Raw genomic sequence first — 144179 nt, forward strand, 5'->3', positions numbered from 1 at the left:
GTTCATTTCTGATTAAGGCCAATTCTGTTCTTTTAGGATCGTTTGGTGGCTGCAGAGTTGGAGTGGAATTTCAATTGGAAGCATTTGGGGATTAAATTTTCATCGCGGCAGTTTGTAGGAATCGAGGTCACATAAAATGGAAGCTCTTGGACTTCTAGTTTTCATAGGTCCTGGTCAGATGGTGGATTTCCTCCCGTAGAGGGCAATATTTGTTTTCTGAGGTTTTCAATTGTTTGTATATAGGTCTTTGGTTGTTGGGTTTTCTCCGTGTAAAATTGGAAGTGTCTTGGCGTTCGAAGTCTCATTCGTCATCTTCAGGCTTCAACCGTGCTTCTGGGAGCAATGTGATCAGCTGTTTCTTCCTTTAACTGCTAGTGGGGTTTGAACTGATTGGGTGGGAGCTTGGCTGTGCTCTGATTGGATGGGGTTTTCTGTGCTCTGATTGGCTGGGGTGTGTCCTGTGTTGGTGGGGGCTTGGTTGTGCTCAGTCTAATCTGTGCTGCAGATTTGAGCTGGTGAGCTGCACTGCTGTTGTTTGGCTTTGTGGTTGTGCTACATCTTCATAGTGGGTGTCAGTCTGCTGCATGTATGGATTGGAGGGGTTTGAAATGGCTAATGTTGCAGCTGCGGTCTGGCTTCTGGTCCTTGGTCGTGCTTCTGATCAGTGTGGGTTTGGGTCTGCTTTCTGGGTGGATGTGTGGTGGTGACATCCTGTGGACCTTAGTGTGGGTCTGGTGTCATTCCTCGTGTTAGGGACACGTTTGTCAATAAAGGTTTCCAAATGGCTGGTAGGCGGGAGGTATCATCTCGTTTGTTCATGCTGTGTGTGGGCGTTTTCTATCAATGGCTTCTCTGATTATTCTGTTGTTAAACTTTTTCTCAATCTGAGTTTAAAGTGTTGGTGAGAATTCTGTTTTTGAAGTTCTGAGTGCACATCTTCTTTTAGTTGTCAGTATGGTGGAGAATACAGATTCATTCTAACTCTGTCTTTTCTTATCATGGTGTTTTACAGATACATGCTGTGTGATGTATATCTTGCTATTCTTCCTGTAACTATTTGTCTCTTTAAATGGTTATATTATGTTTGCAAAGAGAAAGAGAGCTTTGGTTAGCTCAAAATTATGTCTTCCTGAACAAACTGTGTCATCTTCAGAGAAGTGCTTCTGATTCTGAACAGAACACTTTCAAATGAAGTCTACAATTGATGCTCTAAAGACCATCTCACCACAAATGAAACAAGTTTGAAAAAAGACTTTGGTCAGAAGCCATGAGATGAACAGCATGAACAAGCATACCTGTGAGCCTTTAATTTGCCATTGACAAGAGTTCTAAGATGTTTGTGAACATGTCACCACCATGAGCAGACCAAACACCTGAAGCTGACCAGACCAAGCTGACTGCAATGCAAGTATAACTCAATATACATGCGGCAGACTGACCCACTGTGGATGTACAAGGAACAGAGCCAAACAGCTTGCTCACCAGCTCAAATTGCAACTCAGACTAATCTGAGTGACCAAACAGGACACACCCCAGATAGCACAAAACCCAACAATCAGAGCACAGCCAAATACCCAATCAGTTCAACCCCACTGTTAAAAGGAAGAATAGCTGCAATCACATTGCTCCCAGAACACAAGCTGAAGCCTGAAGATCAATGAAGTCACTCAAGACACTTCAATTTTACAGAAAACCCGAATCCAAAGACCTATATATATAATATCTTTGATTGGACTATACAAGCCATAGCTCTGCCTTGCTTTTCTTTTTTTAATTTCAATTTTAGGAGGAAATCAGCATTTCAGTTGAGCTTCTGCTGTGCAAGGCCATTAAATTGTGATCAAGAAAGCCTGATTAAAACCATGGTCTTTTCCTGTTGCCACACTGATTCTCCTTGGGACATAATCATGGAGGACACTTTTTCAAAATCTATCAAAAATGGGTTATCTTGCAACAATTATTGGCATAAATTTCCAGTGTAAAGAAAAGAAGAAGAAGAAGAAGCACATCAAAGTTCCACTCCTATTCAGAAATGGAGCTATGGTGAATCATTCAGATATTCATTGTTTCAGTTGCTCCCATTTAAAACATCTTAACATTCTGTAGTTTGATGTTTTCATGGTCTCAAGGTGGTCACAAAAGAATGTAGCTGGAGTATTGTTAAGTAATGGCACTTTTGCATGCTTTGTCATGTAAAAAATAGCCTGCATGAGACAATTATATGAACAGGATCATCTATCCTGTTCATAGTATTGTACTGTTCCTGGACTTAAAGTATTTAGTTACTTGTCAAATAAAAGACAGTCACTCATAACACAGAACCATGTAGCATGAACCAATGAGTTCATATAGAAATAATCACTTCAGTTCAAATAATCCAGGACAATTTGTTTCAGAGTCTTCCAGAACTGGACACAAGCCATTTAACATATCTGAAAATCATTCCATCAGATGATCAGAACTCCAAAGCAACATTCAAATCCCAAATCATAAAATCAGATTTTAAAATCTAGATAAATGGTTGAACCACAAGGTATACTATAAACATCAAAACCACATTCTTCTAGACCAGGTGTTACCATTTCACAAGAAACATTTCAAAAACAAACTGAGAGATCAACAAGTTTAACTCTGAGCTGCATGTGCCACTGGTCACATAAAACAGAAATTGTCAAATTGCTGAAACTTTGCTAGAATAGCGAACAGGAGAAATACACTGCCATAGTCACAGATCTACAACAGCTTCACTCCAATTGAGGTATCATGGCCACTCAGGAAGAGCAGCTCATCATGGTCAAGACATCAATGATGGCCAAGCACAGATCCTGATAACTCACATGACAAGTTAAAAATCTTAAATAGTGGAATAGAATCATTAAAGACAAAAAATGCCAGAGAAGGGACAAAATGAAATGTGAATGACAAAAATTGAAACATTTTAAAAATTATTTTAAATAATTAAATTAAATTGAATTGTTGATTTTCATTGTCATTATCTGAAATGTCATTCTGAAGCCTCAGCTTCAGCATCTTAAAAAGAAAAAGAAACTAAAATTTATGATCTCAACTGATGTCATAGAAACATGTCAACTTGAATGCACCCAAAAGCAACTCCACATAGATTGGACCAGGAAGAGTTACATCTTTTTGAATGAGTCTTGTGCTTCAATGTGCATTTATTCTTAGTTGGTTTGTGTTTGAAATGGCAGGATGCATGGTTCTGGTCTCCTTGATTGTAACTCAATTTTGTCTTTAGGGTTTCTTAGGATGGTGGATATTTGGTGTGCAGAATGCTGTCTTGATGTTATGTTTGTGGAGGATCTTGCTCATTCTGTTGGTGCCTTTATATAAAGGCTGAGTTTCAATGCTGGGTTAGGTATCTTTTATGTATGTATATATCAATGTATGGAGTGTTATTTGGGTTCTCCAGAAGAGGTTTAGACTGTCAGATCACATTTTGGAAAGTTGATTGCTCTTCAGGGTTCAACCACGTGGTTGTAGACATGAACAGAAAGCAGTGTTAATTCAAGTGTGCTCCAGAGATGCCTAGGATGTCTTTCTGAAACCTCAGACATCTAAGGCAGTATATATAACTTCTGTGGTTATCAGAGAAGAACTGCAGGACACTGTTGGGCTACAGTGATGGAACCCACCCTCACCAACATTTATGAGTTTAACACGATAATGAGCAGATTCCGCACGAGGAAACACAGATGTCCCACACATCACCCACAGACAAAAACACCATCTACCACACCAGATGCAGTTGGCTGGCCTGTCAACTGCTCATCAGACTTGAAATCCAACATCCTCTGCAGCATGGCAAACACCCACATCAAACCAAGAGGAATGAAGTTTCTTAACACTGTCTCCAGCTAAATCTGAAGAGCCCTCGGACATCTGACACCAAACCTGAGCACAAAGACCCTGCAGTTTGGCAATAGCTCCACTACCATCAGATCAAAACCTCACTATCAGTTAAAAGGAAGAAACAAATCACATTGCTGAGCCTAAGCTTGAAGCCTGAAGAAGATACAGTCAGACCTCAGATTTCTAGCTCCATGGCTCAAGACCTACAAATATATAGGTCTTTGGCCAAACAATTTTTCAGCGCATGGCGTAGAAAACCATTCCAGTTCAAGACATCATAAAACAAAACTGAGGGACAATATATATATAACAATATATATATATATAATTTCAATTTTCAGGAGGGAAATAGCAAAAGACATTTCAGTTAAAGAGCAAAATTCATAGCAATGTGCAAAGGCCAGGATTAAATTGTGATCAAGGAAAAAGGCTTTACATAATTAAAACCGAGAGTACGGTACTTTTTTCCTGTTGCCTATCACTGCATTCTCCTTGGGGGACATAATCATGGAGGAGCAGGCTTTTCATACAAGACTAAATCTGATCATAAAACAATTAGTTCTGGGCATAAATTTCATAATCTGTTTTTTAGAAAAGAAGAAAAAGAAAACTTCCTACATTTCAATAGTACAGTTATGAAAATCAGAAATGGAAACAAGTTACATTTTAGAATATTCATTGTCTTCAGAGCTCTTATTTAAAACATCTTAACATTACTGTAGTTTAAGTTATAGTTTATCACCATGGCTCACTCAAGCTTTTGGTGGTCTTTTGTACAAAAAAGAATGTGAAGCAAATGGATGGTATTGCTTCAGGTAATGGCAGTTCACTTTTTGCATGCTTTGTCATGTAAAAAATAGCCTGCATGAGACAATTATATGAACAGGATCAGGTGGGGCTGTAGTTTTTCACTCTGTTGGAGTAGTATTGTAGCTGTTGCCTGGATTTCTTTGGCTTAGGAAAGTATTTGGGAGTTACTTGGTTCCTTTGGGAAAGACAGGTCAGATCCTCTCAATTTAACATCATATGGACGAACCAATGAGTTCATATAGGAAATGGGGGGGGGGGAATAACACTTCCATTTTGGCTTCTTTAAATGGCATCCTTAGGACAATTTGTTTCCATTTGATGTCTTCCATGCTAACTGGACATCCTAAGGGTCACATTTCCAACATATCTGAAGAGTGCATGGTTCCAGATGTGTCAGGACTGAAACTCTTAGAACTCCAAGCGTAACATTCCAAATCCCAAATCATAAAAATCAGTTATTTTTAAAAGTCTAGAAAAAATAAATGGTTGTTTTCCAACCACCCAAGGCTATAAAGGCTATAAAGGCAGCCTCCCCAAAACCACACTCTCTTCTAGCACCAATGGTGTTACCTAGTCTGGTCACGAAACATTTGCAAGCAAACAACCAAACTGAGAGATCAACAAGTTTAACTCTGAGCTGCATATGTTCTCATCTGGTCTACTATAAGGGAACGGCAAATTGTCAAGGATTGCTTTTAGAAGACTGGGTTGCTAGGAAGAATAGCGAAGCAGGAGAACATTAGCCACTTCAAGCCCCTCCATACATGCAGCAGACTGACACCCACTAGAAGATGTGCGACCACGAGCGAACAGAAGAAACAGCAGGCAGCTGCCAGCTCAAATCTGCAGCACAGATTAGACTGAGCACAACCAAGCCCCCACCAACACAGGACACCCCCAGATGGGCACAGAAAAACCCCCATCAAATCAGGCACAGCCAAGCTCCCCCAATCAGTTCAAACCCCACTGCAGTTAAAAGGAAGAATAGCTGCGATCACACATTGCTCCAGAAGCGAAGCTGAAGCCTGAAGATGACGAATGAGACTTCGTCAAACGCCGCCAAGACACTTCCAATCTTACACGGGAGAAAACCGAACAACCAAAGACCTATATACAAACACCCGTGAAAACCTCAGAAAACAAATATTGCACTCTCTGAGGAAATCACCATCTGACCAGGACCTGAAAAACTAGAGTCAAAGCTTCCATTTTGTGACCTGCATTCCTCTAAACTGCGATGAAATTTAATCCCCAAATGCTTCAATTGAAATTCCCTCCAACTCTGCAGCCAGCGCATCCTAAAAGAACAGAATTGGCCTTAATCGAAATGAACTTCACACAAAAGATTCCTCCTAGATCAAATCAACAAGATCTCCTCACTTCACCTCAAACTCAGCAACAAGTGACACTTTGGACAAATCAAACAACTTGCCGTCTGGAGGGAAACACAGACCACCTCCTACACACCAACAAACTCCGAAGACTACAAGAACAGAAAACAAACCCCTCCACCTCACAGCAACACATGAAACAAACAGTGCATAACATCTCAGATAGGATCCTCACCAAAGCTGAAACCGATGTCCTTTCCAAAGTTCAACTTTGCAGTCACTCCCAAAATACATCCCACTGAGACCATTATATGCAGTTGAAACCAGCCTGACCAAAATCAGCGATGGCTAACAAAATCAGACTCGAAATCCAACATCTCTGCAGCAGCAAGCCACCCAAAAGCAACTGCAAGAGGAACAGACAGCACTGAACCTGAAAAAGATACCAACATAATAATCCTACCAGCAGACAAAGAACCGCCCGGTGGTTATGACACATCTGACTACCAAACCAGGTGCCAACCCTCCAAGACCCTGCATACAAGCCCTAAAACAGACCTACCTGAAAACCACTAGATCCAAAATAAAGCCTCCCCATCAGCGAAGAAATCCAACAAAGAATCATTCCCAGAGAGAAATCATCCAGATGCCTAAGCTCTCGGCCTCCCAAGATACACAAAAGAACCTCAGACCCATAGTCAGCTCCATGGCTCACCTCTACAAAACCTAGCCAAATTTCTGAAACAACTACAGCCTATGCAGAATCCATGCCTCACGTAAAACTCATTCAGTTCATAGAGATCATAAAGAAACAAAACTTAGCCCAGCGACCTACGTGACTTTGATCATATCCCTCTTCACCCAAGTGCCAATCAAAAGCCTTGACAGCTATCCAAAACAAATATAACCCCCAAGCACATACTAGATCTGACCAACCACTGCTATCAACACATACTTCATCTATAACGGACAAAATACAAACAAATAGAAGGCGCCCATGGGATCACCTCTCACCTGTCATTGCCAACCTCTACATGGAACAAGCACTGAAAAATCTGATCCTGAGAAACTCTGGCTCAGATCGTGAGCGACACCTTCATAATCTGGCCACCGGAAGAAAAACTTGCCTCACACACCTCAATAGCCTACACCCCAAAATACAGTTCACCATGGAAACAGAAGTTAACAACCCTCCTTTACATTTCTTGTTTACAGGACTGTGCGCACAAGGGGCCCGGTTTCCGACTGAGACAATCATATATGAGTGGGAGGTCTTCAATTCCATTCCAACAGCTTGCTTTGAAAAAATTCTTTCACTTCAGCACATTCTTAATTTAATCCAAAGTGCCAAAGGAGAGTTGTTGTTTTCAGAAAAGATGCTAATTGTTAAAAAAAAAAAAGAAGGAGACATTGAAGTCTCAACAGCTCAACTTCCATATATGAACTAGAAAACAAAAAATCAGAAGTATACATAAATATTGTCATAAGTAAAAAAATATCATGAATATATATATATATATATATATATATATATATATATATATATATATATATATATATATATATATACAATAAGAACCACAGAAATTGGAAGTGTCTTGGCGACGTTTCGACGAAGTCTCATTCGTCATCTTCAGGCTTCAGCTTCTCAATGGCTATCAGAACTATCGCCAAAACTGAACACTTTAACAACAGAATAATCAGAGAAGCCATTGAGATAGAAAAACGCCCACACAGCATGAACAAACGAGATGACACCTCCCGCCTACCAGCCATTTGGAACCCCGCCCTTATTGACAAACGAGTCCCTAACACGAGGAATGACACCAGACCCACACTCACGAGGTCCACACAGGATGTCACCACCGCACATCCACCCAGAAAGCAGACCCAAACCCACACTGATCATGAAGCACGACCAAGGACCAGAAGCCAGACCGCAGCTGCAACATTAGCCATTTCAAACCCCTCCAATCCATTCATGCAGCAGACTGACACCCACTATGAAGATGTAGCACGACCACAAAGCCAAACAACAGCTATGCAGCTCACCAGCTCAAATCCCCTGCAACACAGACTAAACTGAGCACAACCAAGCCCCCACCAACACAGGACACACCCCAGCCAATCAGAGCACAAAACCCCCATCCAATCAGAGCACAGCCAAGCTCCCACCCAATCAGTTCAAACCCCACTAGCAGTTAAAAGGAAGAAACAGCTGCGATCACACATTGCTCCCAGAAGCACGAAGCTGAAGCCTGAAGATGACGAATGAGACTTAAACGTCGCCAAGACACTTCCAATTTTACACGGAGAAAACCGAACAACCAAAGACCTATATATATATATATATATATATATATATATATATATATATATATATATATATATATATATATATGTGTGTGTGTGTGTGTGTGTGTGTGTGTGTGTGTGTGTGTAAAGAATATGCATTAGCTATATTAATTTGATATAATAAAGGGAACAATAGGACAGGAACGGTAGGCACTTTTGTGCTCTTATGCACGCCCCTTATAGTCCTCTTAGGAATGGGGTGAGGTCAATAGTAGACAGTTTTTGGTTGAAGATTTTGGGATTTTGAGTAGAGACTATGGAGTCAGGTAATAAGTTCCGAACATTAACAACTCTGTTGCAGAAGTCATATTTTCTGCAATCAAGTTGCATGCAATGCATTTACTTTTCTATGAAGTTCAGCCTGCAACAGTTGTTATTTCTAACAATAATAAATAAAAATAGGCAGTTGCTTTATGCAGCCAAAGTGGATAATCTTGGGCTACCTATACAAATAGACCTTGTACATGACATTTTCCCGAGAGTTCCTGATAAGAAATTTATAATATTCACCCTACTAATATATGCTAGCTTTTCTAAAGGCTATCTTATAATATTGCATGGGTGATTTTGATCTATTGTAGGGGGAAAATGTTGTCATAAGAAAAAAAAATAACAATGTCTTGAATTCTTGAACAGATGAGATGGGGCAATACAATACAATCTAAAATATCTGAGCCTGTCATTAATATTTATTTACATTATTCCCTACGCAACTCTTACATTGGCATGTTATCTGGCATTAGATGACAGGAGATGTAATTCAACATCTTTGTAAATATCAGTTTGGGAGACACTGTGCTTCCTCATTATTATCTCCACACCTAATGGTTGATTATTTGCTTTTATCTCTCTTACACAGATTTCAACAAAAGCTTGCTCACATATAGGGCAAAAATAAAGTGTGCTGTGCTACTGCTTTCCCTCTGAGACAGTTGACCTTGGATTGGGGTGAAATCCAGCAGGTTCTGACAGGTTCTGGAGAACCGGTAGTGAAAATTTTGAGTAGTCGGAGAACTGGCAAATACCACCTCTGGCTGGCCCCAGAATGGGGTGGGAATGGAGATTTTGCAATATCCTTCCCTCAGGAGTGGGAAGGGAATGTGGATTTTGTAGTATCCTTCCCTGGAGTGAGGTGGGAATGGAGATTTTGCAGTATCCTTCCCCTGCCATGTCCACCAAGCCATGCCCACCAAGCCATGCCCACCAAGCCACACCACGCCCACCAAGCCATGCCCACAGAACCAGTAGTAAAAAAATTTGGATTTCACCACTGCCTGAGATGTTTAAAAAAAAGAAAGGGAGCAGCTGGTGAGATGCTAGGAATACACACAGGCACCTGTGAATTCGGTACCTCTGTACTTCTAGAAGAGTGGTGACTGTTGTCATTCGTTAATGAGGAGGAACTCCAGAAACAAACCCATAAATAATAAAAACATGGGGCACTGAATTTGTGTAAGGCTTTACAAATTTAGTCACCCTAAGAGTTAATAGTGAGAAGATGAGTCTTGCTGATAAAGTCAGGAGAAGAAGACTGAAGCTTAGAATAAGCTGCGCAAGTATAAGAGAAGCCAACCAATGTGGAGAAGGAACTCCATGTTCAAACCAAGAAGAAAGGCATTTCTAAATAAAGCTAGAAAATTGCCTGGACTGGCTCAACATTTAGACAAAATGTCAGATTTTAAGAATCTTTCTAGTTTCTTGGAGAGAAGACTGATCTTTCATGAGCAGATCTGGAGACAGTGACATGGACTCACCAAAAGGCAAGTCTGGCCACCAGCAGTGTATTTCTGAAAGAGAGCTTCTTCATCTTACATTGGAATTGAAAGGTGGAATTTCAGAAGCATGAGACCAGGAATATTTGAAATTGTCAAAGCAGAAATGAAGCACATTGTTAGGTCCAAAACAGGGGTGAAATCCAGCAGGTTCTGACAGGTTCTGGAGAAACAATGGTGGAAATTTTGAGTAGTTTGGAGAACCAGCAAATACCACCTCTGGCTGCTCCCAGAGTGGGGTGGGAATGGGAATTTTGCAGCATCCTTCCCCTGGAGTGGGATGGGAATGGAGATTTTGCAGTATCCTTCCCCTGCCACGCTGACCAAACCACGCCGACCAAGCCACACCCACAGAACCGGTAGTAAAAAAAATTGGATTTCACCACTAGTCCAAAACCAAGAATGACACATAGCAATTCTTCCAAGCTGAGTTCTTTATTGTTTCACAGTTGTAGGTAAAATCTTGCTAGACTGAGCACTCTACTATCTGTATCTACAATACACTCTGGGAACTATTAGGGAGAGGCGGTTTTCACCCTCTTTCTCTCACACACACTATCTGGACTAAATTATCTCTCACTCCTCTGGAACACACTCCTGGGAACGCACCTCCTCTACTTTCCGTCTCACACACACTACTATAGACCAGATATTTTAGGAATAAGTGAATTTAATAGATTGAAAGGCAGCATTTTAAATCAGATTATTGTGAGATATATTATCTAAAGTATGAAGCCATATGTGGAAATGGAATAATAATATCTTTCTCTCTCTCTCTCTCTCTCTCTCTCCCTCTCCTTTTCAACCACAATTATATCCGGTGTGTTAGGATCCAAGCAAATTGCACATATTTCTCATAGAAACAAAGATTAGCTTCAAAACAAAAAAACAACCCAATGGAACTATAAATGGAAAAAGAAATATCAGAGGTTTCAAAGGGACAGGAGATCAGCTAAGTAGCACAAGATAGTTAAGGTGGTGTCTAGAAGAATACAAAAATATTATTTACAGTTGTTTACTGAAACAGTTGATTGTGTAGATCTTGCCAGAGTGCGAAATTCATTAAGGCTCGTGAGTATACCAGAACACATTATTACACTTCTGAAGAAGCTTACAGTGAACAAGAAGCTACTGTAAGAAATGAAGCTTACATTTATTATTATTATTATTATATTCTCATCAGAAGATATGTAAAGAGGGAAAAATGAACATATTTATTATTCTTAATATTACTGCTGTAAAATCAGAGAATTATTATCCATGTAACGAATACTGTTGTAAATTTTGATGGTTATTGCACAGAGATATTTGTACCCAGATGACACACTGTTGAATGGAAGATGGAATGTTTATATTAAAAAAAAATTAAAAAAAGAAATGAAGCTGGAGAAGCAGAGTGGTTCAGAATAGGAATGTGATTGAATGTCATGGTATCTTATTTACTTTTTTATAGTAGATGCACTAAAAGGGTGACAGGGCTGGAAAAGATGATAGCTGAAGTCAAATAGGAGGCCTGACTACTCATGATCTGAGATAAGCAAAGGATAACTTGGTTTTGTTAGCTGAAAGAAAAGTGAAAAAAGCTCCTTATAAAAGTAAGCATTTGCAACCAAGTCTGAATATGCTCAGTCTCCTTACGCAGGGATAGAAAGTACAGAAATTAAGTAGGCTGAGGCAGAAGATTGAAATGAAGGCCTTGTTGGAAGAAATGGAGTGAACAGTTCTGAGGACAAGAAAGTGGAGATGGTAAGAAGGAAGGGTTGTCCTGTAAGTGGGCCCTCCAGACTTCACTGGCCTGATAATCTGAAAATAGATGGCGTGGTTGTTAATCCCAGATCATCACCTGACTCAAAGCATGGTGGTTTGATTCATTAAGCCTAATGAATCCAAATGGAATCCAGTAGGTGCTTGGAGATCCCTCTAGCAATCTGAAAAACAATTCTCCCAAGTGCCTTGTGCTGTGCTGGAATATAAAAGTGGAGAACTAGACGAGTTCACCAACCCTGATCTCCTGGGCGTTCATTCTGAAGGATGAGACAAAAGTCTTTTCTGTTCAATTGATTGGATTTACTGTTTTAAGAAGCATAATTTACAATCAGGGATATTTTGGAAGAAAAAAAAATCATTTCCAGATAGTTAATCTTTCCTTTTTAAGTTCTGGGCATTTGTCCAACTTTGCCCTAGCAACTGTTTCTAACTAGCCAATAAGAGCTCATCTACCTCCCAAGCAAAGTCCATTAGAAATGACAGGATAAGCTGCCCTTTTTTCATGCCAAGATTTTTCCTTCCCTTCCCTCCTTTTCCCTTCCCTTCCCTCCTCTTCCTTCCCTTCCCTTCCTTCCTCTTCCCTTCCCTTCCTTTCCTTTTCTTCTCAAGTGGAGATCATGATGTTTGAAAATTTGTTCCCCCTTTCTGGAACTCCTTGTCAATGATCTTTGCAAATTACCCTACTCTCTTCCCTTGCCCAGAACCCTTGCAAGTCCCTTCCCTTAGCATTTATTTCAAAATAAACCCAGAGGGATTCACCTCCTCCCCTCATATATTTGTTATCAACATACTCCTAGCTACTGGTAGCTCCGGCTGAACTGTTTTTTAGTGGAGTGGTGGTGGTGATAGTTGCTTTTTAAGATGGACACTAGACTGGCATTTGTTGCTGACCTTCCCCACTCGGTTCAGCTTCTCAGTCATTTCAACCAAGATCACTTTTTCGGGTTTTATTCCCCTGGTCAAACCTATCAGTGGTTGGTCTATGGTTGGTCCAGCAATAGCTGACTTAGACCTCCATTATTCGCCACCTTCCCCCTGGCCCAACCTCAACTCAACCGCAGTTGATCTCAGATGCTTTTTAAGTGCTCCACATCAACCATATTCCCTGAAAGTTTGGTTGCTTTTTCGTCCTTGGATCCCTGCGACACAAAATGTCCTCTTTCCCATGTATGGAAAGAAAGCCCATGGACATTGTTTTGCTGTCATGGCAAAAATACTTAAGAACGATCTCCTTTGTGAAGCCCTCCTCCTGTTGGGTGTTGGGAAATTATATACATTAAAAAAACAACCTGACTCTGTTTAAGAAGGTTTTTAATGTTTGAGTGCAACCATCCTGATGATTCTGTCTTGTGATTTTAATTTTTGACCATCCGATTTGACGGTGGCCATTTCACTGCAAATTATTTGATTATAATCCACTCGGATTCAACTGATTGTGCCAGGCTAAAACCAAATATATAAATAACATAAATAAAACATACAAAGCTCTTGACCTCCTGGACTTCTTCTTGATCATCATTACCAGTCCTCAAACTGCCTTTTCCAACTCTCCAAGCCACTCCAGGTTATGATATCAACACATAGAATAGAATAGAATAGAATAGAATTTTATTGGCCAAGTGTGATTGGACACACAAGGAATTTGTCTTGGTGCATATGCTCTCAGTGGACATAAAAGAAAAGATACGTTCATCAAGGTACAACATTTACAACACAATTGATGGTCAATATATCAATATAAATCATAAGGATTGCCAGCAACAAGTTATAGTCATACAGTCATAAGTGGAAAGAGATTGGTGATGGGAACTATGAGACGATTAATTGTAGTGCAGATTCAGTAAATAGTCTGACAGTGTTGATGGAATTATTTGTTTAGCAGAGTGATGGCCTTCGGGGAAAAACTGTTCTTGTGTCTACTTGTTCTGGTGTGCAGTGCTCTATAGCGTCGTTTTGAGGGTAGGAGTTGAAACAGTTTATGTCCAGGATATGAGTGATCTGCAAATATTTTCACGGCCCTCTTCTTGATTCGTGCAGTATACAGGTCCTCAATGGAAGGCAGGTTGGTAGCAATTATTTTTTCTGCAGTTCTAATTATCCTCTGAAGTCTGTGTTTTTCTTGTTGGGTTGCAGAACCAAACCAGACAGTTATAGAGGTGCAAATGACAGACTCAATAATTCCTCTGTAGAACTGAATCAGCAGCTCCTTGGGCAGTTTGAGCTTACTGAGTTGGCGCAGAAAGAACATTCTTTGTTGTCCTTTTTTAATGATGTTTTTGATGTTAGCTGTCCATTTGAGATCTTGCGATATGATAGAACCTAGAAATTTTAAGGTTTCTACTGTTAATACTGTGTTGTCAAGTATTGTGAGAGGTGGAAATATGGAAGGGTTTCTCCTAAAGTCTACCACCTGTTCTGTTTCCCTCCCCCCAATACTCCAAGCAAAGAGTCAGTCAGAGGCCTTCTTTTCTCCTTTTATTTACATAGATACATGTCCTGGCCACGTCTACCCACGGGCCTGCCAAGTTTCTGGAGATAACGAGGAAATTATAGATAAGGCCAGAATTACTCACGAATATATTCTTCCCTCCATTGAGACAGTTAGCCCGCGCCAATTCATTGCTTTGTCCAAGACAAAAAACCAGGAAGTCCCGCCTCCTATTTATAGTCTCTGCAGATGTCACTGCATGACAATTATGACTTGGCTTTCCCCCAACACTCCTTCTGCTGCGCACGCCGATCACGCCTCCGCAGCCTTGCATCACTCCAAAACTGTTCTTGGGGCGTTGCCAAATCAGAAGAAGGCTCCAGGGAATCAGGTCTTGCCGGCCCCTCCTCCTCCCTTTGAGTGGGTGCCAGGGAGGGAAAGGGCTCAAGAGAAACAGGGCTTGCCAGGTCTTCTCCCTCACTTTCTGAATCATCCGAGTCCAGGAGTCCGGGTCCAGGAACCTGGGTCACAACACCACCATTTCTACGGTTTTGAGTGTATTCAGTTCCAGATTGTTTTGGTTGCACCACAAGACTAGTCGTTCGACCTCTCGTCTATATGCGGATTCGTCATTGTCTCGAATGAGACCAATCACTGTTGTGTCATCTGCGAACTTCAGTAGCTTAACAGATGGATCGTTGGAGATGCAGTCATTGGTATACAGAGAGAAGAGAAGTGGGGAGAGCACACAGCCTTGGGGGGCCCCTGTGCTAATTGTACAGGTATTTGATGTGATCTTGCTTAGCTTCACCTGCTGCTTCCTGTTTGTTAGGAAGCTTGTGATCCACTTACAAGTCTGTTCCGGTACCTGTAGCTGGTTTAGCTTAGTTAGAAGAATGTCTGGAATGATGGTATTGAATGCTGAACTAAAGTCTACAAAAAGGACCCTTGCATAGGTCTTTGGAGACTCAAGATGTTGTAGGATGTAGTGCAGAGCATCAATACTTGACCACCACTTAGCCCATAGCTCTCTGGAACGTAGTCTATATTAAGCCTTCTTTTAAAGCCTTTTTCTTCAGTTTTCATCCATGAGTTGTCAGTTGTACAACCCTATGTTGCTATTGTATTTTCAGCTACCTTCCAATTAGCAGTTTTTAGGGAGGCATCTTGAGCTGAGACACAAAACTATTCCCCCAGGCTCTAAAACATAAAGGACAGCACAAAGGAAAGAGGAGGAAAGAGCTGTAATAACTGCTTCTGAATGGAATATGCAGTTAGTAGACTGGGTACTGTCATGTAGTAAAACAACCGGGTTATTATTGTTTACTTGATGAAGAGATTATTTTCCGTTTCTGCATCTTTATCCTAGTGAGCCACTCCTTTTGTAAGAAAATCACAGAGAAAGAGAGTGTGTCCCATAGAAATTTCATTCTCCCCACTCATATAGAAGAGAAGTAAAGAGAAGCCGAAATACATTCTCTGGCGCTCTGGGTCCAACTAGGCAAGTTGGATGCTAGGCATCCTTCCCAGGCCAGACTCGACAATACATCTCCTATGGCATTACACTTCTGTGCAGCTTGAAGTTGAGCCTATCTATAATAATTATAATTATGACAGGGACCTTGTCATTCCTTCCCTGTCATACCCTGCTTTCACTCTTTGTCATTTGACATGAAAACCAAACTTTGAGTTCTAAATGACTTACAAATCTGAAAGCACTCCTCCCCTCCCGTGCCTTTACTTTCTAGAGAACAAGGAAGAGTTCCTTCTGAGATGCTTTTTCCACTGCCTTTCCTTCTGTGGGCTAAGATACCTTTTATCTGATCATTATCTAGGCTGCAGTTCCTCCTCCTTCTCCCTCAAGGTTATTCTCATGACTCATTATACCTTTCAGCTCCCTAGCCTACTGCCTTGCTTTGCTCTTCTGCATGCTTCCCATCCATTTTTCCCTTCTCCACACTATTCTTCAGCAAGTGGCAGCATCCAGTTATTCCTGATCTCAGGGGTGTCAAACTCAAGGCCCGGGGGCCAGATCCAGCCCACAGGATGCTTATATCTAGCCTGCGGGGCTGCTCTGGAAACAGCAAAGGACTGGCCTGCAGTGCCTCTGCCATCAAAAATGGAGCAGCCCTCCCAAGCTCTGTTTTCGCTGACAGTGGGTTGCAGGAGGCCGTCACAGCTGAAAATGGAGCTTAAGAGCCCATTTTCGCTGGCAGAGCGCTCGGGCTGCCACAGGCGCCCCCGACATGCGTGATGTCAAGCTGGCCACACCCCCTGCCCCCCCCCGAAGTCAAACGCAACCCTGATGTGGTCCTCAATGAAATCAAGTTTGACACCCCTGACTTATTTGATTTTTAAGTCAAGCAGATTTGGGAATGATTAACTTTTGGTTGATAAATTTGCTCAAGATAGGGATTATACGGGAAACAAGGAGACGGTAAAGACAAGCTGCTTCCATGTTGATGCTAAGAAAAATTCATAGAGAGTCTATGAAGTCTCCAGGAGGTGAGCCAGACTCAAAGGAGACGCCTTCTCTGCTTCCCAATATCCTTTCCCTTCTTTTCTGTGCCGCTTCTGCTTTCTCGCATTCTAACTTTCCCTCACTGTCCACCCAGTTATGCTTCCCCTGGGTTCTTACTTGACTCAACTCCCATAGTAGGTGTATTTTGAATCTTCCTCTGTAACTTATTTGCTCTTCGATTATCCATCTACATGATGAAATCTTTCTTTGTTTTACTGTATGTGTATACAGTATGTGTATATCTCTGAAAATACGGTAAAGTTTCCATAAGAAGTAACAGATGGTGACTTTAATACTTTAACAGGGAATTAACATCTGTAAGTTTCCTGTATTTCAATCTCATACTCCTGTTATTAGGCTGACCTCAATATCTTAGTAATCACTGAGTTGGTATTATAAAGCATTTCTGATTGAGGTTTCCTGCAGAGTATTAATAAAATCTCCTAACTAGATAAGTAAATCCAAATTGCCCTGCCAAATGATAAAGATACCATCTAAATAGCATTTGGGTAACTTAATTCTTCCGCCTTCAAGATTCATTTTTGTTCCCAATGACCCATGTAACAAATTGGCCAGTTCCATCCAGAACAATTTTTGCAGCATGCAGCTGCTCCTGATGCTTCTACTAAAATAGATTATACGATATAATAATATCAACATCTTTTAAATGCTACTTTTAACACAGAGCAAATCAGTTCAGTGGGGGATACTGACTGCCAATCGCAGTCATAATATCTAAAGTTTCTGTCTCAGGAATATCACTATTAAAGAGATTTATCTGGACCTAACTTGAATCCATTAAAACAGGCATGTCAAACTCGCGGTCTACAGCCATGCACCATATGCTGGCCACGCCTACCCTATTTTAGCAAAGGGGGAAAAAGTCACGATGCGTCATGTGACGGCAACATGACGATGCAAGTTTGATACCCCTGCATTAAAATTTTAAAGATTTTGTTTAAAAAAACATTTCACATAAGACAATATTTTTAAAATGACAGGTTTAAGAAAGAATTAGCATATTCTGTTAGTTTGGGGATAGATCCGTAACCAGAAACAAAAAGTGCTATCAGGATCAGGAAGGCCTAATTATTTGAGAGACCATTTTTCTCCATAATGTTCACCCATCCTAGCTATTCTTTTGACTTAGTATGGGTTCCATTTATAACCAATGCTATCTAGCAGGAGCCAGGAAGTTGCTATATTTGTACATTAGAACCCCTCCTCTAGAAATCCAGGTGATCTCACCTTGCCCATGCAGCTTTTCCCTCAGGCTTTAGGTTAAGAGAATCTAGGAAAACTCAACCACAGCCAACTCGCCATGAGCAACTTGCAGGGGGACAATTCAATGCTGTATTAATCATTTTATTCAGTTACTTTTATTACTGGTGACCATGTTATTGTAGAAATTATTGTAACTCTTGCATTTCTGGATTGACTTCCTTTATTTTATTATTATTGGCCATGGTTCTATTGAAATTTATTCAACTTTTGTATTTTTGAATCGTCCTGCCGTGAGTTGGCCATGACGGGTTTGGCAATAATAATAATAATAACAACAACAACAACAACAACAGAGTTGGAAGGGACCTTGGAGGCCTTCTAGTCCAACCCCCTGCAATGGCAGGTTGGCTGTGGTAAGTTGCCCCATTCCAGTGTTAAGATGGATGGCGAGGGTCTTTTATGTTGGGGGAAAGGGCAAATATGGAAGGATGACTTTGTTCCCTTGCACAGTTGCTGTTCGATGGACGTTTCGTTTTTTTACTGGTATTTTTTGTTTTATCTTTGCAAAACCATCCACAGTAATTGGGCCTGGATGGCCAGAAATTAAAATACATAAATAAATAGATATTTTTGTGAAATTTAGGCAATAATGGCAGATATAGTGTTTTGCACTCTGATCCAGATAAATAAAGTCCAATATTCAGACTTCATTTAAAAGAGTGTACACATCCCTTATCACAAAATTTCTTTAAGGATAAAAACTGGGGTGATAGTGTTCTTCCGCCGTCCCTCTCCCCCAGTGTACAAAATAACTTAGGGCCTTCTCTGCTCCCATTTATTAGCTTCACAACAGTCCTGTGATTGTCTAGGCTAAATTATCTGTGCTATTATTACAATTGTGCATGTTGCAGTCCGCCGGCAACCTATGGAGCTGGCAACAGAGTCGGACAGCGATGAGGCTAAAGTGAGGCCAGGGCCATCGGGGAGTGAGGTGCGGACTCCAGAGCCTCCAGAGACTGATAGTAGTGAGGCAGAGGAACAGGAGGAGCCTGTTCCTAATGCATGCATGAGAAGAGCTGCCAGAAGGCAAGAGCAGCTCAAGCAAAGAGGATGACTCGGGAGTAAGACCAAGAGATGATTGGCCCCTCCCATAAAGCTTAAAACTTAAAAGGGCCGGATAGCTCAGGCTGGTAAAGCTTGTTATTAAGAACACAAAGCCTGCAATTACTGCAGGTTCGAGCCCGGCCCAAGGTTGACTCAGCCTTCCATCCTTTATAAGGTAGGTAAAATGAGGACCCAGATTGTTGGGGGGGCAATAAGTTGACTTTGTAAAAATATACAAATAGAATGAGACTATTGCCTTATATACTGTAAGCCGCCCTGAGTCTTCGGAGAAGGGCGGGGTATAAATGTAAACAAAAAACAAACAAAAAACAGACCAGTAACGGTGTTTGGACTTTGCTGGAAAACGTTGGTAGCTTCGTCTTCTGCTTTGTCTACATCTTGCCTTTACTTTTGTGACTTCTGAACGTTTGCCAAGAAAGGCCTTTGGCAGTTTGCCTAATTGGACCAAAGTTTGCGATAGGACTGAAGCATTTGTTTTAATTTGAGTTGAACAACGCTGGGAATGAAGTAATTCTCAGCTGTTTGAATAAAGTTCGTTTGTTTTTTTCATGGACTGAGTTTTCTACTACCTATTTGGGCCTGGGTCACAACAGTGCAGGTAGAAATCCAGCAGGCCCACAATCAGTTCTTGCAGATAAAGCTGCTAAATTTCTGTCTGGATGCCTCACTGAATAGGCAAAGTCATTTACCAGGATCATAGCAAACCAAGTGTGAGGAAGATTGTTTCAGATTTGGTTAAGATATGAGAATTGATCAATTGTGCGCACTGGTGCTTATCTCTCCATTGCAAATATATTCATGAGATGTGTTTCTGTCAAGTCCTAAGATGTATGTCTTTCTGGGCAGCTTCTGAAGGGTAATATATTGTGCATATTTTTTTTATATTCCATTTCATTCAGCCATTCATGTTCAGAATTCTCATCCATCTTCCCAACCATAGCATGAGCTTTTGAAATGCTACATTACAATTCCTTTTCTTTAAAAACGTGTTAAAGCTCTAAAGGCATTTTTCTATGGAAGCAGTTCCCACGCCTTCATTAGAAGCAAGTAGAAGTGGCCCGTTCGAGCAGAGAGCAGGGATTGGCATCGAAATAAAAATTCTTTTGAACACCAGACATCTGTTTTTGAACATACCTATGCTACACCTTTGCACAATCTGTCTCCATATACCCTTGCATTTCCACAAGCCATTTCACAAAGAAGAAACAACTAATGACAATTTACTGAGATGGCGTGCAAATACATGAACAGAATCGTGCAGATTTCTGCCTCAGCAAGTGGAATAAGCTGGGAATGTGTTCCAGCCTTTCCTCTGATTTAAATAATTTGGTACAAATTAGTCAAATTACATATCTTAATTACCTCACCCATGCAAGAATGGCAGTGTCACATCTCTCAATGGTTTTGTAAATGGGGACTACATATATAAACAGACTTTTTAGTGTTAGCCATTTACATTCACTGTAACATGAATTATATTGGTATGCATCAAGCAAAAATCCATTAGGTGTAGCTGTAAGTGGTGATTATGAAATATGAATGGGCTGGGGAACTGCTGAATTTCTGTGAGCATGGTAGTTATGGTAAGTGGAATTTGAGGAACCATTATGTAAATGCATTAAGCAAAATTTCCTAAGGAACATCTCAAGTGATTGGAGAACAGTTCCTCTCCATACTCTTGCCTAATGCAAACTGTGGGTGCAAATCCATTGAAGCATGAGGTTCAGCGAAAACTTTCTGCTTTCGTTGCACAGAATAGTATGATCCTGATTTTCCAGTTGGTTGGATTTTTGAAGCAGGGATGGAAACAAAATAATAATGAAAAGAATCACAAAATATAAATGCCCTGCAAATAGAAGTAGAACGACCATGGCAAAAGAAAACAATAGTGCCAACAGTTATAATTACTCTGGGTACAATTCCAGAACATCTGGAGCACCGCTTGAATACCTTTCGCCAGTGACAAATTCACCATCAGTCAATTGCAAAAGGTTTCTGTGTTTGGAATTGCTTACATCCTGCAGTGACATCTTTAACACTATCAGAACATCTCCCCATCTCAGGTGCTTGTGGTCAACTTGATGGCTGGATAAAAATGCCAAACACGGTTTAAACATCTGGCTGACTGCACGACCAGCCATAATAATAATGTTTGCCCTGTAAGTAATGTCATTGTCGTTGTTATAATATTATGCAAAATTCATTGCTGGTACAAACTGAAAACTAACAGAAAAGTGGCCTTGAAGGATTCTTTGCAAACATATTCAAATTGGAATCATCGCTGGATTTGCAGTTGATAAATAGTTTCATTATATCTCTATTCTTTAATATAATTTGTTAGAACAAATCTTAGAGGCAGGCTTGGATGGCGCTTCCACATGCTGTATGGAATCCATAATTACAAATCTGCCAGAGTATGAGGACATTAATATGGATATGTACCCAGTTGGTATTCCCTTCTGTCATGTCATTATTTTTCTATTTCAAAGACAGAGGTTGGAAACAAGCATCAAAGCTGACTTTTGAATGCTTTATGTAGCAGTAGATTTCCAATGCTGTTCTTAAATTCTCACTGGATTTCTCAAAAACATCAACATTCGTTAATGAGACCAGTAATAACGGAGAACATTTCCTAAAATAGGTGTCTATGCTATTATTAATCCCCTTTAATTTTAAGTACAGGTCACCCTTCAGAAGAGAATCAGGGCGGTGTATCGCAAAAGAAACAAACCACCATAGTGCATACAATCTCATACATAGCAACAACAAAGCAGACCAAGTTGTACATTTATATACTACTAAAACCCACGTTTAAACCAGGGGTGAAATCCAGCAAGTTTTGATAGGTTCTGGAGAACCGGTAGCAGAAATTTTGAGCAGTTTGGAGAACCACTAGTGGAAATTTTGAGTAGTTCAGAGAACTGGCAAATGCCACCTCTGGCTGGCAGATTTTGCTATATCCTTTCCCCAGGAATGGGGAAAGAATGAGGATTTTGCAGTATCCTTCCTCTGCCATGCCCACCAAGCTATACCATGCCCACCAAGCCATGCCCACAGAACCAGTAGTAAAAAAATTTGGATTTCACCACTGGTTTAAACCCTCATTGTTTGTAATCTTTAGTTGGGCGAAATAGTGCATCATAAGGCACCAGGTACTGAATCAACATACTTCAAATGAGCTAACTTATGGAATACATCCAAAATCCATGACTCCCACAGGAATTGAAATTTGGCAAAGGTGTCATCACTTCAATGCTGCCACCTTGCCATGACCACGTGACCAAAGGTGTGGTAGCGCAATGGTTACAATGCAGTATTGTAGGCTAATTCTGCCAATTGCCAGCAGTTCGATCCTGACAGGCTCAAGGTTGACTCAGCCTTCCATCTTTCCGAGGTCGGTAAAACGAGGACCCAGATTGTTGGGGAGCAATATCCTGTCTCTGTAAACTGCTTAAGAGGGTGTTATAAAGCACTATGAAGCAGTATATAAGTGCTATGCTATTGCTATTACTATTTCCAATGTTTCCTGCCAGCTTTTTACTGTTAATAGGAAAGACAACAGGAATTCGGAAATCAATCCCACTCCCACTGTTTTTTTGCCCACTTGGGATCATTCTGTTCCTCATGTTTAGGTAAAGAAATGTCTCTGAAACAATGACCTAATGGAGCATGTTATTTTGTCTAGTTGAAAATAAAAATAAGAATTCAGCAAAATAAATGAAAGCAATGCATTGTGAATTTATGCTATTATAGTAGAAAACTGAAATAGTAATGGATTCAAGGCAATTTCTGGTTTGAACTACTGCAGAGGACACAGTAGTGGGTGTCAAATCCCTTCACTACTGATTTGCTTGTGGATGCATGAGCGTTTGCACACGCATGTGACGGTTCTGTGCATGCGCAGACATCCGGGCAGGTGAACGGGGCTCCCGCCACCGCCGCTACTTGTTTGCCCAATCCAGGGCGAACCGGTAGCGACCCACCACTGCACTCTATGATCTGTAATAGTTTACAGAGGTTTCTGTAATAGAAACATGAGGTTTCGTAACAAAATGATTTAATTCACATGATAAAAAGAACTGAAGAGGAATGTGTTATCGCAAGTGAAGCATTAAGGCAGTTGTATTGTCAGAAAAAAGTCCTTAGATTTTCTTCTGCCCTGCCCTACAGGTCTTCTGAAGTAATTTTTACAATGTGTTTCTGTTGGAGATATGAAAAATCTTCTGAACCATAATCTGTTTGTTATGGTTTCAGACAGCGTCAACATGCAATAGATCTGAATATCAGGTACTGTGGTGGTAGGTAAATGTTGGCTGTTATGTACACTTCATATTCAGCATCTCGTAGTATCTACAATGGCATAGGTGTTATTGTACATACGATCCATAAATTCTGTTAGTTTATTACTAATATTCACTAATATTTACTACTAATATTCACTGCTTAACTGTTAACTGCTGAGGTAAACCTAGCCTTTCCCAAAGAGGCCTCCAGATATATGACAGATACAGGTTCCAGATTTCAAGCCAAGATTGCCTACAAAGTATTATAACTTTATTTTGGACAAATAATAAATTATCTTCCTATTACTATTTTTCACTATACGGATGTTTTGAACTGTGTTCACTACCCAGAGTCACCCAAGTAAAATAAATTAAATAAATAATCACCGATGACGGTTGTAGCCTTGACAAATTTGGAAGACATGAATTTAAGGAACTCTTGACTAGACTCGTTCAGCAGCCAAATATAAGATAATGCTGATTGAATAGTGGACAGGAAACAGCCTCGTGAAAAATGAGGGGGTATTAGGAATTACTGTATCTTTCATAAACAAGAACAATCAGAAATCGTTGCTGAAAAAGTAAATAAAGGGGGCATAATACATTGGGCAATTCCCACTGAAATGTCGTGGTTGATAAATGAAAATGGCCAAAGCAATTCGACTGAAGTGGGGAGAATTGGCACTCTCTTAGCTTGTCTTGGTCCAAATAAGAAAAACTTTCCCTATCCCCTTGACATAAATGTGAAATAAAATTCCAGAGCTGGTGTAGTTCTTCTCCCTTGGTAGTGTTATGTTTCAGAAACTCAGGTGTCTGCCTTCATCTCTATTTAGGCAACATGTAGTTAGTGATAAATCTAGAGGACATTGATGGAGTATTCTATCAGATGCTCTGAAATATGAGTCTCTCTCCTTCCATTTCTACTAAAATTTATCAGCCATCAGAGGCCAGCCAGCAGCAGTCTTCAAGTTGCAACCTAAAATTAATGGGGCATCAGAGACTCAGTTTTGGTTTATTACTGAAATGTTAAGGAGAGCATCCACCAACTAAAACAAGCACCTTTTTTTATTATTTGAACATTTAAAACCTGCTTGTTCCCCTTAAGTTGTTAAGTGTCAATATTTGACAATGCTATCGTTTCATTGCTATTCTCTTGAATTTGACTCACATTGTTTAGTCTCTACTGCTGTTCTGAAAGTTTTCTTGGCATAACCATCATTTCCTCTTCTCTTGTAATTGTTTTGAAATATTTAAGCAAGCTTCTAAAGATTTGTAAGAAAGAAAAACTGCAATATTTATTGTCATAGGTATCTGTTGTAGAGGTTGTATTGAATGGCACTGATGCAGCAGCACAGTAACTCAATATCTGCCCTTACATATTTATGTCTGACATCTCAATAGCTTAATTTTTGCGTCACAATGCATGTTAGAACTTGCCCTCTCCACTGCCCCCTCGTGGGTGCCCATGTTCACCCCACTAGAGAAGGAAAAGGGTTTTAAAAGCAAAGTTTTTCAAAAGTTGCTTATTGTTGGGAGATTCAATAAGTTCAACTCCACTACTAAGAAGCAATTTGGGAATTCTGCCATGTAATCTACTGAAAAACCTATGGGAAAAACTATTATGTGGACTGTATTCATTCTGGGTCAATCAGACATGTAAAGACAAAATAGTGAAAATGCACGAAACAAAGGACAAAAAAAAAGAAAGAAAGAAAGAAAATTCATGAAACAAAGGACTTTCCAAACCGGTCCAGTCACCTTGTGACCCAAAATAAACCCAGCCTATAACTCAATATACAGAAGCCCAGCAGATATCCCTGGGCCAGCCCACAGGAATTTGCCAAATTCCAGCATCTTATATTGATCACACGGTTTTTACAATTCACTGAATCTCTTTTCTTTATGTAAAAGGGGAGTTAAGGCTCTAGGGGAGGGATGGGAGCTTATGGATAGTTAGCGTATTCTAGCTTATGATTGTTAGATGTTATACCCTGTATTTTGCTCTGGGAAGTCGGGGGGGGGAGGGGATTGGGTGGAGGGGGTGGGGGTAGGGGGAGGGAGGGAGAGGGGAGGCATTTGTGGAAATTTTCTGTAAAACTTTTTAATAAAATAAAAAATATAATATAATAATAATATAACAACAGAGTTGGAAGGGACCTTGGAGGCCTTCTAGTCCAACCCCCTGCCCAGGCAGGAAACCCTACACCATCTCAGTCAGATGGTTATCCAACATTTTCTTAAAAATTTCCAGTGTTGGAGCATTCACAACTTCTGCAGGCAAGTCGTTCCACTTATTAATTGTTCTAACTGTCAGGAAATTTCTCCTTAGTTCTAAGTTGCTTCTTTCCTTGTTCAGTTTCCACCGATTGCTTCTTGTTCTACCCTCAGGTGCTTTGGAGAACAGCCTGACTCCCTCTTCTTTGTGGCAACCCCTGAGATATTGGTGAAAAACAATTCAGTGAATCTCGTAACAGCCACTTCTGCAGAAAGAAATGACAATGTAGCTTGAAAAAAAATCATTTTATTTTCTTTAAAAATACAGTACACAGCAGTGTGTTTCTTTCCCACCCTGTTACTGCTGGTTCACAAAGATAACATGATAAATTTAACCCCGATACTAGGCTGTTATAAATCCTGAGAGTGACTCAGTTACATGCTGATTTACATAAGACAATATGCTGAAAAAGAATAATCTTTCTTTTAACATAAAAGAGTCTCTTCCTGAACTTATGAATCAGATATAAAATTTGCAGAATTACTGTGCTGCAATGACCGACCAAGGATTTCCCTGAAATCCTCATGGTGAATAATTTTAAGTAAAGTGGATTCTAAATTGCTATACTATACCAAGAAGTGAAAACATACTAAGTGTAATGAGCACATGGGATATGGTGTGATTTACCAAACATATTGGATACTTTGTGCTTCTCAAACTTGGAAACTTTAAGATGTGTGGACTTCTACTCCCAGAATGCTGGCTGGGGAATTCTGGAGATTGCAGTTCACATACTGTAGAGTTGCCAAGTTTGAGAAATACTGCTTTAGTAGGTGGTGATGGTTGTAAAACCTGCTCCGCTTTCATCGTTAAAGGACTTGGTTTTTCCATTTGTATAAGTACTTTGAAAATGTGTTTTTTCATTTAAATTATGCAGTTTTACAGAATCTTTGGGAAACATCCATATGTCAGCTGCACATGCTTATAATGGTACTTGGTTTTCACACCTAGAAGGGTAGCATTTTTAATATCCCTAGAAGACAAGAATTTAAGCCACCTCAGTTGCGTTGTTTGCATTTCCTGATGGCAGTATATGGCAAAGGTGTATTTTGAGCCAAGTGACACGATCAGCAAAGTCATGGTTCCAGCAGAGCCAGGCTTCCTTCATTTCAGATTGCAAGCAGGAGATCACTTAAATGAGTAAGAAATAAAGGAATTGTAGCTATGTTGGTTGACAAGGTGGAAAAATTCAGTCTTAATGCAGTTATTATTACCTAGTTTATAGAAAAAAATATTTTAAGTCAAGGGCCCTATACCGATCATATATATTGTAACAATATACATTGGAGCTCCCATGTAACACCGATCCTGCACAGACTGCACTGGCTACCTGTTGTCTTCCAGGTGCGCTTCAAGGTATTGGTTACCACCTTCAAAGCGCTCCATGGCTTAGGACCGGGTTACTTACGGGACCGTCTACTGCCGTCTTCTATCTCCCAGCGACCGGTGCGTTCCCACAGAGAGGGACTCCTTAGGGTGCCATCAGCCAAACAATGTCGACTGGCGGCCCCCAGGGGGAGGGCCTTCTCTGTGGGGGCTCCTACCCTGTGGAACGAGCTTCCCCCTGGACTTCGACAATTGCTTGACTTTAGGACCTTTCACCGCAAACTTAAAACCTATTTATTTCGTATGGCTGGACTGGCTTAATTTTAAAATTTTAAATTTAATTGGGTTTTAAATTTCTGTAATTTTATGGGTGTAATTTATATTTTAAATTTTTTCGACAAATTGAATAAGTTTTTTAAGGGCTGTTTTAATATTGTATCTGTCTGTGTTTGTATTTTATTTGGTTGTTCACCGCCCTGAGTCCTTCGGGAGAAGGGCGGTATACAAATTAAAATATTATTATTATTATTATTTATTAACTGCTTTTTGTGACTTTTGTTTCTTATATTCAGAGACATTTTAACTTACACAAAAATAGCAAATAATATTTGTACCTATCTACATTCTGTGGTATCAGTTATCAGGAAAAGGTTGCGCTATATGATTCTGCTAACACTGTAGACTTTTTTTTTTCATGGTATCATTAAGTTGGCTGTGTTCTATTGAACAAAATGAAATGGGAATAATTGTAGACTATCAGAGATCTGCTACATTCATCTTTTTAAAAACTGACGGTTGTACTACACAGAATTCATCTTTTTGTCTAGGATAAAGCACTCTCTCTAAGGGCAAAACATGGGTAGCTTCGTATCAAACACACTGCAACCCTTTGTGACTTTTTATTAACTACATTTGTAACTTTCATGGTACAGTTAGCGTTTCAATGATAATCAAAAAGCAGGATTGTCTCTCCCTGTTGGGTTTGATTCTGTGCATGTTCAAAATAATTAATAGAAAGAAAACGGCCTGATCCAACTAAAGCTCAGCACGTTAAGCCCTGTTGTTTTAAGTGAAAGAAAAGCAGGTGAGTGTCTAACGTTTTAGTGAAATGTGTTATTTGAAAATATTTCATTTATGCTGGAACTCATCCAAAAGTCTCTGAAAGTTTCTGAAAATGTAAATTACATGGGTGATGCTGCGCATTCCCTCCCACACATCTTAGATTGCCATGGTGAGTTAGGTATTAATATTTGATGTTTTTTTAATAAGACTGGCGACACACTGTAAAAGTGTGTTGAATTTTATAATCACTGGGTCTTAAAAAAACCAAAAGAACATATATGCAGTTATGCATTAGACTTATTTTTTTCTCTCTCTTAATTCTCTGGTCTGATGCTTTTCTGGCATATCCAAAAAGATTACCTGAGATACAGAATAAATATTTGGAAGGATGGTAATACTTTGGTTCAACTTCATACTATTTTGAAGACCATTTTTCAACAAAACCTTTCAAAGACTCTCACCACCTACAAAACCCAAATTAAAGAAATTATAAAACATTAAATCTCCTGGCTTTCAAGATGTAAAACAGCCCAGCTTTATTTTTCCTACTGTTTGAAACATCATGTGGCAATACCTTTATTTGGGAGCCTAAATCTCATTTTCAAGAAAGGCATAAACAATTTTTGGCCATTATATGCATTGAAGCTAGATTAAGCTAGAGAATATTCCATGTATTAGTAGAAGAGGTGACTTTGGGATAAGATCTTACCATGACAAAATTCAATTTTCATTCATGTCAATAAAGGAGGGAACTAATGTTCCATAGGACACCTGTTTGCAACTATTATACTAAAAGTGATAACTGTACCATGACCAGATTTAAGGTGGATCACAGCAATGGAACATTTTTAGGTGGGGATGGGGGTTAGGAAGTGGAAGAAATGAAATGGAAGCAAACGTATCAAGAGACAGTGTTCAAATATTGAGAATTTAGACTATTAAAACGTGAACTGCTCCTCAAAAATCACATTATTTGAGGCCAATGGGATGAGATCACTGTACATGATCTGTGACTTATTCTTTTCCCTAAATCTAATTGTACCTACTGCAGAGTAGAGATTATACAGATATCCATTGTAATGCAAATGAAGAAATATTGCACAATTCTACTTCATCTGCTGGTGAAAGAGGAAGACTTGGTTACAAGATAGCAATATCTGTCATTCATTTCACCCGCCACCCTTCCGTTTGCACTTTGAATCTTTATTCTCTGAGGTTTAAAAAACAGTGGGAGGGGGGATGATTGCTGGTTCAGCACTAAGCAGGAGTGGGGAGTGGTATCCTCTGCCCCCACTGGGAACAAAGTATATTCTAATTATTGCTCCCAATATGTAAAGGACAGAATCAAAGGCTTTAAAACTACTTTGACAAGTGCGTTTTCTAAATCCCGTAACCTTTAGCTACTATCCATAAAAAGCAATAATGGTATGTTATGAATGAGTAGGTATACGAATATGCTGGCAACAGGTTTGGAGTTATAAATCTTCAGTTAGTGTTTGATAATAAAAGAATAATCTACCCCAATGTCTACATGTTCTCATTTCTAATCCTAACAACAGGGTACATTGAAGACATTTGAAGAACTACAAAATCAACTATTCAACCACATGAAGTCAGGAAAATATCGAAATAAATAATTTGTTTTAAAATAACAATAGAATACTTATTAGAGTATAAATGGCATTTTTTTCTTCAAAAACAGAAGCACCAGTCTTAAGAAATGTGGTATGAGAAATATATAATAGGAAGTGCCAGCGGCATCTGAGTTCTGGATAAGATTCTTTTAGAAAAGTGTACACTGAAATCAGTTTAAATGGGAGTTAAGTGTCATGCTGAATTTTAAAGACCAGATCTCCTTGGAATACAGTCTAATACTTACATGACCAAGTTAGGAAATAAATATGCCGGAACAGGGGAAATGGTATGTTTATATGACATGCTGAGGTTCACTCTTTCCCACCCAATCCCTAAATGGTACAATGCTTTTGGTTGGAGTTGGAAAATATTCTTAACTCAGGCATATTCTTCCTAGGCTGCTGTAAATCTTAATGCTGTTAGATCAGATTCTAAGACCAAATCAGTTTTTCTTTAATATTGAAATTGTTTCAGTCATTACGAGTGAACTGTGAAAAGAGATGACGTCCAATGTAGCGAGTAGACATCCCTTTCTCCATCATGTGACTTCGGCAAAGGCTGTGAGGTGGTTCTACAAAGATGAAAAGAACAAAGAATGGAAGTCATTCATCTGTAAAGATGAGAGGTGCATTTTCCCACCTGTTGATCCCATAGTTTAGACTTTAGTAGCACTTCAGAGAGTCAACCCTACGTATCTCAAGAAAATCTAACATGCTTTGCGAAACATTCACACCCGTTAAAAGGAGAATTATAGCCCAGTTTATCATTACTTTTCTACAATACGCAATTAAGTCACCACTCTTAAATGACTGAGTTCTTCAAACCCTTAAACTGAAGCCAAATTTTACAATTATTTTATAGTAAGTAACTACAATGTAATTTTTAAGAACAAACATGGCAAAATCTGGTAAATGAAATTGTCAATACTATTTTAATTCTGCATTTCTTGTGTTGTTTTCTTTTTTGTTTCGTAACTCTTGAAAGTGGTATAACATGAAATGAGAGAAACTTAAATGAAAATTGTATTTACTATTACGCAGAATGCAAGAATATCCTCTTTCATTAATTAACATTTCTTCTTTATTCAAGCTAGTGTTTTGCACAGAACTACTGGGAGATTCAAGGACTCTATTTTTAAGTCAGCCATTCCCCATTCCAGAACTGTAACAGGTGGAACTCCAGATGTACTATAAAGCCAATGACAAATATGGGCAGGAATTAGAGAATTGTAAAAGATATCTCTATGTAGGGCACAAGGTAGAGCTTGTTGGAGTCCTCTGAGAATGAAACCTTCAACAATGCCTTTTGATCTAGCACTCAGTCAGAGCAGACACACTAAAAACCCATGCAAAAAACCCCCCCAAACCCAAGTTATATTATCAAATTCTTCTGTGAACATTTGTTGGCACAAGCATTCACCATTAATTCACAGCAATGTTGTGTTTGGCTTTGTGAACAGCAATTCACAAGTTTATATTTTTGCAACATCTGAGGCGGTTACTAGTAAGAACGACAGAAAAAACCCCCACATGCACAGCATGGCAATAGTTATTTCCAACCAATATATCACTGGAGGAGAGCAAACTGGAAGAGCTCAAACTATAAAACATCACAATTAGAAAACAACATATATTAAAACTGAACCTTAAGTGCTGGTTTCCATTTTTAAAAACAGAGACCTCACTTACTTAGCAATATGCCAAATAATGATTCTTGTTGTTATAAATAGCATTCCACTCACGTACAGTACATTTCGACAACATAGGTAGTTTATAACATAAATCTTCAGTAATGCACAACTCATTAATCATTTTGAGTAGGGACAAGAATACAGAATACAAGATATAATTACCTTGTATTCCTAATCACGTTACAGTCTGTGCATGTCATTAAAATGCAGTATTAAACTGCATTTGATTGTACGAATCCTCTCAGTTTTTGAAATATTTTTCTCCCGTCTTTTCAGGAGATAAATAGGGGCACAGACTAGAAATGCAGTTTCACAAACTTTTGCTTCTCAGAGAGACCTCGGCCTGCACTGAAGGTTCAGGTATGTCCCTTGCAAGACAGCATTTAAACACACCAGTGTGCTTGTTTGCACACATAACTTTATTGCCTTATATGAAGATGTTCAAACTGGTCCATTCCTGTTACCCAGGAGAATAGCCTAAAAAGCTGGGCTTTAAAAGAGTGTTCCTGCAAAGGTTCTTCTTCACCTCCATTAGCACCTGGGCTCTGCAATATGTACAATAATGGCATCACTTAAATCATGTTTGGACAGCTTTCATTTTTCTTCATCTTACCAGCAGGCAACACAGAAGGAGGAGGGTTTTGTTTTTAGTATTAACTTAAATAAAACGTATAGATGTATAGTCTACCCTCTGGGGGTCAGTACTGAAGGAGGACAGAAATATTTGACAAAAGTAGCAGTTCAAGAGCTATGTATAAGCAACACAGTTATTCTATACTTGGCCTGTAAATCATTTATATGACTATGGGGATGTTGTGATGGTTTTAAATGCAAGGACTGGTCATAAATCATTTTTTTCAGTACTGTTGTAAACTGCAAATGGTCACTAAACAAATGGTCATAAGTCAAAGACTACTAGTGCACTGTATAGCGCAGTATAGTGTAATACAGTATAGTATAGAATGTTGACAATATTGGGTAACCTCTGGAGCAGTGGTATCAAACCCAATCGCATTGTGGGCCGTATAGTGATGTATCGGGATGTTTTTTGCCCTTGCAGAGCCAGGGTGGGTGTGGCCTGCACGGTCCGTATCTAGCCCATGGGCCCCCAGTTTGACATTCTCTAGAGCAGCGGTGTCAAAGTTGCGGCCTGCTGTCCGGATGTATCATGTGCTGGCCACGCCCACCCCAGTTTAGCGAAGCGGGGGGAAGTCATGATACATCCACGTGACAACAATGTGACGTTGCGAGTTTGACACTCATGTTCTAGATAAATCCTTGTAATTTATTTATCTAATGAAGTGGTTAATGTGACATGCTCACCAAGCACACTGTATTGATTGCATTTGCCTGGGCAGAAATGATCAAGTGCTGGCAGAATGCCTCCATAGCAGTAGCAATTAGACTTGTATACCACTCCTTAGTGCTTTACAGCACTCTGAGCAGTTTACAAAGTCAGCATATTGCCCCCAACAATCTGGGTCTTCATTTTACCAACCTCGGAAGGATGGAAGACCGAGTCAACCTTGAGCCCCGTCAGAATCGAACTCCAGGTTGTCCGCAGAGTTAGCCTGCAATGCTGCATTCTAACCACGGTGCCCACAAGGGCTCTCCTATAATATTTTTCTCTGTATGGCAACAAGCTACACTCCTATTAAATTGGGTTCCTCACAGACACATGGAACATGCAGTCATTGGGAGCTGGATTAGAATACAGTCCGTCCTGTATGCTTTGACTGAACATGTTTATGTTTAACAATTAAGATCTAGCTATTTTCTTTCCATTTTCCACATTTATAGCCTTATCTGATTTTAGCTCCAACAAACCTGGACATCTACACTACGATCAAATATACACACGTAGAAACATTCATCTTATTTAGGCAGAAGAGGGTAAGTTGGTATTTATCTCTTCCATACTAAAAAGTTAGGATCTGTTCATATTGCCAGCTAGGCAGAGTTACAGCCTTGACATCAACTACATCACCCGGGGTGTAAAATGAATTTGTAACATTAGAAATAGAATGTAGATGAGATATTCTGCTGCTCCCATGCTCCTCTGCCAATTTACAGCTTTCCTCCTGCTTGGCTTTGACATTTGGAATCAAAACAGTGCGGTGGTTGAGAGGTAAAATTAGGATTGAAAAAAACTAATTTTGAATTCAATCAGCCACAGGACCTCACAAATTAATTTGATTCATTGCCTATTTCTCAGCCTAGGCTACATTAAGGATTTGTTGTAGGGAAAATTTGGAGGAGCAAGTTCACGTTACAAGTACCACTTTTTGAGATCCTAGGAGAAATGTGAGATAGCAACCTAAGAGATAATAATAAAAATAACAGCAACAACAGAATTGTATTGGCTTGGATTCTGGATAAAGTGTCTGATGTAATGATACCTAGGTAGGGAAGGCAGACTATGAATTGTTTCCTCTTATTCATGCATTTTTTTAAATTGAACATTTAGCTGCCCCACAATGTTAATTTGGGCAAACAAAAGTCTTTATTTTGACATCTCAGAGGAAACTAACAGAACAGATTACACAAAAGATACACCCATCAACCAGATGCTTGCTTGAACAAATGAGATGGTAAAACAGGTTGATTTTTGAGATGGAACTGAATAGAATAAAGACTTTTATAACATTTCACACTCTGCTGTCATGATTTTCAATTAAACCAAATTGAGGGGGTTACTCTAAGGAGGAAAAGAAAACCAAGAAAAAAAAGCTCTAACATCTCAGCCCTATACCATTAATGTATCTATTTCCCACCTTATTTATTATTTAGTTAGACAGATAGATAGTGAACATACCTAATATCTTTCTTCCTTTTATTTTCCCCGCTGCAACAACCTTGTGAGGTGGGTTGGGCTGAGAGAGAATGATTGATCCAAAGTCACCCAGCAAGTTTGTCATGTTTAAAGTGGGATTAGAACACCCAACCTCCTGCTTTCTAGCCTGGGGCCTTAACCACTAGGCCAGTGACGGCTAACCTTTTTGCCATCACGTGCCTAATGCGGGAGGGGGGGAGTGTGGAGGAGTCACATATGCACGTGCCCACATCCATAATTCTATGCACCCCGCTCCGCTGTGCCTGCATGCGCAACCCCCTACGTTCCCCCCATTTTTGGCATGTGATGGCCCGGTGGGCCCGGTAGGCCCGTTTTTTGATCTCCCCAGGCTCTAGAGCTGTTTCTGGCCCCTGGAGGGCCTCCAGGGGAGTGGGGAAGGCTGTTTTCGCCCAACCCAGGCTTCTAGAAAGGCTCTGGAGCCTGGTGAGGGCAAAAAATGGACATTCCCCCTGCCCCGGAGGCCCTCTGGAGGCCAGAAACAGCCTGTGTCCCGACTTCCGGTGGGCCCAGAAGGCACGAAAATCAGCTGGCCAGTGCATGCATGCGCACCGGAGCTGAGCTCGCGTGCCTACCGATATGGCTCCATATGCCAACTGTGGCACGCATGCCATAGGTTCGCCATCATGGCACTAGACCAATCAAGCTCAATTTACACAGAAGCAATGTCACACATACATGCAAGATATCTACATGCACTGTATAACACACATTCAAATTTGTCAAACTGCCAGGGGTATTTGGGGTAAAAACAAACAAAGTTCAAAGCAATCACTAATTTTATGCAAACAGCCTCCTGCAAAAACAGAAGCCTTCTACTAAATGTCATTTGAACAATCAGGTGCATATAAAAAGTGCATTTGTAATTGCAGTCTTTTATACAGCCACAAAACCATCACCGGGCAACCGATGTACCCTTCGAACTGAGACGTTTGGACACAATAAAGAATTTTAATGTAAGTTATTAAATTAATTAACTGAAGAGAATGTTTCAGTCCCCTCTTCATGATATTGTGAGAGGAAGAAGGCTGCTTCTTGTGATAAAGGGTGATTTAACAGCACAGTATAAAATTAGCCTTTTTTCTTTTATACTGCATTTTCTACATGGCCTCCTACAATCCTTGAGAAGATACAAAAGGGTTTCCTAGTCTTCGGTCAACCATAATATATGAGGTGGACTTGAAGATTCACTTCTCTTACAGAAATTAAGCAAGGCAACCATTCTATCTCAGATCTGCCACAAACCTTATCAATTCACAAGAGACCTTACCTTTACTACAGAATGTTCTACCCGAGGGATGCTGATCATAGACATTTGCCCCAGATTGTCCATGTGCGACTGTTCATGTTCTGGTTGCCTACCTCTAAAATTATTAACCACACATATCACCTAGAAAGGGAAGAAAGTTCTTAGATACTATGAAGCCATTATGACACCTGAGTCTTGACAGAAATACCATTACAATTAAAATTTTGTACGATTTCCAAAATATATCCATCCCCCCCACCCCCAAAGTTGTAATTTAATGCACTGCGACTTCATGTAATTATAAATCTAGTACAGTTAGTCCTCGGCTTACAACCGTTCATTTGGAGACCATTCAAAGTTACAACAGCACTGAAAAAGTGACTTATGATTGTTTTTCACACTTATGACCATTGTAGCATCCCCATGGTCACTTGATCAGATTTTGGATGCTTGGCAACTGACTCACATTTATGGCCGTTGTAGCATCCCATAGTCACGTGATCACCTTTGCGACCTTCTGACAAGCAAAGTCAATGGGGAAGCCAGATTCACTTAGCAACCGTGTTTCTAATTTAACAACTGCAGTGACTCACTTAACAAATGTGGAGAAAAAAGGAATAAAATGAGGCAGAACTCACTTAATAAATTTTTCACTTAGCAACATGTATTTTAGGCTCCATTGTGGTTGCAAATTGAGGACTACCTGTATAGTGGGAGAATTTGCAATGTTATTCCTGGGGCTTAAAACAATATTTTCAAACACTTAGGCGATATTTCCAAACTAATATAACTGCAGAGGGTGCAGCTTGATAGAATGGGACCTTAAAAATTGAACATCTTTAAATTAAAATAGAAATGTAAGAGCCAAGTGTAAGAGCCAATACTTGATGAGGCTGGAATCCTGGATTCTCAGGCCTGAGAAAGTAATTTTATAAAGAAGGGACAGATAATCTTGGAAAGAAGCAACTCGGTGACTATAGACTCAAAAAGCCATGCCCACATGGAAATCATAATGACAGCAATAAAAAGAGCTCTTTAAAAATTACTCTCGGAATAGAACAGTCCAGCAGTAAAAAGCTCATAGATGGAATAACACAATACAATATTATTACTTTAGCTGGGTAGGGTAATAAACAGTTGTATTTATCGAAATAGAGCATATGACTTTGCACAGTTCTTTAATCAGGCAGACTTATAAATACTTGCCATTCATACAAATAGCCTGTATCCTGATGGATTAATGAAATGATGGATCCTACAAACAGTCAGACATATAACAGGTAAAAAAAATGCGTAGCTTATACATACCAAAAACACAGCTATTGAAATACCGACTAGAAATCCTGCTATCACATCTGACCAGTGATTTCGATATTCTGCTACTCTGTTGATACCAGTAAGAAATGCCATACACATGATGCTCAAGCAAAGAACTGGTTTTGCCAGCCTGGTTCCTCTGGCCTTTATTGTGTGGGTGATGTACATCTAGGAACAGAAAAAATATATTAAAAAAAGGTAATGAAAACAAGCGCAACCCAATATCCATCGTTTTCCATCCAGTTATTGAGGAATTTGAATACCTGTCCCAAGTTTGAAGAGTATGGTAATGGTTTTTTTTTTAAAAAAATCATATAAATTAACATTTCTGCAAGGAATCCAAATAAGTTATTGATTTATTTACTGGAATTCTATCCTGCTTTTGGACTGAAATCAATGCAACCCTGAAAATTACGTCTTTTTGCGCCCTCATCCCCTGGTTGAGACTGGTGGTAAATATTAATACAGAAACAGATACAATCCAAGACTGAGTGAGAACCAGATATGGGTACTCCTCAGCTTACAACCACAATTGAGCCCAAAATTTCTGTTGATCAATAAAAAAGTTGTTAGTTTTGCCCCGTTTTATGACCTTTCTTGGCACAGTTGTTAAGTGAATCGCTGTAGATTTTGTTAAGCTGGTTGTTAAGTGAATCTGGTTTCCTTGTTGACTTTGCTGGTCAGAATGTTACACAAGATGATCACATGACCTTAGGACACTGCAACCCTCATAAATACAGGGTGGTTGCCAAGCATCCGGATTTTGATAATGTGACCACAGGAATGCAGCAACAGTCGTAAGTCTGAAAAACAGTCCTGAGTCACTTTTTTCAGTGCTGTTTTTTAAACTTTGAACTAAATGAATGGTTGGAAAGGACCACCTGTATGGTTATCACATTCCTCATTTGTGTTAAGACTCCTTCCTCTTCCCACAATGCATTTAGTGGCACAGTTCTCAGTGCATAGAGATTAAGACTTATGGCCAGAGGTAAAATCCAGGAGGTTTTGACAGGTTCTGGAGAACCAGTAGCGGAAATTTTGAGCAGTTCGGAGAACCGGCAAATACCACCTCTGGCTGGTCCCAGAGTGGGGTGGGAATGGAGATTTTGCAGTATCCTTCCCCTGCCATGCTCACCAAGCCACATCATGCCCACCAAGCCACGCCCCACAGAACCGGTAGTAAAAAAAAAATTGACTTCACCACTGGTTATGGCTATCTGGGCTCATTTATGTACACAAAGAATTTTCTTGAATAATTTGACCACATAAATTAACAAGCAATTCGGAAGATAACATGAAAAACTAATCCTGCTTCTATATCTAATACATTGAGGCACGTTTAGTACTACTGGAGAGGAAAGGCACTTTTTTACTTGCATTTTCATGTACACTCAAGCACAATTAACATCAGGCAACCATGTTCTGTGCAGAGGAGTGCAAATGAAATTGTTTACTTAATTAAAAATATTTATCCTGGCTAAATATCTTGCAAGACATAGTCTAGCTAGCAATCTTGTCAGAGTTTATGGCCATCATCCAACACTGCTGCACTTTAAAGTGTAATGAAGAGATTGAGTGCTCAGAATTCCATTAAATTAGAACTTACTTTTTTCTTTACTATTTGGCAAAATGTGTTCACTCTAGGCAAAAATTAAAAATAAATAGCAAAGTACTATGAAGTACAGGTTGGTCGTTTGCTGTTTCCAGTCACCAGATGAAACATGTACAAAATTTGTCTTTCTTGACTTTGATAATTTTTTTATGCCCAGAGATACCTGATTCATTCTAATAAAAATCCAGTGAAAGACACTAGTTTTATATGTGATGAACTGAAAACAAGCTATAGATGAGTTGCAGATGTCTTTAGTAATGATTTTTATATCACATGTAAAAACTAACACGGAACAGAAATAAAGAAATATCAATTAAATTAAAACATACACGATGTAGACATTTAAAAAAAAAAAACCTAGGCAACACTAATTAAGGGAATAATGGAATACCAAATAGATAATCACCTCCTAATTAAAAGAATAAACTTGATATGTAAAACCCACTAACAGCATACACTAGTTAAATCAGGTAAAATTAAGCAACATGCAAGCCAGATATATTAATGCTGGTTTAAGAAAATGTTGTCCAGACTAAGACCCTTGCAAGGTATTCAGTTCAGACCACAAGCTACCACATTTTTCCTTTGAACTAATCCCCTTCTATCCCCTTCATGTGCAGAAAAGCAATGGCCAATATTTTTACTTTTGGGACCTTTAAACACACATACAAAGTAAAATGATATTTAGAAAGCTATAATACCAAAGGTAGAAGGCTCTTCCCCTCTAGATACCAAACAACTATAGGGCTGTCTCTTTTTTCAAGAGGCAACTGGACTTTCATGCTTTCTTTGAAGATGTTTCGCTTCTCATCCAAGAAGCTTCTTCAGCTCTGACTGGATGGTGGAGAATGGAAGGATTTATATTCCTGGCAGAGAGCTGGTCATTTGCATTCTTTTAGAGAGTCGTTGAGGCCCCTTGGACGTTTATCTGTGTCCTCAGGGTCACCTGAATAATGCAAATGGGTGTAGAGCCTTCTTGGAACTGCTGAAAGGAATATGTTGTAGACTGGAGATACTTGATGTTGTATCCCTCTCCCTTTGTTGAGCGAGGGCTGTTCAATTTTGACCTAGATACAGAGCTGCTGATCCAGTTCTACAGAGGAATTATTGAGTCTGTCTGTCATCTGCATCTCTATAACTGTCTGGTTTGGTTCTGCAACCCAACAAGACAGACACAGACTTCAGAAGATAATTAGAACTGCAGAAAAAACAACCTGCCTTCTGTTGAGGACCTGTATACTACATGAGTCAAAAAGAGGGCTGTGAAAATATTTACAGACCCCTCACATCCTGGACATAAACTGTTTCAACTCCTACCCTCAAAACAATGCTACAGAGTACTGCACACCAGAACAACTAGACACAAGAACAGGTTTTCTTCCTCAACGCCATCACTCTGCTAAACAAATAATTCCCTCAACACTGTCAAACTAGTTACTAAATCTGCACTGTTATTAATCTTCTCATCGTTCCCATCACCATCTTGTTCCACTTATGACTGTATGACTGTAACTTTGTTGCTTGTTTCCTTACGATTTATATTGATATTGATTGTTTTCTGATTGCTTATTTGTACCCTATGACTATCATTAAATGTTGTATCTTAGAATTCTTGATGAACGTGTCTTTTCTTTTATCTACACTGAGAGCATATGCACCAAGACAAATTCCTTGTGTGTCCAATCACACTTGGCCAATAAAAATTCTCTTCTCTTCTATTCTAGATGATCTCTTTGACTCCTCTTTCAAACTAGTGGTTCTGTCTGTCCAAAATGTAAACTTTGCTGTCTTCAAAAGAGTGGCCTTTGTCTTTTAAATGCAGATAAGACGGTTGAATCTTGTCCTTATGTATTTTTTTTTTATTTTGTCACAACAGTATACACAAGCATCAACATAAATCAGCAAAATATCATATAAGCATATATATGAGCAAAAGTATGTAATAATTGTATTAATTTGATATAAGGAAAGGAAACATTAGGACAGGAATGGTAGGCACTTTTATGCTCTTATGCACGCCTCTTATAGTCCTCTTAGGAATGGGGTGAAAATGGTAGAAAGTTTTTGGTTAAAGTTTTTGGTTTGAGAAGAGACCACAGAGTCAGGTAAAGTGTTCCAAGCATTGATGATTCTGTTACAGAAGTCATATTTTCTGCAATCAAGAGTGAAGTGGTTAACATTAAGTTTGAATCTATTGATCTTGTGTTATTGCGATTGAAGCTGAAGTAGTCTTTAACAGGAAGGACATTGCAATAGATGATTCTGTGTGTTAAACACAGAACAGGTTTGTTCTCCTAAGGTACAATTACAGGGCTATTTCAAAGATGAGGATGAAAGCCTTCTATATATCAAGCCATTGAAACATTGGTGAAATGATGGAACTGAACTATTAGAAAAAAATAAAGCAAGCACACTCAAAAGGAGGCCACGGGGGTGCGGGGGGAACAGTAACTGAAAAACAAAACAAGTTCCTGCTAAGTTTCAAATGATTCATACTTGGGTTATTAAAGCCAAAGGCCTATGGATTATGTTATTCTTCTACTCAGGATAAAAGTGGGCTGTAAGGCTAGTTTGGCTGAGGAGGCAATCTTTCCTCTGCATATTGGCACATGACTTGCTGAAGTTATGTGCAACAAACTGTGAGTGTTCTAATCCAAATGGATGGGAGCATACAAGCCAATGTAGGGGGAGAGAAAGTATAGCAGGGAAATGTGGGGGTGGTGGTAGCGTTCAAAATGAGTGGAAAATCAATAGAAGGTGACATCCATTTCTGCCCTCCAGAAATGGTTGCCCACCAGGTTTGGGGAATAAGAGGTATATCCAGATCTCTTAAGAACTGCAATCTGAATCAAGGTTTTCCAGCAGCATGACTGACAGCACTCTTAATATATTCCTGAAATTACAGCTACTCACTAGTAAGCCAAATAGCAAACTTGACGTGTCAACAGAGGCACGTTAATGTTCATTTCAGACCTGATTCTTTTTTCCTCGTTTGCTTGAGAAAAAGGTGATGTTGTTAGACCCAGTGCTAAGAGCACGGGTGTCAAACTCGATCGTGTCACTGACACATCGAGACGTACTGCGCCTTTTTTTACCTTTGCAGAGCCGGGGTGGGCATGGCCTGCGCCTGACGCATCCGGCCCGCGGTCCGCCAGTTTGAGAGGCCTAGTTTAGAGTAACTTATTATTGCTTGGTATACAAAGTACTCACACCTATGCTGGAGACTTCTTTAACACTTTTATCTTTACTGCAAGGCTGCTTTAAACATATTCATGAGAAACAGAGGGAGTGGGAGACAGATAATGGTAATTAATGTTAAAATCCCAGGCCCTTGTAGGGGCAGGACACCTAATCATTCTGCTTATAGCATTTCTGCTTTAAAAAAAAAAAGGGAGAAAGAAAGAAACATTAGGTGTATCTTGTCTGAAAATGCTGAAACTCACCACCTGCTTGTGAAATAACGCTTTTTATGAACAGCAAGCTATCAAAAATAATTCTGCCTAAAATTGCCGGAATAAATCAGTGGTTAAAAAAAGACTGCATCCTAAATCACACCCTTCCGTCTTTCTCCCTCATTTGGAAGGCAACGTGATTTTCATTTCACAGCTCTTCTTTCATCTCTTCTGTTCAAATTGCAGCAGACACTCTACTCTGCCACGTTAGGTTAGAATACTGATGAGTTAAGAAGGAATTCAGCTTCAACGGGGTTCTCATCTCCACGAATACCTAAGTCTGAGATACCAGTGAATTCTCAAACTATGTTAGAGATGGATTGTTCAAGGGCTGAATTTACTCCATACTGTAAGGAACTAGCCGTAAGATTCACCATGGTATCTTGTAGCAAAGTAAACAAGTGCGAAAATAAATTTTGTTTTTAAACGTTTTCTGCATAAAGATGATACCCTTAGCTAATACATGTTCTCAGCTGCTCAGGTATTATTGTCTATGCCTTAAAATATAGCAGGCAAGAACAAACAAATCTGGGCTTGGCACTCAAATTCCTTGTGTGTCCAATCACACTTGGCCAATAAAAATTCTATTCTATTCTATTCTATTCAATGACCTCTCTAAAAGAAGTAATGGAGAAGTAATTGCCAGCCAATACAAAAAAAGCAACATCCTGTGAAAATGTATTTTCCAGCTGCTGAGTATCCACAGTTGTCTGATGCTCTTTACACTTACAAAGGCTCATTTTCTCACTACTAAATTCTACTCTAGGGCTTGCTACAGAGCAGCATGTAGTAGACGGGACTGCAATCTGCAGAAAACAACCTGTAAAGATTTGCTTATCCCATAGTCAAACTGTTTTTTAGCTTTGTCACAATTAAAAAAATTATTTCTATAAATCTAATAAACAGTTTATCCAAACCTACAAATGGAAAGATAAGCCACTTTGCTTCTATGTCCACTCTAATTTATTCAACTCTCAAAGTCTGTGTATTTTTTATCGAATGCTTCTTATTTAATTTATGGTTGCATTTGATTTCAATATGTTTGTTCTAAGCACAATTCATTTGTGATCTATGTGAGCACAGTTAATACTGTACAAATCTTCCTTTCTCTTTCTTTCCCTTCAGTTCAATCAATTCTTAGAGACTGTTTTGATTAGTCCCTTGCGTTTTCTTGGCAAGATTTTTCAGAAGTGGTTTGCCATTGGCTTCTTCCTAGGGCTGGGAAAAAATGGCTGGCCCAAGGTCACCCAGCTGGCTTGTGTCTCCTAGCCTGATACCTTAACACTACAGTAAACTGGCTTTATTTTTTACATTTTATGAAATAGTTGATTGCTGTAATCCAAGTAATTTTTTTGTCAATGTCCAGTACCTCCCACCATCAGTTATGCTAACTGCAATGGTCAGTATTTCCAATTTGGCAGCAATTTTTCCCCACTCTGAATTGGATGGACCACATTTCTTTTTCAGAAAAAAATGGTTATGGTTATGAACATCCTCTCAGTTTATAGGTGTTTCGATAGAAGAATAATTCATCTTGTTTATTGTGGCACAACAACTAGTAATTGTTTTTAGATCAAAAAGGTAAATCTAAATATGAGACACACTGATTCTGTCTAAAGTTGCCAGAATAAATCAGTGGTTAAATGATGGTTAAATGACGCACTATGGCTAAATAATGCACTGAACAATACACTGGAGCATGAAGATGTGAAGACTTCAGCCAGTTAACAGGGCTGCATTATAGAAGACTTCCATCCATTGTGTTTAATTTTTTTCTCTCTCCCAAATCTAGGTTACATCAACAGACTTACTCTCAGGGGTTTGTGTAGTCTTTTGTTTTTCCCACATGACAAAAAAAGATGCTTTGATTATTTTCCCTTTTAAAAAATGTCTTTAAATCATGAGCTTCACGTAGGGGAAGGGGTGGCAGAACCTGGGGGCAGAGTTAAAAGAGGGATTACCCTAGAATCCTTAAGAAGCCACAAGCAGACCGTGTTCAACTCCCCTCCCCTATGAATTACATTAACCCTCGTTGGTGGTGTGGAGGACCCGAAAGGTGCCGGCCAGAGGTGAGAATGGCTGCGGCGAAACCGCTGAAAATGGTAGCTGCCTGGAGTGATGTTAGGTGGTGGTAGACTAGTGCACTCCAAAAATAGAAAGAGTAGACCTACCAGCTCTACTAGATCTTTAAAGCAAATCTGGTAAACCGGTACGTTTTCTAATCCTAAAAAACTTTTTGGTCAAAAAACTCAGAGTGACTCTGAAAGAATTGAACAGAAATGGGCTTAAAGCCACAACTGCTAGAGATGTTTCTCTCAGGCCGACTGAGTCGAAACTGGGCCTGAGAGGAAGGAACAAAAAAACTATGATTCAGTCTCTGGGCAGATCCGACTGTAGCAACCCATGTCTGGATGATGATGTAGCCTCACTGGAGAAGATTCCTGTGCATAGGTATTTAGCAATAAATCAGTTTAATTGGACCTTCATGTGCAGAACAGATCTTTCGTGCCTGATAGTTCACCAGTTATGCTGATAACTCCCACAAGCACAAATCCATTCCACCCTTATTTCCACAGAAAGAAGAATCCGTTGTATTTTTGTCTGCACTTTTTTATATACAAATTTCCCAAAGGGACAAATGGTTGAAAGCACTTTTGATGTCAACTCTCTCTCCAAACGCACAAAGATTTAAACAGATCAAAACTAAGTTCTCTGTGATCTTTTCATGGACATCTGGTTCATCATTTGAGAAAAGACGCTGATCTTTTTAAAATTTGATTCTGATATGTAGGCTACAGAGGCTGGGAAAATTGATAAAAATAGTATTGTGCTATTGTGAATTTTTCAGAAGGAAACCATCACAGAGACTTCAGAAAATCATAACGATTTTCAAAAATGAAATTCAATGCAATCTCCTACTAAAAATGTGCATCACAAACTCAGGGGAAATATGACATCGGCAACAGGAATTGAGGATATTATTTTAAATTATGGCACACTCAGATAAGAAGCCAGATTATTAAGAAACAATGTACTTTTGATCACCATGTTCACAAAATCTAATTTAATGGATATTTTGCAATTTCATGATTTCAAACAGCTATTTTGTTCTTAAATCTGCTACATCAAAATGGGATACTGGCAGTCACATCCTGATATTAACCTAACAGAAAGTGAAAAAACTTAAGGCACGTGATATAGTTCTGTCTGTCTCGTATGTTTATTTTATATTTTGCAATATTTTTTCAGCTAGTCAAAGTAATCACCTCAGTGTTTTTCCAGATTAACACGGTTTAATTACAGTCATTTTCATAATATTAAACATCTTACACTGGACTGGTTAAAACTTGAACTCTCTAATTTTACCTTATATATAGACAAATGATTGTATGCTTATTTTCAAGAATGCACTCTAAATTGTTTATTTTTGTACCCTAAAGTATTTTTTTAAATACGCATATGCATAAGCATTCAGTGTAATTGCCTTCTATGTGGGATACCCACGGGGTGTTGTATCTTATAATGTATGATTATTGTATTTTATGATTATGATCATGATTTATCATTTGTTGCATGTATGTACACTGAAAACTTAACACCGGAGATAAATTTCTTGTGTCCAATCACACTTGGACAATAAAGAATTCTATTTTCTTTAAAAATACAATAAAAAATATCTATTCTTCTCGAATCTGATCTCCTATCTATAAAAATATTTAAAACCTTATCATTAGAATCTAACTAAGAAAAAATAATTAGCAGTTATGAAAAATTGCATGTTAAGAATCTTAATCTTTAATCCCTCCATATCCCAAAGCAGTTCACAGACAAGTTCCTGAAGTGATTGAAAGAGGAAGTGGATGAACCCAATGTCCATTTGAAGGCTTTGAACTACAGTTTGGGCGAAGTTGACTTTCCCCTGTCTTCCAGAGCAGGGGTCTCCAACCTTGGCAACTTTAAGCCTGGTGGACTTCAATTCCCATTCCCAATTCCCCATTCCTAATTCCCATTTTGCTGGCTGGGGGATTCTGGGACTTGAAGTCCGCCAGGCTTAAAGTTGCCAAGGTTGGAGATCCCTGTTCCAGAGCAATAAAATCTGCCAGAAACTGCTGTTTTACAATTTCTTTATGGGGATCCTCTGTATGGACTACCAGTTTTCTCCTTTGGCCAGAGAGGAATTTTGAGGCACTGGTTCATTCACTAGCCTCTTGTTCCACCGCAGTCACTGGCTCCACCATTGCTTCCCCAAAAGAGCCAGATCTTCAAAGCTTTTCAAAAAGGAGGCAAAGTTGGGGCCATCCAGCTATTAGGGGGAAGCTGTTCCAGGCATGATAACAGAGAAGAAAGCACTTCCTAGACCCAAAGTCACAAACAGAATCTCATATCCAGTTACCTGTGAGGCAGTGGCTCTGAAAACCCACAGGATTCTCTAGAGCACGGGTGTCAAACTCGCGGCGTCAGGTTGTCATCACGTGACATTCATTATGTTTTTCCCTTTGCGGAGCTGGGGTGGATGGATGACACATCCGCCCCATGGGCCACCAGTTAAGACACCCCTGCTCTAGAGCAGTGGTCCCCAACTGGTGGTTTGTGGACCACTGGTGGTCCACGAGAAAATTTTGATGGTCCGCAGAAAAAATATTTGCATTTTTTTTATATAGCACTAAACAAGTCATCAAACTACAGCCCCTGGGCAGATACATGCAATGAACGTTTATGTTGCTGCAGAGAGTCTCCCCTTTCTGGGTCTTTTTCTGCAGGTTGGAGGCGGGGGGAATTGTAACTTGGGGTCTGCTTCAGCCTCCTGGTGTGGGGCTTTAGGCGAAGGCTGCAGGGAAGTGCCACTGGTGGCAAAGAGAAAAGGGTCTTGTTCCAGTGGGACTGCATCATGGCCTGGAACTGGCTGACCATCTCAGCCCACTGAGCCTCCATGTGCCTGTACCTGGCCTTGCACTCCTGCAGGTCTTCCCTCTGCTTGGAAAGCCTATGCTCGTAGTCCTCAGTGAGGTGCTTCTGCTGAGCCTCCTTCTTGGTCAGATCCAATTTGAACTGAGCCAGCTGTTTTGCCAACTCTTTCTCATGGTAGCTGCTTAGCTCCAACAACTGCTTCTTGTTGGGGCCCTAAGGAGCCTGGGCAGGCAGGTGAGGAGTGGCTGGGAGGGGAGGGGCGAGTAGAGGCTGGCGAGGCGCCCCTTGATATGAGTGACATCGAGTTGGCCATGCCCACCTAGTCACATGACCACCTAACTACGCCCACCCAGCCAGTCATTAGGCAGATCATATTAGTGGTCTGCGGGCTTTAAAATTATGAATTTAGTGGTCCCTGAGGTCCGAAAGGTTGGTGACCCCTGCTCTAGAGAGATAATATTAGCTAAATGACACAACTGGTCAAAACTGATCCACTCACCCCAGAGGAGTATGATCATACACATATTTTCCATTCATTCCCAACCGGGATAGACTCTCACGGTTTTGAAGAATTCAGCAGTGTTGCTATGTGGTTTCCATTCTGATTTTGCTAACACGCTTTACTGTAGTAAGTGGAATCTTAGGGAATAATCATGATCTGGAAACCCATAAAGAATCTATTTTGTGATTCCAGGTGGTGCTTTCTTTCAATTTTTTATTTTCATTTTGTTAATTCATAATAGCTTGTTCTACACGCAGCACACAGGAGAGGCTGCACCAATTTTCACAGAATATACAGAGTGAATTTGGTGGCTATGAGCTAAGCCATCAATTACTGAAAATCAAAGGAATTTCCAAATGTGAATCATAAATTAAAAATTACTTAGTAATGTACTCAGAATATATGAAGATGGTAACGGTAAATTTATCCAAACCTGTGATAACTTGTAATTCTAATTTTTTTGGTGGGAGGGGAAGAGGAAAAAGTCTCAGCAACTTCTACTTGAGTTTCATATGCTAGCTGTGAAATATATATTCACCTTGATTTAGGGCATGGGTGCCAAACCTGCTGTATCACACTGCCAGTCACATGATGTTTTGTGACATTTTTCCTATTTGCAGAGCTGGGGTGGGCATGGCCTGCACATGACGCATCTGGCCTGTGGGCTGCCAGTTCGACACCCCTGATTTAGAGGATACTAGAAATATTGAGACATACTAATTTTTGCTTAGATTTTTCAACTGCCACCATATTATGTTAATTGGAATGTCCTGGCCAAGACATGTTCACTTTTGATTTTTATCAAAAGATGTAATGACCAATGCCTAAGACCTTGTTGGGGAGCTCCTAGGAGACAAGCATCTCTAGGACTTTTCCTCAGAATTCAGTTAATATTCCAAACTATCTTACAGATCTGTAAGCGAAAAGGCAGATTAAAAATGATTCAGTGAATATAAGGTGTCTTTGGTAGAAGCCACAACGGTATTTTGTCTATCACGATGCATCACACAAATAATGCAAATTATGAATTTGTCTGAAGATGTCATGACTTGTATGTTTCTCTCTTCTACAGATACAGAGCCAACATACATAACTTACCCTTGGGCAAAGAAACAAACCTTTCATATTCTCTATTTAAAGTTAGTGTCCCCTTGGGATCATTTAAACCAGGGGTAGTCAACCTTTTTACACCTACCACCCACTTTTGTATCTCTGTTAGTAGTAAAATTTTCTAACTGCCCACTGGTTCCACAGTAATGCGCCGTGTATCATTATCTGCACATGCCTCTCGTGCATTGTGGATTGGGTTTGGGCAGGAGGGTGCTGGCTACCAGCTCTGCTTGTCTGTTACAGCTGGGTGGTGTGGGGGGAGATGCGCGAGCTATTCTGGGACAAGGCTCTTTTGTTTGTGGTCGCACTATAGTGCCATTTAGTTTCACTTACGTAACGTGAACTAAACTTATGCATGGGTGATACAAATAGTATATTTTCAGAAATTTAAATTGTCACAGGGAATATTTATGAAAACCTAATGAAAATGTTTTTAAATAATGCTATGAATTTTTTTTTTAAAGTCAATTAAATTTAAAAAAAGGAAAGTGCTTCAGTATCAGACAAAACCCCTACCACCCACCATGAAAGCTGGAACGCCCACTAGTGGGCAGTAGGGACCAGGTTGACTACCATTGATTTAAACAATGGTTAAGCTACATTAAATATCATATATTACATTACATACTTAGAACGTACAATGTAACTTCTTTTTATAAATGTATGTTAAACCTAAAAAAATTGACCATAATCGTGACACAGTATTTTAAATACTGTGATTTAAACCTAAAAAGTAAAAAAGGGATATTAAGATGACCGAGTGACGAGGAAAAGTAAAGATAAAATGAGGGCTTTTAAAAAAGACACTCAAAATATGACTGGGATTTTGGTCCAAAATAAGATTAGGGCACCACTTTCTTTCTGTCAAGCACTTTAACTGTCAAGACACTTCTCAGCTGCCAAATCCAATTTTAATTTACTTTCAAATCAGTTGGCAACTGCTTCAGTAAATTCCGGCAGTTTTCTTGGTAATTTTTTTTAGAAGTGATTTGCTACTGCCTCCTTCCTAAGGCTGAAAGGAGTGATTATCCCAAGTTCGCTTAACTGGCTTTGTGTCCAAAGAAAGACTGGAACTTATGGTCACCCAGTTTCTACCTTGGTCCCTTCTCCACTATAATCCAACTTTATATTTGTATAAGGAAGGGCCATGCACTTAACAGCCCCAGCTCCAGCTGCCAAATCTTAGCGCTCTTAAGATCATTTTTTCATCCTTTTTGAGAGAAAGCCAACTTGACTGTTGAGTATCTAATTAGAGAGTATCTCTTTAGGGAGGAAAGGAGGTTAAAGGCATGAAGAGTAAAGAAATATGTCACCTTTTTTGATTATGTAAAAATTTTTTAAATCCTTGGAAACCTTAATAATGCTGTATATAGGTTAATGATATTCTTAATTAAAATTGATTAGAAAAGAAATAAAACTGAAAACTGAAAACTTTTGGATTGATTTTCTAGTTTAGCAGAAAACTGCAGGAAATCACAGCTGCCAGTTTTTTAGCTGGTATTGATCCTCATTTAAGTTGTATGCATAAATTATCAAGTTGTAATGCACATATATGCATATATGTAATGCACATGCATGCATCAAGTTGTATGCATATATAATACCGAATTGTATGCATATTGAAGGTTTTTAAGAAGAGACTGGACAGTCACTTGTCTGAAATGGTAAGGTCTCCATCTTGAGCAGGGACTTGGACTAGAAAGACCTCAAATCCAGCTTTATTCTGAATTGAATTGAGTTCACCACAGGAACCTAGAATTGCTTTGGTGTAGTATATGTGAATTTTCAAGCAGTTTTGCCCTTTTTAAATCAAGAGATGGAAATTTGGGCAACGTTCAGATTTTCTAAGTGCCATCCTACATTTTGTGGTATAGCACCAAGTGTGCAGATATCCAGTTGGTCCCCCATGGCCAGTTTATGCCATAATCTTTCAATTTAAATTTTCAGATCGTGATACTTCTGGATCTTCTGCAATTCTTTGCCTTCTACCATCTCCTGGTATTGCTACATCAATTATCCATACTTTCGTCCTTTTAACCAGTTGTATCTGCTGTGTTAGGATCCAAGACTTTATCAGTCTATATTTGGAAATCCTATAATATTTTAATCTGTGTTTAATCACACTTGGCCAATAAAAAATTCTATTCTATTCTATTCTATTCTATTCTATTCTATTCTATTCTATTCTATTCTATTCTCTGCACATTTTCAACTACTTTTCCAACTATATTTTCCCACCAATTTTTCATTACTGACACATAGAATTATGAAGCTGAAAAAAATATCTGATCAAGAAATATCTCCTAAAATCAAAGAAGATAAAGGAAGCACTAGAAATGTAAAGCAGCAAATAACAGCTATAGCCAAAAAGATCAGCAGCATAAAACTTAAATTGCATACTATAAGCAGACTCTCCAATTTCAGTTGAATCAGAAACATTTCTATCAATCCATCGGTGGACAGATTGCAATGAACTAGCCAACACCTGACGAAGAAGAAATAGTGCATTTCTGAGCAACAGCTATGGGACAACCCAAAGACATAGAACAAGAATGCAGAATGGATAATGGATGTGAGTAAGAATAAAAAAGAAACTGAAGTGAAGAACTTGTAATAAGAGAAAAAGGCAGGGAAGATCAAGAATTGGTCAACAGAAGGTAAAGATGAACTGCATGGGTTTTGACTGAAACATCTACACCCACTCATTGCCAAGCAGTTTAATGACATACTGGAAAGAGGTGAAATGGATGATTTCTGGCATCTGGTAAAACCTACCTGATAATGAAAAATTCAACAAAAGGGGCTACACCAGGCAACTACAAGCCAATTACAAGCTCACCAACAATTTTCAGATTACTAATTGGTGTGCTAGCTTTTGGTATCCAGTCCAAAAGCATCTAGTTGAAAACAAGTTCTTTCCACTTGAACAGAAACGAAAATGCCCAAACAGCAGAGAAACAAAAGATCAGCTCCTAATTGACAAAATGATTTTGAAAAACTGTAAGAGAAGGAAGATTAACTTGAATGTAGCGTAAATTGATTACAAGAAGACATAAAACTCCCTGCCCCGACTAGATAATCAAGGGCCTAGAAATAACAGGACTCTGTAGAAACCTCAGAAATTTTGTGCAAAGATCAATGGCACACTGGAAGACATAGCTGCTGATCAATGGTGATAAACAGAGAGAGGTTAATATCAAGAGAGGAATCTTTCAAGGAGACTATCACTACTGTTTGTCATTGCATTGATTCCTCTGTCAGTAATACTGAACAAGTCAGGTCATGGCTATCAAACATTAAAAACATCTGCCAGGCTATCCTACCTTCTTTACACGGACAATCTGAAGTTATTTGGAAAAAGATTGTCTGAAACAGAATAGCTCAGCACTGTCTATATATACAGCCAAGATATTGCATTAGAGTTTGGACTGGACATAGATGTCTCTGTTATCAACAACAGTAGGATGACTGTGGCAAAAGAAAGTAAAGTTAGTACCAGTAGTAACAGGGGGTTTGGATGCAATTCCAAAACATCTGGACTACCACTTGAACATCATTAGCCTTGACATATTCACCTTCAATCAATTGCAAAAGGCAGTTTACATGAAACTGCCTACATCCTGTGACAATACCTTTAATATTAAACAATACCTGCCTCTCCCAGATTATTGGGAAGGATTCAATAAAGGGACAAAAATGTGAAATCCCATCTAAGTATCTGGCTGTCTATGCGACCAACCATAACAAATCAAGAGTTCCAGAAAAGAAGCAAACCCACTAGAAATAGACCAGGTTATGCCTGTATGGGCTCATGTCCCATCTACTTCTCCTACGAGACTGCAGGGAATTTGGGAGCAAGACTTTTTAAGTATCCCTCTGACAGCCTTGCAAATTACACCAATCAGCAAGCACAGCCAGAATTCTACTGTACTGTAAAGTTAACAAAATCTTGCAAGTCTGAAAATACACTTCTCCCTCTCTCCCCTTTTCAGCCCAAAAAATTAGGGAGGGTCCCATCTGAGCTGATTGCCACATCCACATTCCTGTTGTGGGTTATGTTGTCTTTTATCTGACCATTTCCTTGGCTGCATCTCTCCTCCCTTTCTCCCAAAGTTATTTCCACATGTCATTACGCTCCCTGGATACCTTGCTTGGTATGTCTCTCCTTATAATAATTGTACCAGATCTGGCCTACAAAAATAGATATTTGATCATTTCTTGATTGCTCTTTCTTCTTTCAATAATTTTTATTTTGTCACAGGTGTGAACTGATCACTTTCTGAGATTCTTCACTTCTTTTCTCTCATCCATTTAAGCTTTCCACTCCATTCACCCGCTCCTTGCTGTGCAGAAGCAATTGTAAAACATGCAATGAATATGTGTGTAAAAGGGTAGGTGGATGGGAAGGATATGTGTTATGTGGACATCTTATTGGACAACTAGAACATCTGTAAACCCTCAAATTACATTGTTGCATTGTTGGATAAGATCATTCAAATTTAAGAGAGTGAGGTAGGAATGAAAACCTTGATAAGACACATTAGAGGGAAGCAAAAACTCTAAAAGACTGATCTAACTCTAACTAGATTTGATGAGGGCACAATTCATATAGCAATAGCATTTCTATATTGCTCCATAGAGCTTTATAGCACTCGTCGGGCAGTTAATAAGGTAAAAGCATTATTTGCATGTTGCCTCCAACAATCTGGCTGTTGTGTCTGCACCGCCCGAGCCTGACTGAGGAGGGGGACAGAACACTGGCTCTTTATTTTACCGACCGCGGAAGGATGGAAGGTTGAGTCAATCTTAAACCGTATCAAGTTCAAACTCCAGGCTGTGGGCAGAGTTTGCTTGCAATACTGTACTTTAACCACTGCGCCACTGTATTTTGTCAGTAAGTATTAATTTTCTGAAAAAAAGAGATTTAGAGTGCTATTTAGAGAAGTAACCAAAATGTAAGCAGCAGTTACTTGGTTAAAACAACAGCATAAAACATTCTTCTTCAATATGGAACCTCTAGATATCTTGGCCTGTAGCTGCCAGGAATCTCAGCAAGGCTGGCCACTGTATTGGGTGGAGTAAAGAAAACTGGGGGCACTAGGTGAGGGGGAAGGCTAGTGTAGAATAATAATAAAGTTTCACAAATAGGCAACACCTAAGCTGTTGGGAAAGGCTGATTAGCAGGCGAAAAAACTCAGAGTTACCATAGCAGCAGCCACCCACACTAAGCAGTCACAAAAAATGGGGAGAATCTATTGTTAATAAAACAATATGCTAAGATATTTTAAAATTTTAAGAGTTAAAATAGATGCCAGAAACAGTTACAGAAGGACAAAGGCACACAAAATATAATATGAATAATCTTTCCTAATTTGAAGACCATATAGGTTTGGGCAAATATAGATAAAAGCCTGGGCAAGGAAGAGAAAAAGAAGGTGTGTATTTATTTTCACCACTATCACACTCTTCATCCAAAAGGCTTCTGGGTGACTCATCCCGTAACAGCTGAGAGATTAGCTAGGGTGAAAAAATTACTGGCCAAAGACTCAACATTTCAAGGCTCAGCAGAAACAGACTGTTGGGTGCTCAGCAGTGGTGAAATCTGAACCGGTTTGCTGGCTGTGCATGCACGCTGTGTGCCAAGCACACGCTGCATGCGCATGCGCAGTGTGCACCAAACGCACGCTGTGTGTTTAAAAAGCTACCGGTTTAGGCGAACCGATAGTTAAAAAAAAACTACAATCCGAGCTGTGCAGTACACGCCAAAAGGAGGCTTGGAAAGGTAAGTAGAACAGCGGGAGGGGGGGATCAGGTGTGGCGCCCAGTTTAGCTTTGCTAGAAAGCAGGAAATCCCGCTTTCTAGTGAAGCTAAACCACGCAGCACAGGTGATCATTGGATCGTAGCTTTTTTTTACTACCGGTTCACCCAAACCGGTAGTTTTAATCGCCACCAGTTCGCTTGAACCGGAGCGAACTGGTAACATTCCAACCCTGGTGCTCAGTTCCTTTTGTGCACTTCTGAATTCTAGCAAATTCCAGGTTCTCCTAAAAGGTTGAGAAACCAGGCACACCCTACCTGCTTCAACTCATATCAATCAACTTCCCTGTTCTCTCCACAGTGTTCCTGGCAGCCTGGGAAAATTTATGATCATGTGATTCTTTTCTCCCTACCTAACTGGTCCAGAATGCGTGAGGCTCCCACGTAACACCTCTCCTGCGCAAGCTGCACTGGTTGCCGGTGGTCTTCCGGGTGCAATTCAAGGTGTTGGTTACCATCTTTAAAGAGCTCCATGGCATAGGACCGGGTTACTTATGAAACCGCCTGCTGCTTCCAAATGCCTCCCATCAACCTGTGCGCTCCCATAGGGAGGGCCTCCTCAGGGTGCCGTCGGCCAGACAATGTCGACTGGCGACCCCCAGGAGGAGGGCCTTCTCTGTGGGGGCTCCTGCCCTCTGGAACGAGCTACCTCCAGGGATATGTCAACTCCCTGACCTCCGGACCTTTAGACACGAGCTAAAGACATTCTTGTTTCATCGCGCAGGGCTGGCCTAATAGTTTTAATGGGGGCTTTTAATTGAGTTTTAGTTTTTTATTGAATTTTAGTTGTTAGCCAAATTGAATAAGTCTTTTAATAATGTTTTTAATTTTTATATTTCTGTTTTTATTTGGCTGTAAACCGCACTGAGTCCTTCGAGAGAAGGGCGGTATATAAATCAAAATAATAAATAAATAAATAATAAATAAATAAATAAATATATAGGATTATCAGCTGGTTTCATCTAGCTTCCTATAATTTAAACTGTCCATTTCTGTATGTTACGGCACTTTTTCACTAGAACAATATTCCATCGGAGATCCAGAACCCGCCCTCGCCCCCACCCCTCCGCCCCACTCTTTGCTCTTCTTAAGGCATTGAAAACCTGGCTTTTTGCCCAGGCATTTGAGTGAGGAGGTTAACCAACTCTGATAGCCAGTATGATTTTGTTCGCTGACCTTGGGCAATTGTTTTAATTACTGCTTGTTTTTCTGTGCCACCTATTGTTACTATGTGAGATGGTCATCAGCCATGTAAATAGTTTAAATAAAATAAATAAAGTGTTTTTACCTAGCTCTCTAGTAGTCCTACACAGCCGAATACACATTCTTAAAAAAAATATCATATGAATTAAATAACTGTTCAATCATTCCAGTATAAACATTATAAAATATAAGACCAAGCAAATAACACCCCAAAAATATCGGTGTTTGCCACTTTATCCTGTTTCCGTCTTCTTAAAATTTGGAATAATTCATTTGTAAGAGGGGCTAGGATTACAAAAGAACGTATGCCAGATCTGCTTTATTAGATCTGACTCACCTTTCATTTTTATGTTTATCTGATCTCAGAAAAGGGGAAATATCTTCACTACAACATTCTTCCTTAAGTAACAAGTAGTAAAGAACTGCCAAGTGTGAGGAAACTAAGTTGACAAGATAAAAGCATTTGTAGCACAGTGGGACTTTAGTTCTATGGGCAGCACCATACAGAAATTAATGCCGTTTATTTAACGACTGCTTTGTTTGATATTCTCTTCAATGAAATAAAAACGCTTTGGGGAAGAGCAGATTCCACCCTCTTGATGTTCAGGAAGCTATTAAAGTACCTGGCTATTCTCTCAGGCTTTGTGGCAGGGTGATTACTTTTTCTTTCTTTATTCATTTGTCTTTGGATCACTCGTGACTGTTGTTTTTTTCCCTGTTTTGTTGTACTTTTCTTTCTTTTCCCTTTTCAGCTGTAAGTTGCCCAGAGTCACTAATAGTCAGGCAGACTTGAAATGCCAGTAATCCTATCTTCAGCAGGAGCAGATAGATTTTATTGGACTATAACTCTTACTACCTCTCACCACTGGTCGTTGCAAAGGCTGATAGGAGTGTATTTCACCCATCCTTGATTTATATCAAGGCGACAGTTTAATTCAGATAAGATGGAAACACTTAAAAGTAGATGTTTGCTGATCTGGGTAAAGAGCTATATAGGTATAAAATAAAGGAACTTAGAAATCCTTCAGGATTCAAAACTGTGGTCTGGAAGCAAAACTTAAGTTTCATCAGTTTTGGATAACACATCACTCATAACCAAGAAATCTGTTCCCAATTATATATGCATTATTTGCATGCTAATAACATTAAGACAATTGTACATAGTTGGAAACTGTGGATTCATTGGTGCTCTCTGAGCTTGGTTGTTTTGTTGCAGACATTTCTTTACAAAGTAGATAACATCAATGTTACCTAGTTTGCTAAGAAACGTCTGCAAGAAAACAACCAAGTTTAGAGAGCACCAAGGACTCCACAGTTTAACCATGAGGCACAAATATTCTTTTCTATCAATAATTGGAAACATTGGTTGATATTCATTTGAGGATACATAGTAAGATTGAGGTTCACCAATTTTGTGCCAGCTGCACAGACGATTGATGTGTTTTCAAACTCATCACAAAATTCCTCAATCATCTTTAGGTAAATAACCTGTGATGCTATCTCCTTACTAATCTACCATAAATTTGTTTTATTCACACTGTTATTATTGAATATTTCAGTTATAATATGCCTTATTTTCACTAGCTTTTTAAACAAATGTAAATATTATTTATGTTTTGATTGATATGGAATTGTATTTTTTATATTATAAGCTATCTTGATTTCAAAAAATGACTAAGAAATACATATACAATACAGGAAGAATCTAGTTGTGTACAACAAAAATCAAATTGTAATCATCTACAATAGAGATTTCAATTTGTTTGGGCTGAAGGTACCTGTTGTGTCTCGCTCGCTTTCCCCGCAGCCGGGCCCCTCTTATCTCCTTCCGGACGCTGAGGAATGTCCTGGCATGCCTCCAGGCTCCAGCCCTGGCACCCTGCCCAGATAGGCTGAACAAGACGAAGGGCCTGAAGTGCCTCCAGCCCCCAGCCCTGGCTCCATGCCCAGGCAAACGGAGCAACTAGACTCCTCCCCCTCCCCCACAGCATGTGAGCCTGAGGAAGGTCAATTTACCAACAGCTGGAGCCTGGAGAGATCCTCGGTTCAGGAGAATTGATAGGCGGTGGCAGCAGAAGGAAGGGAGGGGCAGGCCTGGATAAGTGCTGAGTCATGGAGCCACACCCCATGGCCTATATAAAGGATATGCTTTCTGGCATTCTCTGAGTCAGGCAAAGTCTACCTTGGATTGCTGAAGTCACTTCCTGGTCTTCTGCCTGCCTTGAGAACTTTGCTAGGACTTTGGCAGAGCTGCAGAGGCATGCCTGATTCGGACTTCCCCGACCCGGCTGTCAGCGGAGGACTGGGACACGACAGTACCTTTTAAAAAACCATTTGGTAGTCACGTATCTATAGCAGGGGGGTCAAATTTGATTTCATGGAGGGCTGCATCAAGGTTGTGTTTGACAGCATGGGGCTGAGGTGGGCATGGCCAGCTCAATGTCACTTATGTTGGGGGCGCCTGTAATGGCTCCCAAGCTGCAACAGTCTCCTGCAACTGTCTGCCAGAGAAAACAGATCTCAGAAGAGCCGCGTGTGGCCCTCCCGAGTTCCATTTTCGCTGGCAGAGGCACCGCAGGCCGGTCTTGTTTCCAGGGCAGCCCCGCGGATCAGATCTAAGCACCCCACGGGCTGGATCCGGCCCCCAGGCCTTGAGTTTGACACTCCTGATTTATAGTTTGGGTTTGAGTTGCAATACTGACTGGTGTGAGAGATATAATTACTCACATTTTAAACCATCTACTAAGGATGCTATGTTTGGTATAGTGATTAAGGTATCAGGGTAAAAACTGGGAGACTGTGAGTTCTAGTCCTGCCTTAGGCACAAAACCAGCTTGATCATCTTGGGCCATGATGAACTGAATGAAGTGGCAAATCATGACATTGATACATCACAATGTACAATAAATGGACCTCCAACTTCACAATGCGTTGGAAATGAAGATGGCTTTGTGATGCAAGTCGGGTTTAATATTCACTGTTCATGGATACAGGACAGTTATGTTTTTCATATTATAAATATCTCTGTATCAGAGATCCCAAATAATTCTTGCTGCTCTATTGCTAAATATAAAATGAATCCTAAGACCCAAACCATTCTTTCTTTGTTAAAATATTAGAAAGTATCTTTAAAGTATCTTTAATTTTATTTTCTGTCTTGAATTATCAAATAGTTCTGATAATTGAATAGTTTTGTTTTTATTCTCCCTTCAAAGGAGAAAAAACCTTTTATATGGAGATATAAAAAAGCATATGGCTCATTCTAAATGCAGTCTTCCCAGTTACTATAGTATTCCTTCCATTACATTTTCTGCATATTTTTTTCTTTAAAGGGAATTCAAAACTCTACAAAATCCACATCTGTTGTCATGTGCAACTTTCATTTCCCTACATAGCTTTCTCTAATAAATGTGTTTTAGTGCATCTTTTAATGTATGGCGTTTATATGAATCTTTGAACAGAGAACCATAACAGCTAGCACATGCTCTTTATCACTTTTCAATCATGTTTTGATTGTTTATATCATTTCAATCCCAAAGTGGCCATTGCTTTTATATCCTAAGTAATTATGTCTATATAGATACAGGTTTAGATATTGTTATATGCATCTAATTTAACATGCAGATCTCTCTCTCTCCCTCTCTCTCTCTCTCCCTCTCTCTCTGGAATTGTTATGTTAACTAATTCAGATGTATGATTTTCAACTTGCAAACCTAAATGAAGCATGCGTTAAACTAATGACGTGTAATCATGTTGCTCTGGATATCTAAAAGACCCCCTAATGCCAACATTAATGTGGTCAAGTCTGTCTGCCAAGCCTGTTTTTCACTCATGCAGAAGAATTAGATGATAACTGGGACTCCACATAAAACCACATCAGCAGGAAAAAAAAAAAAAGAAAAAGATGCTGCATTTTTTCCCCTGCTAACCAAGCATGAGCATTAATGGAAGAAAATGTTCTCTGACAGGATAAAAACATTCCCTCGCTTATTTTGCAACAATGCATGTTTTTACCTCTCCTTATGTATTTCGGTCAATTATTTAAATTTGTATGAAAAGCTGATTGAAAAACGAAGCCTGGTGCAATGATAAGTAATTTAAGCAAGTTTTGCATGTTGTTATAATAGATTTAGTTACATGTGATCCAACATACAATAAACAAATCCCGCTCTTGAAATAAACTGAGCATTTTCTGCCTGATTCTGGTACACAAATCACAGACTTAAAATAACAGATACCTGCTACAGGCAACTTACGCTCTAAAACAGCAGATTTTTCTTTTCTTTTGACCTGCCAAATGATGATAAACTGATGTTGCCATTGCCGGAAGAGCAATCCTCTCAGCCGCCTTTTACTAGGTGGCTCAGTGGCTAAGACACTGAGCTTGTCGACCAGAAAAGTCGGCAGTTCGGCGGTTCGAATCCCTAGTACAGGTCTCCTGCGTGAAGAGGGGGTTGGACTAGATGACCTCCAGGGTCCCTTCCAACTCTGTTGCTATTACAGGAACAGCTGCATATGTCAAAAATGTATAGAATATATATGGGTGGAATTTCTTGAACAGCAGATTTTTCTAATGCCAAAGAAATCTAAAAAATTTACTACATGCGCTCTCTCTCTCTCTCTTTCAGCAAATGGCCGTAGACATCAAAAGATTTTTGACTTTATACCTCCAAGGTAAGATCTCCCATTCTGTATTTTCACAAACGATACATTCATAGAAACCGAAGTGGGGAGGGGGAGAAACATTGTATCAAGGAATTTATTACCAACTGTGCACATTTTTATCAGTCTTTACTAGTTATATCCTGTGATTCTTTAGTTTCCAGAATGTTAGGTAAACACTTTGGATTGTTTTACATCTGCAAGGTTGTTAAAGAATGGGGTTTCAGATCATATCCTTGGACTTGGACATAGTCTTACTCATCCATTATTCTACTTATAGTGAATTTCATCATGTAGCTGTTAGTGAAGCATCAAGAGTTTGTCTATATGAATTGTGACCTGTTCTGTCACACTATCAGTCACATTTTGATAGGTTGCCAAGAACTCCACAAATCTCCTATAGAACTGCATCCTTCCTTTCAACCTTGAGGATGCCCAGATAGGTGGTCACAATAATCTAAGGAGGCATCTTCTCCTACTTCCAAGATTGCAAAGAAATCTTCCTAAATTCATACTAGACTACCAACTTACCAACAAAGTGGTAAAACGACAACAGTTCTTTACTCCTTTAGAAGAAGAAAATAAAATAAAAAGGTTTCCATACCCACAATGCAACTGCAAGGGCAAAGTCAAAAGACAAAGTTCTCTATCTTGTTTGATCAACTGATCGCCAAACCACCAAGATTAAATCCCGCCATTGAAAATAATTTGCTTAGACACCAAAGCCAGCCAAAATCATAAACCCCAACTGTTAAAAATAAAACAAATAAACAAGCGGCTTAATTAAAGATTTGTAAGTTACCCTTTTGTAGAAATGTAAGAACAAAAAGAAGAACAATGGAAGTTAAGATAGCCTTAACCAGAGGTGGGCTTCAGCAGATTCTGACCAGTTCTGGAGAACCGGTAGTGGAAATTTTGAGTAGTTCGGAGAACCGGTAGCAAAAATTCTGACTGGCCCAGGCCCCATCTATTCTCTGCCTCCCAAGTCCCAGCTGATCGGGAGGAAATGGGGATTTTGCAGTAACCTTCCCCTGGATTGGGAAGGGAATGGAGATTTTACAGTATCCTTCCCTTGCCACGCCCACAAAGCCACACCCACAGAACCGGTAGTAAAAAAAAATTGAAACCCACCACTGGCCTTAACATTTTAAAAAAGTAAGGAAAGGGACAAGCAACTGAACGTTCAATTTTGTATAGCGTCTATACAAAATACACTATGCTATAGACACACATTATACACATAGCCTTTCATCACACTCACTTTGTCAGTTCACTGGTCAGCTAATGGACAGGCTGCCTCCTATTTCAGGAGGAGAGCTTCTCTCCCCAATACAACAATGCAGTTAGGCAGCCTACCATAAAATTGGGATGACTGCACTACTATCTGCAACAGGACCCAGGGTCAACCATAAAGGGCCACACATAACCCATCAATCGGATATTGGAAAAACTCAGTGTCAGGCGCAAGCAACCAGATCCACACCTGTAGAGTACAAGCTAACTATTATACTGTATTCTGCCTGTAATACAGGAATCCCCCCAGACTATTTGCCTTCTTTTGGGAACAGATAGCTAAGTTTCTATGGAGCTTAGCAGTCCTGGATCTCTTGCAGCTGTGAAACAATTCAAGGCTAATTCTCTGCTTGAATCATCCTTCCTGCCTGGCTGGGCATTTCCCAACACACAGTTCCACTATAACAAGATTTTTTTTAAAACATGAAGAAATAGTCATAGGGGATTCCCCCTTCTCTGGATATCAAGCAGAGAGACTGGATAAGATGACCATCAAAATGCCCTCTAGCTATGTTTCTTCTTTATCTTTATAACATTAATGTATTCCTGTAGCAATGCTGTGCAACCCTCTGGAAGGATAACGGTAAGAACAAATATGCAATGCTTTGAAGCCACCTTTGGAAGCTCCTTCACAAAGCAAAATGAAACCGTTGCATTGCTTCCAAAGCCTCTCCTTTTATCTGCCTAATATATGGGATAGAGGAAGCTGTCAGGGACAAACAAAGCCCCCTCAGTAAGAAGAATATCACCTTGGGGTCCCAGAGTGTGTGTGTGAGACGCTGATTCAATCCAGCCTCAAGTAACCACATCGCTTCTGTGCCGTGCTGAGCCCAACATCGCTTCCCCAATGTGACGTGCCTCACTGAGACGAACAAAGCCCACTTTGTATAGAATAAATTACTACATATCATTTGAAGTTGAAACAGCAGGCGGTGCTATCAAAAGGCAATATTTAGTCCTTTGATACTTTTGAGAAGTGGAGCAGTGTTGCCCTCATTCTCTCTTCCAAACAGCACACATTGGACATTTAGGATTTTTAAAAAAAAGAAAATTTGAAAATAATAAAAAAAAAGAGATCATTTGACTCTTAGATATATGACGTTACCCTAAGCTATGAATCTGGTGAACGTAATACTGAAAGAACCATGTACGTAATACTGAATGTAACACTGAAAGAACTCAAAGTAAGGTCAAAGAGAGAAATAAATGGCCACAATGCCAATCACATCACCATCTGGAACACCTGCACACGATTTAAACTGTTCCAAAGTCAACATGACTGATAACCTCTGTAATGACATAGGCCATTTATTCACACGTGGCTTATATTATTATCTGACCATTGCTGCAGCTGTCAAACAAGAATGAAATCAGGTTTCACACTGGTGCAGAGGTGACCGGGCAAAGGTTGCGGGACATCTACAAGTTGAAGTTATCTGAGGAGAAGGCCAACAACCTGAACACAGGTTACCGGGTTTACTTACAGTGATGTATGTTGCTGCATATAAACTCAGAGCTGCTTCTTTGGAAGGAAAAGTTTTTCGGGCTTTCACGACAAGATCAGGATTTCCAGAGCAAGCCTCTGCACCACTGATGAACTGTGTAAACTGCTGACATCCCAGAGCTGTGTAGTTGGGTTTGCAAAGTGCAAGGAAATGAGGTGCAAGATTCCCAGTTACTACTTGTCCAGCATTTACAAATATGTCTGTTGCAAAAAGTCCAAATGCATAAATGCCTAAAGAAAGGGAAGGAAAAGAAATAATTAAGTTGCTATTACAGTAGCGCAATAAAATGAATAATCTGATTAATAAAAAAGTTGATTAATAAATAAATAAGGTATTTTGCATATAAGCTTGGTGAAAGGCACACTGCTAAGAGAAAATGAAAACAATATAGAACCGTGATGGTGAACCTTTGACATTCCCGCGTGCCAGCTTACGTGCTGGAAATGGCACGCAAAACCATCCCACGAGGTATGCGTGGCCCCACTGGCCTTCGCACGTGCAGAAGTGCCAATACCCGGAAGAACAGTGGTTCATCGCGCATGCGCAAGCCAGCACCCAAACACCCAGATACTGGCATGGAAGCGCGCCCAATGAACAGCTGGCCTTCGCGCATGCACGCAACGTCAACCCGGAAGGTCAGGTGCCGGCCTGCGCATGTGTGCCGGAATGCCACTCTTCCGGGTTCCGCCGCTCCCATGTGCGCGACAGCCAGCTGACCGGCGCACGTGTGATCACAGGAACGTGGAAGAGGAAGAGTCCGTGCATTCTTCGCGGGATGGTTTCGCGTGCCATAGGTTTGCCGACACTGATACAGAACTTTGTCCTCTCTTTGAACATACCAGTGCCGACATGCTAACTGTAATCTTGATTTATTTTTAGGTGTGTTATGTTTGTAACAGGAAGAATCATTGCTCCTCTCTCTCTGTGTGCCAGTGAATATTAGTGGTGGGGCTGATTCTTTACTGGCAAGTTTTGGATCCTATGAACTGTCTGTGCCCTACCTCTCCTGTGCCATCAAGGGCTTTTTAGATGATAACTAGTTCTCTGAACTACATCTAGAATTTTACTGCTAGTCAATTCAGCTCATGATAATGGAATGCTCTATTGGCATAGGGTGGCTTGCATGCTTTTAATTCCCTTAGCAGCTGCATTTTGGATCAATTGCATTGCTACAAGTGGTCTTCATTGCTACAGTCCACACGTGAGGTTACCAACTGTGTGTGATTGTCCTGGTCTAGATATGGGTGCAACTGGTGTGCTGGATGAATTTGTAAGAATTTTATTGCTACATATCTTCTAAGCAGGAGCTGCGAGTTCAAAGAGACCCCCAAATGATGCACCAATCCTAAAGGGGGAAGTGTCATCTCAACCCATGGAAGTCACCCCTGCACAGCTTCCAAATACTGGGACAAGATCTTGACAGAAAGATCTGGTTGGACTGAGATCGAGATGTCATCAATGTATTGATGAGAGCTGACCTCAAACTGCTCACCTAGTAACCTTATGCAAATGTTAAACAGGAGGGGTGAGAGCATTGAACCCTGAGAAACCCCATATATCAGAGGTCTCTTGTTTGATTCTTTTTCCCTGCCAACATTGTCTGTATCCAACTACAAAGAAAAAAAGAGAACCGTAGCACTCATAATTCCCACAAATGGTCCAGAAGGATAATATTAGAAACCACTCCAAGATTAAGGTGAACCAGGATGATTGATTGCATTATACCAGGGGTCTGCAAACTTGGCTCTTTTAAGAATTGTGGACTTCGACTCCCAGAGATCCTCAGCCAACTTTGCTGGCTGAGGGACTCTGGGAGTCGAAGTCCACAAGTCTTAAAAGAGCCAATTTTGCAGACCCCTGCACTATACCATCCCAGTTCCACCAGAGGTCCGTAGCAAATCTAGCCAAAGCCTTCTCAATTCTACGTTCTGCTTTTAAACCTGACTGAAAGGGTCTAGATAGTTTGTCTCCTCCAGAGCCCTCAACTGCTGCAGCCTGGCTACCTTCTCAACAATGTTTCCCCAAAAGGGAAAAGATAGAGACTGGATGAAAATGGCCAGGCCTGTCAAACCCAGCAGTCTCTAATTTTAATAAAGTAGAGAATCTATGGACTAATTGCAAACCTTAGCTGTCCACTTGTATGTTCCCTGGCAACAGTAAATAAAATATCAGCAATTTCTGACATATTTCGCCAGTATGACACAAATAAAATCCAAAGCCACTTTTACTTCAACTGTGGTCATGTCATTCTATGCAAGTTAGGATCTCTACTCTACAGGCTATCTTGCTCATCCACACATTGTTGCTTGCATCTCAGCCATACAGTAGATGCAATGAACTGATACACACTGAGAATGTTGGTTTTTCAATGGCAACATGGCTTGAATCTTATATAGCGAGAGTTCTCAAGAGCAGAGTTTATTATTAAAGGAGTGATAAGAGTTAAGATTATAGTTGTATATGGGAACCTCAAGAACCCAGAGACAATTCAATTGAGCAAGAGGTTTACATAACTGGATGACACTTCCTAATGCATGAAGATTAGAAAATAACACCCAATATTCTTACCAAGGAACCTGACAGTCCTGCGCACCAGTGGGTTTATATAGCAACAGTCTCCAGTTAATATTGTTTTTTCTTGGTTTTCAAAATCCCGTGTGGCCATCTGTAAGCAAAACACTGCAGTTTCTCCAACAATAACCTGGAAACAATGAAAAGAAAAGGAAGCATTAGATTCCATAAATATAAAGCGATGCTACACTAAAGATAGATTTAAATCCATCCACAGGGGAAAGATCCCATAAAGTTCATTTCATTTTCCAGAAAAAAATTAAAACAAGACTAAAGCCTAACAACACCTTTAAAGGGTGCTGTGTACAAAACACAGACAAACTCTTATAATGAGATATTTGATTGTAAATTACTTTCTGAGCCCTTCTTTCTCAAATGGAGTTTTACGGAATCCTAGCATTTCATGATACTGTAGATTCTGATTGGGGGCGGGGGAAGTCTGAACTTTGCCCATCGCATAATGCCAGTTCTTGCAGTGATGGATTTTTTTTACACACTATAACTCACCTGCTGGCCTACTGCTTTGCTGTTGTAAATATTGTAACAAGGATTTTGTAGGTCAGAAATGAATTTTGGATAGCTAATCCTTACTTAGTGACTGCAATGTTCAGTGAGCATTTAAAATTATGACTATGCTAAAAAAGTAACTTTACAACCAATGGCTACATTTACAACCTTTGCAGAATCCCTCACTGACACAATTGCCTTTCTAGTCAGTATGGCTTCTGCCGTGTTATTTTTCTTTTATGTGCCCCCTTGCAGAGTGAAGAAATTGGAGAGAAAGGGATTATAAGAGAGTAAGGAGGCGCACAATGGGGAATACACATTGGAAGGAATGTAATGGCACCAGCAGCCCCCCCCCCCGCCCCCAGGTTGATAGACCCAAGTACTTGAGACAAGCAGCCTGGTGTATTCCCCATTGTGTGCTTGTTTACTGTCTTGCAATCCTATCCTCTCCAATTAATGTAAATACAAAGATTAATTCCCTTCTTGCTAATTATCTCAGCACAGGAGTAGCCATTCCAAAGAGCATGAGAGAGGGGAAAAATGAAAGCACGGTCATGTGATTTCCCCCGCTTAGCAAAGGTTTCAATTAGTGACAGAGTTGATCGCAGTTATGATTGCTAAATGAGGACTACCTGTAATTTGGCATGCCCCTATTGATCAGTGATCCTCAGAAGATAAAGAGGACCGAAAGAAAATGCTTCAATTCCACTGAGGTGTTTCAGATGGTAGCGCAGGTTAGCAGCTGCATCTTTTCCTTGGATCACTCAGCTGTTGCAGGAAGGCTTCTGTTGCAGCTAATTGATTGTAGAAGAAGATGCAGCTGCTTCAATAAGTCACTGCCAGATCTGTTTTCATGCTTGTGTGTATATTGGAACATCTCTTTTGAGACAAAATGTGGATACTCCCAGACCTAGCAACAGTGCTGCAAGGGCATCAGATACCACCACCCCAGTGGTGAAATTTGAATTGGTTTACTACTAGTTCACTGGCTGTGCATGAGCGCTGCATGTGCACATGCGCAGTGTGCACTACACACCAAGTGCAAGGTGCGTGCGCGCAGTGCACGCCAAAAGGAGGCATGGGGTAAGTAGAACAGCGCACACGGGGGGGGCGGTGTGATCAGCTGTGGCGCGCAATCTTTTTTTTACTTTTAAAAGCATTTTTTATAACCTATTCAGCCGAATAAGTTGTAAAAAAATGCTTTTAAAAGAAAAAAAAAGGCTCTGACGATCACGCGGCTCAGCTGTGATTGTCAGAGCCTTTTTTTTTTAACCTTTTAAAAGCATTTTTTTAAAAGAAGCGGCAAGCGGGGAAGCGGGCAACCGGGCATTGAGTGGGTATGGTCAGGGGGAGGGGAGGCAGGGATTTTTGCTACCGGTTCTCTGAACCACCCACTGCCATTGCTACCGGATCAGCCGATCCGGTCCGAACCGGGAGCATTTCACCCCTGCACCACCCACAATTTTAGCCTCCATGGCTAGAGCCACAGTCTCATTGTCCAGTCCATAGGAATCCCTGTCTTCATGTGAAGAGTTAAACAGCAGGAAAGCAAAGGAATGTTCAGCTGCACAGAGGAGCAAGTGGCATAAGCACATCTACTTAGGGGCAATGTGGTGTTGAAACCCAGAATGATCAGTGGCAACTGTGCTCAGGCAGGAACCCCAAGCCTCCTCTATTTAAGACCCCAGGTGAAGAAGGTAACTTACTGCCAAAACAACTTATCCAACAACCCACCTTGCACTTTCCTTCAAACTCTTTAGTAGCTGGCTCTTCGTTATCTAATCTTGCTGTGAAACATCTTTGAATCCTTGCCCCTACCTTGCCCCATCGACTCCAGTTATAATAAGGACACACACTTCCCCTTGAACTCAAACTATATTTACGTTTATGTCCATGTCTGCTGGGTTTAGGAGTCTCAAACTGTTAAAACAACCAACTGCAGCTGGGATGCGGGGGAGAAGATTCAGTAAGTACTTTCTTGCTTTCGATAAGGATGAGAAGCAACACTAAGAAAGCATATATAAGCTCTAGGGGGGGGAAATCTAGAATTTTATATAAGGGCATGTAAAGAAAACAAAGGTATCCTCCATAAGCTATAAAAAAAGAATCAAGAATTTTATATGAGGCCAATACCTTTCTTACATACAAGCTTCAAGTTCTCCAAGAACTCCAGAGTTCTTCAGGAGGAAAGATGGTAAACAGAGCTAATAAACAAAGTAGTAAACAAATGGATAGACAGAGGGAAAGAACAGCCACCACCGAAGCCATCAAATCTTCATTTAAGTATGCTCTTAAAAATTAATGAGGAAAAATATCATTAGATTCCACTTGCTGGCAAGATCATTTTTGAATGTCACCAGTATCTATCCCTGTTTTAAAGGGAAGAGGACTAGAACTAGGTGGGAATAGAGAAAAGATTGTGGATTGACCTGTCATAGCTACTGCCCCTTTACAAATATCATGGCAGGCTGGAGATGTCGGCCCAGAGCAGAGGTGAGTTTCAGAAGGTTCTGACCAGTTCTGGAGAACCGGTAGTGGAAATTTTGAGTAGTTCGGAGAACCAGTAGTAAAAATTCTGACTGGCCCCACCCCCATCTATTCTCTGCCTCCAGCTGATCGGGAGGAAATGGGGATTTTGCAGTAACCTTCCCCTGGAATGGAGATTTTACAGTATCCTTCCCCTGGAGTGGGGTGGGAATGGAGATTTTACACTATACTGCCCTGCCGCACCCACCAAGCCACGCCTACCAAGCCATGTCATACCCACCAAACCCCGCCCACAGAACCGATAGTAAAAAAATTTGAAACCCACCACTGGCCCAGAGTACAATTAATGACAGTATCATTCACCATGGATCTGTTACAGAAGAGGATATCATTGGCAAAACACTATATAGGGGCTCACTGTAACCATTGCACCAGTATCACTGAGGGAAGTAGCTGGTATTCTTACCTAGTGCTAGAAAACTACTGGAATAAAAGAAGAAAGGAATAACATTCCCCTATTTTTGAAACCATATAATTAATGTGTTTCTTAGAACTTTATCTCTCACGCGCCAGTGTAATTAAGTTTTAGACCCTCCGACATTGGTAGAGAAATTTGAGAAATGTAGTTAGATATAGTTTAAGATTTTTTTTTATAGCATGTTAGTATAATGGGAATAATGCAACACTGAACATGATTAAAATAGAAGAATGTGGCAATAAAACTTAATAGAGTAATACAGGCAAATGAATAAAAGCAATAAAATATGTACCATACTGTATTTACAAGTGAAAGCTTTAAAAAAAAAACCTAGCAGCTTGAAGAGATTTATAAAGGAAATTATTCTGAGGATACAGACAGTGGCAGTAAAGTATTTTTCAACCAGATGCCCTCTAGAAAGATTGCCAGCAGTGGTGGGAATATGCTAGTTATTATCCAACAGATTCAGAAGGAATCTCTTTTAGGAATGTTAGGTCTACGGGCTGCACGTAGCCCACAGTTTTATGTAGCCGGCTGGCTTGTTTTTTTTAAAGTAATAATTTTTTTTAAAGTAATAAATTCACCACTACTTCAAAAGACTTGCTGCCCAGTGCTTCCAAGCTTCATAATCATCACCAGCTCCAATGCTGCCTTTTCTTTACTAGTCAAAGAACAGCTGTTCAGCATATTGTTTTTCAGTCTGTGAGGATTTTTTAATTTATCAGTATGACCCCTTTGCCTCTGTGCAGGCCTAGTCTAGAGCAGGGGACTCCAACCTCGGCAAACTTTAAGCCTGGCGGACTTCAACTTCCAGAATTCCCCAGCCAGGTTTGCCAGGCTTAAAGTTGTCAAGGTTGGGGACCCCTGCTCTAGAGTACTGCATATTTATAGAGGCCTTTATATTGGTTTTATATTCAAAGCACACATACAATGGGGTGCTTTCAAAAATCATAAACAGTTCTTTTTAAATGAAAGAACTAATGAAATTCTAACCTATGGTTTTCCTTCACTTTTCAGGTTTGGTTGATTTGTTTTTTTAAAAAAAATTCTGAATTAGATTCAGGTCATTTCTGCCTGTGCATGCATGCATGGCTCCTTTGCTTCACTAGTTCTTCCAACAGAAGCTTTCCCTGTGTTTACACATGATGTGCAGAGAACTGGAGCAAACTTTTGATGCAGCTGTGCCAAGCCTTCCAGACAACACAGCTGCCTTGGCATTCAGTGGAAAAGCCATTCATTCATGCCCGCATGCTTTGAAAAGGGCTAACAGACAGACGGCTGGATCATCACATATGTAAAACATCTTTACATTTATTGCACAGTGATATGAGCTGCCCAGAAAGGACTGTGAACCTTGAGGCAATTTTATGCTTTTCTAAGTAAGCCGAGCTATTTAAAACTATTACGCACACATATATGCACACACACAAATAAAGAAATTGGGCTATATATGTTTCATCGACAGCAGAATTTTTTAAATATTCTATTTCAGAATCCCAGTTATAGCCAGCAAAAAAACCCAGAAGTAAATCCTCTAAATTCCTAACTAGTACAGACTCAATGATTTGAAAGAAGTAGCTTCTATATCTGAAACCCTTTTATGAGAGTAGGATTCAAACAAGGTACGTAAATTGAACTTAATCTGGAAGGAATGATAAAACAGAATGATTTGACAGTAACAGCGTTATTTGCCAGTACTGGATTTTCATCAAGAACAATTGAAATGTTATTTATTTATGACATATTTTGATTGAACCTTTCACATGACTATATAATTCAGAGGTAAATGTGTCCTCCATCAATACCATTCTGGTAAACAACACCATCAATGTTGTTTACCGCTCTGGAAAACAACAAGCCCACCATCCAAATCCCCACAGCCTCTAGACACTGAGAAAGCACAAATGACACTACTTGACCAATCAGGCAGAAAAGTATATTGATGATACCTCACCCTATGGCAGTGAACAATCTCAGTTCCATGCAGATACCAACAGCACTATAGAACTTAGACTTATATACCGCTTCACAGTGCTTTACAGCCCTCTCTAAGCGGTTTACAGAGTTGGCATAAAGCCCCCAACAATCTGGGTCCTCATTTTACCAACCACGGAAGGCTGGAAGGCTGAGTTAACTTTCAGCCTGGTGAGTCCTGAACTGCCAAACTGCTGGCAGCGGTGATCAGCAGAAGTAGCCTGTAGTACTGCATTCTAACCACTGCGCCACCACGGCTCTTATGTTAAAGAAGAATGGCGACGGAGTTGAGCCTGAGAATCTCAGAGAAGATAATTGGCTCTCAAGCATTCTCCTTCAACAACAGCAGCTGGAACCAACCTTGGAAGAAGAAAACCTGCAATATTGTATCTTTCTGCCTATCCATAAGTTGATCTAGAACAGGAGTGTCAAACTCGCGTCGTCGCGTCATCACATGACCTATCGTGACTTTTTTCCTTCGCTAAACTGGGGGTGAGCGTGGCCAGTGCATGACGCATTCAGCTCGTGGGCCACGAGTTTGACACCCCTGATCTAGAAGGATACCGTGGTGAAAGAATCAAAATTTGTTGAGAGTCAGATGGTTGCACCACCACCCTGATCCAGGGGTGGGTTGCCCCCGGTTTGGTCTGGTTCTTGCAAACTGGTAGTAAAACCAGGGGGAGGCTCTGCCCACCCACCTGGATGTGTCATAGACAATCTGCGAACCGGTAGTAAAGGTAAGTAGAACCCAACCCTGCCCTGATCCCATCAGAGATTGTCCACAAGTGCAATCAATGGCCTTTTAGAACTTTAGCTGTGCATCCAGACTGAAAGGTGTCTAGGTAATGTGGATGATTAACTGTAATATAAAATTTCCTTTTTCTGTATATGTTTGTTTATGTAACTAGAGAATGAGAAAGGAGGATCGGATCTACCATACTTGTCCCTATTTTCCTTTGTTCAGACATGGAGCCTATACATTTTACAAATAAACTGAAGACCTAAATTGAGATGAGTATTCATGTCAGCAGCATTGCCGTCCGTTAAACAGATCAAGCAGAGTTATGGATCCGCACTAATTTTCAAGAATCAAAATGAGGCAATTAAAAAAAGTATTTCTGGTTCATATTAGCACATTTAAATTATAAATCTTACATTTAGCTCATTCTTGATTTCAAACACGTAACAGAGTTTACACAGAAATAAAATAATCAAATTGACAGATGATGCTCACATCCACTTTGCTCCATGTGCCATCTGCAGAAATCAAACATTCTACCCTTATTTCTATTTTTCCCCTTTCCTCTACCTATTCTTCAACCACCGATTTTATTAACCTTTCTGCACACAAGCCTGAAATATCTCCTTGCTTTTGAATTGTTCTGGAATGCATCTTGATAATTTTATTTGTTTGAATGAGCATCTGCCATTATATGACTATTTAAAAGCTCATTTTCTGCCTAACAGCATTACTGATGTTTTATGAAAAATAGTTCTGATTGTTCAATATATGGGAAAATTTAGGATCAAGAAGAAACATCTTACTTTTGATGAGGATAGGGAAAAAAAGATATTTTTAAAAGACAGAAGTGAAATCAATGGTCCTGGGAATAGTTCCAATGTCCCCAAAAATGTAGATAGTTCAGTAAACTATTATTATCTAGCTCCACACGATAGTCCCTCCTTCACCATTAATAACTGAGCTTCTGAAGTATCTTGACATAAGATGGAAGAGGCAGGCTGAACTTCAACTCAACACCAGTGTTCGACACTGCATACATTTAGATCCTTTCCACACTGGCATCATTTTTACTTCCTACTTCTCAGAAGCAACTTCAACAAACAATCTATCACTGACCTTGAAATGTCTGGTCACTCCTCTGTTGCTGGGCTTACTGCCAAAGTCACAGTGGGGCTTCTGCAGAGATTTTGGAACTACTGACATGATTTTTGCTGCACACCAACTTCAGGAGAAGTGTCGGGAGCAGAATCCTGAATGCTATACAGCCTTTGTTGAACTCACAAAAGACTTTGTTACTGTCAGCCGACAAAGCCTATGGAAGATCATGTCAACATTTGGTTGTCCTATCAAATTAATTCAGATAGTATGCCAGTTCCATGGTAGCATGATGAACAGAGTGCTGGATGGTGGAGAATGCTTTAAGGCAGTTATATTCAACCCACGGCCTGAGGATGACATGCAGCCCTGGCCAGCTAGCAGTATAGTCCTAGTGTGTCTGTCTGCCTGTCTGTTTATCTATCTATCTATCTATCTACATTAACTATATTATATACTTTATATGCAGCCCAAGACAAATCCTCTTCACTCAATGTGGCCCAAGCAAGCCAAAAGGTTGGACGTGTCTGCTCTAAGTCACCAATGATGTTAGACAGGGTTGTGTGCAGTTTCGTGCCTGTGTGAGCAAAAATTTACACACACACGCACACACACACACACACACACACTGTTTTTATTTGTTCTGGTCTCTGGTCTAAGACTGTAATAATAAATTGATTGATTGGCTCGGATTTCTTAATGGGCACAAAATCTCTAATCTCTGAAAGATTTCAGATATCTGCTGAAGGCTGTTGGGGACTGCTTTCTGCCTTTGTTAAGATTTTTCTCCATTTCTCCTTTGGGAAAATATAATATTCTGCCTCTTTTAATATTCCCCAAAATATTTCATTCTTCTGGGGACAGTAGAGGGGAAGCTTCCCACAATATAATGGGAGATAAATGGAAAACAGGTAAATCTTACCTATTTTTCCTTGCTTAGTATTTAGTTACTTATTTCCAGTGCAGAGGTGGGTTCCAGCAGGTTCTGATCAGTTTTGGAGAACCAGTAGGGGAAATTTTGAGTAGTTCGGAGAACCGGGAGTAAAAATTCTGACTGGCCCTGCCCCGGTCTATTCTCTGCCTCCAGAGTCCCAGCTGATCGAGAGAAAATTGAGATTTTATAGTATCCTTCTCCTGCCAGCCCACCAAGCCACACCCACAGAACCGGTAGTAAAAAAAATTGAAACCCACCACTGGCTTGTACCCACCCTGGTGTTACACAGGATTGTGTGCTTGTACTCAGCCCGTTTATTGCCATACTGAATGATGCCTTTCATGACAGTGATGCTGGATTCAAATACAGAGTGGATAGGAAGTTATTCAACCTGAAGAGACCTAAAGCTATTACCAGAGTGGGAAAAAAACTGTTCTGAGAGACTTCCTCTTTGCCGATGACTGCGTCCTGAATGGTGGCTTAGAGCCAGAGAAGTAAACCAGTGTAGGCAATTTTTCTACAATTTGTGGACAATTTTGGACTCAGCATCAGTATCAAAAGACCAAAGACATGCACCATCCTACTCCTCATGCACTATACACAGAACCCCAACATCACAATTAAAGAACAGAAACTACAGGCAGTGGACCAGTTCAATTATTTTGGCAGCACCCTCTCTTGAGTAGTCACCCTGGATTCAGAGGTCTACTGCAGAATAGCACAGACAAGTTCTGCTTTGGATAGATTGCACTCCATTGTGTAGAACATCAAGGATTACTGCAGCAGCAAAATTGAAGGGTATAAAGCTGTGATACTCACTACCCTTCTCTATGCCTGTAAAATATGGTCTGTGTATCAATGGCAAGCAAGACACTTAACCATTTCCACATGACTTGTCTTCACAGAATATTAGGTATCAAATGACTACGTAAAATATCAGACAATGAAGTTGGGTCTATAGCAAGTCTAGCATCAATCCATAGACTGCTAATGAGAACACAGACCCATTGGGCAAGTAACACCATCCTTTTGCTAGATAAGTGCATACTTAAGAAAATCCTTTTGGGGCCACTTTCTGCTGGAAAATACTCCCATGAGAGGCCTTACAAAATGAATTAACATACACCCAACTGCCTGAGTAATGCTGGCACAAAATCGCTCTACCTGGCATGGCCTCATTGATAAAGGCTGCCAAGCTTATGAAGTAAGGCTCATTGTAGAAACACAGCATAAGGAAGAGCTGCACAAGTCTAGAGCCATTTGTGCAACAAATGCAGTGTCTACACATTTTGCCCAAACATGTGCCAGGACAGTCATCTTGGGAAACTCCACGTTTACTTTTAGTGTGATTAATAGTGTTGAGGTCTTCATTGAGGATGATGATGAATAAACATGACATACAGCCATCTAGCAAGCTCCATTCTATCAAGGAATCCCCAAGCCAGTTGAAAAAAAAATATCATGTTTTGAGGGCCTTCTGGAAGACCAACTGCACAGACAGGACCCAACTTGGCTTCTTCACTTATCCCCTGCAGTACACTTATTTATTGATTTCTAATTTCAACTGACCTCACATGGGCCAGACAGGGACAGCCAAAAGGCCAGATATGCTCCAGGGGCAATAAAATGTCCAGGACTGTGATAGGACAAATAAATGTAACTTGGTCCCAAGGCATGTAAGACTGTACAGGTTGTAACATGGACCTACAAGCATACTTTTTTTTTGTTGTTTACATTTATATCCCGCCCTTCTCCGAAGACTCAGGGCGGCTTACAGTGTATAAGGCAATAGTCTCATTCTATTTGTATATTTACAAAGTCAACATTGCCCCCCCAACAATCTGGGTCCTCATTTTACCTACCTTATAAAGGATGGAAGGCTGAGTCAACCTTGGACCTGGTGGGACTAGAACCTGCAGTAATTGCAGGCAGCTGTGTTTTAATAACAGGCTTCTTACAGCCTGAGCCACACCGCGGCCAATGCAGCCTGAGCCATACTGGCAACCAATGCAGTTACTGGAACAAAACTTGTCACGCGTATAGAATGACAGGCATACACGATTGCGGACACTGCTGCATTTTGCACCAGCTGAAGTTTCTGGACACTCTTCAAGGACAGCTTCATGTTCAGTGTGTTACAATAGGACAGCCGAGGTTATTAAGGCATGAGTGACTAAGAGCAGAAGGAATGCTTTCTAGGAATACACTGAAGACTTGATCTCTGCATAACCAAGAGAAGTAAAGAGAAGTTTGCCCCTTCTGGTTACTCCTGCCACCTCAAAGAAATCCACTTTACAACATTGACAGATATTGATTGGAAGAAAAACCCACCATAGCATATACCAGTGATGGCTAGCCTTGTCCGGACCGAGTGCCCAAAGCGTGCATGTCCAAATGTGTGTGCACATGCCCGAATCCCCCCAAATGCAATGCGCACACAGGCCCCTGCATGCGCCTCCCTGTGTATGTGCGTGTGGCCTCCCGCACACCCCATGCCCCCCCCACGTATATGCAGAGACCCGATGACCACCCAGCAAGCAGGAGGAGCGCGTGCATGCGCAGCAGAGGTGAACTGAGGCAACAGCTCAGGTGCCCACAGAGAGGGCGCCGCATGCCATCTGTGGCACATGTGCTATAGGTTCGCCATCACAGGCATATACCGTGACTGCTTACGTTCTTGCAAATGAGAAATAAGCTTTCTGTAAAATGAAATTGATTTGTGAGGTGAGAACACTGGGAAGTTAGCAAAGTAACAAAGCAACTATCTGTGGCAATTCCAAGTGCATTATGCTGAATGTTCCCTTGAGGCCAGTTCTGTGGCACTTGCTTGTTCATCCTTCCTTGCTGCTTTGAACAAATGCAGAATGCCTCATTACTGTAATTTCTCCATAAGCAGTTCTTTCCCTCCTACTGAGGGAAAAGAACACAACATCTTTGTGGGTAAATTTAACTACTTATGTTATTGATTAGAATACTCACTAAGACTGAAAGTAGAATTCGTTTCAGACAGCCTGAAACTGGGAACAGTTCCATTTTGAGGAAAAACATGTTAGACTAAAGGCAGAAAAAGCATGATCTACTATGCTTCTATCAACATTTGCACACTTTAAGATTTGTTCATTTCCACCCCATCTTTAGAAAACACCACACACTAATCCACCTACTTGCGCTAGTTCTTGCTTCTCCAGCTTGCAGTTTGACACCTTAATTTTCAGACCCATTTTCCTCACTGCATCAAACTAGCATTTGCTACAAAACGTTCACATTCTCAGCTGGCACTGTCTGAATTAAAAATATGTGCATGTTATTGTTTCCAATCAGAATACTTCTATTATCACCAGAAGCATTCCTTCTACATTGATCTATAAATATACTGAACAACTTACAAGGATATTGTTATTTATCTAGCTTTCTGCTTGTTGTTGAACAGTTTTCAACATTTTGCTTTCCACAGAGTCTCATCAGTAGTGGGTTGCTACCGGTTCTCCCCAGTTCACAAGAACCGGTAGTAAATATTTTGAGTAGTCGAACCAGTAGTAAAAATTCTGCCTGGCCCCGCCCCCAATCTATTGCTGCTTCCCGACTCCCAGCTGATCGGCTAGAAGGAAAAAAATCAAGACTCACTTGTCGAAGAAGAGAAAAAAAACAAGATACCGTCCCTTTAAATTGAGAAGCCAAGAAGCCTCCAAACTGATTGGCTCGTTTCTCAGCCAGGAGATCGCTTGGCAAAGAAGAAGGTGTGTGTGGGGGCGAAACGCTGTCTTTTTAAATTGACAGAGCGGCTGGAAGCTCCTCTCTGAGTCAGCTGAACAACAAATTGGATAAGAGGAGGAATTCTTATATAGTTCAATGTTTTTGAAGTTTTGGGGTTTGTGCAACATGGGCTTTGTGTTTCTAAAAAGGTTTGGGCGATTTCCATTGTGAAGTATCCTGTCTTGAATGAGTTTTCCGTCTGCTTGTAAATGGAGCCGAACTTCCGGCTTCCACTTTATATTATCTGTAAGCACCGGTAGCTGTTTTCTGCTTACAAAGTTTCCTTTATGCAGCTGGCAGGAATGTGGAATTCCAGGCAGGTTCCTTGCTAGCAGCTTGATTATTCCTTAATTATCTGGGATATTTTATTTGGGAAATGAAGAGGGGGGAGTTTGATTCCTTCCCAGAACAGATTAGTGGGGTGGGGAGGAAATGGGGATTTTGAAGTAACCTTCCCCTGGAGTGGAGAGGGAATGGGGATTTTAGGCTTGCTGTCTAACATCAGCCATAATACTAATGATTGTTTTGAACAATATGCAGGTTGCATTACATGAATGGCTATTTTATATGTGAAATTATGACTGAAACCTATATAGGTTCACACTGTCAGGAAGTTTGTCCTTAGTTTTAAGTTGCTTCTCTCTTTGTTGAGTTTCCATCCATTGCTTCTTGTTTTGCCTTCTGGTGCTTTGGAAAATACTTCCCCCCCCCTTCTTTCTAGCAGCCTCTTAAAAGACTGTTGCCTATCACACTCTTGGGCAAAGCATGTGAGCCATTTCCCTCTTTCAGTGGTCCATGAAAGTGCATCTATAGCAGAGGTCTCTAACCTTGGCCATTTTAAGACTTTAAGACAGCAAAGCTGGCTGAGGAATTCTGGGAGTTGAAGTCCATAAGTCTTAAAGTGGCCAAGTTTGGAGACCCCTGATCTATAGTATGTAGATAATGAAGTTGAAAAAAGGTGAACAACATTTTCGCAGAACTATAGATATGTTGAGGCTGGGTGTGACAAGGAATGGCTGGGAGGGGAGGGGCCAGGCCAGGTACCCCTTGACATGAGAGACATTGAGTTGGCCACGCCTACCTACTCATATGACCATCAAGCCACACCCACTGTCACATGACCATCAAGCCACACCCACAAAATAAGCCACGCCCACAGAACAGGTAGTAAAAAAAATTAGAACCCACCCCTGAGTCTCATGCACACTTTATTGCCATCATATTCTGTTCTTAATATAACCAGCAAACAACCTTCCGTTTCGTATTTCTGCACAAACTTCCATATTTCAGGTCTATTCATTTAATCATATGCTTTCACTAAATCAACAAGCACACAATGAATTTTTTCTCATTCAGACTGCTGGGCTAAACTGAAGTACTCCTTATTGGAAATACCATGAGCATTATATTTTTCATGGCTTGTATTATGCTGATCACGTTTCGCCATCAACCAATTCCTGCTTTTATCCTGAAATCTCTATATCCTGTCAAAATCTAATTAAATTTTGGAACGCAGAGCACCACTGGATAGAGAGAAATCAAGGCAAGAACTTGTGCATCACAGAATGTTTCTCCAAGAAAAAAATTACTCTGTAATTTATTTTTGTTTGTATAACATGAACAAGATTTTCAGCTTTTTATGAAAATATTTGGATATTAAGATTTTTCAGGCCTTTTGGGGGGGGGTGTAGCAAAGAATCTATAACAAACAGAAATGGCACAGATAAATTTCACAAGGTTGAAATATAAACATTATGCAATTCACAGACAGCAAATATGCAGACATCAAAAACTAATTTATGTTAAAAAGATACTACCCCACAGGTACTACCATTTTGGGCCAATAGCTAATTTCTCTGTCTCTGTGCAAATCTAGGAGTATGCTAGATCAATCTTGATACCGGAGAAAGCAGATCATTTCATGTTCCCTTCAGTACTTAAGTCCTGTAAATTTAATTCTAGTCTGTAGATTTTGATGAGTTGCAACAGTGAGCATAAAAACGTACAGAATGTAAAGTCAAACAAGTCTACTATAGCAATTCACAAAGTCTCAGATAGCACAAATGTAAGTGGCATCAGAGTCAGATATCATCATGCTCATAAAACTGCACATTTCCACTGTGGTATTAAAATACAGTGACTGTATTATATGATATCTGCCATTATAGCAATAGCAATAGACTTACATACTGCTTTACAGTACTTTCTGGCCCGCTCTAAGCAGTTTACAGAATAAGCATATTACCCTCAACAGTTTGGGTCCTCATTTTACCCACCTTGGAAAGATGGAAGGCTGAGTCAACTTACCTAACATTTGTATGTACAGGCCTCTGGTGGCTCAACAGGCTAATGCAGTCTGTTATTAACAGCAGCTGCTTGCAATTATTGCAGGTTCAAGTCCCACCAGGCCCAAGGTTGACTCAGCCTTCCATCCTTTATAAGGTAGGTAAAATGAGGACCCAGATTGTTGGGGGCATTAAGTTGACTTTGTATATAATATACAAATGGATGAAGACTATTGCTTGACATAGTGTAAGCCGCCCTGAGTCTTCAGAGAAGGGCGGGATATAAATGCAAATAAAATAAAAAAATAAAAATAAAAATAATGTTTTGAATGGATGGGATAAAATTGCACTGTCGCACAAAATTTCCTTCAAGATATTTCCAATTTAATTAATCTTACAGACAGCTCTCATACTATCTTTTGTAATCAAATATAAATGAATTAATACAGAATTAAGAGTTGGCTAATTTGCACATCACAAATCACATTATAACTGCATTTCAAATTTCTAACAAAATCCCCACTCTTGTTTCATCAGTAATTTCTCAACAGCAATCAATGATATATTTTTTTTAAAAAAAAGGAAAATGGAATTTTTAAGGTTTAGTGTGGATGGAAAAATATGAGTGCTACTTAACAATGCTTTGGCGCTTATTTTTGTGACATTAAAACAAGGTGTCATAATTCAGCATAACTCCATAAAACTAGTTTTACAGCTGCTCTATTAAAATTAATATAAAGCACACTAGTCATTCTATTGCCTCCTTGATCTACTTCTAAGAATGAATCTGAGAAATGATATCATAGATTTATTACTATTTCATTTGTCAGGTAGATTTCTGGCAGATTAATCAAGTAGATTTTATGAAAATACAATTACTACATTGAATGCAAGTTATTTTTAAGATTTTACAGGGCTGAGAAACAGTTTTCCTTTGTGATTACATAGAAATACATCATTTGCTATATTCACTGATATAATATCTGATTCACTGAAGCCTCATTATACCAAACTTAGATTACATTGTACACGGTGGACCAAATTCTGCTATGATATATAACATAACATTTGTAGAAAGCCGTAACTCAAATAACATAAAATAATGCAAATGGTGTGATTTGCATAGTCTGCATGATAACCCAAACATGCCAATTAAATAAATCCCTGTAACACCTTATTTAATGATTCATTGGTTAAAGAGAGACTTCCTTGTTAAAGCCAAACAATCCTAATAGCCTAATACATTATGCTATATTGTCTTGTATAAGTTATTTCATAATTAATGCAAACCACTTTGAGGGAGTAAATGGCAACTTCAATACTTCTAAGCCTTATAGGAAAAGAGAAAATAGTAAAAAAGAATCCTCCAAATTTTAATTTTCCATTTGAAAAAAAAATTGTTTGGTTAACATTTCAGAAAAAAGATGTTGGAATTCAGGAATACCCTTTCCAATCTTTCTCATTCTTCTTTTGAATCTCCATTTAATCTAATCCTCAATGTAAATTATATTTAGCAATAAAACAGAGCTGATAAGTGAGTAGAAAATGTTGCAGAGTATGGCTTCTCCAACTCAAGAAATTCAGAGCATCTCCTCTAGAGCTATTGAAGCTTTAGTATATTACATGAGGCAGTGCTATCTAGGGCAGGGGTCCACAATCCCAAGTCCGTGGACCAGTGACAGCAACTGGCCCACGGAAACAAGCAAAGCCCCATCTACGGGATGCAGGCAGCATGCAAAACCACATCCCCTTCAGTCCGCGGAAAAACCTTTATCCATAGAACCAGTCCCTGATACCCAAAAGGTTGGGGGCCACTTATCTAGAGCCCTCCTACAACCATGCCTTCAATTTCAAACAGGGAGTAAACATCACAAAAATACTCTGTTTGCAGTCATCAGTTTTTTTAAACAAGTCCAAGTTAAATGTTGTTATTTTTTATTTATTTATTTATTTATTTATTTTTGTCACAACATTATATACAAGCACATATAATGATAGAAAAACAATAGGAGAGGAACAGTAGGCACTTTTGTGCACTTATGCACGCCCCTTATAGTCCTCTTAGGAATGGGGTGAGGTCAATGGTAGACAGTTTTTGGTTAAAGCTTTTGGGAGTTTGAGAAGAGACCACAGTCAGGTAGTGTGTTCCAAGCGTTAACAACTCTGTTACAAAAGTCATATTTTCTGCAATCAAGATTGAAACGGTTAACATTAAGTTTGAATCTATTGTTTGCTCTTGTATTATTGCAATTGAAGCTGAAGTAGTCTTTAACAGGAAGGACATTGCAATAGATGATTCTGTGTGTTAAACACAGGTCATGTCAGAGTCGGTGGAGTTCTAAGTTTTCTAATCCCAGGATTTCAACTCTGGAGATATAAGGTATTTTGTTGTTTACAGAGGAGCGGAGAACTCTTCTTGTAAAATATTTCTGGACTCGTTCAATTGTATTAATGTCAGATATGTGGTATGGGTTCCAGACAGGTGAGCTGTATTCAAGAATGGGTCTTGCAAATGTTTTGTATGCTCTGTATTCCTCTGTATTCCTCTGTATTGTATTCCCCACTATGATAATTTAGTCAGTCCTAATAGTAATTCTTGTCTTATTGGCATTATATAAATCTAACCCTTCTTAGCATATGTACTATGACTTTTTTTATAAATAATAAAATAAGTATTTGGTGACCACACACATGAATTCCTAGTATCTGTTCATCCATAGTTCCAGTCAAATAAGATGCCTACATACTGATTCCATCTGTTCTTTAGACTTCGTGTTGTATTGTGGAATGATTCAATTGCATCATTAATAATAATGGAAGTCCCAGTTTACTGCCCACAGCATTGTGATTTGTAACATATGGCCCTGTTCAGAATAGGACATCTTGACTATTGCATTGTAAGAGTTGTCATTGACTTTTTTAGTTATGGGGCTGACACCAATCAGTGGCATCAAACTCAGTATGCCCAGAAGGAAATGCTGGACATTTTTATACTTCTTTCATTGCACAGGCATTGCCTATGATTAGAAACTCAAAAAAAATATCCATCAACCATGTTTCGCTGTGAACAGTCTGGAACATCCATCAGCTCTCCTTAAACAAGCTAAACTATCATTACATCTTGCAAAGCTGAATGCCAAGACAAACAGATGGAAACTCATTACTTTTTTCCCTTGACATATGCTTACCCATCATTTCACTGCATAAAAATAATACACATGTGGTTCTCTGTTTTCAAGGAACAGAGACCTTTGTATTTCATCTATAAAAAGACATTTTATTGGTTACATCATGTGGCCCATTCAGAAACATAACCATGAAACACCATAGCTACTGCACAGAACGGGTCTGTTAACAACTCGCCACAGCCAACTCGCTGCAGCCAACTCACCACAACCAACTTGCCATAGTCAACTTGCGATGGCCAACTCACCATGGGACAAGAATTACACTAATATCAAAGAAACGGTGGAATAGAATCATTAAAGAAAAAGGAGGGACAGAATGAAATGTGAATGACATTTTTTTTAATTATTTATTTTAAATGATTACATTGAATTGTTAAAATTATTCTGCAGTGAGTTGTCTTGTGATGAGAGTTGTCTGTGATGAGTTGTCCCACAGTGAGTTGGCCATGGTGAGTTGGCTGTGGAAAGTTGCCCATGGCAAGTTGGCTGCAGCGAATTGGCTGTGATGAGTTGTCCCATTCCAGTACAAGAGCAGCTAGGATCCACAAAGTTTCAATTCCCAGTGAAAGGTTTTGCCTTAGGTTTTGTTTTCCCTCTGAAAATAGTGTGAATCCCAGATATTCCTAAGTATAGTTTTTATGAAGACCACATATAACCACATATACATTTCCATTGTTTTTATATACCACAGTCTCCCAAAAGATTCAAGGGAGAATCTTCACTGTTTCATTATGTATACAAGTTGCACTTCTATGGAGACCCTCATCTATATTATTTATGAATTTCTGATGCACAAGAATCACCAACTGGCTTTATTGCTCAGTCTTCAAGTCTTTATTATTTATTTATTTATTTATGTATTTATTTATTTATTTTGTTGAGTACATATTAGATAATATATATAAGTATAAGCATAAATTGAATACGTAAAGTGAATACAATTAAAGGGAACATTAGGACAGGGACAGTAGGCACGCTGGTGCTCTTATGCATGCCCCTTACAGACCTCTTAGGAATGGGGTGAGGTCAACAGTAGACAGTCTTAGGTTAAAGTTTTTGGGGTTTGGGGATGAGACCACAGAGTCTGGTAGTGCATTCCAGGCATTAACAATTCTGCTACTGAAGTCATATTTTCTGCAATCAAGTTTGGAGTGGTTCACTTTAAATTTGTATCTATTGTGTGCTCGTGTATTGAAGCTGAAGTAGTCATTGACAGGTAAGACATCGTATTATGCTGGTAAAAGGAGGGGGTCAAACTTCAGATTATTGCTGAGCCTGAATTTCATATCTATTGGAATCCAAACAGTGAAGGCAATGTTTTTTGGGTGATAGTTATATTGATTGTTTCCAAAGACTTCTCTCTAAAGCTTTTCTGTAAAGTTACCATATTTGGTTTAATGCTTACTTTACTTTCTAAATGGCTTTTATGTGAGCAACAGGTCTTCCTTCTGACTTTTCCATTGTTGAGTGCATTGATAAAAAGTGTTTTAAATATGCCTAGCTATTTCTGACGTCACAAAAGGTTTGTGTTAAATTTGTAATTCTTGTCATACATCTTTCTTCCCAGGAATTCATGGGCATTGTACAGAATTCTGCTTCTTTGTCTATCAGAGCCATTTTTAATATGAATTTGAATGAAAAGTATTTTTGAATCTGTGAATTCCTAAAACAAATATGGCACCAGAGACAATGCTGAGAATCGTAAGATTTCACAAATCTGGTCATTGGGAAACATTTCAATAGTGGTCAATATATTGCTAATACAATGGAGAAAATAATCTACTGACATCAATGGCATTTAAGAGCTTTTCTAGATATTTATAAGACTATGAGCTCAGATTATGTTTCAGGTTTGATATGGACTATACACCTTATTCATTTTATATCTCTGCCACCCTGTGAGATAATTTGATTGGGAGCTGTCCAGAGATTGGTATAAGATTTATTTATTTATCAAATAAATAAATAAATAAAACTGCTGTGGATATCAGTTGTACCATTCAAGATCATGTGACTAAATAGTTAAATTTGTAAAAGCGCATACAAAAATATTCTCTTTGTGTCAGAGAATAGGTTTGATTCCAGCTGATGTATTTCCCTAGGTCACTTTTTTGTTCTTGTGTGAAAAATATCCAGTGGTATATAAGTATCTTCTTGTAGGCCGAAATGGTTCTGTCTATGCCTAACTGCAATACTAGATAATATATCATCTTTATAAGGTATCACTATTCGTCTTAATTTGATTTTTTTAGGAATCCAAAATACAAAAATTGGAAAATACAAGTTTGACATAATAGGCAGTTGAGCCATAAAATAATATGTTGGTGAACCTGTGGCACGCGTAGCCCTATCAGTGGGCACGCGAGCTCAGCTCTGGCGCACGCCAGCTGATTTTTGGGCTTTTTGGTCCCACCAGAAGTGGACAAACGAGCCCTTTCTGGCATCCGGAGGACCTCTGGGAGGGTGAGGAAGGCTGTTTTCACCCTCCCCAGACTCCTAGAGAGGCTCTGGAGGCTTGGGAAAGCAAAAAAACAGGCCATTTTCGGCCTCCAGAGGACCTCCGGGGAGGTGGGGTCAGGGAGGCCGTTTTCGCCCCCCCCCCGACTCCCAAAAAGGCTCTGGAGCCAGGTGAGAGAGAAAAACAGGCCTACCTAGCAGGGGGAGCAGGGGATTGCATGTGCATGTGTGGGGCGCATACAATTATGGGTGGGCATGCGTACGCATGATACCCTGACCGCCCCCTCCTGGCACACAATGGCAAAAAGGTTAGCCATCACTGCCATATACCATCACAAACTAAATGAACCACCTAATATAAAATAGTTAATAATACAATCCATTGATCTTGTTTGTTGAACGCTGACTTGCAAGCTCACAAATGGCAATCGCATGACTGTGGATCACTGCAACAGCATGAAGTTCAACGGCTGGTTGTAAAGTTGCATTTTCAGCGCCATCTTAACTTCAGACAGTTGCTAAACAAGGGAGTCATTAACCAAGGTCTACTGTAGTTTATACAGATTAAGCTCTGTCAACACTTGAGTACATGTGCAGGGCAGAATGGAGCCAAACCAATGGACACAATTTCACTCTCCTTCCATAGGTATGTCAGAAATTGATCAGAGCAGGGGAAATAACTGTACAGAACTTTTACCATGTTGATTCTGTGTATTATTTTATTAATAATAAAAATATTACTTTTCCTAGGTGGAAAGGAGATCACATGGGTTATACTTTGTGCTTATTAAAAGTAACTAAGTTTAAGAATGAACTTCAAATAGACACCAGCTGCCACCAGTTTCCTTTCCCCATCAGCTTATTCACCTCTCTAAAGCAGGGGTCCCCAAACCTGGTCCGCAGCCCATTGGAAACCGGTCTGTGCAAGCAGCAGGCGAGCGTGCAAAGCTCCATTTGTACATGCGCAGGATTAGGCTGCATGTGCAAAACCATCCCCTCCTTCAGGGGTGAAATCCAGCAGGTTCTGACAGCTTCTGGAGAACCAGTAGTGGAAATTTTGAGTAGTTCGGAGAACCGGCAAATACCGCCTCTGGCTGGCCCCAGAGTGGGGAGGGAATGGGGATTTTGCAGTATCCTTCCCATGGAGTGGAGTGGGAATGGAGAGTTTGCAATATCCTTCCCTGCCACGCCCTCCAAGCCACGCCCACTAAGCCACACCATGCCCACCAAGCCACGCCCACAGAACCGGTAGTTTACAAAAATGGATTTCACCACTGCCCTCCTCCCCTGCTGCTGGTGCCCATTTATCACCGTCAGTCCACGCAGCTGGAAAGGTTGGAGACCATTGTTCTAAATAGATAAATTATAAATTGTATATATAAAAGAGTTCCAACTGACATTGTCTTATCTTGATCAACTGTAGAACTGTGCCCTGTTTGGAGCAAACATTGATCATTGACAGTATAGTCCTGACATATATAGGAATTGAGTGATACTGCTAGATTTCAGAAGTAAATGTTTGTTTTATAAAATATTTAACTTGGTTTATAGAGCAACAAGCACAAAATTTCATTCTAAATTACCAAAAGACAATAGAATTGGATGGGTCAGATCCTACTAAACGACAAGCTGTCCAACCAGCTCTCAAAATTGGTCTGTGATGGGAAAAACCCAGAAAGGAATGATTAGCCAATTCATGATGCAGGCTTCAACGCAAGTGGCCGTGCAACCAGAAATGAACAGGTTTTATTATTGCTTCAGATTATAAACAGAATTCCTGATGTTAATACATTTATAATAAAATGAATTATAAAACATAGATCTGTTGTGTGCACTGAATGATGGATTTTCTTTGGTTAGCCAGGCCCTTACAAGTTCTGAATTCCACAGAGAATGTATTGTATTGCCTGCCATGAAAGCAGGTCAAAAAACCATAACTCAGGGGTAAAATAAAATCATGCTCTGCATACCAGATTTCTAGTTGTAGAATCCAAGAAAGCTACTGCTACCCTGAATTATAAACTAAGGATACAGGCTGGTTCCTTAAGACATGCTAAGCTAAAATGTACTTTGTTCATTTGTGGTTCAATATGTCATGTAAAGACAATTAGTGGAGCTTATAACAATAATCTGCAAAACACAATTTTCTATACTGACATCTTGGTAAGATTTATTGATCGACAATCAATTTATGTAGCCATCTTGCAATTACCAACTCAAAGTGGACAAGGAAAGATTACAGATTAAAAACCAAGAGAGCAGGAAGAAACAATAGCAGACAGCAATACCACAACGATAATACACAGCTAGGAAAAGGAATGGGCATTCTACACTTTCTTCTCACAATAGCATGTAAACAAGACTGTGTGGCTATGCACATGGTTCTGAAAGAATTCTTAAAATTCTATTTTAATTATGACTTCTACTACTTCTAAAGAAAAATATGGAGTTACTTGATTATTTCAAAGTGAAATCAAGATTTGGGAAAGGTGCTGCTATTATAGATGGCTTCCTCAACCTGATGATGCCACAGTGACAGACATCATGGCAACATGACAGAAGTACATTAAGGGCTAGGATAATAATTCATAATTCATCACTTGCTCATCCCTAAGTTCTCCTACAGACACCTATGACCAGTGTTTCTCAACCTTGGCAATTTAAGACTTCAACTCCCAGAATTTGAGCTGAGGAATGCTGGCTGGGGAATTCTGGGAATTAAAGTCCAAATATATTCAAGTTGCCAAAGTTGAGAAATTTTGACCATAATAATATTATTATTTACAGGGTCTAGAGTTAGTGCCTCTTTTCATAAAAATCATGGCCAGATACCAACAATACCACGGGGCCGTGGTAGCTCAGGCTGTAAGAAGCCTGTTATTAAAACACAGCAGCCTGCAATTACTGCAGGTTCAAGCCCGGCCCGAGGTTGACTCAGCCTTCCATCCTTTATAAGGTAGGTAAAATGAGGACCCAGATTGTTGGGGGGGCAATAAGTTGACTTTGTAAATATACAAATAGAAGGAGACTATTGCCTTATACACTGTAAGCCGCCCTGAGTCTTCGGAGAAGGGCGGGGTATAAATGTAAATTAAAAAAAAAAAATACAGGTAACCCTCGACTTACAACGGTTCACGTAGTGACCATTCGAAGTTACAACGGTACTGAAAAAAATGACTTGAGACTGTTTTTCATACTTGTGACTGGTCATGTGATCGATATTCAGATGCTTGACAACTGGTTCATATTTATGACAGCTGCAGTGCCACGTAAATCTCCTTCTGCAACCTTCTGACAAACAAAGTCAATGGGGAAGCCAGATTCACTTAACAATTATGTTACTAGCTTAACAACTGCAGTGATTCACAACTGTAGCAAGAAAATGCATAAAATGGAATAAAATTCACTTAACAGCTGTCTCACCTAGCAACAGAAATTTTGGGCTCAGTAGTGGTCGTAAGTCGAAAACTACTTATATGTATCTCGGGGTGGCTGGCGTTATCAGCTAAGAACGGAATAATTTTCATGTCCTCTTTTCCTCTCTTGCGTACTTTCTTTATGAACATCCCAAAGGCTAAGTACTATATTAAAATGTGAATTCAGAGATTCTGTCCAAACTTCTTAAAGGTAAGCGGATTCAAGAACATGAGCGGTTGGAATTCATTTCCCAGACTTCCAAATAGAGAATGAATGTTTAGTTTTCTACAAAAGATCAATCATTTCCCATTCTAAGTATGAGCTGGATTTATTAGTTAATTATTTCAGTAATTAGGCTGTGCTGCTTCCTACCATTATTAACTTTATCAATCCATTCTTTTTTTTTTTTGAGGGGGGGGAGGTCATCTTACGTCTATTCAATTAACACAGCTGCTATTTTGAATCATGCTAGGGTAGGCAATGCAGGAGGAAATCAATTGCAATTCAAAGTGCTAATTTGGACTTACAAAGCATTACATGGCCTGGTTCCCAAGTACTTGCCAAACCACTTACTCTAACCAGGCGTAATCTACCCAAGCAGGTTGTGCTTGGGGTACCCCACTTCTGTGAGTGACCAGAACTAAGGTCTGTTTTCTATTACATCACAGAATAGCCTTCCTCTAGATCAGGGGTATCAAACTCAAGGGCCAGGGGGTGGATCCGGCCTGCAGGGTGCTTAAATCTGGCCTGTGGGGCTGCCATGAAAACATCAAAGGATCGGTCCACTGTGCCTCTGCCAGCAAAAATAGAGTTCAGGAGGGCTGGCCACGGGCAGCTCTCCGGAGCTCCGTTTTCATTGGCAGAGGGTTGCAGGAAGCCGTCAAAGCTGAAAACGAAGTTTGGAGCACCTTTTCACTGGCAGAGCACTCAGGCCACCATAGGTGTCCCCGACACAAGTAACGTCGAGCTGGCCACGCCCACCCTGCTGTTCCCGAGGTCAAGACAATCCTGATGCGGCCCACAATGAAATAGAGTTTGACACCCCTGCTCTAGATCAAGGGTGTCCGACCTTAGCAACTTTTAAGACTTCAACTCCCAGAATTCCCCAGTCAGCAAAACTGAAGTTGAAGACTACAAGTCTTAAAAGTTAACTAGTCTGGACATTCCTGATTGTTGTGGTCCGTCAGCAACCTAGGGAGCTGGCAACGGAGTCGGACAGCGATAAGGCTGAGGTAAGGCCAGGGCCATCAGGAAGTGAGGTGCAGACACCAGAGCCTCTAGAGACTGATAGTAGTGAGGCAGAGGAACAGGAGAAGCCTGTTCCTAATGCACGCATGAGAAGAGCTGCCAGAAGTCAAGAGCAGCTCAAGCAGAGAAGACAACTCTGGAATAGGGCCAAGAGATGATTGCCCCCTCCCAAGGCTTAAAACAGATCAGTACAGGCATTTGAGCTTTGCCGGAAAACAACGTTGTAGCTGCGTCTTCTGCTCCGTCTTCTGCTTCGTCTACATCTTTCTTTTTGTGGCTTCTGGACGTTTGCCAGGAAGGACCTTTGGCAGTTTGCCTAATTGAACCAAGGTTTGAGAGATAACTGAGGAATCTGTGTTGGGAGGCATTTGTTTTACTTTGAGTTGAACTAAGCTGGGAATGAAGTAAATTCCAGCTGTTCAAATAAAGTTTGCTTGTTTTTCCACGGACTAAGTTTATTACTACCTACTTGGGCCTGGGTCACAATACTGATCATTAGGCTGACCTCCTCTTTAACAGCCTGTGCAAGCTTTTAAAAATCAAAGGGAGAGACTTTGATTCTCCCCGGTAGCTGCTTGAAAGTCTTCATCTATCATTAGGTTCTACGATTGTCTTGTTTTTCTTGAGGTTTTGTTTTTTTTACTTTTTATGCTAATTTTAGTTACTGCAACCTGCAGAGAACTCAGAAGATTCAGGAAGGTTCAAAACAAACAAAGCAATAAAACAAATTCCACGTGTTTAAAGAATTGTGATGAGGTTCAGAGGTGAGTTATAACACTTCCCTCTGCAACAACATCTTCTTTATAAAAACAGTCCCAATATGAAAGTTAGAATTAATCTTTGGCAGAGTTCTGTCCTCCCCATCTGTGCCCATCAACTTAATAAAAGTCTCTGCCATAGCAAATGCTTTGCATTGATTAAGGGACACGGCCTGAATACAACTCTACTTTTCAACTGAGATGATGAGCCAAATGCTACTAGAAATTGCACCTTTGTGCAGATTCAGTCTACAGAATCAATTCTTAAACATCTGAGTATCAAAGACTGCTTTACAGGAAGCTAACAAGAAACATGAGAATGCTATCAATAGAAGACATTCAAAGCAAAGTCTCTATAACGTTAGAATCAGGCACTGCTTTTATTTATAATAAACTTTTACTTAGAGCCCGGTTTATTGTGGCATAAACTCACATAAGTTTTTGCTTGGAAGAAATGAGGTTACCACAAATGATTTCAGCTGAAATTAAGAAAATACCTCATTCACAGATCCACTCCCGTATATGCGAACTCATGCAGCCAGTTACCTATGTGAGGTATCTCAGCATCAAAAGAAAATTCTTTGCAAGCAACTGTTCTCCTCACACTGGTTTGCCGATTTTAAGAAAAGCAGATGGCCGTTTATGCAGAAACCTGATGGCATACAGAAGTGGTTCCCTTGACAGGAGAATGGAGTTGCAGACTCCAACAAAATAACGAGACAGGAAGATTTAAGGGGAACTGTACTTTCTCGCTTCTCATTTCATTTAAGATAAGGATACCTGCATGCTGTGCCGATAAAAAAATCTGTCTTTCCATAGGGATACACACATCATTCCACCAGAAATGATGGCAGAGAAAGTATACCAGTACCTAACTCATAATTTATGTCTCTTGTCTGGATGGTGTAAGATAGACCATAGCCTCTTAAATGTGTTAATCAATACAATCTTTCAGCAATTCCTATATAATGAAAGGATAATAACTCATCAGCTCACACACCTCTCATATAATTCAAACATTCCACAGCAAAAATACATCAGTTACACACATTCAATTGTTTACACTGAGACTTTTATCTATGGAAATTCTCAGTCATCCAAGTCATGGTTATCCCAAAAATGCTTTTTTCAAGAGGCAACTGGACTTTCTGTTTTTTCTTTGAAGACGTTTTGCCTCTCATCTAAAAATTCTGGTTTTTCTTCAAAGAAAAAACAGAAAGTCCAGTTGCCTCTTGAAAAAACGCCTTTGGGGCTGAGACTTTTAACGTCACTTATATGTAGCAAAAACTCTTTCTGTTGGTAGCTGTTTTTACTTGAGCTAATATTTCCAAGGCAACATGGAATGCATACATATTTCTTCACCAGAAATGCTGTGTTATTACTAAAAGCATTAGAATAACGTTGCAAATAAAGGGTTTTTTTTATCATTATTATTCTGATTCATCATGATTCAAACTCTGATCTTGGGATAATGCTGCAGGAATATTTTGGGCAAACTGGGATTCCCAATAGCATGTGTAAGCAATGATCAATTTGGATGAGATCTTTGAACCAGGCATTTTGTGTAGGATACTTGATGGAACTTCTCCAGGCCAACAAGTCTACCAAGGAATTCATTTTTATTTTCAGTGGACTCTGTATATACTAGAAATTTCTAGTTATGGTCGAAAGCATCTTCAGCTTCTATTCTTTTATATTCACACATGGCAGGAGAAATTTGGTTCTTCAGAGAAGTTCCCTGTTTCTTATTTTTTCACTTTAAAAAATCCCTATCATCTTCTGGGAAGGCCAGGATTTCTCAGGGAACACTTTTAAGATGGGAGAAATAATAAAGAAAGAACAAGAAACTTTTTTTTTACACAAGTTTTATTAAATTTTTCTTTTACATAAATATTTTATGAATGGAGTATTGACCGGGTCACATCTTTTACAATTTGTAACATAATTATATATTGATTTTTATAATCTATTCCAATCTTTTTTTATTTTTTCCAGATACAATTTACATATTTCATATTCTGCCGTAATATTTTCTCTCTATTTTTTCTCTTATCTTTATCTCTCTTAATACTTAATAGATAAACAGTATCACCATCCGCCCTTCAAATCCTAATTTCTTAGCATTGCTTCAATTACTTATCTTATTTCTCCATTTATAAAATAATATTTCTTATAATCCCCATCACATTTTTGGTTATAAACAATAAACTTCATCTTATTCAATTCTTACACTGAAACCCTTTAACTTAATTGATCTTCCACATCTTATCTTATCTCTTCTTAATACCTAATAAGCAATATCACTTTCCGTCCTTATTCCTGATTTCTATTATAGCATCCATTAATTATTTTATTTCCTCCTTTGCAACATATTATTTCAAAATCCCCATCATACTTTTTTTTTGCAAATTCAAATTGCTGATATTAATGGCACGTAGACATGCCAATTTTTTAAAAAAAAGAATTTAAGAAAATTCTCTGCCTCCTAATGTGTACCTGTTTAACAGACAGTAATATGCCATAGGACAGTGATGGCTAATCTTTTTGCCATTGCGTGCAAAAAGCGGGGGGGGGAAATGTGGGGGGTCATGTGCGTGTGTGCCCACACCATAATTCAAAGCCCACTGCACCCCCCGCGCATGCGTGTGTGACTCCCCCTTGCTACCCCCACTTTTGGCACGTGATGGCATGGTGGTCCTGATAGGCCCGTTTTTCACCCTCCCCAGGCTCCAGAGTCTTTCTAGGAACCTAGGGAGGGCAAAAACGGCTTTTCCCACTCCCCCGAAGGGCCTCCGGAGGCCAGAAGCAGCCCATTTCCAGACTTCCGATGGGCCCGGAAGACCCGAAAATCTGTTGGCCGGCGTGCACATGCATGCTGGAGGAGAGCTAGGGCAATGCTCGCGTGCCCACAGATATGGCTCTGTGTGCCATCTGTGGCATGCATGCCATAGATTCGCCGTCACGGTCAAAGGATCTAAGCCTGGATAGTATCTAGCGATCAAAATTATTTCTCCATTATGATAGGTTAGGAATAAAATTATATTTTTGTGTTCAGTTGAAACTCCATAAGTTACCTAATGTTTCCTTTTAGAAAAACAAATTTCTTTCGCAGACAATCTTCTCTCTCCTTCTCCTCTTCCCTTTTGTTGCTTACATAAACATGTCTTTTATTAGAGGATGAAAGTATTTTTTCTTTGCAAGGTGCTTGAAGCAACTGAACCCAAAAGAGATGGATGCTATCATTGGTTAATATGCTACACAAAACCCCTCTTTCGTTGATGAAAAAAAAGAAAACAGAAAAATAAAGGTGTTGAGCCCATCATCTTGCTCGACACTGCAGGGAAGGGAAGGAAAAATGGAGGCTGCGGAAATGGCTGGGTGCAGAGTGAGGTGCCATTTCATGGGGTGCGGCGATAGTGGCACTGGGTGTAGGCGATCAGGAAGCCAGAAGAAAGGAACAGAGAGTATCAGAGAAAGGAATGGAGGGGATTGTTGCTGTCATGGAGCCGAAGCAGAGGAATGGCGGTTCGTTTGAAAATGCTTCACAGCTGAGGAAAGCCCATCTGATCATCGGGGCATGACGGGAGGGGTGGCGTGGCTGTATAAAACGTGTTGAGAGGCGGATGCTCTCAGCGCCGACTTTGAACTGTTTGAACTCCGCGTTTCCTCGGATCTAGCTTACAGCAGCATTAAAGCATTATTCCAACCTGACTATCATGCGTGTCAGCATAGTTTGTGTTTGCTGACAAGGTTTGTCTAGGAAGGCTGAGAAAAGGTCTTTAGTTATAATAATCATGCATAGCAAATTCATTCACTTCAGTAGAATAAAGTTGAGTTGAACTAAATCTAGAGAACAATTTAAGTACTTCAATGAAGACTTCTCTGAATTATATACCTGGAGGACCACACTGAATCGCAGTACGATAACTGATATATGGCTAACCTCCCATCTTCTTTACATGAATGTAGATTGATCAATTTAAAATATACTATATCATGGATATAATAATAATGTATGATATGGAATCTTCTCATAGTATGTACACAGAGTATATACTTCTATATATTTCTACAGTGTTTGGAACATGGTATTTTCAGATCTACAAGGATTTGATGGAGCTTTATAGGAGCCAAAGGGCAAAAAAGAAAGTTCACTCAAACATAGGAGAGCCATTCACAGCATCTTGGAAAAAAACATTGCTTCTTGTTCCATGAATTTATGCTAGATCTTGGGTTCTGAATTTTTTTCTATTGAATTTTTTTTTCTATTTCCATTGAAAACCTTTGAAAATCTCTAGGGTGGGACACCCCTCTCAGAAATTTAGAACTACAAATCGTAATTTTCAGAGAGAAATGTTATTAAGTATTATGATAAGAATTGTAGAAGTTTTAGGAATGTACAAAGTTGGGGCAGACTAGCTTATACAACTTGCTCATCCTTGCACTGACTTCTAACTCGACAGAATATAATGCTTTTGTTGGAACGTTACATCTTAAATGTATATCAGACAAGGAAGGCATGAGAAATGGGCTATAAAAAGCAACAAAATAGCTGTCAGTATAAATTAGTGTCCATTTGGCCTGCTTAATGATTGACATTTTAAAAACATTTCTAAAAATATTTGTCCAAATGAAAATTGACATGCCTTGAAAACAACACATTACATTGCTTAAAAATAATGGCTCACTGGCAGAAACTTGTATCTTTCATAATGCATTCATCATCTAGCATCTATAAGTGTGAACACCTCCACTGAGATATTATTATATGAACTGGCTTGAGCAACTATAAAATATTCTGCCTGCTCATAGGCACCCATTCCTAAACACAATAATGCCAAAATGATGAGTGTGCATCATGACATGATACTGCAAACTCTTACCTCTCATACTTGCATTGCAATATTGTACACATGCACGTAAAAAGTGGAATTGGTATCACAATGTTGTAATGCACGTTTTGTCACTTGTTCCCTTTGCCTGCTCCAACAGACACCTATACCTAGTGTTTTGGATCATTGTTTCACACAAGAAAATCATCCTAATAGAATAGAAAAATGTCCAAGTGTGATAGACACACAAGGAATTTGTCTTCGGTGCATAAGCTCTCAGTGTACATGCAAAGCAACAAAAGTAATATTAATTGTAATAATGCTACTAATTTAACAGATTAACAGAGTTGGAAGGGACCTTGTAGGTCATCTAGTCCAACCACCTGCACAAGCAGGAGATCCTACACCATTTCTGACAAATGGCAATCCAATCTCTTTGTGAAAGCCTCCAGTGATGAAGCTCCCACAACTTCCAAAGGCAAGCTGTTCCATTAGTTGGTTGTTCTCACTGTCAGAAAATTTCTCCTTATTTCTAGGTTAAATCTCTCTTTGATCAGTTTCCATCATTCCTTGTATGGCCTTCAGGTGCCTTGGAAAATAGCTTGATGACCTCTCTGTGACAGTGCCTCAAATATTGGAACACTGCTATCATGTCCCCCCTGGTCCTTCTCTTCACTAGACTAGCCATGATAATTAAGAGAAGGTTAATTCAGACAGATGAGAAGGATAAAAAAAGTAATCCTAAAATCATTTTTTTAATTTTGTGAAATATAAAATATTGTGAAATATAAAATATTGTGAGAAAATAAATATATTTAATATTATTTACATCAATGGAACTTCTGGGATACTCTCTGCTATCAGTGGGCTTTTCAAGATACATATATATTTCAGTGTAACCGTCACTGCATTTAGCTTTTCTAACATGTAACATAAAGTCCAATTGTTTCCTGATTGCTTATTTGTACCCTATGACTATCATTAAGTGTTGTACCTTATGAATCTTTATGAAGGTATCTTTTCTTTTTATGTACACTGAGAGCATATGCACCAAGGCAAATTCCTTGTGTGTCCAATCACATTTGGCCAATAAAGAATTCTATTCTATTCTATTCTATTCTATTGTTTGTTCAGTAGCCCATAGACTTATCCCTTCCTATGTAGCCCTGCAGCCTTGATCTTTATATCAGCTGTACAAGAAAAAGCAAATACCAAGGCTTTTTACAATGTAAATAGAGTATGAAACTTGCACATGAGAATTTATTGCTTCTGCTTTTTTGTGAAAACGGTTAACCTTGAGAATTGCAATTTGCAAAAGATGGAACCAGTCTTGGAAAGTAATTTCCTCAAATTCCTCGGCTGCCAAGCAAGCAGATTCCTCCTTTTCCCCCTTGTAAATACAAGCCAAGCCTTATGTACTCCAGCACTAATTACAGTGAAAGTTAACTATAATTTCTTCATTACACATACTATATAATGGCATTGCTTGCTTTTAACACAGTATGATGGGTAAGCCAGGCTTCTACAATTTATTAATTTGGGTTTACAGTTCAGTAGTAAATACAAATCAGGTTCTTGTTCAATAAATCATGATTAAAGTAAAACATGACTTAGAGCTATATGTGAACTCAAGCATCAATTTCAGAATGTGGCTTGAAAAGGATTTGCAGTCTGTGGGTCCAAGAAATATCATAACTCTGGTGGTGTCAGTATACTTATTGTGTTTAACACTGCAAGGAGAATGGGGGGAAGAAATAATTAAACAAGGAAAAGAAAGGCAGGGGAATTCACAACCCAAAAACTAGATTGTGATTTCCAAAACTATACTTCTACCAGTTCCAATAGATTATCAAGCAAACACACTATCTACTTAATAAATACTACTGAAAGAGGCAATAACTGGAAAATCTAGCTGTACCCTCGAAATATGAGTTAATATTTTCTAGTACAGGTGGTCCTCGATTTACAACCACAATTAAACCCAAAATTTATGTTGCTAAGTGAAATTTGCCCCAATTTTATGAACTTTCTTGCCATAGTTGTTAGATGAGTCATTGCAGTTGTTAAATTAGTAATGTTCTGTCCCACCACCTCACATAGGAAGACACACGAGCAAACAAAGTCTACCAGTAATTTATTTTTACAAGGCGACCTGAGTCCCGTTAGCAGATAAAAGTGCTGGCAGCTACTTTCCGAATGCCTGCCAAGTTTCTTATCACCTCTAGAAACAGGAGTCAGCGTATCTGTAGTCCATTGCTGGAGCAACCAAGAGTTCAAAGAGTAGTCAGAAGTCATTCACAAAGTCCAAGCCTTAATTCCGAAAAATATCCCATCCAAAACTCACGATATGCAGTTGTTGTCCGTCACAGAGCCTGCAGAGCAACTCCACCCACTTTTATCCCCTGTGGGGCATGGCTCAGTGACACAGCAATCTCTGGCCCTTCCTCGCCTCTTCCTTTGCTGTGCATGCCTCTCCCTCCGACGCCACCTGGGATCAATCCAAGATTGATCCTCATCACTCCCTATTAGTGGATGCTCTGACATGCCTTCCTCCTGGCCTTCAGCTGGAACCTGAGGCGTTGCCAGAAAGGAGGGTCCTGGAGAGGGAGGCCTTGTCAGCTCCTCCCCATCACTTTCAGAGTCATCTTCCTCCATGAGGACACGCTCGGGAGCCGGAGTCACAACAAGTAACATGGTTGTTAAGTGAATCTGGCTTCTCCATTGATTTTGTTTGTCAGAAGGTCACAAAAGGTGATCACGTGACCACAGGACACTGCAACCGTCATAAACATGAGTCAGTTGTCAACTGTCTGAATTTCAGTCATGTGACCATGGAGATGCTACAATGGTCGTAAGTGTGAAAAATGGTCTTAAGTCACTTTTTTCAGTGCCGTTATAATTTCAAACGGCCACTACATGAACTGTTGTAAATCGAGGACTACCCGTACCATCTTAGATATTCTGAGCCTATACTTTAACAAGAAAATTATTATTCCTTAACCAACCTTACACAGATTATCGTGCAGTTATATTTTTTTTCTGTGTCTTTTCTTTCTTTCCATGTAAAGAATGAAGAGGGCTCTCTCTGAGCTTGGCTGTTCTCTTGCAAACATTTCATTACCCAAACTAGGTAACATCATCATTGCCAGTCATGAAGAAGTGCATGCAGTAGCAAGGTGAGAGAAGTGAGAAAGATAAATTTTACTGTTTTGGCTGGGAGAAAAAAGTCTTCCATGATGGATTTCTCAGTTGTAGGGACCACAGTGCTCTCCTTGAGTAATAATGCAGTTTTTTTCCCTAGCCTAGTTTTTGGCCTAGAGAAATGTGCTACAGTAGCAATAAAATCACAAACAGTAATGGAATTGAAATGTGGAACGGCCAAGCCACCAGGAAAATGCAGGCAAAGCAGATAATAAGGAGACCTGCCAATGGCTAATAGCATGGAAAATTGAAGAAAGAGACAGAGGGGCTAATTCCAGCTGCACAAGGCCAAGCCTGAAGAACAAATGCATGCAAAGACACAATTGAGAAGACAGCAACAGACAGCAAATGCTGCCTCTGCAAAGAAGCTAAGGAAACAGTGGACCACCTAGATAGCTGCTGCAAAAAAAGCCCACAGACTGACTACAAACAACAGCATGACCAAGTTGCAACAATGGTACTTTGGAATATCTGCAAGAAATATCCTTTGTCTGCGGGCAACAACTGATGGGATCATAAAATAGACAAAGTAATGGACAATGAAAAAGCTAAAGTGCTCAGGGACATTAGAATTAAAATGGACATGCACCTGCTGCATAACACACCAGACTTAACAACTGTCGGAAAGAAAGACAAAAAAGCCTGGATAATGGATGGGGCAGCTACCTGGAAACAGCACAATAAAAAATATAATCTCTCTTTATTAATGTTTCTGAAAATATAGTTAAGTTATATAATACTTGTCTAGAAGACCAGGAACACAATTAGTGAATCAAACAGAAAAATTCATAAGTGTAATGAAAAAATTCATTAACATAAATTGTGGTGGAGGAGGAGGTGCAAGAAATTGTTCAGTCAAATCAACAAATACAAAATAGAATGGGGGGAATGCAAATCAAATTGGATAAAAATGAAGATCAAGTGGTGGTGATGCAGTATAGAATGATGGAAGGAGCTCTGAGAATTAGAGGTTTGAATGAAGACAAAGGGGAAGATTTAAAAAAATTTTTATCAGAAGCTCTGGCTGAATTTATTGAACTTGATCCACGAGAGGTTGCTTATCAAATTGACAAAATTTATAGAGTTAATTCTTGGATTGCTAGGCAAAAGAAACTTCCTAGAGACATCGTGGTTTATTTTTTGAAAAGAACAGTGAGGAATCAAATTTTGCAAGTTGCTTTTCAGAAAAACTTGAAAATAGGGGAACAGGAGTTGAAGGTTTTGAAAGAGATCCCTCCCAAGATGTTAAGGGATAGAAAAGACTTTACATTTTTTACACAAGAACTTAAGAAATACCAGATTCAATTTAGATGGGAGGTTCCAGTTGGCTTGACAGTGTATTATCAGGAAGAAGATATCGTATTGACACAGTGCTTAAGGCCAAAGATTTTCTTTCTACAGTGCTGAAATTTGAAATAGAAATAATAGAAAAAGAATTCAAGAGACTCAAATGGGTGTGGAAGCTGAGGTGATTCCAGTGATGTTACCATCAGAGGAACAACCACAAGAACAAAGACTGACGAGGGGAGCCCTTAAGCGTAAAGAAAAGGAGCAACAAACTCAAAGTAAAGTTCAGGACTCTGCTACAGAAGCGGTGGGAGGAGCACGTCAAGATACGGAGGACGATCTTCAGTTGATTGCCCAAAGGCTTCAGCAGCCCAGTAATGGCAAATAAAATCTTGACTTGGAATGTCAATGGTTTGAACTCAGCTCAGAAGAGAAGAAAATATTTCATTATTTGAAACAATTTAAAAATGATGTTATTTGCTTACAAGAAACGCATATTAAATTATCAGATCAAAAGTACCTAATAAACTCAAAGTTAGGTAAACATTTTGTTGCTTCAGCTTTGGAGAAAAAACATGGCATAGTGGTTTATTTGAGAAAAGATATACCAGCCAAGTTAATAGAGGCAGATATTTATGGAAGATATATTGCTATTGAACTTACAATAGAAACAAAAAGGACTCTCTTGCTTGGTATATATGCACCCAACCAGCAACAAGAAAAATTTTATAGAATGTTATATGATAAGTTGATCTATGGGATTATAAATCGTGTATTATATTGGGAGATTGGAATGGAGTAATAGATACGAAAGGACAAGAGAATTTCTTCCAAGAAGATACCTGCACATGCAAAGCTGCCTAAATCCTTTTTGATATGATAGAAGATTTTGAGTTAAGAGATGTATGGAGACTGCGGAATTTGGAGGAAAGAGACTATACTTTTTCTCTGATAGGCATCAATCCTTCTCACGTATTGATTTTATTTTAATTTCTAATGATTTGCTTTTTAGGGTGAAGAAAACTAAGATATTTCCAAGATGTTTGTCTGATCATAGTCCTGTTTGGATGGAATTGCAATATGGAAAAGAGGGTAGAAGAACTTGGAGATTAAATGAAAATTTGTTTAGATATCAGGATAATGTAAATCAATGTAAAAAGCAGATGAAAGAATTTTTTGATTATAATTTGAATAATGAAACATCGATAGAAATGGTTTGGGACTGCAGTAAAGCTTTTATGAGAGGTGTATTAATATATCTTAATAATAGACAGAGAAATAAGCAACAAAGACAGCGTAGGTATTTAGAAGAGGAAATTTATAAGAAACAACAATTATTAATACATAACCCACATGATCAAAAACTTAAAGATGCAATAAAGTTACTACAGAATCAATTTAATATGATAATGGCTGATCAGGTGGCAACAAATATACAATATGCCAAACATAATACTTTTGTAATGCAAATAGACCTGGTAGGTGGTTAGCATACACTTTAAGGAAAAGACAAAACAACGTACTATAGAAAAATAGAATACAAAGGTAAAGAGAGATATCAACAGGATAAAATTAAAAAGCTTTTTAGAATATTATACAAATTTATATCTTAAAGATAATATATTGAATAGGGATATTGATAATTATTTGAAGGAATATAAGGTTAAAATTTAACTTTAGAACAAACGGATGAATTGAATCGGCCTATAACCTCGGAAGAAATTATTTTGGTAATTAAACAATTAAAATGGGAAAACTCCTGGTACGGATGGGCTTACAGTTAGTTATTATAGGAATTTACAGGATGAGATGTTAGGTCCACTTAAGGAATTATTTAATCAGATACAACTAGGAGAATTCCCCTCATGGAGAACCTCTTTTATTTCATTGATACCAAAGAGGAACAGGATTGTTCTAAACCTGGGAATTATAGGCCAATCTCACTTTTAAATAATGATTATAAGATTTTGTTAAAATAATAGCTAATAGATTAATGTTGATTCTGCAGCGAAGAATTCATAATGATCAATCTGGATTTATAAAAGGGAGACAGATGAGGAATAATGTTAGGCAGATTGTTAATTTACTGGAGTACTTAGAAAAGAAAAATTTTATTCCAGCAGCATTTATTTTTCTCGATGCAGAGAAAGCTTTTGATCGATTGCATTGGGATTTTTTATTTAAATTAATAGAAAAGATGCAATTTGGAGATGGTTTTTTAAGAATAATTAGGGCAATTTATGGAGAGCAAACAGCACAGATTATAATCAATGGTAGCTTAACAGAACCTTTTAAGATTGCGAAAGGAACAAGACAGGGATGTCCTTTATCACCATTATTGTTTATTTTAACTCTAGAACCATTATTGGATAAAATACGAGAAGTAAAGGAGATAGAGGGAATTAGAGTTAGACAGTATGAATATAAGTTAAGAGCTTTTGCAGATGATTTGGTGATTACTTTAACAAACCCTATAAATTCTAGTAAATCTTTGTTGGAAATAATTGATCAATATGGGAATGTTTCAGGGTTTAAGGTAAATCAGAAAAAGACAAAAGTGATAATAAAAAATATGGCCAGACAACAGAAAGAAAAATTAGAGGAAGTAACAGGATTTGAAATTGTAAAGAAGGTTAAGTATTTAGGGGTTTATATTACGTCATCAAATGTGAAATTGTATAAGAATAACTATGAGGTTTTATGGCAAAAAGTTCAGAAGGAGTTGATTGTTTGGAAAAATTGCAATTATCTTTGCTGGGGAGAATTGCTGCTATTAAAATGAATGTTTTACCTAGATTTTTATTCCTCTTTCAGATGATACCAATAATTAAGAAAGATAAGAATCTTGAGGAATGGCAGAAGGGAATTAACAAATTTATATGGGAAGGTAAAAAAGCTAGGGTTAAAATGAAAATAATTCAAGATTCTCGGGAAGGGAGGTTTAAAATGCCTAATTTTAAATTATATTATGAAGCAGCTCTCTCTGCAATAAGTGATTGGTTTAATTTAACAGAGGACAGAATTTTGAATATAGAAGGTTATGATTTGTTATATGGATGGCATGCATATTTAATTTATGACAAAAAAGTGGATAAGGCCTTTAAAAATCATGTGCTAAGAAATGCCCTTCTGCGTGTTTGGAAAAAATACTCTTACAAACTAAATTATAAGGTTCCTATATGGGCATGTCCTAGACATACAGTAGAAAATATAAATATAGAACAGAAGCAGGAAATGATTACATATAAAGATCTTTTGTATACTGAAAGAGGTAATTTGCAGTTAAAATCTCTGCAAGTATTAAGAGAGGAAGGGAAAAATTATACTTGGTTTCAATATGAGCAATTACATGCTAGATGGAAGGGAGATCAAAAAATTGGTATAGAGCAGAACGAGGGAAATTTGGTAAAGCAAATTAGAAATCAGTCTCAGGAGCATATAAAGAGATTGTATAATGTGTTACTTGAAATAGATTCTGAAAGGGACTTGGTAAAGGACTGTATGATAAAGTGGGCACAAAATTTTCAGGAGCCAATATTATTGGAAACGTGGGAAAGAATTTGGGTTAGAAATGTTAAATTCATGAGCACAGAATCTGAGGAAAATTTTTATAAAATGTTTTATAGATGGCATCTAGATCCTAAAAATTATCGTGTATGTATCCAGAAATGCAAGCAAAATGTTGGAGATGTAATTGTGATGACGCTACATATTTTCACATTTGGTGGACTTGTAAGGACATAAAGGCCTTTTGGATAAAAATTTGGTGGATTTTACAAAATGTTCTGAAAAAGAAGATAAAGTTCCTGCCGCAATTTTTCCTGTTGGGAATTATTACGGATTGTACAGTAATTGAGACTAAATTGATTTTAAATCTAATAACTGCAGCAAGATTACTAATAGGACAATATTGGAAGAAAAAAGAAGTACCAACAATACAAGAATGGATATTGAAAGTTGCCAATTTGGCTGAGATGGCGAAGATATCAGCCTTTTTGAAAGACAATACGCAAGAAAGATACTTAAAGGAATGGAAAAAATGGATTGACTATATTCAACGTAGATATCAGACTAAGAGTTATCAGACTGTTTTTGAATGATTATGATGTATTATTTTTGATTGCTTTTGGGGGAAGTTAGGAATTGATGATTGTAGGGGTATAATTAAGCTGGGACGAAAACTTTTTAGCATATGTTTGTTTTACTTTTAACTATACCTTGTGCTCGTTCCGGGAAGTCGGGGGAGGGGTTGCGAAGGAGGGGAGGAGGGGGAAAGGGAAAAATTTTGTAAAACTTTTTGAATAAAAAAAAAATATATATATATAATCTCTCTTTATTAATGTTTCTGAAAATATAGTTAAGTTATATAATACTTGTCTAGAAGACCAGGAACACAATTAGTGAATCAAACAGAAAAATTCATAAGTGTAATGAAAAAATTCATTAACATAAATTGTGAAACGGAAGAAAATATATTCCACCCTCTTCTACAATTGCTCTGTTAAGGAAAGACACCGTTCAGAGGGATGGTATAATGCTTATAAAAAACTTTTTTTTTATTTCCAAGATGTATTTTGAAAATGATTCCGAATAAGTTGATAAGGCATCTGAAGGAAAGAACCACATAGGTGATGCTAATATATAAAGAGAAGACAACAATCTTGTTTTATTATCTGTATGTTACTGATATCTGTATGTTACTGACTATTTGAAAGCCCCCTGCTCGTATTAGTCAAATAATTATCCAAACCCCGAAGGCTACAACATAGATCTTAGAAGTCCTAAACAACCTGAAAACATCATAGTGCTAAAACACTGCTCTATAAAATCTCAGTTTTATAAGAATCTGTCCAGGCAAGGAAAACTGTGTATACTCAGTTAATGCAGACTGTAATCAACTGTTCATTATCTCAACAGAAAACAATGATTGCTTCAAATAAAACATAATCACAACTGTTTTAAGCAATATTGATGGAATGTGAAATATAGTACGAGGGTGTAAGTTTTGGCAGCTAAATAATACAGAAACACAACTGGTATTGTCTGCCAACTGAAAGGAAAACCTTCTATAAACAATGTTTGTGTTACCCAAGTTCCATTAGATCAACCTTCCTTAAAAATGTATTTTCTGAGTATGCTAGACCAGGGGTCCACAACTTCGCGGACAGGGCCCACAGCCAGGCCTTGAGTCTTTCAGAACCGGACCACAGATGAATGCTCGCACGAGCAATGACCGTGTGTATGCACTCCATTTGAGCGAGTTGCAGGTGTGAGTACCTACCACTCATGTGGAACCGTATCTTTTCCCTTCCCACTGGTCCCCAAAGCCAGAAAGGTTGGGGAACGTTGTGCTAGGCAACATTGCCCATAATTTCCAGCCTACAGAGCCAAACAGAAAGATTTTGCTTAGGAAATATGAGAACAGCTGGAAGATACCAGCTTGGGGAATGATCCACTAGGGAAAGTGAAACTGTCTATAAAATACAAATACCACAAATCATTTATTTCCTCTTCGGGTGTTCAGATTCAGTTGCTGCTATTTTACTTGCAAATGCTAGACAGCTCCGTCTAGGATTTCAGAAACAAGCTAAGATTTAAAATATAGTCGATGTTGTGGTAGTCCTCAACTTATGGCCACAATTAGGAACGCAGCTTCTGTTGCTAAGGAAGGCAGTTACATGTTTACAACCTTTTTTGCCATGGTTGTTAAGCAAATCGTAGTCATTAAGCAAATCTCACTTCCCCTATTGAAGCCAGCTGATAAAGATTGCAAATGGTGATCACATAACACTGCAACGATCATAAATTCATTCCGATTACCAAGAATCCAAATTTTGATCACATGACCATGTGGATGCTGCGACAGTCATTAAATACAAGGAAGAGTCTATGGAGATAGACAACCAATCATGGTTGTCCCAAAGGTGCTTTTTCAAGAGGCAGCTGGACTTTCTGGTTTTCCTTTCTCATCCAAGAGAAAGAGACGTTTCATGTCTCATCCAAGAAGCTTCTTCAGCTTAGATGAGAAGCAAAACGTCTTCAAAGAAAAACCAGAAAGTCCAGTTGCCTCTTGAAAAAGCACCTTTGGGATAAGGAACAGTCATAAGTCACTGTTTTCAGAGCTGTTGTAACTTAGCTCAGTGAATAGCTCAGGCTGTTAAGAAGCCTGTTATTAGAACACAGCAGCCTGCAATTACTGCAGGTTCAAGCCCGGCCCGAGGTTGACTCAGCCTTCCATCCTTTATAAGGTAGGTAAAATGAGGACCCAGATTGTTGGGGGGGCAATAAGTTGACTTTGTAAAAATATACAAATAGAATGAGACTATTGCCTTATACACTGTAAGCCGCCCTGAGTCTTCGGAGAAGGGCGGGATATAAATGTAAACAAACAAAAAAAAAAACTTCAAACAATTGCTAAAAGAATGGTTGTATATTGAAGACTACATGTATAGAGTCTCTTGTTCGGGATTTGGGCCAACCAGATAGTTGTTACATCTTTCAATGCATACTTTTCTATTTTATTTTCCACTCAACTGCACTACGTCCCTATATGAGCACTTAATAAGTCATCAAAAACAACATGTCCCGGGATAGTCCGATAGTCATTGTATTTCTCAGCTTCTCTCTTTCAACCTACTCACCAACTCACCCAAATTTTGTGCTTAAAATTCTCAAACTCCTGTAAACCTTGTGACTTCCTCCCATTTCTCAACATCTCCCTGATGTACCTGCAGATGTTCTTGTAACGGCACTTACTCCTCAACTTAAGAGAATGAGGGAACATTTATGATCAAACTTTCAATCTCTTTCACTTAGTTTAATTTCTTTTCAAAACAGCTGCAGGTAAAGACGGATTGCCACTGAGGAGATAGAAAATTTTAATTTTTCATCCATAATTGATGAATGCGGCATCCAAATTGCAGTTTATTCCAGTAAAAAGAACTAGCAGCATATGTTTTTTATGTTGGGAGCAGCAGCACAGCATGGAGAGAAATACAAACAATACTTGAAATCCATTCACGTTTGATTGGCTGCAAGTTATCTCGTCTTGGGGAGGGACTTATTTCTTTACAGAATAAGAGTTGGAAGGGACCCTGGAGGTCCTCTAGTCCAACCTGCTGCTCAAGCAGGAGACCCTATACTATTCCAGACAAGTGGCTGTCCAGTCTCTTTCTTAAAAGCCTTTAGTGATGGAATACCCACAACTTCTGAAGGCAAGTCGTCACTGATTAACTGTTCTCACTTGTCAGGAAATTTCTCCTTAGTTCTATATAGCTTATCTCCTTGATTAGTTTTCATCCATTGCTTCTTGTCCTGCCTTCTGGTGCTTTGAAAAAACAGGTTGACTCCCTCTTCTTTGTGGCAGCCCCTCAAATATTGGATCACTGCTATCATGTCACCCCTAGTCCTTCTTTTCTCTAGACTAGCCATACCCAATTCCCGCAACCACTCTTCATATGTTTTAACTTTTATCCTCCAGCCCTCTGATAATCTGTTGTTTTTTTCTGCACTCTTTCCAGAGTCTCTTTTTTATACAAAGTGACCCAAACTGGATGCAGAATTCTAAGTATGGTTTCTTCAAATGCAGATATCTAGGTCACTCAATCAAAATCTCTAAACTGTCTCCAATCCATATTCTCTAACAGGTACTACTCAACTGAATTAGAATAGAATAGAATAGAATAGAATTTTATTGGCCAAGTGTGATTGGACACACAAGGAATTTGTCTTGGTGCATATGCTCTCAGTGTACATAAAAGAAAAGATACGTTCATCAAGGTACAACATTTACAACACAATTAATGATCAATATATCAATATAAATCATAAGGATTGCCAGCAACAAGTTATAGTCATACAGTCATAAGTGGAAAGAGATTGGTGATGGGATTATATATATATAATCCCATCACCTTATATATATAAGCTATTCTCTCTCATATTTCACAGCAACAACGCTGTTTGGAAGATACAGTATTTGCAGAAGTTTGGCATGGAAAAGATTTTAATGCAAGTGCTTTTTCCCCCCCTCCTGCACATACTGAACAAAAGTGTGATAGTGAATAACTCTGCTTTAGAATTGGTCTACTGTACGTCCATGACTGGAAGAGAAATCCTGATAATTTTAAGCTAAGGTATTGAAGATCTTAAGGAAAAAAGCTCTGCATTCTTGTTTAAGTTTAGGGGTTGTCACCAAGAGCTACTAACCTTGCACTGCCAACAGGTATACTAATTCCTGCATAGTAACAAATAAAAAAACCTGCAATATTTTACCAAGACTCCGTTTAATGGCTTTGTGGCATCAGATGGGCTAATATTTATTTCTTATAGTTTGGCTGCTATTAGCTCCCTTGAGTTTAGTGGAATATAAATTCAGTTAAATACAAATTAACTAAATAAATTTGCCTTTTACAGTACTTAAGATAAAATAATTGCCCATAAATTGATTCGGTTTTGCAATTTAATGACCATACAAATATAAAAATCTTGCCAGATAGAAGTAAAAGATAAATCCACCACATTCATCTATGTTGTGCCCATTCAGCTGCCCGTGAGACATTCACAATAGGACTTAGAGGCACTACTGCATCCCATTATGTTGTCTGAAATCAATATATATTAGAAGTCATAAAAGTACTGTATGTATGAATTATGGAATGGAGCAAAACCCAAGCAAATACACTGTTTCAGATGTCTAACATGACATCAGCCACAATAGGTAGAATAGACCAAGGAATCAATTCCACCAGAAGGCTAAAATTCATTTTACTAAGATTGGTTGCAATAGTAGAATTTTGCAAGTCTAATTGTGCTATACCTCCTCCCCTTATACTCCAATGAATCTGGAAGGTGTCTGCCTAAGCCATTTCCAAATGTTTTCACGTTTTGGATTTAAAAAATAATGCCTCAGTCCCTTTTGCCTAGATACCAGTTCCTGCATATTTCTGTCAAAGCCATCTTCTTTACCCTGTACAGATTATGACACAATGTCACCACAACTGAATTTCTTTCTTAGATAGGATTGGACCCTGGGGTTCTTAAAACAGAGGAGGAATGCAATCGAGGAAGTAGAAAAGCAAGACTGTGCTAACTATGTGGGTGGGTAGGTGTGTGCTTTGGTTCAGTTAGACCAGGGGTGTCAAACTCAAGGCCCACAGGCTGGGTGCTTGGATCTGGCCCGCAGGGCCGCCTTGGAAATTGCGAGGGACTGGCCCACGATGTCTGTGCCAGTGATAATGGAGCTCGGGGGAACCATGCGCAGCCCTCCCAAACTCTGTTTTCACTGGCAGAGAGTTGCAGGAGGCTGTCCCAGCCAAAAATGGAGCTCGGGAGCCCATTTTCACTGGCAGAGCACTTGGGTCACCACAGGCGCTCCCCTACACGAGTGATGTCAAGCTGGTCACGCCCAGCCTGGTCACATTCCCCCACGCCCCCCAAGGTCAAAGAGAACCCTGATGCGGCCCTCAGTGAAATTGAGTTTGACATCCCTGAGTTAGACTGTACCTATGCGCTAACTATGGCCAATCTCAAAACAGCTAAATATTTCAAACCTGGGACTACCTGTCTGGAAGAAAACTGCCCCAGGACTATAGACTACAGGTAATCTTCAACTTACAACAGTTCATTTAGTGAACATTCGAACGTACAACAGCACTGAAGAGTGACTTATGACCATTTTTCACACTTATGACTGATGCAGCATCCTCATGGTCATGTGATCAAAATTTGGATGCTTGGCAAGTGGCTCATATTTATGACGGTCACAGTGTCCCGGGGTCACATGATCCCCTTTTGCAACCTTCTGACAAGCAAAGTCAATTGGGAAGCCAGATTCCCTTAACAAATGTGTTACTAATTTGACAAGTGCAGTGATTCACTTAATGACTGTGGCAAGAAAGTTCCTAAAAGGGGTCAAAACTCGCTTAACAAATGTCTTGCTTAGCAACAGAAATTTTGGGCTCAATTATGGTTGGACAGTGAGGATTACCTGTACATTGGAACTAAGAAGAAAAAACCCAGCAGTTAGTAAATCACTTCTGCAATAATATTACATAAGTCTGTTACTAAAACCAGGCTGCTTCTTCACCAATCAAGGTCTCCTTTCCTAAACTTACTGTATTTGGATTACCAGTCTGGAATGCAAAAATTAGGATCACCATTTTTAAAAAAAATACATTGTGGCATATTTTCTTGTGCCTAAAGTCAGTCAGAAAGCCACAAATATTAACTAAGTTACTTAGTAGTACACCTAAGGCAGTGATGGTTAACTTTTTTGGTGCCAAATGCCCAAAGCATGCGTGTGAATATACGTGTGCCTACCCCAATCCTCAAAATATAATGCACGCGCCCCCCCGCGCATGTGCCCCATCCCTTTGCATGCATGCATATCCCCCATGCATGCGCCACCCCCGTGCATGTACCCCCCCACGCACCCCATTTTGGTTTCCAGGTTGGTGCAGGAGGCTTTCCAGGCCCAAAATGAGGCGCAGGGGATGCTCGTGGGGCGGCCCCGAACCCCGTTTTGGCTTCCAGGTTGGTGTGGGTGGCAGAAATGGAGTAGAAAGGTAAGGTGCACTGGGGAGAATCTGCGGAGATCGGGGAAGGCTCTGCCCCCTGCACATGCGCGGCAGAGACCCAAAGATCATCTGGTTGGCAGGAGGCGCGAGCGTATGCGCAGTGGAGCTGACCTTGGCCAATGACTGGTGTGCCCGCAGACAGGGCTCTGCGTGCCACCTGTGGCACTCATACCATAAGGTTCACCATCATGGACCTAAGGTCACCAAGTAATTGCAAAAAAAATATTTAATAGACTTCTAGAGTTGCCAAACTAATCCCACTTTCATTGTTGGCCAATTATCTCTTTCACTGATAGCCAAGGTCACCAGGACTGCTGTGAGCATGGCTGACTCCAGGGAAAGTGTAGGAATTTAGCACCCACCCCCCTCCTAGAAGAATGAAATATTTTAGAAAATATTTAAAAGGCAGAATATATTTCCCTGGATGAGAAATGGAGAAACATGTTTTAAAGACAAAGCAGCTTCCTGACTCCCCCCCCCACCTTTGTCAATGGGCCATTAAAGCCTCAGCTAAGCTCATTTCCCCCCACCTTTGTCAACCATCGTCTGCATCATAATAGAACCCATCTAGCAACTGAAACTCACCACATGGCACCTGGGAAGATTACATCAGCCAGCAAGGCTAGCTAAGACCCCCACCCCCTGGGAGTCTGACAGCCAATCAGGGTACTCTTCCTGTGCCCCAGAAAGTTCAAAGCTCAGAAAAAGCATAAAACCAGGGAGCACACAGGATCTCACCCCTTTTCTGTTCAGGATCTCAAGCCATGTGATCCTGGCCACCATTAAACCATCTTTCCAAGCAGTCTCCATGTTTCCAGTGTCTTTGTCCCCACTTGGAACTGAACCCAGATGGATATTTCTTCCAACAAAAGCATATGTGTAATGTCACCATATCAATACCATATCATATGCACTTACATTCAACACCAGAACACAAAGAGGAAACTATGCGTATATCATTTGGGCATCACTATTTTTCTGAGGGTGCTCTTACTTTTTCTGCACACTCTGACTGAACTCCACTGTTCATAGCAATCCTGGGTATAGTATGGCCCCTGGGCCACATCCAGCCCTTTGAGTGTCCCTGCCCAGCCCATGTGAGATCAGATATTAGAAATCAAATGTAACAAACTGTTGTGGTTCAGTCCTGCAAAACAGTCCCTGTTTCTCATGCGGCCCCTTGGCATAATTATTCACCCACTCCTGGGTTATAGCACAGAATTCAGGGAAAACATTTTCATCCAGAAAAAGCAGTAACAGATGAAAGCTTTTCCCATTCATACCTAAGAAATTAATTTCTTTCTTATCTCCTGTCAGCACCTCTAAACTCAGGCTGAGGGCCACCATCTTGATGTTTCTACCAAGATACAACAATGATCCTCAGCCATCAAATATACAAGCTTTTCCTTCTGTTTCTATTTCCAAATAGGGCAATGCCAGATTAGATTTTAAACAATACAACACACACGTTGTCAGTCTTAATCTTGATAAATCTTGAAACTACGCAGATGCATGAATATACATGGTATTCAAATGAGCTTTCTAAACCATGACTGTGCTTGTGGGTTGACAGCCTGCTCACCAGGGAAGGGTGTCATATTATTATCATTGTCACCATTTTTTTTTACCGCTGCCACCAATTTCTGATGGATAAATTAATATTAAACACAGTGGACTGAATGTCAAATAAGGGACACTGGAGACCAAATAACTTGTGAGGAAAAAGCGGCAGAAGTGTAAGAAAAAAATGTTTCTTTGTCAAATTATCTACATAATCGAGTTTTAAAATGCTCACTTTTGTTTATGTAACTTACCCAGTTTCTGTTTCAGATACTCATCAGCACCAGGGCTATGCTCATACTAGATGAGACTTAACATACCTCACCTAGTTGTCTCTTTCTTCTCCCAGGGTGACACATGAAATATGCTTACTCTGGATATGACTTTACACTGGTCTTCTAGTTCCAGAACCATTATGTCCTCCACTGGAATTCATCCATCATCCCTCCCATGGCTTACCTCCTTCACACACTATAGATGATGATAAATACACTGGTCATTGATCTATCTGGGCCAAACTGGGTGTGCTCAGAAGGAATTTGCATGCTGCACACTGTACACATTCTGGTTAGTAGCAAATCACAATGTCCAGAGAAATCAGTGGACTTTGATCTTGCTTCAGTTATCTTACATATAAATTACTGCCTTCATTTTTCATTTTAAGAGAAAGCTCAGTCACTGATAATGGGGAAGATTTATTTAAGACAGGCGAGTAGATAGATGAAAATAGAATTTTGGCAGATCATGTTTATGCACATGCTCTACTGCTCTTCAGTTCAAAACAAGGAGTGTAAATCTATTTTAAATTAAATGTAAATCTATTTCTATAAATGGACAGGGATTCCTTTACTTCCTTTGTCCAGACTTTCTTCTGATGAAATCTTAGAGGCAGTTTGATTTTTGTTCTGCTGGAATACTACCAACTCCAAAGGCACATTCTGGGTGGAACTACCAGTATTTCATTCTGAGCTCCAAAAGGAATTCCATTCAGTTTTTTTTAATAACTACACAATATTTTTATTTTTTAGAACTGTGCTCTTATATGTTCGTCACCTACACATGCATTTATCTCATTTTTATTATATTTATGACAAGTGATATGAAGAAAGCGTATTATATTTCAAACTCCTACTTCTTCAATTGCACCACTAGTCAATTAATGTATGCAATATGCACAGCAGATAATGTTCTGTATTTATTAACATGTGGTTACATATCAGCAAGTGGTGATTGGTGTCTAGTTAACATAACAATGAAGTAGATCAATGACTGACATAAAAACAATGGTCATTTATCAAACCCAAACTGGAATGAGGTATTAACTGGTGTCTATCTTAGGGGCTTATACCGCTTAACAATTTTATTAATGATGTGGATGAAGAAAAGAGAAAAACATTTATCAAATCTGCAAGTGACTCAAGATTGGGTTGACTAGCAAATAAACTGGAAGACGAAAATAAAATTCAGAACACTGTTGTAAGATTACAGAAATTGATTGTACATAACAAAGTAGAGTTTAATAAAGACAAATGAAAAATTTGTCACTTGGGTAATAGCTCAAGGGCACCGGTATAAAAGATGTCTGGCTTGGGAGCAGTACTTGTGTAAAAGACCTGGAATTGTAACCAGATAAAACTGAACAGGCAACATCAACAGAATTATGGTTTCTCAAGCATAGAAAGAGATTTGATACACAAAGGAACACTCAGTTCCATTTCATTCTGAATTGGTCTGAACACTCATCAATTATTGTGTCCAGTTCCAGGTGTCATATTGTAGAAGAGTTCAGAGAAATTGAGAGAGCTTCAGAGCCGGGCAACAAGTACCCCCCCCCAAAAAAAATAAGTTCTATAAAGAGAGACTAAAGAAACTGGAATATTAAGAAGATTGACTATGATAGCTCTCTCCGAATAACTGAAATATATCTGATAACTAGTCAAGATAAACTGGCCAAGTATTGGACATGAAACAATAGATTTAAGTTAAGGAAGGCAGATTCTGGTTCAATCTCAGACGAGTTTGACAGTGGAAACAATTACTCAAGGAAGTTGTGGGCAGAGGCTAGACACTTATCTGTCAATGATAGTTTAATTTGGATCCGCACACTGAACAGGAGATTGAACTCAGGGGCTAAACTGCTCCTTCCAACTCTGTTATTTGAATTGCATGTAAAAACTCCAGACAGAATTCTGCTTTTGGATCAAACAGGCATTCTACCTGTGCTGCTTTTACTAGTATAAATAAGAACCTTCATTTAATCGCTTTCTGCTGTGATCAATCTGGGCTTCCAACCAAACTTGCAGCCTAAGGCAAAGACAAATTGACATTCCCTCCCTCATTCTACTTATGGAAGCTGATTAGAGAATTGAGACTGGCAGGATGTCATGTAATTGTCAGTCTTTCCCCACTCAAAATATATATATATATATAATTAGGGAGAATAGCTAGAAGTTAGAGCCAAAGGACTGCCTCTGCTAACACCTGCTACTTAGTGGTGGCACTTCATACAGGCTTGCTGGCCAAGAAACATAAAATGGAACTCTGCTAGGCAGAGTAGTAGGCTTGGTACTTTGGGCAGAGAAACACCAGGAAGAGACTTAATCGTAACCCTCACAGTGTTCTTAATGCAATCCTTTACCATTTCTGTCCTTTATTTTCTTGGGGGAAAAGACTAAGCTTGGGGCAAAAGGCTAAACTTGAGAAGTGTATTTTGTTGGAGCTAAATTTCAATCATCTCTGCAATGGACAGTTTCAGTAGACCCTGAAAGAATCACAGTGCAGAGCAAGGCAGGTAACCTTGGGGGGTGGAAGGGCTGACAATTGTCTTTTTATCTTTTCCAAAAGACTATGGGACAAGACAATGACATCAGTGGGTGTCTCTGATTTTATTTTTCTCCTTCAGAGGTGATTTTACTTCTGTAGACTATAATGTCAAAAGTCTTTATCCAGATTCTTGTAGAGATATCCTGTACTTTTCAGAGTATAAGACGCACTCGCCCCCTCAAAAGTGGGTGAAAATTGTGGTGCATCTTATACACTGAATGTTGCCAAAGCCCCACCCACCCATCAGCCCCCACCCTTTGGTCATTTTCAGCCTCCGCGCATCGTGTTTTTGGCCTCCGCACACCCCGTTTTAGATCTGTTGCAGGCTGCGGGGATCGCCACAGCACATCGCTGATTGCCGGCTCAATGCATCACATTTTTGGCCTCTGCATGCCCTGTTTTTGGCCTCCGTGTGTCACATTTTTGGCTGGTTCCAGGTGGCAGGGACTGGCAGCGGCAGCAGCAGCAATCCTGCTGCCTGGAACCGGCTGAAAATGCGACGCACAGAGGCCAAAAACGGGCCGTGCGGAGACCAAAAAATGCGATGCACGGAGCCAGAAAATGCGACATGCAGAGACAGTGATCGCCAGCGATGTGCTGTGGCAATCCCCACAGCCTGGAACAGGTCTAAAATGGAGCGTGCAAAGGCCAAAAACGCGATGTGTGGAGGCCAAAAATGTGACGCGCAGAGGCGGCGATGGGCTCTGGCGATCCCCACAGCCTGGAACAGCTGATTAGCAGTATTCTGGGAGGCCGATCCAACCATCAATCAGCTGTTTGTGCTAAATCAGGTTTCAATAACTTGCTGAAGCTGACCAGGCTGTTTGCTGCAAGGACGCTAGCCAGATAAATACCAATGGATGCTGGTAGGCAGAGGCAGATTTTTTTTTTCTTGTTTTCCTTCCCAAAAACTAATATACGTCTTATAGTCTGGAACGTCTTATACTCCAAAAAATACAGTAAATCCCATGAAAATATCACTTAAGGTCTACTTCTGATCTTTGAACATGAGTTACCCTTCCCGGTGTGAGCATCCAAGCAAACACACTGGCTGTCAGCAAAATTATAGATATCTACTAACAGTTCATTACTCCCTGAGAGAAAGACATTTGGCCGCTTCGTCTTCTCCAGGAATGAGTATGAAAGATTCTGTATATACAGTGACTAGCTCTAAAAAACAAAACTGGGTAACTCCATGTGACCTTCCTCCCTTCCTTCCCATTGTAGCAGACCTCCATCTTGTAAATATAAATGAGTCAGTTGACACCAAAAGAAATACTTTGAGAGAGCATACTTCAAATTATAGAATCCATTGCATTTCAAGCTCCTCTGGACTGCTGATCATATTAATTATGGAAGCTCTTCCAAAGCAATTTCATTGTATTCATAATCCCCTTCAGAGAGAACAGAGCAATCTGTTTAATATATACTAGCCATAAATAATGTAGCTACCTATTTGCAATGTAACATTTCAGGGGATAAATAAAAAAGTATTTTAATGGTCATTTTAAAACAATATTGCCAGAGCAGAGGGTTATTAATATTTCACTTGGCCACAAATCTTCATAAAAATTAATATCTTGTATCTTTGGAAACAGCCTGCCAGCAACGGTGTTTGGGATGTAATGATTTAACCTTGTGAATAGAAGTGATTAATAAGAAACTCTTCTCTGTGCTTCTTTCTTCTCTTCTGTTGCGAACACTCCCTGGGCCTGAGACACCAATTCCAGGAGGATCATCTCTATGGTAAAAAAGCAGGATGGGGGGGAAGCAGACTCAGCTATGAAATAACGAAGAATGTTCAACTATATGGGAAGCATTTATCTGTAGCTAAGGCAAGGTTTGTCAGCCATTTTGAATCCAGAGTAAACATGAAGAGATTGGTGCAAATGATCATGGGTACACAGATTAAAACTATTCAGCATTCTGTTCCCACGGTAGCCAAGCAAATCCTACAAGAAACCCATAAGTAGGACAAGAATACAAGAGCACTCTTCCATTCATGTTCCCTAGCAACTAGTACTTACAGACATACCAGAGGTAATCTATAGCCACAACGACTAGATGAGATGAACTTAATGTTGCTGAAAATATCTGTGTGTTGGGGATAGTAATCTAGAGACACAAAACACGTATCTTTAACCTTCTCTTAAAGCCATGCCTAGAGAAATAACAGTTTTATGACATCTCCTTCTTCCTGTTGACACTGAGGTGATGCAACCACACCCTCAAATCTAGTGTGAATGAGTGACCATGTTGGGGCTGGAGGAGGTTATGTATCAAAGTCTGGACTGGGGAAGTAAAGAATAACCACTGTAAACATTCTCTGGATTCTATTTTTCCCTAAATGCACATGTCTAAATAATTGTGACCGCCCCCCAAAAAATAGATTTCTTAAAAATATATATTTTATAGGGAAAATAATGCCAAGCTAACCTAACATATATCTATAACATAAAGAAATAACATAAATAGCATAAAGAAAACTCATCACCCTCTAGACAATTCAATCAATTCTGCATCAACAATGGAATTGTCTAGAGAAAACAAGGTTAATTTGATACATATTTGGAAAGACAAAGCACATTTCTAAGTGTCCATTTGCTAATATGCTTCTTTAAAGACCCATGTGTCAGAAACAAGACATCTTTAAATGGTCCTCTTCATATTCTCCTTATGCTAACAAGCATAAGCAAGAAACTGTATGTACCCATCCTTAAGACATCGTAAGACCAAACTGTAGTTGATAAAAATATATGATATGCCTATGTGCAAATATGGGTGTGATAATTTAAAGCAATGGGAAGGAGGCACTGGTTTTCTGGTTTCCCAGACACGGATGTATATTATAACAAAATATTGCAATGTGAACTGATTTTTATCCCAGAACAGGCTAAGCATTCTGTTCAACAGGAGAAACCATAATATACAATGGGAAGAAAAACTACCAGCTCAGCTTCAAATACTTTATCGTTAGGGCATAAGTGGCTTTATGGCTTTAAATCAATGTGAAGGGCTCCAGAATGTGATAACCAATGAGATTTCTAGCATAGCCCTGCTGGCATGATGTCTGTCAGAAATTTATAAGACAGCGTGTTTATAAAACTGCACATTCCAAATTATCCCTTTCCATTTTTCTTGCCTTAAATTTATTGCTGGGAAGGAGAATCCCAGCATCCCAGCAGCATCATTTTATCAGTGTCTTGCACATCTAAGCGAGTGTGTGCGTTTGTGTCTAAATATATCCCACTTTGAATGGTCACACCCTCCCCTTTTTGTTCATGGCTTCAATATGCTGAGGGGCTATTAAATGCTTTTGTCTAATGACATTACAACTTGTACCCTGAGCTTTTTCAAGACAGATGCTCCTTGATCATTCTTTTTCCTGGGAAGCCAGCTGAATGCCATTCAACAGCCTATTCATGTATCTTCTTTGAAAAGATACCGCAAAACCCCACATCAAGACTGTGCCTGTGTCTCACCTTCTGACACCCCCTAACCATCCAGAAAGGGCTGAAGCAGAAATAAGAAAAATGCCTATTCCTTTCTCCTTTGACCATCAGAAACAGACAAGCTTGTCATTTTTGCTAGCAGAAATATTTGCTACACATCAGCAGAAACTGCCTGCTCCTGTGTGACTAACCAATTGCACTGAACAAAATAAAGATGCAATGAAAAATAGCATTTTTAAAAAAAATAAAAACATTCCAGTGCTGTGTTTTTTTCCCCAAATCCAGTGCTGCCAGCTTCAGGAAAAGGGGAGGGGGCTGAGAATACTAGCGATCTTTAGAAAATGGCTCTTCCAGCTGAGGCAAACCCAGAAAGGGCTACCACCACCATCACCACTCTGGCAATTTTAGCAGGGAACCCCAAAATAAGCTGAGATGGGCAATCCCGAAATACGGAAAAAAGCAAACGGGGCTGATAACGGGCCGGGAGGAAAGTCTTGAAAATGGGAGATAATCCACCACCAAACCAAGGGAGGAAAAATCAGCCCAGGCGTATATATGGATGAACCCAGCTGGTTTAAAACCGGGCCAGGACAGATTACACCCTCATACATATGCGTATATGTGTGTGTGTGGAGGTCTCTTTTCTTTCTATCTTGCCCAACCCGGCTCGGGATACCTGCGCCGCCTCGGGGAGACTTAGCAACAAGTTGAGCCAACTTGAAAGGCGGAAAGCGGCACTTTCGGAGCGGTGGTGGCGAAAGGTGAGAGCGGGCGGAGAAGGGAGGGAGGCCGGTCAGCTCGCTCGCAAAGATGCTTACCACCAAGACTGGCACCCCCGCCGCCAGCGAGTAGAGGAGCACGGGGGGCACCGCGCTGCTCTCCTCCGGGCCCGGGTAAGGCTTGCGGTAGGCGCTCTCGTAGCAGAAGAAGCCCTGCAGGTTGACCGTGAAGGTGTCGGTGTACTCGAAGTAATAAGCCAGCATCACGGTCCCTGCCATGATCACCATCTGGAAGTAAAGCATTCTGGTAGGAAGAGGAGGAGAGGGCACTGGCATGTACTCCGGCGGCCGCGGCAGCCCCCCTCCCCGGCTGCGCGCTCCGCCCGCTTCCCGGCGGCATCCACCGGGGAAGGGGGCGGCGGCTAGTCCCAGGCAGCGGCGGCAGCAGCAGCGGCGACGGCAGCGGCGACGGCAGCTGGAGGAAAAGCAGAAGGAGGAGGAGGAGGAGGAGCACGGGGCTTACAACCAAGTCCCCGGGAAGGGGAGAGGGTCGTCCGCTCGCTGGGACCGGCAGCACGTGGAGCGGCAGCCGGGCCCCGGACAGCTGCCCTCGGAATGAAAGCGAGCACGTGCCCGGTCGCTGGCAGCGCCCACCCCACCCCCGCGCCGCTCGAAGGAAGGAGGGGGCTCGCCTTCCGAAACTCCGCCGGGTTTATAGACGCCGCGATCCCGGCGCAGCGAGCGTGGGAAGGCGGGGTGTGTGTGAAAGCCAAAGGCAAAGCGCCGGCCCGCTCAGCGGTTCCCGCGCGATCCTCCTTCTCAATTGGACTTTTGAAGGAGGGAAGCGGGGGGCTGGCTCGGATGTGCCGCCGGGGACGGAGCGGGTACCGCGGCTTCCATGCTGCGAAATCGCCTCCCTGGAGGGGAGAGTCGGGCCCTCTCAAGAAATCGTGTGGGGGAGGAGGCAAAAAAAGAAGAAGAAAAAATCCCGCCTGATCCTGAGATTGGAGACCCAGCAACTCTTCAAGGGCAACCGGGCCGGGGTTTTGGGTTTTTTTCCCCCTCAGGAGGTGGCGAGTATTCGCCGCCGGCTTCTGCAAAGTTCACGGTTCTCCCGGGCGGATTCAGCCCTTCCCATCTCGCAGCCAAGCCTAGGGGCTCGCCTCGGCCGCGATCCGCAATTCCGCGCTCGATCCCTTGCTTTGAAACGCGGCTGCGGAGGCAGCGCCGACGCCGTTTCTGAAGCTGCATGGGAGCTGAAGGGTTGGGAAGAGAGGTGGGTGGGTGCTTGAAATTTCTCTGTGTCTCCCTGCCTCCCTCCCTCTCTTTCTCTCTGTCTCGCCCCCCCTCCCCCCAGTAAGGGATTTTGCTTTCAGTCTTAAAAAAATACACACACACACACACACAGCGGAAGCAGTAACTCCCCAGTGCGTCAGTTGGAATATGCGCGATCTCCTCCTCTTCTTCCTCCTCCTCCTGCAGCACCTATATGATTGCAAACTCTGCCCTTTCTGCTGGATCCCGGGACTAGCTTCTGAGAAGCAGAGAAGCGTGCTTTTCTGCTTGAACCCAGACCTGGGTTAAAAGCAAGGTGGTTTTCCTGAGGAGGAAGTGGCTATTATTCACCCACCAAACAGCCCAACCCCAAAAGCCACTGCTTCACTCCTTTGACCACTGGGCTAGGCAGATCTGCCTTCAAGATGCTCCAAGGAAAACTGATTTTTTTTGTTCAAAATGCAAAAAAACTGCCACAGAATCAATCAAAGCGTGGCATTTAGTGCATCAGTTGAACACAAACCTGTGTATGCACAATCTCTATATAATTTACACTTAGCTACCACATTGTGGTGCCCTGTCCATACAGGTAGACCTCAACTTACGACAATTGGGACCTGAATTTCTGCTTTTAAATTAAGTGGTTGTTAAGTGAATCGCTCTGTTTTACAACCTTTTTTGCCAAGGTTGTTAGGTGAAGCATACAGTTGTTAAGCAAATCCAGCTTCCTCCCATTGACTCAGCTTGTTGGTAGCACCTGGGAAAATCAGAACTAGTATGATCCACGGACAGTGCAACTATTGTTAAATGCATGCTAGTTGCCAAGCACCCAAATTCTGATCACTTGACTATGAATGCTACAACAGTCGTAAATGCGAGGACCTCAGGTATAAATCACTTCCCACCCCCCCACCACCACCCCGTGCTATTTTGACTTTGAATAGTCACTGAATGAACAGTTGTAAGTTGTAACCTCTACTCTGTTTCTTCCCTTAACCCATAGCCTGTGTCCTTATTTCCAGGCCATGATATAACCCCAAGGTATCTTTAGCTATGCCTATATAAAAGTAACATCTCTCTTATTCCAATACAAATATTAGCTTTAAAGTGTGCAAAATTTCTGACTCATTACAGTAGCTGATCAACTGATCTGTAAGTGTGGAACTGCAGATAGGATTTTGAATGGTGAGAAATGCAGGCATCGAGTAGCCCTTATTAGCCACGGTTATTAGCAATTCTCTCCATTAGCAATTTGTTTACTAAGCTTATTTCACATGGATCACCTCTCGTGCTCCCACTGTGCTAGATACCACCTTCTTTCCTAGTTTCCCATAAGGAAGAGAACCTCTAGTGACTAGCACCCCCCCCAACTCCTAGAGAGGCTCTGGAGCCAGGTAAGAGAGAAAAACGGGCCTTCCCCACCACCACCAACCCCGAGGCCCTTCAGAGGCAGGAAACAGCCTGTTTCCCTACTTCTGGTGAGCCCAAAAGGCCTGAAAATCAGCTGGCCAGCGCGCGCATACGTGCCCACTGATATGGCTATGCGTGCCACATGTGACATGCATGCCATAGGTTCGCCATCACGGCTCTAGTCTTTCCACTGGAGAATAACAGAATAACAGTTGGAAGTACCTTGTAGGTCATCTAGTCCAACTTCCCACCCAGGCAGGAGACACAACACCATTTCTGACAGATGGCAGCCCAGTCTCTTCGTGAAAGCTTCCAGTGATGAAGCTCCCACAGCTTCTGAAGGCAAGCTGTTCCATAGGTTGATTGTTCTCACTATCAGAACATTTCTCCTTATTTCTAGGTTGAATCTCTCCTTGATCAGTTTCCATCCATTATTCCTTGCCTGACCTTCAGGTGCTTTGGAAAATAGGTTGAACCCCTCCTCTCTGTGACAGTGCCTCAAATATTGGAACACTGCTATCATGTCTCCCCTGGTCCTTCTCGTCACTAGATGAGTGACGAGAATGTTTGCCCTGCAAACATTCATCATATGTTTTAGCCTCCAGTCCCCTAAGAAAGATTTTAACTCTTCTGCTTTAACAATACTTAGAAGGGATTTCTCTGCCACTTCTAATCCAGAGGATGCAAATCGAGTACAGATAGTCCTCGACTTACGACCACAATTGACCCCAAAATCTCTGCTGTTCAATGAGATGCTTGTTAAGTGAGTCTTACCCCACTTTACAACTTTTCTTGCCAGAGTTGTTAAGTGAATCATTGCAATTGATAAGTTAGCAACACGGTTGTTAAGTGAATCTGGCTTCCCCATTGACTTTGCTTGTCAGAAAGTCGCACAAGGGGATCACGTGACCTTGGGACACAGCAATGGTCATAAATATGAACCAGTTGCCAAGCATCTGAATTTTGATCACATGATCGTGGGCATGCTGCAAAAGTCATAACTCTGAAAAATGGTCATAAGTCACAATTTTGAGTGCTGTCGTAACTTTGAACCGTCACTAAGAGATGTGTTATAAGTCAAAGACTAGCCGTACTTCTATTTACATAAATCTTGAATTGCACAGGCTCACCTTCGCAATGGTTAAGCAATGCCTTAAAGTAGAGTATTCAAAACAGCTATACACATTTCTCTGTTGATTGTAAATGAGACGGAATACTGTGAGACTGGTTTAGCCAAGCCCATCTAGCAAATTTGCCATTAAATCAGATTATAACTCAGGAACTTTTCCATTCACTTTATTTCTCTCTTACCACTACCACCCCATCCGTTTTCTAAAGTTTATTTTCTTTGTTTTATAAGAAAAGGAACCGGCTTTATACTGGCTTCAGCAACTGGCAACACTGAATCAACTTTGGCTGACCTCATAAAAATTAATCAGAATCAGGTCTGGTGCCTATTTGGATAATTTAGATCACTATCTGCAAATTCCAGTACTGTGGATTAGATTAGATTCAGGAGTTTAAAAGAATTTAATGAAGGTGGGAGCAAATCATAGTAAGGCCTTTGTTGTTTTTTGTTAGTTGTGAAGTTATGTCCAACCCATCGCGACCCCATGGACAACATTCCTCCAGGCCTTCCTGTCCTATACCATCCTCCAGAGTCCATTTACGCTCACATAGACTGCTTCAGTGACTCCATCCAGCCACCTCGTTCTCTGGCGTCCCGTTCTTCTTTTGCCCTCAATCTTTCCCAGCAATAGGCTCTTCTCCAGTGAGTCCTTCCTTCTCATTAGGTGGCCAAAGTATTTGAGTTTCATCTTCAGGATCTGTCGTGTCCCACTCCTCTGATGGCCGGGTCTGGGAAGTCTGTATCAAGCGTGGCCACGAAGCCTCTGCAGCTTTGCCAAATTCCTGTCAGAGTTCTCAGGGCAGGCAGGAATCCAAGGTGTGACTTCAGCAAACTAAATGAGACTTTGCTTGACTCAAGGAATGCCAAAAAGCAGATCCTTTATATAGGCCATGGGGTGTGGCTCGTTGACTCAGCACTTATCCAGGCCTGCCCCTCCCTTTTGCTGACGTCGCCTCTCCATTCTCCGGAAGCGGGGATCTGTCCACTGTGTCTTTTCGTCCTCCTGCTCTGCTGCTGGCAATTCTACCTCGTGGCTGGCTTCGTGCTCACACGCTGTAGGAGGGAGGTTTGTTTGCTCATTCTGTCCGGGCATGGTGCCAGGGCTGGAGAAGGAGGCATGCCAGGCCATTCTTCTTCACTATCAGTCTCTGGTTCAGATAGCAGGAGATGGGAGGGGCCCAGCTGAGGAGAGGAGGGCGGGTGAGGCACATCAGGATCTGGCCTTCTAAAGAGCAGTCAGGGTTGATCTCCTCTAGGACTGACCAGTTTGATCGCCTTGCAGTTCAAGGGACTTGCAGGAGTCTTCTCCAGCACCATAGTTCAAAGGCTTCAATTCTTTGGTGCTCAGCCTTTCTTATGGTCCAACTTTCATGGCCATACATTGCAACTGGGAAAACCATAGCCTTGACTATATGCACGTTTGTTGGTCTTATGATGGTCAAAAATCTACCCTGCGTATGTATTCTCCAAGAGCAGAACCTGACACAGCCTTATATTGTTTTCAATCCGTGAGTTATTCAGATAGGAGATCAACTGAAGATTGCTATGGGAGATTGATGTCCAAATGTAGTGTTACCTAGAGAAGCAATTATAATAGAACAATAAAAAAATAAAAAACCCAATGCTGCCTAGTAAAACCAGTGAAAGTTTTATTACACAATTGCTTAATTGGCATTAAAAGATAATATATGGGAACAGAACTTGTGGAATTGCAATACAAATGATAGATAGCTTACCCCTATGGTTGGGCACACTTTCAGTTGGAAATTAAGTAAATTCTAGGGGAATACAAATTGAGGAAGGCTGCACTATAACCTTATTTAATCTGGCAAGAGATTAATCCAATGTGAAAACAAAACCCAAATAACGAGTTCCTGTTTATGTATTAAATAAGGACAGGTTTCCCCTAGGCTCTTTCAAATAAGGAAGAGAAGGGGATTGCCTTGAATAAACCTGGTGGCTTGTTATTCTTTTTCAAAATGGATCTGGCATTCCGAAGCAGAACACCGACAGCTGCTGCCAAAAAAAACCAGCATCTCAGCTAGTTTTGTTCAATTCTCACACTTTAATATGCAGCAGCACGTCTGTACTTCAAAACAGAAAGGGCAAACCTGAAAATATTCAAGCCATTTAAGTCAACTTCCATAGTGCTTAGCAATCACATAGAAGAACTCGATGCTGACGTACAGATGCTGGGTTCTTTGATTACCGTGTGTTGAAAAAGCAAAGTAGTTTTTATGGCAGGAAAAAAAATTTGCGTTGAGACTGGTGCAGCCAATATTTCTAAAATATTTCTAATTCTAATATTTCTAAAAAAAATAATTTGGTTTTAATTAACATTACTTAGGGGAAGTCATGCTTGAAGGATGAAACTGAAGGACCTAATCTGACTCAGTCACTGGGACCAAAGATAAATGCTTCTAAGCTTTCACCTCATGAGGATGGGCTCCAACACGAGCCTAAAAGAATAAAGCTTTGGTCCAGGGGTGAAATCCAGTAGGTTCTGACAGGTTCTGGAGAACTGGTAGTGGAAATTTTGAGTAGTTTGGAGAACCGGTAGTGGAAATTTTGAATAGTTCGGAGAACCGGCAAATACCACCTCTGGCTGGTCCCAGAGTGGGGTGGGAATGGAGATTTTACAATATCCTTCCCCCAGGAGTGGGGAGGGAATGGGGATTTTGCAGTATCTTTTTCCTGGAGTGGGGTGGGAATGGGGATTTTCCAGTTTCCTTCCCCTACCATGCCCACCAAGCCCATCAAGCCACACCCACAGGTAGTAAAAAAAAATTGGATTTCATCACTGCTTTGGTCACAAATTCTGATTTGGTTAAACAATGTTCTGGGTTATGTCACTTATCCTTCTAGGCCAAGAACTTACATTTTTGAGTCCTTGACAATCTGGTGAAAACTATGAAACCCTACTGAGGAAAAAAAAATGTATGCAATTGCAGAAAATAAAATACCTAAATTACGAACTGTGTTAAAAGATGATCAATTATTCTGAGATGTAGTTATCAAGTGATTAAAAAAATAAAAAATGTGTAATTAATAATATGTGTGCTTTTTTATTCATCCATATAATCATTTTAAACAGTGAGATTTATCATTTTGGAGTCCACAGCAACTTACATTGTGGGCTTGTAGGAAGTTAGCACTCACCCCTCTCCTAGAAAAATGAAATATTTTAGGAAATATTAAAAGGGCAGAATATTTTCCCTAAAAGGGAGGCAGAAACTCAGCCCCCACCCCACACCTTTGTCAATGGGCCATTAAGGCCTGAGCTAGCTCATCCGCAACACAAAAATCATGGCTTCTAGGACATAATAGGATCCACCTAGCAACAGAAACTCGCTACATGGCACCTGGAAAGATTACATCACCCAGCAAGGCTCAGCCAAGCTTGGGATTCAGAGCCTACAGTGTTCTCCCCTGCATGGCCGCTTGGGAGTCTGAGTGCATTTCTTGTGCACTGAATGGATTTCAGTGCATTTCTTACACAGGAACAGGAAGCTCTAGGGTGGGGTCCAACAGAGGGCATAAAACCAAGGGACTCTCAGCATCTCTGCCCTTTTCTTCTCAGGAACCCAAGCCATATGATCCTGTTCATCAATTAAACCTTTCCAAGCAACTTCCATGAATCCAGTGTCTTTCCCCCCACTTGGAACTGAACCCAGAAGGATATTTCTTCCAGCAGGCTTAAAGTATTGAAAGAAAAGCTAAATTTCAGTTAGAGTTTATTGAAAATGTATTTTCATCTAAGTTCTGAAATCTATCCATGGAACCCCAGGGGTGCTTAAATGTGTGATTAGTCAGCATCCAGTTCCTCTGCATGATTATTAAGCACATTTTCATATAACAAACAGGTAACATACAAAAAAAAAAGCCCCAAACGTTTATCAATAAGCAAGTAAATGAAGATTTAGGAACACGCTGCCACATATTCAGGATTAGTAGTGAAAGTGAATGGCCCAGATGGACCCAGCATGTCTGAAACAAAAGATTCGTGTTTTTTTCACTGCCTCCCTTGTAGTCACCTGGCATAAACTAGTCCTAGAATCCTAAAAGAAGGAAGGAAGACTACAAATGAAATCACGCAAACAGGCAAAACCTTTTTTTTAAAAAAAGTACAATCAAATAACTAAACATAAAACGCTATCATAAACATTCAGATCTTAAAATGATGCTGCTTTATTATTTTACATGTTTCAGTTATAAATCCACAAGGAAGAAGCATTGCAAATTGCTTGGCTTCCTTTACATCATCCTTCCACTGCCTGACAGCCTCCAGATATCCAGCGATAAATAAAAGATGGTTTTTAGTATAAAACAAAACCATAAACCAACAGGGTAAAGTAGAATCCTTTAAATCAACTGTTCTTCCTAACAACCTCTCTTGGAGACCCCCTTTGCCAAGCATACGAGCGGCATAAAAATCAAACTGCACTTTACTTCCTGCATTTAGAATGTTTTTAAGCCTGGATTCTATATCAAGAGGAAGCAAATATGATAAATATTTGCAGCATAAAACTTGAAAGCACACAAGGGAATTTGTCAGGATAACGACAATATGAGGCAGCAGCTAAAAGATACAACGGACAAATACTTCAAAATATAAAAATAAGTAGCTTGTTATCAAGCAGGACATACTTCAATTGGGGGTTGGGGGTTGGGGCTGGAGATGCAACTAAGTCCTTTGTTAATTCATGTTGCACTTCCATCAAGGCAGAGGTTTGGAGACCTTCCCTAGAAAAACTCAAAACTTAAGAAAGCTGATACAGAAAAAGACAATGCTGTGCTCTGGGCTGATAAATCAACAATAGCAATAGCACTTAGACTTATATACCACTTCATCGTGCTTTTACAGCCCTCTCTAAACGGTTTACAGAGTCAGCATATTGCCCCCAACAATCTAGGTCCTCATTTTACTCATGTTGGAAGGATGGAAGGCTGAGTCAAGCTTGAGCCACTGAGATTTGAACTGCAGCCACCTTGGCTCTATCTCTCTCTATAAAATATGCTCCCCAATATCCAGAAAGTTTTTTTCCCCTGTAAAAATTATGGGGGTTTGTTTTGCTTTCCAGATGCTTTAGATTGATTGATTGATTTAGAATTCATTTCAAGGGATTTGGAATTTTCTTTTATATACTTATGTATTTTCCACCTTTATTATTTTTAATAAATAAATAAATTATTTTTAATAAATAAATTCAAGGCAGCTACCGGTAATCTACTTAATACTCTTTCCTCCTCTTATTTTTCTCACACCACCACCACTGTGGAATGGAATGAGCTGAGAGAGAAAGGTTTGGCCAAAGTCATCTTGCCAACTTTTATGCCTAAAGTTAGATTAGAACTCAGTCTCCTTGTTTCTAGTCTGATACCTTAACCAGGAGACTGCTCTAGCTCTAGCTCTATTTATTTTATTTATTTATTTTGTCACAACAATATATATAAGTATCATACAGAAAAGATTATATAGTGTATAAACATATATAAGAGTAAATATTAGGAGGAATAAGCATATATACATATATAAGAAGGAGAAAAAGAAAAACAATAGGACAGGAATGGTAGGCACGTTTGTGCTCTTATGCCCTTATGGTCCTCTTAGAATGGGGTGAGGTCAATATTAGAAAGTTTTTGGTTAAAGCTTTTGGGATTATGGGAAGAGACCACAGAGTCAGGTAAAGTATTCCAAGCACTGATGATTCTGTTACAGAAGTCATATTTTCTGCAATCTAGATTAAAGCAGTTAACATTAAGTTTAAATCTATTGATTGCTCTTGTATTATTGCAATTAAAGCTGAAGTAGTCTTTAACAGGAAGGACATTACAATAGATGATTCTATGAGTTAAACTTAGGTCTTGTCGAAGGCAACGGATTTCCAAGTTTTCTAAGCCTAGGATTTCAAGTCTGGTGGGATAAGGTATTTTGTTGTTTTCAGAGGAATGAAGAACTCTTCTTGTAAAATATTTCTGGACACGCTCCATTGTATTGATGTCAGAAATGTGGTGAGGGTTCCAGACAGGCGAGCTGTATTCTAGAATTGGTCTAGCAAATGTTTTATATGCTCTGGTTAGTAGTGTAGTGTTTTTGGAAGAAGCTACGCAAGATTAGGTTTACAACTCTTAGAGCCTTTTTTGCTCTAGCTCTACTGCTCTCTCTTGCTCTCTCTCTCTCTTTCTCTCTCTTTCCCTCCCTCCCTCTCATATGATACAAGATATTGATATTCTATAGAAGTATTTTGCTATGGAAAGGAAGCCAATGACAATGCAAAGTATTAGATAGGTGATTGTCCAGTAAAAGACAGGACTTTCACGCCACCTCATAATTAAATAAATGGGGGGAAAAAATATTTCAACGCATTAGTAATCATTATGGCTTTAAAATGGGATTTAAAATAAAGCTCTGTTTCTCTGCCAAAAGACAGCCATCATCTTGAATTAAGAATGTGAGATTATTTGTTTTCCTTTTTAGTGGCATTTGGCTGGAAAGAATGTTATGCTTCCTCTGTATTGACATGTGTGCAGTTCTTAAAGGGAGATTTAAAGTGGCAGTTCATAAGCTATTTAAAGCTGATCATCCATTAACTAAGATCTAAAGTGATGCCTATTAAAATCTGAAATTGGCCTAGGAGCATAGATACCAACCAACTTAAAAAAACCTTCCACTCTTAATCACCTGTTGCCTAAGTGTTTGAATTTCAAATTCTCCTCTCTTTTCTTTTGATAGGTCTAGGAGACCAGTAGAAAGCACAAAAGGTGTGGTCTACTTCTAGTATTGTTGTCTCTAAAGATCTTGTGTAGAAGGTCTTGAATAAAATTGGAGTAAAGACTAAGAAAATAGCATATACGAAAGAACAGGAGGGGAGGAGAAGATTACAGAATTGAAGTTCTATTTGTAATCTTAAAGGGACGCAGTGGCTCAGTGGTTAAGAGGCTGAGCTTGTCGATCGAAAGGTCGGCAGTTCAGCGGTTTGAATTCCTAGCGCCATGTAATGGCGTGAGCTCCCGTTACTTGTTTCAGCTTTTGCCAGCCTAGCAGTTTGAAAGCACGTAAAAAATGTAAGTCGAAAATGCTGACCACATGACCACAGAGACATCTTAGGACAACGCTGGCTTTTTGGTTTTGAAACGGAGATGAGCACCACCCCCTAGAGTCGGGAACGACTAGCACATATGTGCGAGGGGAACCTTTACGTTTATGTAATCTCAGCCTATTGATAGTTTAACACTTAATTAAACTAATTAATACTATAAAATATCCCAAAGCTGCTTAAGTGATCAAGAAATAAAGAGTAACAACAGGAAAACACACATTTTTTAAAAAAACAAGCAAAGCACAGTTGCGACTATTATTCTTTTAAAATGAATAAAAACTAACTTAATGGAATGCAGCACACAGGTGCTGGTGCCATGGAAAGCAGCAAAATATCAAAGTGTTAGTGCAAAAGAAAAAAATTAAGAGCAAAGGCACTGGGCCACTCACTGTAAAATAAGCATTGCATCATTGCATTGGCTAAAAAACTGGTGATGATAGAAGGTGATAAGCTGCCTGGGAAAGCAAAGGGAAATCATCAAAGCCATTAAAAAGCAAAAGTTAGAATATTTTGGGCATGTGATGCGACATCCAGAAAAATACGGCATCCCTCACTTAATCCTCCAAGGAAAGATTAAAGGCAAACGAGGTCCAGACAGAAAAAAAACATCATGGCTTCAAAACCTAAGGGACTGGTTCGGACAAAACTCAGCAGCACTTTTTCATGCGGCTGTTGACAAAAATAGGATTGCCAACATGATTGCCAACATCCGATGATGGATATGGCACAAGAAGGAGAAGAAGAATCACATTTGTAGAGCTATCTCACTTCTACATGGTCCAAACTGGCAGTGACATATATGCCACATAATAATAAAAAAACAGGACCTTCAATTTCCTAAGAGCAGCTTCTCCTGACATCTAAATTGGAAAGAGGGATAATAACAAGAGATGTGTATTCATGGGTTTTTCCAACCAGCTATTCCATATCGTCATCTAACAGCTTTCTCTGAGGTAAAAGTCATAATTTCATGTAAGAGCACATGTTTGCAATGGTCTGAGATTTATACACTGGCAGTTGTAAATGGAGCTGATAGCTCCCAGCTAAAACTGGGAAGTTATATAAATCAGCTTTGCTACAGATTTGTTGGGATTTAAGGAAATTTTAATATCAATATGTCTTCTGATACGCTGGAAAAAGTTGGTATCAGCTGCAAAATAGCAGTAGACAACCTTCACTCCGTACACAGTGGTGGGATTCAGTTCAGGACTGTTTAGGTGAACCAGTAGTTAAATTGCTGGCTTGCCCTGCCCCTTCCAGGAGTCCCCACATGCCCCATTTTGGCTCCAAGGTAAGTGCAGGGAGTCCTACTAGGCCCAAAATGGAGCACAGAGGATGCGGCACACACCCCACAGCCCGTTTTCACTCCCAGGAGGCTGCAGGAAGGTCTACTAAGCCCAAAACGGGGCATGGGGGGAGCATCCCCCCGCATCCCATTTTTGTTCCCACGGGGGTGCGGGAGGCCGAGTGCTGCCTGTCACACCCCCTGGCCATGCCCACTATGGGTATGCCCACCCAGCTGTTCATTGGGGCAGAGAACCGGTTGTTAAATTATTTGAATCCCATCACTGTCCATACACCAAATTGTTGATGAGGCCCCCTGCCTCTTTTCTAAATCTCTTAGAAATCCAGATTGCCTTACTAACATTCAGCAGCAATGGGACCTTTTGTTTTTTTTCCTTTCCCAAAATAAGAAGCAAAACAGGTATATTAAATTTTGAATAGGCTGAGCGTTATTTTATTTATGAAAATCCCAAGTACCCTCCTAGAAAAAACCAGGCTGTTACATAGGGAAAAACAATATCTCTGAGTATCTTTCAGTTTCATATAAAAAAAGAATATCTGGAGCTCAGGGCTGAATCATGACCATCTAAGCTTGGTCATTTTATTGCAGACATTTAATTATCTAATTAAGTAACATTATCAGTAGAAGCAAGTATGCGGTTGGTTTTCTTCTTGGAAAGAACCAGAGAGAAACCTCCACATACACACATATACCGGACCCAAACTAGCAAGGCAAGCTATTGTATATAAATAGGGCGCAAACACCATACTCAACAGCATTGAAGATGTTACCTAGTTGGGTAATGAAATGTCTGCAAGCAAACAACCAAGGACTTCACAGTCCGTCAGTCTTCCCAGGACTAAACTCTTCTGTACTGAATTAAACAGACTAAAATTGTTCTCTAGTCCTTTCTAAATAGCAGAGAAATAGGAAACCCCAGCCAGCACTAAGCCATCAAAAGTAGGCTATTGCTGACTGCTTTTTACCTTCTCACACTCTGATTCGAAGGAGCCAGCATTCCTTCTGGTATAAGGAGAAGACACTAGAAAATGAATTAGAACATTATTGCAACTCCCATCCAATCACTGACATGTTGGGTGAATCTAATGGTGAATTACATTCAGAAATTGGCTTTAGACTTAAAACTGTAAATTGCTTTGCATTTGTCAAAGCCTGGTTCTTTGGGGCACTGCTTGTTAGATAGAAATTGAATTTTCAGTCAGGGCAATTAAAAAGAAATGGCCCAATCTCATCAGTTTTGAATAAACATATTAAGTACTTTAACTTGAATAATTTGCCCCTTGGGATTCAGGAAACGGCCTGGGGATTGCTCATATTACCTGGGCTTGAGGAGATAGCAATGGCAATGGAGATAGATATTGGCAATGGAGCTGACATAGGAAGAATCCTTGCCTTATTCAATAAAACGGGTGTAACTGAAAAGGTAACAGGTGGGACCTATCAGTTTCTTATAGGACTTATCCAACAGATCTGGATTTATTATTGCTGGCAAGTGTCACTGTTCTTCGATACGTTTTTAGCGCTAACAGTGTGACAAACAGGATGGAATCATTCCACTTTATATCCAAAGGGGTGAAAACTTATTATACTAAACCTTGAAGATAATCCCTTTTTTATGACTACTTCAAAAACATGTTTTCCCAAACAAGCGTTCCTTGCTCTAAATCCAACAGAGTTTTTGCCTTCTTCCTGGCTGAGCATTACACGTGCAACTTACAAAGTATTCCCCATTACCGTCTAGTGTTTAAATGGTTGCCTTATGCTCTTGTAGCATCGCTGTATTAAGTTCGACTGGTTTAACAGTGAGCCATATGCGTATTAAGGAAGAAAAATTCGATTTTGAAAAGCTTATTTCTAAAGTGACTCTTTCAATTTATAAGCACCAAACAGGGCAGGATTGGGGAATCAGTGCCCATTCAGACATGGATTTCAATGCTATCACCATATTCAGGAGTGAGGGCTGGGTGGGAACTCGTAGATCTGGAAGCCCAGAAAGATTTTGCCTTTAAGGTAGATCAGTTTTTGTCCTTCACACACTAGAGATATTCCCCTTATACACAGGCAGATATGAACGCAACAAGTAGTTTAATCAACTTATATAGTTACAATACCGATGAATATAAATGGCTTGCAGCTATCATTTTGTCATGGTTACAAAAATAGAATCAGTTTTTTTTAAAAAAAATATCCCTGAAACTTCCAGCGAGTGAAGAATTGGTCCCCATAATAGCTGCACAGATTTATGTTCTTTTTCAGAATGTAGCCATCTATGGGTACATATTAACTTTCTATTCCTGACACCTACGAAGAGGTCTGAAGCCCTGTGCCTGAAAATTGATACCTAAGCTTAACCAATTATAAGAAAAATGAAGAAAAATGTCTGAGACCAAACTAGCTGTAACTAAGGAAACTGGGTTCATTATTTCTGGGAAGATGTGTGAACACCATTTTCTATCACTCCACAGACATCTTTCTGGTATCTAACAGTCTTCTCATACTCAATCACCACCATCGAACCTCTTACGTCTTTGGTAGTACAGAAGCAGACCAGAAAAAGAAGGACTAGAACTTGTACCACCTCTACAATTAGTCTACAAAGTGCCTTATCTTTATTTTAAAAAGAAATTCAAGGATCACATTTTTTTTTTAAAATGCTAAATATTTGACTGAGGAGGGAGGAGATGTTTGCCCGCCACTGATGTTTATTTATTTTATTTAATTTTATCCCGCCTTTATAAACAACTGAAGGCAGCAAACATACCCAACACACCCGCTTGCTCCTATTTTCCTAACAACAACCCTGTAAGGGGGATTGGACTGAGAGAGAATGATTGGCCTGAAGTCACCCAATTGGCTTTCATGCCTGAGGCAAGACTAGAACTCATAGTCTCCTGGCTTCTATCTGGTGCCTTAACTATTAGACCAATACCAAGCACTACAAAATTACATGCTTGTACACAAAATTTGATACATTCTAGTGTTATGCAGCCTTGAATCCTTTTTCTGCTTGTGAAAGGTAGGTGGGAAATCTATGCTTTGCAGGAAGATGCATACAGCTACCGAGTGATCCTGCACATTTCTCAGGTAGTATAATAATACTTAGGGATGCGGTGGCTCAGGGGCTAGGACGTTGAGCTTGTCGATTGAAAGGTCGGCAGCTCAGCGGTTCGAATCCCTAGTGCTGCCACGTAATGGGGTGAGCTCCCGTTACTTGTCCCAGCTTCTGCCAACCTAGCAGTTTCAAAAGCACGTAAAAATGCAAGTAGAAAAAATAGGGACCACCTTTGGTGGGAAGGTAACAGCATTCCGTGCGCCTTTAGCATTGACTCATGCTGGCCACATGACTACGGAGACGTCTTCAGACAGCGCTAGCTCTTCGGCTTTGAAACGGAGATGAGCACCGCCCCCTAGAGTCGGCAATGACTACCACGTATGTGCGAGGGAACCTTTCCCTTTACCTATAATAATACTCACAGAGATCATCTGTTTTGCCCAGACACAGCAGGTTCACAACACTTATTTCTGCTGAATCGGTCTAAACTTTTTTAAAATGGGTGACATTTTTAAAATCAAGGATGGACCTTGAAATTTTTCACTATTAATTACAAAATGCTTTTCATGGGAGAGAGGAGACCTGAAGACAAATTATACCTTGTTAATTTTGTTATGACGCTACGATGCTATAGAGCACTGCACGCCAGAACAACTAAACACAAGAACATTTTTTTCCTGAACGCCATCACTCTGCTAAACAAATAATTCCTTCAACACTGTCAAACTATTCACTATGGCTGCATTACTATTACTATTAATCTTCTCATTGTTCCTATACCATCTCCTCCCATTTATGACTGCATGACTGTAACTTTGTTGCTTGTATCCTTACAATTTATATTGATTGTTTCCCAGTATGATTCAATTGCTTATTTGTACCCTATGACTGTCATTAAGTGTTGTACCTTATGATTATTGATGAATGTATCTTGTCTTTTTATATACACTGAGAACATACGCACCAAAGACAAATTCTTTGTGTCCATCACACTTGACAATTAAAGAACTCTATTCTATTCTATTCTATTCTATTCTATTCTATTCTATTCTATTCTATTCCATGCCATTCTATTGTATAAAGTAGCAATTCTAAGTGGGGGAAAAAAGCCCTTTTCACACAGGGTGGAGTACAGAATAGCAAAGTTGGAAGAGACCTTGGAGGTCTTCTAGTCCAAACTCTTGCTGAGGCAGGAAACCCTATACCATTTCAAACAAGTGACTGTCAAGACTCTTCTTAAAAACTTCCAGTGTCGGAGCATCCACAATTTCTGGAGGCGAGTCAAAGTCCAATTATACATTATTTTGGTAAATAAGAAATCTGGGAAGAAAAGGTTACCATTTTGTGTATGGAAATGCTTAAGGTTAGGGTTTATTGCATTTATTAGCAATAGTTGATAAATTATCACAACATGTTTATTTGTACAACAGTTTTTATGGGTTTTTCTTGCTAACTCTGCAGCATACACATTTGCCATTTGACAGATTGTTAGCTTTAATATCCACTGCAAAACATCGTTCTTATCGTAATTCACTGAACAACTCCAGCTTTTTGATTTAGGCTGCTTGATACTATTACAATTTTGTCAGTAAATTGCACAACTAGACTGTCTGTTGGTATATAGCAGATAAATGGCACAAAACAAGTACCTACCCATTTTAATGCTGAACTGAAATTTTCTCAGATTCTCCTCTCAGAAGGATGGAGTTTTATGGAGAAAAGTGGAAAGGGAGGGAGGGAGGGAGGGAGGGAGGGAGGGAGGGAGGAAGGAAGGAAGGAAGGAAGGAAGGAAGGAAGGAAGGAAGGAAGGAAGGAAGGAAGGAAAGGCCAGCATCAAGTTCTGTTATTTTCTAAAGGGATAAAATGCTTGAATTTTATGTATAATTTGTTTGATATAAATTTTAGAGGAACTGTCCCATCTATTCATAGCGCAGTCCCTTTGCCGAGATGAGCATTGACATTCCTGCTCCAAATCAAAAAGAATCATTTATTTACAGATCATAACTCTTATATAATTGAGTGATGACAGCTCCAGATAGTTTCCAGCTGCAGATTTAGTAGGGGGAAAAAAATATTGTGCCACAGAAGAACATTCCCAACTTCATATGAAGCTGTTTTGATGTCAACATTTGGCCAGAAGTGAGGCCTTATTTGTGAAGTTGGGCCAAAGGGATAAGACGGAGGTGGTGCTATTTTAATTCCTCCTAGCTACATGGCTACATCCCTTATCTGATGAAATGTTTAACAGACCTTAGAAAAGCAGAGGAAGAAAGAAGATTCTCCTTGCAAAGGGAAGATCTCAGTTTAAAGGAGGGAGCAGTGAGAAAACGATTCAAAGCAATTCTGCATTATTTATGCTAGGTATAAGGTTTTTTTAAAATTTTATTTTGTCACAACAGTATACGCAAACATTGTTATAAAACAACAACACATCATAAAAACATATATATAAGTAAAAGTATGCAACAACTATATTAATTTGATATAATGAAAGGGAACAATAGGACGGGAACGGTAGGCACTTTTGTGCTCTTATGCACGCCCCTTATAGTCCTCTTAGGAATGGGGTGAGGTCAATAGTAGACAGTCTTTGGTTAAAGCTTTGGGGATTTTGAGAAGAGACTACAGAGTCAGGTAGTGAGTTCCAAGCATTAACAACTCTGTTACAGAAGTCATATTTTCTGGAATCAAGGTTAAAGCGGTTAACATTAAGTTTTAATCTATTATTTGCTCTTGTATTATTGCGATTGAAGCTGAAGTAGTCTTTTACAGGAAGGATATTGCAATAGATGATTCTGTCTGTTACATACAGGTCTTGTCGGAGTCGGCGGAGTTCAGTAGGACAGCTACTTTGTGAAGCTTTCAATTTTCTTTTACATTATAAGCAATAAAGAGCTTTCCAGAAACCTAAGTGGTTGTTGTTCCTTGAATTTTCTAGCCTCAGAGAGCTTGATATTTCTCAAGTTGATTGATTTTATTGTTGGGTATTTATGGATTCTTTCACGCAATTACTATTGGCTGATTTTAATCTCCCTCTCTGGTTCAGAAGGCAGCTCCAGATTTTATGACAATGTGACTCTGTCCCAGGTCATCACTGGTTTGGCTCACACAGCTAACCATCCTTTAGATCTATGGAACAGATGTACCATAATCTTGTTCTGGGGGACTTTCCCATCAGTCTATTTTCATAGACTTTCCTTAAGATGATGGGGTCAATTGGAACCATCAAATTCTGCAGGGAGGAAGAACCTATGAAAATGCCCAGAGTTCTGATGGCTTTGATAGATTTTCTAACTGTACTTGAGGAATGTTTCCCAGTGATCTAGAAGGTGACCATGTTAGACATTGTGTTGACTTCTGGAACATAGGCAGTTATGACACTTAACAGGATCTTCTCATTTCCCCCACCAACTCTCAAATACAGCTGTTTGGTTTGAATGACACCCCATGAGTAACAGCCCAGATTCAGTAAAAGTGGTAAAGCATCGTGACTTCTGTATCTTAATTGCATCTGCAAAATGTCAGGAGGGGAATTATGAAGAGTCTGTCTACTCAATGGCTCTTCATTCCGCTGTGGTTGTCAGCTGTGCTTTTCGCAGGGCTGTCTTCAGTCCCCCATTTCTTCCTCGGGAGTCCCCTTCATTGTTATAAGCTATACTAATGGAATCTCAAAAGCCTGGCAGAGAAAGAATGGATTAGAAGATCCAATTGGTATTAATTTTGATCATTTGGCTGAACATTTCTTGGATAAAATCACTCGGATTCCGAAAATGGATAGAATCTATGGAGATGTCACAGGTGTTACCTTGAAGGTTTTTGAGCCTGCTGTCAGCCTTTCAAGGTAGTCTAGACAAGGAGCACATACTAGGAGTAGTAACACTACCTTTATTGTAAGGTTACAGTAACATAATTTTGCAAGTCTGAAAGTATCTCTCCTTTTCTTTATATTTAGTTAGTTTTAACCATTCAGTCATGTCTGACTCTTGGCAATTTTATAGGCAAGTGCGCTGCATGCTACCCTGTCAAGCACAGCTTCTTTCAGTTGTTGGATGTTCATCTTTGTATCAGTTTTGATTGTATTAAAGAGCCATGGTGACACAGTGGTTAGAGTGCAGTACTGCGGGCTACTTCTGCTAACTGCCGACTGCCTGCAATTTGACCGGGATCAAGGTTGACTCAGCCTTCCATCTTTCTGATGTCATTAAAATGAGGACCCAGAATGTTGGGGGCAATATGCTGATTCTGTAAACTGCATAGAGAGGGCTATAAAAGCATTGTGAAGCAGTACATAAGTCTCCGTGCTATTGCTATTAAGCCAGCGACTTTTTTGCTTGCCCCTTCTTCTCATTCCACTAACCATTCCTAGCATCATTGATTTCTCCAATGAATTTGCACTCATCTTATAGCCAAAGTAAATCAGACATATCTTATGATTTTGGCTTTAGTGATATTTCTGATTTTATACGATTCAGCACCTCTCTGTTGATTGTTCTGGCTGTCCACAGTATACACAATAATTTGTGCCAGTACCACAGTTCAAAGGCATCCATTCTTCTTCAATCAGGCATTCTTTGTGTCCAACTCTCACACCCATACTGTACTAGCCTGATTTTTGTGTTTATATAAATATCTCTGCTTTCTGCTTTTCTGAAGATTTATATTTACTCCCGTTTAATATTTACTTTCCAGAAAATTAGGGAGGGTCTTTTCTGAAATCTTTCCATTTTGCGGTTGTGTCATCTTCCTGCTCTCTTGTAAGACTATGCCACATGCCCTTACACTGTGGATCCCAGAGTATCTCTTGTTAAGTTAATGCTGCCACTCCCTCTGTCCCACCTGCTAATAAAAGTGTCTAAGGAGTTGGGAGTTAAAGTCCTTCAAAGGTTAACTATAAGCAAGCCGTGCCATAGTACGTGCCCCAAAAAAATTAACTGCTACTCTTATTATTGAATTGTGAGTTAAATTTTGATCTCTATCATTTCATGAACTTCTCATGAAACATGAACATTTCATGAATTTCATAAAATCATATGTTGACTCATTCCAGGAAGGGAGGGAAGAGACATTATTTGGCAAATTCCAACAACTTTAGGAATGAATACAACTACAGATTAATATTTCATTGGGAAAGGTACATTTGAACACTCTGAAAACCATGGGATAAAACAATAGTTTACGTAGTTATATTGTAATTAATACATACTAGCTTTCTTCTTTGTACACCAATTTTTATCTCCAATTTTGAACATTCCTCTGGTATTTGTTTTGATTTCACCTTCCCTAATCTGGTCCTCACTAAATGTGTTAGGATTATAAACCTCAGTGTGTGAGTGTTTTGGAGGTATACAGTACTGGTATATATGAAACATTTGGGAAGGTAAAATAAGACTTACACCACGAGTAACTCATTCTTCTATAATATGTCATAATATGAAAATATCTATGATGTGACAATTCCATATTCTAAACCATGAAGTGATTTGCAGCATTATGGAGAATAAAATATGGATCAGCCCTCCATCCTTCAACATCAGTTTCTAGCTTGAAGAAAAATGGAAATAGCCCAAGAGTTGAAACCAGAAAGAAAACTTATCTAAATTGTTCTGCTCAGCTATCATTCACCAGAAGGAAGATTCAGAGAAACTCAAAATTAAATCAAGGACAATATCGCCTTACACACCATTCAATCAAGTATAGCTTGTCCAAGTTAATTTGATTCTTGCCATAGGGAGGGGGGGAACCCTTTAACGTTCAGTGAAAAATGGATACACAACAAAAAGCTAAGTGTAACAGAGAGGTGACCTTTCAGCTTTTTCTTGAAAACATTAACATCTCAGTCTGGCAGTCATTTCCCACATTTGATAAGGATAACAAGGGTGTGAAACATCTGCTTCTGGTGTTCCTACAACACCAGCTACAAAAATAAATGCCAGTGAACACAGTATGTGTTCATGTGTACATGAACACAGCATGGAATCCTGCTTTGCATGAGAGAATGTTTTCAATTCTGCAGCAGTGCCAACTTTCAGATGTGCCCAGTATGGTGAGGCAGTGCAAGTCAAATAAGTCAGTTTACCTTCCCTGCATCTTAGCTTGGATACAGACCTGTGTATGAAGCCCATCCTCCTCCCCAGATTAAAATATTCTTTATTCTTAATATTAAAAGAGGCAGGATAGAATATTTCCCCAAAGGAGAAATGTGTTCTTAAAGACAGAAAGCAGCCCCAGTCTTCCTGCATAGGAAAACAGCCTCAGGCAGAAGAGACTGGTCTTTTGGAATGGAGAGTTTGTATCAAAGACTAAACAAAATCCACAGAAGGTTGGAGTTGATGGGATTCAAGTTCTACATTCCCCCACCCAGATTCTAAGGACAGGACATGACCTTTAGGACATAATAGGATTAACCCATCACCATTAGAATAGCAAAAGGCACAAGGCCCACTACATTGCACAACTCTCCTGAATCATCTCAATCAGAACCCTATAAAGATCCATCCACTTACTCAACCATTTGGTCAGCCACCCCAGAGACATTGTTGCTGTCACTGAAGGTTTGAAAAATCAAATAAACCTTCTTTTCTTGCAGTCAGCCTCCATTTATTTCCAAAGCCTTGGTTTTTTTCCTCCTAAACCTGTCTCTGTTTAACTGTGCATTATTAAATAAATGAAACAATCTTTGTAGAGGGGCATTTATAAGGGATGTACAAAAACTGACACAATCGTTTTAAGGCCAGATCTGAGATTTTAGTATAACTCAACCCGGCCTAGACTGATCCAGGGATAATTTATGCTACCTCATACCCCAAGAGAGTTATTCAGAAAATACAGCCTCTTTCACACAAGGAGGATTTCCCTCGATTTAGTCAAAAATCCCAACATCTCTCTTTCTGTTCTATTACTAGAAAAAGTCAGTGCCTAATCATTACAGTTATGTTTTTGGCATCTTTGTATAGTTAAAATATGCAAACTAATAGCAGCTCTCTGAATTAGAATCCATGTTTCTTTCCTTTTGAATATTTCTTACATGTATTGTATATTGCCTGCAGCAAAGGAATGAAAATGTGCAGTAAACAGATGTGCTTTTCATAAATGAACCCTACATTCCCTTTCAAATTTACCCTCCCAAATGATATTTTATTGATTTTTTTTAACTTCCCATAAATATGTCAGGATGAATAATAGTGCACCAGGTGGTTGAAAATCATAGGCACTTGCACTCACTCCACTCCAGGAGATGGGTTAGATTGGAAGATTGATGCTATCTGAGCCTGCTCTAGTTGCAGCAGAACAATCTGGTTCATTCACACATGTATGGTGGCATTTCATAGTCATTTGGTTGATTGATAAATGTCAGTGTGTGAATTATGCTCTGATGATAGAACTTTTCAATGTTCTTCCCTGGAGTGCATTATAGATATGAGAAAGATTCAAATATGACCTGCCCTGAGCTTCAAGGACTTCATTGCAAATATAATCAATACAGCTAGTCCTCAGACTTATAACCACAATTGAGCCCAATTCTGTAGCTACGTGAAGCATCTGTTAAGTGAGTTTTGCCCCATTTTACAACCTTTCTTATCACTGTTGTTAAGTGAAATCACTACAGTTAAGTTAGTAACACAGTTTTTTTTTATTATTTATTTACATTTATATCCCGCCCTTCTCCAAAGACTCAGGACTCACACTTACACAGTGTGTAAGGCAATAGTCTCATTCTATTTGTATATTTACAAAGTCAACTTATTGCCCCCCCAACAATCTGGGTCCTCATTTTACCTACCTTATAAAGGATGGAAGGCTGAGTCAACCTTGGGCCTGGTGGGATTTGAACCTGCAGTAATTGCAGGCTGCTGTGTTCTAATAACAGGCTATCTTACAGCCTGAGCCACCACGACCCCAGTTGCTAAGTGAACCTGGCTTCCCCGATGATTTTGCTTGTCAGAAGGTTGCAAAAGGTGACCTTGGGATACTACAACCATCATAAATACTTGCCAGTTGCCAAGCATCTGGATTTTGATCCTGTGTCCGTGGGAATGCCACAAGCATTCTTAAGTGTGAAAAATGGTTATAAGTCACTTTTTTCAGTTTTGTCATAACTTTAAACTGTCACTAAATGAACTGTTGTAAGTTATGGACTATCTGTAGATCCAGGCACTTAACCTCTTTTTAATAGCCCTTGAAACTTCTCTTGTTGTTATAGGACCATTCATAATTTGTCTTTCAGTAAATTTTGCTTTCTGAGATGATAAAGTGACCTCCATATAAATTTGAGTAATATTGATAAAACCTTTTTGTATAGCTACGTTATCCATTAATACAGTATCTCCATCTTCTAATTTCAATATCATTTTCTATTCTCATTCTCTTCATAGTTTATAATCCAATCATTTAGCTGGTTTATTGATGCATTCAATTTTTTTTCACATAACTGAATTTTATTTCCATTTCTCTTAATATTGAAAATATTTGCAGATCCCTCGCATCCTGGACATAAACTGTTTCAACTCCTACCCTCAAAACGACGCTATAGAGCACTGCACACCAGAACAACTAGACACAAGAACAGTTTTTTCCCGAAGGCCATCACTCTGCTAAACAAATAATTCCCTCAACACTGTCAGACTATTTACTGAATCTGCACTACTATTAATCGTTTCATAGTTCCCATCACCAATCTCTTTCCACTTATGACTGTATGACTATAACTTGTTGCTGGCAATCCTTATGATTTATATTGCTATATTGATCATCAATTGTGTTGTAAATGTTGTACCTTGATGAACGTATCTTTTCTTTTATGTACACTGAGAGCATATGCACCAAGACAAATTCCTTGTGTGTCCAATCACACTTGGCCAATAAAAATTCTATTCTATTCTATTCTATTCTATTCTTATCATTAACAAGAATAGCTTTTTCTGTAAAATCTGAATTTGTTGAGAAATATTTATATTGCTTGGGGAAATTTTTATTTGTTCCTCTTTCCTTTTTTATGTCTTCCAAAATGTTTTGTGTTATCTCATGCCTTTTCTTCTTAAGTTTAGAATTGTGTTGTATCAAGTAATTATATATTTTAATTTCTTTTTATTTTATTTTTTATTTAATCTGTTCTTACAATCTTCAATAGTTTCTTCTTTCTGTAACAATGCTTCATTTAGTCTTCATTTAAAATATTAAATTTTCTTTTATAAACCAGACTCTCAGGAATATGGTGTGAAGAATTCTTTGGCAAAATCTCGATTTTGGAAATTCTAATAGACAATCTCAAAATCCAAATCAGGTCAATTCTTGAAAAGGTTCTATGTCTTTCTGAAAAATAAGTATATTCTCTAAAACATCTGGAACAGCTCCAAATCTTAAACAGAATTCTTTCTTTCTCAGTTCCAATAAAGCCAGGTTTTCTTACTCTCTAGAAATTTCACTTTGCATTGATTGATTTTATCTCTCAAGTCACTTGCGTTATAGAACTTTCCCTCTTTTTCAAGTTCTTCTTTAATTTCTTCTCTCAACTTTACAAATCTTTCATGCATTCTTGTTTCAAGAGCTTCCAATGTATATTCTATCCGTTCAAATAATTTCTGAAGTATATCTTATATAACAATTATT

The 144179-nt window shown here is 39.8% G+C and overlaps 1 protein-coding gene across 1 annotated transcript; it reads right to left on the bottom strand.

Moving 5' to 3' along the window:
* Nucleotides 1-26923: 26923 nt before the first annotated feature.
* PLPPR5 (phospholipid phosphatase related 5) lies at nt 26924-119637 on the bottom strand. The gene is made up of 6 exons (XM_058178675.1): nt 119401-119637; nt 65525-65657; nt 62936-63186; nt 36883-37059; nt 35596-35715; nt 26924-30355 (listed from the first exon to the last, which is right to left on the bottom strand). Exons 1-6 carry the CDS (start codon nt 119635-119637, stop codon nt 30323-30325), a joined length of 951 nt encoding a protein of 316 aa, XP_058034658.1. The 3' UTR covers nt 26924-30322.
* Nucleotides 119638-144179: the final 24542 nt, after the last annotated feature.

This window comes from Ahaetulla prasina, chromosome 3 (assembly GCF_028640845.1).
Source record: "Ahaetulla prasina isolate Xishuangbanna chromosome 3, ASM2864084v1, whole genome shotgun sequence".
Lineage (NCBI taxonomy): Eukaryota > Metazoa > Chordata > Lepidosauria > Squamata > Colubridae > Ahaetulla > Ahaetulla prasina.

Coding starts and splice junctions, on each gene's coding strand:
- PLPPR5 (XM_058178675.1), bottom strand. CDS start 119,637: ATGCCAGTGCCCTCTCCTCCTCTTCCTACCAGAATGCTTTACTTCCAG. Junction 65,658..119,400: donor CGGGGGTGCCAGTCTTGGTG/GTAAGCATCTTT, acceptor CATTGTTTCCAG/GTTATTGTTGGAGAAACTGC. Junction 37,060..62,935: donor ATGCAGCAACATACATCACT/GTAAGTAAACCC, acceptor TTCTGTTCCTAG/ATGTACATCACCCACACAAT.